Below are 138,751 nucleotides of genomic sequence, written 5' to 3' on the forward strand. Positions count from 1 at the left end.
AGCCCTAGTCGGGGTCCTTCCTAAAGCAACCAACTGAAGTCTTTCTGTCTCTCTCCCTCTTCCTCCCTCCTCCTCTATCTAAAAATCAATGGAAAAATATCCTAGGGTGAGGGTTAACAAAAAGAAAGGAAAGAAAATTGTCCCTATACTCGAAAGTGACAAGGCAGGCCACCAGGAGGGACCCTGCATATGTTCATTTTTAAGTAGGGTCTTTAGATTCTTTTTTATTATTGATTTTTAACAACCAGCATCTGCCCCACCCTCTGGAGATCCTCTTACACTGAACCCCTGAGGGAGTTTTTCATGCATTTGAGGGCTACAACCCAAGGCTCCTCAAGTAACTGAGACTAATAGCCTGCAGGCAAAAAGCTAGAGGCTACCTGAACCTTTCCTGGGCTTGCAAATCTACCCAGGAAAGCAAAACTTGCCAGTGGCGTTCAATGTGGGTCCTCCCACACTCACCCAAACCAGCAGAGGGAGCCACAAACAGAACAGCAACTCCCACAGGAAAAATTGGGCAGGCTCCAAACCCACTGACATAGCCAAAGTGGTGAAACCAATGGACCCGCCAATAGTGTGGGGAAGGCAGGAAGGGGCTGGATTGGGGAGGAGGGGGTCAATGGGGAAAAAGGGGGGACATATGTAAATGATTCTGCATTCCTGGGGGTCCCTGTGCCCCGCTGGACAGCCGCAGGTTTGTCTGCCCACAGATGCACCCGTGAGTTAGTGGAGTGGCAGACAGGGTCCAGGTTCACCCCACCCTGCCCCTCCAGGTTCCCACAGGACCCCCAGTGAGGGCTAAGCCTCAGGTCCTTGTTGGGCACCATGGACTCCCCATGTGCCCCCTGCTGGCCCTGCCGGGCCATCTGGTTGAGGAATCCATCCCCACGCCCATCTGTGTTTCTGCAGCCCCCACGCCCTGCCCAGGCCGTGCTCTCCCCGTCCAGAGAAAGCAGTTCCCCTTTCTCCTGGAAGACCCCACCCCACGGTCCCCAGCTCTGCCAAGGCTTGTCAGTTCATCTGCAACAGAGACCCCAATTTGGGGTGCGGTGAGGGAGGAGCCTTTATTTTGTGCAAACAGCTCAGAGGGACTCAGCAAGGCCGAGGACCGGGCACCCCGTCAGGGCAGAGGAGGGACAGAGCAGGGGCCGTGTGACGACCGGGGCAGAGACAGGAGCCTGTCCATCGGCCCAGGGTGCCCGCGGCCATCTGAAGCCTGAGGAAGAATCAGGCCTGGGGCCCCGGAGGGGGTGCAGCTCTGAAACACCTTGACCTTGGACTCCTGGCCCCGCTGTGGTAGAGTGGCTGTCTGCAGTCACCGTGGACAGGACCCCAGGAAGGCAGCACCCTCCCTCGGCCCCCAGCCCCCACGCGGACGCTCCGGAGTTCTGCTGGGTGACGCCAGCGACCCCTGCTGTGGGAAGAGGCCAAGTGATCGCTGGTCCGGCTGGTCCAGGCTGGCCCTGCTGCTCCCCCGTGGTGGGCTGGGCCAGCACAGGGGCCTCTCTATACTCAGGGTCCTCATGGGACTCGGGGCGCAGTCCCCCGAAGGGGTTGCTCCGATGACTAACAGGACACTAGAACCCTGGCTGTTTAGCACAGCGGTCCAAGCATCAGCCTGCAGACTGAAGTGTCACGGGTTCGATTCCTGTCAAGGGCACGTACCTGGGCTGCAGGTTCGTCCCCGGGTACAGCTGGGGTCTTGCAGGAGGCAACCAATCGATGTGTCTCTCTCAGCTCCATGTTTCTCTTTCTCTCCTTCCCTTTCACTTTATTTCAAATCATCGGGGAAAAAAAGAGTTTTCTGCGCTTGGGGATGGTGGAGGGAGAGGTAAACGGAGATTTCATTTTCCAGAGGGAAAGCCCTTCAGACTGAGCTGTGGTTCCCCAGCACCCCACAGGGCTGTGCCGGTCCAGCATCGCCCCCTGCAGGTGGTTCCGGAGAGCCACCTGGGAGAAGGGAGTGGAGTGTCCCTTCATTCCTGTCAGCGTGGTCCCCTGTCTTCCAGCAGGGAAGGAAGGAACCACCAGAGCTCGGCAGAGGAAACAGCCTCTCAACAGAAGAAAACCGTCTGGGATTTCAAGGTAATTTGAAACACATGGACAGTGAACTTGAAGAAAGTTCCTATTTGAAAAATACCATTGCCCTGGCCGGTCTGGCTCAGCGGTTAGAGCGTCGGCCCGTGGACCAGCGAGTCCCGGGTTCGGTTTCCGCCAAGGGCATGCGCCTTGGTTGTGGCTTGTCCCTGGCCCTGGTTGGGGTCGTGTGGGTGGCAGCTGGTTGCTGTGTCCCTCTCATGTCGATGTTTCCTACTCTCTGTCTTCCTCTCTCCCTCCCACTCTATCTCATCAAAAAATGGAAAAATGTCCTTGGGTGAGGATTAAAAAAAACAAGTATCAGTGCAGGTGACTCTAAATCACTCGGTACAGCCCTGGCCGGTTTGGCTCAGCGGTTGGAGTGTCCGCCTGCGGTCCTGAGAGACCCGGGTTCGGTTCCCGCTAAGGGCATGTACCTCGGTTGCAGTTTGTCCCCGGCCCTGGTTGGTCGTGCGGGTGGCAACCACTCGATGTGTCCCTTTCACATCGATGCTTCCCTCTCTCTCTCTTCCTCTCTCCCCCTCCCACTCTATCTGTACAAAAAAAAAGGTAAAATGTCCTCGGGTGAGGATAAAAAAAAAAAAAATCACCTGGTACAGGGTCTTGCAGTGATCTCCAGAAGGACTTTACGAGAATCTTCCCCAGAAAGGATTAAATGAGGAAAAGGCAAAGTAGGGGAAGCTGATTCAGGAAAGACCTTCTCGGGAGGCTGAAATGAGTAAGAGTGGAACAGAGCTAAGGGCTCCTCATGAGTTGCATCAGCTCTGAGGACAGGGCGCAGCCCGGCTCAGCTGACACACCCCTAGGGTTAGAGGAGAAATTACTGCGCTGTAACAGAAACAAAGAATGTATGGGTGTCGAATTCATAACTTTTTCTCCAGAACATCTTTGAGAACGACCACGTATGATATACATTTTAAAGGGAGCATTCAAACCATTAGGGCTTAAAGAAAGGTGTCTTAATGAACATCAATGTAGGGCACGCGATCAGATAAATACATAAGTTCTGAAAGGAAACTGGAATGTTTTGGAAACATTTGCCAAAGAAAATTTGACGTTTAAAGAAATGGGGAAAAAATTTTAAATCGTTTAAAAAAATGATTTGGGCAGTTCTGGAAGTCAGTTATATATTGTTTTGTGTATTATAAAAATAAGTTATATTTCAAATTTAAGAGAGCCCTCGGGGGAGGAGCGAAACGACGGCACCTACAACACACATGCGACGGCCATGTCACCCATCCTCAGGGTCAGACACTGCGGTCGGCCTGGTTCAGAGGGGCAGGCGGTGGTGGCGGGGTGGGGCCCAGCCCTTCCCCTGCTGCAGGCTGCGGGCCCTGCACACCCGCTGGGCTCTCTGGGGTCCGGGGGAGCATCGGGGTCTCACAGGGCACATCCAAGCTGACGTCTCGGTTCCGGGGGCCCGGAGAGTCCGCACCCGGGTTCTCGTGCAATGACCTGAAGGGTGCTGAGCCTTCCGGCCTCGAACACAGAAGGAAATGTCTTGAGTGGGGGATTCAGCACCCTGCTGCTGGCTCGGCTGGCCTCCGTCAAGGCACCTCGAGGCCTGTGGCTGCCTCGGTTTCCTCAATGTGAATAGAACCGTACCGATTTGAAGGTCCTCCGGCTCTGGCCCTCGGCTCCTGTCTGGCTGATACCCAGCAGCGTCCTGGGGCTGACATGGCCCTCCTAATGTGGGGCTCTCTGACCCTGGACGGGAGGCTGGGCTGGGACGGGCACCGTGGTCGTAGAGGACAAGAGGGGCATGTCCCCTGGCCGGCACTCACCACGCTTTCTTGTCCGTCACAGTCACCTGTGAAGACAGCACGCTGTGGTTAAGGGCAGGGTGCAGGAGGGTCCCCTCTGAGATAGGAGGGCCGGGCCAGGGAAGCTGCAGGTGGCCTGGTGTGCCTCGTGTCCCCCAGCTGTGTGGTTCCCCAACTTCTGCAACCTGCCAAAAGGCCTGCGGCTGTGCCCAGCGACAGGTGACACAGCATCACCCTGGGTCTTCCCCATGGACCTGCTGGACCCCCTTCCCTGGCTCAGGTCCGCCTCGGAGCTGGAGCTGGGACCCCCTCGGTGATGCAGGAGGGACCCCGCAGCTAGCCAGGCTGGTCTCGGCCCTGAGGCAGGGGCTCAGTGCTCACCCTCCGGCCACCCGTGGGGTGGGCGAAGCCGCAGCTGGTGACAGCCAGGATCTACGAGCAAAGGTCCGGCCCTGCCGTAGTCAGGTGTCCCCAGAACCTTCCCTGGGACCTAGGCCTCACTCCCAGGCAATGGCTCTAACTCAAAGTACACACCTTGAAGAGAATGATACACAGTCTCGTCTTCTCTGTCTTTTGATTTGCTGAAGCAGAAAAAGATGATGGCAACAGTCACAGAAAACAGACAGCCTCCGAGGACAAGGAAGTGGTGCCTGCCGTGCAAACCTGGGAGGGACAGGACGTGTCGGCAAGCGCGGCCTTTCCCCCGCAGCCCCGTGACCGAGTGCAGACAGGCCCGGCGAGGCCACCCCGGGGAGACACCCGAAGGAAACGCAAACACAAGCTTGAGGGGATGTCTGCACCCCGTGTTCGCAAGGGCCAAGGTATGGAAACAACCTAAGTGTCCGTGGACGGATGCACGGATAGGGAAGCTGCGTGTCTGAACACACACGTGCACGTGGGAATACTATTTACCCATAATTTTTTCCTTTATTGTTTTTTAGAGAGAGAAGAAGGGAGAGGAAGAGAAACACTGATGTGAAAGGGACACATCGAGTGGCTGCCACCCACACGACCCCAACCAGGGCTGGGGACAAACTGCAACCGAGGTACGTGCCCTTAGCGGGAACCGAACCCAGGTCTCTCAGGACCGCAGGCCGACGCTGTAACCACTGAGCCAAACGGCCAGGGCGAATCCTGCCATTTGTAAGAGCATGATGGACCCGCAGACTTCATGCCCGCTCAGTGAGGTAAGTCAGAGAGGGACAGACAAGTCCTGTGTGATCTCATTTCAGGGGGGGCTCCAGAACCCACACACACACACGTACAAGAGCTCAGACCAGTGGTGCCGGGAGGCTGGAGGAGGGGACAGATGGTACAAATGCGGTGGAAGACCCGGATGTGCCGCATGGCGACCATGGTCAATGCTGTAGTGTGTGTACTGGGTCTTGTGTTGCACGTGGAGCGGGAGTGTGCACTGCTAAGAGGGTCAACCCTAAGAGCTCTCCCAACGACAAGAGCATCTTTTTCTTCTTCAATTGTGTCCTTAGGAGGTGCTGGATGCCCACGGACTGCAGTGACCACTTCACAGGCTATACGGTCACGTCATCCTGCAGCTCAGCCCACACTTCCATAGGGCGGGGCAGCGAGCTTATCTCAAGACAACGGGGGAAGAGGGCAGACAGGCATGGCCACTCAAGGGCACAGCGGTCGTGGCCAACCTGGCAGAGGGCAGACTCCCCTCAGCCGCGCAGCCTCACCGGGGCTGGGCTCCGCATGTGGCAGGTCTCACACGGCCTGAGGGTTCACGGACTGTGTGGGTGTTTCAGAAAGTGACCCTCCAATGTCCACCCTGAAGGGACGTCCGGCGTCAGGCTATGTCTCAGGTGACCACCGAGACCCGAGTCGGATGTCACAGAAGTTTCCTCTAGGGCTCCCTAGGTTTAGTTCTTACAGTTAGGGCTTTGGCTCGTTGTGAGTTGATTTTATGTCAGGTGTAAGGTAAGGGGCCACTCTGCGGCCTGGGGGTGTCCAGTCTCCCCAAAACACCATATGTGGAAAAACTGTCCTTTCTGTAAACGGTTTTGGCTCCAGGGTTTATTTGTTTAAAACAACGTGCCTAGCCCTGGCCGGTTTGGCTCAGCGGTTGGAGCATCGGCCTGCGGTCCCGAGAAACCCAGGTTCCGTCCTAAGGGCATGTACCTGGGTTGCAGTTTGTCCCCGGCCCTGGTTGGGTCATGAGGGTGGCAGCCACTCGATGTGTCCCTTTCCCGTCGGTTTCTCTCTCCTTCCTCTCTTTCCCTTCCACTCTATCTGAACAAAAAAATGTAAAAATGTCCTCGGGTGAGGATAAAAACAAAAACAAAAACAAAAACAAACCCATGCCTAGCCCGGCCGGTGTTCTCAATGGTTAGCACCAACCCATGCACCAAGAAGTAGCCGGTTCGATTCCCAGTCAGGGCAACGCCCAGGTTGTGGGCCCCGTCCCCAGGGTGGGGCATGCAGGAGGCGGCCCATCGATGCTTCTATTTCTGTCTCCCCCTCTCCCTCCTTCTCTCTACAATCAATACAAGGAAAAAATAACTGAACACGTGCCTGCGCCTCTGGCAGCTGGACGGCGAACAGGGGGTGCGCCTGAGCGTCGCTCGGCCACGGAAAGCCGCGCAGCTCTGCCCCCGCCCGCGAGCGAGGTCCCAGCCACGCACCGGCCCAGCCAGCACGGGCCGCGGGCCGCACGGTTCCGTGTGCACGGCAGGCGCAGGACAGGAAATCACCCCCGACCGCAAGCCGGGTCAGGGCTGAGGGCGGGGCACGGGGAGCTGCTGGGTGAAGGCTGAGGGTCTGTTCGGAGCCGGAGGTGGTGGAGCTCAGAGCCACTCAGCTGTTCTCCGTGAACAGGCTCATTTTCTTCTTTAAAATTTTTATTATTTATTTATTTATTTTATCCTCACCAAAGAACATTTTTCCATGTTTTGTTCAGATAGAGTGGGAGGGTGAGAGAGAGAGGGAGAAACATCGACGTGAAAGGGACACATCAAGTGGCTGCCACCCGCATGACCCAACCAGGGCCGGGGACAAACTGCAACCGAGGTACATGCCCTTAGCGGGAACCGAACCCGGTCTCTCAGGACCACAGGCCGACGCTCTAACCGCTGAGCCAAACTGGCCAGGGCGCAAAAGCTCATTTTCTATCACATGGTTTCATCTGCATAAAATACGTATTAGAGCCCTGGCCGGTTTGGCTCAGCGGTTAGAACATCGGCCCGCGGACCAAAGAGTCCTGGGTTCGATTCCGGGCAACGGCTTGTACCTCACTGGCGGTTCATCCCCAGCGCTGGTTGGGTCGTGCGGGAGGCACCAGTCGATCTCTCTCTCTCACACCGATGTTTCCCTCTCTCCACCCCCGTGTGCCTCCCTCCCACTCTTTCTTTTTTTTTTTTTTTTTTTTTTTAATCCTCATCCGAGGACATTTTTCCATTTTTTGTACAGACAGAGTGGGAGGGAGAGAGAGGAAGAGAGAGAGAGGGAAACATCGATGTGAAAGGGACACATCGAGTGGCTGCCACCCGCACGACCAACCAGGGCCGGGGACAAACTGCAACCGAGGTACATGCCCTTAGCGGGAACCGAACCCGGGTCTCTCCGGACCACAGGCGGACGCTCTAACCGCTGAGCCAAACCGGCCAGGGCCCTCCCACTCTTTCTGAAGATAAACAGAGAAGTGTCTTAGGGTGAGGACTGAAAACAACGATGATGCAGGTGCCCTGACAACACACGAGAAGCAACGACACCAGCCCCTTACCTGGACCGGGCAGGCCGCACACCGTGTCTGCTGTGGCATTGCACGTCCGCAGGACGACCTTCCCTTGGGGACACCTGGGGAGGGAGATGCCCTCACTATTCCCGTTCCACTCTGCCCAGGCCCCCGGCACAGGGGTGGCGTTGGCACCACCAGGTGGGCTCTGGGCTGGCTCCAGAGGGAGCTTCCCCATCCCACTCACGGGGGCGCCGTGTGCCGTGCCCAGACACCCCACAAGGGGCCCGGGGACAGGGAGAGCCCCAGCTCTCACCCGGCACCACGCGTCCCCCACACCCTCCTAGCGGACAGGGATGGACCCCCCCCAGGACGCCTCAAGCCCTCGTGTGTAGGCCCGTGGCCAGAGGGAAGGGACCGTCCAGCTGTGAACGCAGCTCAGCAATGAGGTACCCTTCCTAAGTGTTGCAAATGAGGGGCTTTCTGATGCCACAGGTAGGTTTGCTCAGACCCGGGACGAGCGGGTCACCTGGCAGCGACCTCAGTGCTCACAGCTCTCCGCACACGGAAGGACGACCTGTAGGGACGTCTGAGTCCCCAGCCCACGCTTGCGGCCCTCAACGGTTCCCCACCTCCTTTCTGAGGGCATGAGGCTTGTTCCCAGACGCCAAACTCGGTCACGAGGGAAAAGCCACTGAGCACCTCCAGGTTGGACACCCTATGGGATCCGGAAGCCCGCCCAGCCTGCCACGTTGCTCTCTTTGGACTGAACCCAGCCTTGGAGGAGGCCGGACACGAAGGTGCTGTCGTGCCCTTGGTGTGAGGCATTGGGCAGCTGGTCAGGAACTCGGGTGCCAGAGGACATGGTGAGATGCCCCCAGAATTCTACACACAGACGATCAGTTGTCGAGAGGGAAGGACAGAGCGTCTGTAAAAGCCAAGGACCCGAAGTCCAGTTCGTCCCTCATCCTTTCCCGGGATGTGACATCCGGACCCCCTCCAGCACAACAGAGAGCCACCCAGAGAGGGGTGCGGTGGCAGAGCCGGGAGGGCGGGGTGGGAGGTCGCGCCCTGGCCACTGGGAGCGACCCTGAGAGCGGTGAGTAGCTGGGGACCCAGGGACACAAGCTCCGATGGACGGCGGACAGGGTGACGGGCCCTCGGGGAACACGGGCCTTGAGAAGGACGCCGTGCACGGAGCAGGGACAGGCAACCAGACACGTTAGGAGGGAGGAGATCCCTGGGAAACAGGCCCTGTCCAGATGGGAACGACCTGGACATCGACAGGAGCTCCCGAGCTGGGGAGGGGAGGGGGGTCGGTCCAGGGCTCAGCCCAGAAGCCCAGCCCAGCCCGCTAGCCCGCCCGGGCTCGGCGCGGTCACCTACGGGCTGCACGGTGCGCAGAACTCATTGGAGTCGGGGTGGAGGTAGCGGCCCGTCTGGCACTGGCACTTGCGGTTGCTGGTGGGAGTGCACTCCGCCACCACTTCCTGGTCTGCAGGGCAGAACGAGGGGTCAGTCCCAGGGCCACGCCGTCCTCCTGTCCCCACGGGTGCCTACGGGTGCCCCCACGTGGCCACGCGGGCTGGAAGCAGTGTGGCCGCAGGAAGGACCTCAGCCAGCCAAGCGGGTGCACCCGATGGTCCCGAGGGTGGTGGGAAACCCTGCTGGGGACGCCCCCCCCTCTGCACCCGTCTCCCCAGGGCCACCCGACAGCCGGGGTGCTGGCTCGGAAACTGAGTCCCACAGATCCGCTGGGGACCACAGTCTCAAAATGTCCCCAGGGGGGTCTCTCACTTGCGAAGCTGACAGCCTGCCTCGCCCTGTTCGCCAGCTTCCTGGGTGCCTCCCAGAACACAGGGTGCTTCCTAGGGGCGCCCACTTTGTAACCGCGGTTACGGAACTCAGTGCCCCAGGGACCCAAGTTCTAGAAGTCACGCCAGTGTCCGTCTGAGGTTAGGTAACCGTCGTCAGATTTGGGACAGAAAACCCAAGTCATCTTAGCTAATCCCTTGGGGTCGGGGCTGCGGGCTGTGGGGTAGAGGTCTCTACTCCGTCCTCGCGGATGAACAATAAGGGGACATTTTATTTTATTATTTTTTTATACTCACCCGAGGACATTTTTCCATTTTTTTGTTCAGGTAGAGTGGGAGGAAGAGAGAGAGAGAGAGAGAAACATTGACGTGAAAGGGTCACATCGAGTGGCTGCCACCTGCACGACCAACCAGGGCCGGGGACAAACTGCAACCGAAGCACATGCCCTTAGTGGGAACCGAACCTGGGTCTCTCCGGACCGCAGGCTGAGGCTCTAACCGCTGAGCCAAACCGGCCAGGGTAATGAAGGGACATTTTAAGGAAAAATTGGGTGACAGAAAATCTGCGTCGAGCTGGATGTTGGGGAACCCTCCTGATCCTCTGGGTGGGTGGGTGACAGCCCCTGGGTCTGTGCGGGAATGAGTGTGTTCCTAAGGAGTGTGGGCGGTGGCGATTGGGGTGAAATAATATGATGTCTGTAGCTGACTATGAAGTGGTTCGCCCTGTGTAACACATGCACTCATGGATGTATGTACACATGTAAGCACACATGTGATCAAATACTACAGACTGTTTAATCACCTGCGCCCTCTGTTCTATTTTTTCCATTCTCTACATGCTTTGAAAATGTTTAATAAAATATTTTCATTCCCTGAGGAGTGATATTGACCCTATCACGTCTTGGTGTGTGTGAGTATTTCCCAAGCTTTCTAGATCGAATTCACTAACTTCCCATTTGAACACAATGATTCAAAAGGGAAAAGATGTGGTTATGCACTCTGAACCAGGTGTCCCTGCGGGTCTTGTCACTGTCTCGCACAGTCACCACCCACGGGGACAACGTTCGTGCTGATCAACGTCCTCCAGCTCTTGGCAGCGGGGCGCCTGGGCTTTCGGGGGTGCTGTCCTTCCCTTCCCCAGAGGCTGGGGCACGGGCACCTGGCTTCGCAGTGTCCAGGGCTGACAGCGGACATCCTGTGCTCCATGGACAGGCCCGATGTCCGGGGCGTCTGGGGACGCAGTCCCAGCCCGGCCGCAGCGGGGTCCAGGGCTGCAGTGTCAAGGTCAGGCAAGGTGGGTGTGCTGAGACTCACCCTCGGAGCAGGAAGAACACAGCAAGCAGGACCGCAGGTCGTTGGGGAAGGCCGTGAACGTCCCTTCATCACACGTCGCACACTCGCTCTGGGTGTGGGTGCTGCTGCAGGGCTCACGGACATACTGGCCTGTGCGACAGGTTGGGCAGGAGTCACACCCCCGCCAGGCACGCCTGGCGTCCCCGCTGTGAGGCCCGCACCCCAGTCCCCGGGGCTGGCCGCTCCAGGACAGCACAGAAATACGAACATCTTGGACTTTTGCATCAGAATAACCTCTGGCCCTGGCTGGCGTGGCTCAGTGGTTACAGCATCGACCCACACACCGAAGGGTACTGGGTTCAAGTCCTGTTCAAGGGCATGTACCTGGGTCGCAGGTTCAGTTTCCAGCCCCAGTTCAGGGCGTCTGTAGGAGGCAACCAGTCAATGTGTCTCTCTTACGTCGATGTTTCTCTCTCTCTCTCTCTCTCTCTCTCTTCCTCACCCTCTCCCACCGGCTCTATCTGAACTTACATGCAAAAATGTCCTTGGGTGAGGATAAAAAAATATATATTGTGTTAAAATTGATTTGAGAGAGAGAGAAACATCGACGAGAGAGAACACTGACTGGCTGCCTCCTGCTTGCCTCCCAGTCGGGATCTGGCCCACAACCCAGGCACGTGCCCTGACTGGGAAGCAAACCTGCGACCTCTTGGTGCAGGGTCGACGTTCAATCACTGAGCACACGGGCCGGGCTGGATGTGTCTTGGCTCCGGGGACCCGCCGGACAGAACGCGAACCGCCGGGACTCACCCGCAGGGCAGCGCCGGCAGCAGTTGCTGGCAGAGGGGTACTCGTCGAGCCCGCACGGACTCATCAGGCTGCGGGGCTCCCAGCTCGGCTTGGAAATCAGCTTGGTCGAGGCGGCCACCGCCAGCTGCAGAAGGACAAGAGCGTGTCCTCGGTACTGGCCCCCTCACGGGCCCTGTGCTGGGCTGGTCCCTCTGTCACATGCGGTGAATCCCAATGTCACCGGAAAGCAGCGGGCACTGTGACCCCGCGCCATGTCTCCCCCGTGACCTTCTCACTGGAGAGTTGGGGCGCCTTCCCGCACACGCCCCAGCCCACGCGAACTCCACCGTGTCTGCTGCCCGGGCCACGGGCAGGTCAGGGGCTCACTGGAGCCTCCTGTGGGGTCAGAAAATGAGCCTCCTCATCCCATCCCCCAGGGTGGAACGTGTTACAATGTTCAGGTTTTCCAAGGAGAAGAATTTAGCAACAGTAACATCGACATCAGCTAGACAAACATAATCAGGGGTGGCCACACTTAAAAGTGGGACAGTGGCCACCCCATCAAGCCAGGGGGCACGAAGGAGCAGGTTCCCTGAAGGAGGAGGGGGTGGCCGGACAGGGGGAAACAAGGGTGAACTGTCCTGAGCTGCTCAGAGGGGCCCCTTCAGCAGGTCTGGGCCCCGCGACCCCCCTGCAGACAGAGCGCCAGGGTTGGGGCTGCTGACAGATGGGGGGAGGGCAGAAACAGTGACAGCATTGTTGGGGACAGCACTTGTGTGGGGACTCTTCTGAGGCTCTGCTTGATTCCAGGAGAAAAAGCGAGAGGGGAGGGGGCCACAAGCACCTGGACCCCCAACCAGCAAAGTGGCAGAAGTAAGTCCCTCCTCAGTAGTAATAACTTTAAATGTAAATGCATCAAACTCTCCCATAGAAGACAGAGATGGACACAATGGATTTAAAAAATGAACCAGGCCCTTGTTAGTTTGGCTCAGCGGTCAGAGCGTTGGCCTGTGGTCCAGAGAGACCGGGGTTCGGTTCCCGCTAAGGGCATGTACCTCGGTTGCAGTTTGTCCCCGGTCCTTGTTGGGTTGTGCGGGTGGCAGCCACTCGATGTGTCCCTTTCATGTCGATGTTTCTCTCTCTCTTCCTCTCTCTCCCTCCCACTCTATCTGAACAAAAAACGAAAAAATGTCTTCGGGTGAGGATAAAAAAAAAAAAAAAAAAGATGCAGCCCTGGCTGGTTTCGCTCAGTGGTGAGCGCACTGACCGTGGACCAAAGGGTTGCAGGTCGACCTCCCGCCCTAGTCAGGGTCGTGCGGGAAGCAACCAATCGATGTGTCTCTCTCCCCTCGATGTTTCTCTGTCTCTCTCCCCTCCTCCTTCCTTCCCTTCCACCCTCTCTCCGTCTTGATCTTCTCTGTCACACGAATGTTTTTCTCTCTCTCGAATCAATAAACATATCCCCAGGAGATGGTAAAAATGACTGCCTTGTTTCCCCCAAGGTTTCTGCCCTACTGCCCCAACAATCCTGTACCTCAACCCTGCCCGGTCCAGCCTTCCAGAAACGGAACCTCGCCCGGTTCACCTGTGGCAGTGAATCTAAACTTCTGACGAACCCCGGAGCTGCGTCCTGACCATCCTCCTGACACCTTTTCATAATTGTTTTAAAATCCTCACCGAGGATATATTTTATTCACTGATTCCAGAGAGAGGTGCCATAGAGAGGAAGAAAGAGAAAGAGAGAGCGAAACATCCGTGTGAGAGTAAACAGCCATCGGATAGATGCCTTCCCTCAGGATCGAACCCGGGGTTTTCAGCGCACCGGAGGGTGTTCAGCCAACTGCGCCACACCGGCCGGGGCTCCACCTTCTGTCCAGCTATAAAGTCGCTGCGTGTTGGTCAGCTACCAATTTCCCCCTAACATTTTGCTGGCATCAACAGGACAAGTGACCAGTGTGAAGTCTAGAAACGATTCACAACGTCCGGCACGTTCAGCTTTAGCGCAGCGGTTCTCAAGCTGCCTGAGGCCGTGACCCCGTAACACAGGTCCTCCTGTTGTGGGGACCCCCAACCACGAGATTATTTTCGTTGCTACTTCATCACTGCAATTTTGCTACTGTTATGTCTTAGGCGACCCCTGTGAAAGGGTCGTTCGACCCCCAAAGGGGTTACAACTCACAGGTTGAGAATCGCTGCTTTAGACCCTTGGTAGTTAAACCATAGAAACAGGACGAGCCCTGGCAGGTTTGGCTCAGTGGTTGGAGCGACGGCCTGTGGACCAGAGAGTCCTGGGTTCGGTTCCCGCCAGGGGCACGTACCAAAAAGAAAGAAAGAAACAGGACGAGACTCCCATGTGCAGCAGCAGGTGTTCACAGCCCTCATCTGGGGGCTGTACATGGTTTCGAGGCAGCAGCAGGGACTTCCCAGGGCAGGGCATGCGTTGGCAGGGAAGTACACTGAGGTGCTACCTGTGTCCTGAACCACCCGCCTCCCTGTCAGGTGGTCCCATGATTCTCGAACGCAAGGCCCAGCTGGCGCGAAGGCAGACAGCAAAATGTTTACTCGGTAGACATACTCTTTTTATTATTTTTTTTTATCCTCACCTGAGGACATTTTTCCATTTTTTTGTTCAGATAGAGTAAGAAGGAGAGAGAGGAAAAGAGAAACATCGATGTGAAAGGGACACATCGAGTGGGCTGCCTCCCGCACGACCCAACCAGGGCCGGGGACAAACCACAACCAGACATACTCTTTTTTTTTTCAAGAAGAGAAAAAAAAATTATTTTTTCCAAAGAAGCAGACAAATCAAAAAGGTTTTAATCAAAAAGAATCAAATCACCCTGGCTGGTTTGGCTCAGCGGTTAGAGCGTTGGCCTGTGGTCCAGAGAGACCCGAGATCGGTTCGCGCTAAGGGCACTTATATCGGCTACAGTTTGTCCCTGGCCCTGGTTGGGTCGTGTGGGTGGCAGCCACTTGATGTGTCCCTTTCATGTCGATGTTTCTCTCTCTCTCTCTTCCTCTCTTTCCCTCCCACTCTATCTGAACAAAAAATGGAAAAATGTCCTTGGGTGAGGATAAAAAAAAAGAATCAAATCAATGTTCGGCCGGTGTGGCTCAGTGGTTGTGTGTCGACCCCTCACCAAGAGGTCACTGGTTCGATTCCCAGTCAGGGCACATACCCAGGTTGCAGGCCTGATCCCCAGTGGGGGGCCTCAGGGGGCGGCCAGTCGATGTTCTCTCTCATCGATCTTTCTATCTCTCTTTCCCTCTCCCTCTAAAATCAATAAAGGGAAAACAAAAAAAGAATCAAATTAAGATATCAGATTGGGAAGAAATAAGGAATAAAAAGTATGTTACACATAGATTTAAAGGACTAGCCAATCTGCCCCCCCCCTCTCTGAATATATGGAGACACATCCATCAAGATGCTTACCCTTAAAATACTAGAATTTTGGAAAAGTCAGTCTACAAATACATTATTAATTGCATTGTTATAATGAAATTAGTTCTATAATGTGAAGACAGCAAACAGCACCAATACCAGAAAGTTAAGAAAGTAAATACACTGTTACTTAAAATAATATCTAATCACTGACTGGGACAGAAATGAACTATAGCCATTAGCAAAATTACTTAAGCTACCGTTTGACATAGAGGCAATATTTAAAGACTAGCACATGCCCTTTGCCCAGCGACAGGCCTGTGCCCGGGCACACCAGCGGCGCGCGTCAACATAGAAAATATTATTAAATGGGATGGATTTTTTTTTTTTTCATTGCTCAACCTAGAACCCAGTCTTTGCCAATATTAAGCCAACGGCGGCGTTTTTAGTATTCTAACCACTCTTACCTGTCCCAGTGAAAACACAACACAACACAACACAACACAACACAACTCCCCCATGAAGCATCAGGCTAGATGCGTCTGCGCAGCAGTAGCAAGGCATCTACAAATGGGCTCCTAGCAGCGCATCAAAACGCTGCTAATGAAAAGACAGGAGCAAATGCTGTAAGAAGACCACGTTATTCCACACAGAATCCCAAGTTACTATCTCTGGTTTCTTAATTCTGGGAAGACTAGAGATGAACAGGTGTAGGTGTAAATGGAGCCAGGGAGAAAGAAGCTTTAAATGGCACATACTGTTCATATTTTCAATTACCCACGATCATTTTTTTTTTTTGGATAGAGCGGGAGGGAGAGAGGAAGAGAGAAGAGAAATATCGACGAAAAGAAACATATCGACTGGCTGCCACCCACATGACCCCAACTGGGGCCGCGGACAAACTGCAACCGAGGTATGTGCTCTTAGCGGGAAGCGAACCAGGGACTCTGGTCCGCGGGCCGATGCTCTAACTGCTCAGCCAAACCGGCCAGGGCAATTACCCACGATAGTTTTAATGCTTGCAGATAACTCCAACTATTATCTAAATTTTTGAAGCATGCAGAACTAAAAAGCCAGCAGAACTTTGTTGTTAACCCCAAAAATAGCATCGCATCTTAAGTGAAAATGAAACAGGCATGAAATTTTTACAGTGTTCACACCACCCTCTCCCTGTTCCCGTCATCAGGTGGTCTACAGACTACCTGGTTTAAAGTATGTGGTAATTCAGTGCAGAAAATTAAGGTCACAGACAAAATACAACTTTTAATACACCATTAATACTAACGATTAAAAACTACTGCCCAGTCTTATGCATTTACCCTAAAACATTTTCTGAAAGTAAATTCTGAAAGAATTATGTAAAAGACAACCTTTAAAATGTGAATGGCCTTTACTACCTCGATCGTCTATCCTTTTTTGTCTTTTCAGGACTTTTGTCCAGTGTTTTCTCATGATCTCCCCTGCACTTTGGGCAATACTATTTCCCCTTTGGTTATAGGTAAGTGCAACACACGAAAAGTGAAGCCACTCGATTGGACACTGCTCATGATCACATCCGATCATCTCCCCATAAGACAATTGGTTACATACACAGTATGTAGGTTCACTGGGATCTACTGCAAACTCAACAGGTGCAGTGTGGGAGACTTTTTGCATGGCGTCAATTTTGTTAAAATCTGCTCTGCCATCGCCTGCCCCAAGGCAGGATATCTCTGCATTCTGCATCTCTTTATCTCTGCATTTTGCATTTCTTTAAGTAACCAGCAAGCTTGGTGCTTGGCAACAGGTGCTTCTTGCCCTATACATTGTGTGAATTACCCCTGAATAAACGAGACTTGATCAGAGCCCTGTCTTGTCTCCATTTCTCGTGTCTCTTGTCCCTCCTCATCCTCACCCCCCCTCTAGAGTCCTCGTCGCTCGACCTGCGGGCCGGGTCAAGTGGCGCCCAACGTGGGGCTCGAGCACGGGGGCTCCAGTGAAGGACGCCGTTCGAGTGGCCGGCAGAAAGGAAAAGAAAAGAGGGCACGACGTGGGAACCTGCTGCGTCTGCACCCCTCGGGTAAGTGAACGGCGATTATGGGTCAAGCATTGAGCCAAGATAAGATGTTCGTTGAAGGACTAAAAAAGGCTCTCAAGGCACGAGGAGTAAAGGTGAAAATTAAGCATTTGTGTCAGTATTTTGATTATATTAAAGAAGTTTGCCCTTGGTTTGGTACAGAGGGAATTATAGATCAAAAACGACGGGAAATAGTTGGTGATGCTCTTAGAGATTACTATAAGATTTATGGACCCGAGAAGGTCTCGGTAACTGCTTTTTCTTATTGGAATTTAATGGATGAGATTCTGTCTCAGAGACATTCTGATCCTCCCCTTGTCAATGTAGTAGAAAATGGTGAGGGTATTACAGAAAAAAAAAGAAAAGAAAGGGAATGAAAATGAAAGTAAAGAATGTGAGGACCTCATGTCATTCGATAGTGATAATGAGGAAGAAAAAACCGAGCCCACTCGGAATAAAATTATGCCTAAAAACCACCCATGAGGGGAGCTGTCCCAAAGATCCCTCCCCGCATGCAACTTGCACCAGAGCTAGATGATATAGAGGCTTTTCCAGTAACAGAAACAGTGGACGCGCAAGGACGGGCTTGGCGCCACCATAAGCGGGTTTGATTTTAAATTAATAAAGGAGTTAAAGACTGCTGTAGCACAATACGGAGCCACAGCCCCATATACTATGGCAATTTTAGCATCAGTAGCCGAGAATTGGCTTATGCCTGGGGATTGGCAGAGAGGGAAATTATGCTAACAGTGATGCCCAAATGCAATATGATGCAGGTCTTTTTGCCCAAGTTCAGGCTGCAGGCACTAGAGCATGGAGGAAACTGCCCACCAAAGGCGACATGAGCTCCTCCCTTACTCAGATTTTGTTCTGGATTGCCTATAAATCTTTGGGGTAGAGACCTCTTATCCCAATTAGGATTAATAATGGGAAGCCCGAATGCTGTTATTACTACCCAAATGTTGAAAACTGGATATCTACCAGGCCAAGGGCTGGGAAAAATTAATACGGGTATAACAGAACCCATAGAGCCCTCCCCAAAGACTGATAGGGCAGGATTAGGCCATTTTCCATGGGGGCCATCGACACTCCTGTGACCCATGCAGAGGAGCCAGTGTAGGTTAATCAATGGCCTCTAACAGTAGAAAAACTGATGGCTGCACAACAGCTGGTACAGGAGCAGCTTGATGCTGACCACATTGTCCCTAGTAACTCCCCTTGGAACACTCCTATTTTTGTCATTAGAAAGAAATCTGGCAAATGGCGGCTATTGCAAGACTTAAGAGCTGTAAATAAGACTATGGTACTAATGGAAGCCTTACAACCAGGACTTCCCTCACCTGTTGCCATCCCTTTGGGTTATTTCAAAGTCATTGTTGATCTAAAGGATTGGTTTTTCACGATTCCTCTGCATCCAGATGATCAGAGGCGATTTGCATTCAGCTTACCAGCTATAAATTTCAAAGCGCCTATGAAAAGATTCCAATGGCGTGTTCTGCCACTGGGAATGGCTAATAGCCCTGCCCTATGCCAATCCTTTGTGGCCTCAGCCTTACAATCAGTTAGAGACAACTGGCCAAATATGTACATTATACATTACATGGATGATATCCTCATAGCCGGAGAAGAGGGGAGCGAGGTTTTGAAATGCTATGAGATGATGCGCATTGCCTTACGAGACAAAGGCCTGGAAATAGCCCCTGACAAGGTCCCCGTGAACTTACCTTGGAAGGAAAGCAGGCTATACGCAAAGTCGAACAGGCTATCCACGCTCAAGCAACCACCTTTATGGATTAAACCTTAAATATGTACATGTTCAGTCACATGCTAACCACATTTACAGTTCTGGGATGCCCACAGCAATTGAAAACCGATAATGGCCCAGGCTATACAAGTTCAGCCTTCTCCAAGTTTTGCAAACGCCTCAATATTCAACACATAACAGGTATACCTTACAACCCTCAGGGCCAAGGGATTGTAGAGCGAGAGCACATCTGTCTTTAAAGATCACCATTAATAAAATAAAAAAGGGGGAATGGTACCCCACGAGGGGGTCACCCAGAAATATTCTCTCTCATGCCTTATTTATCCTCAATTTTTTAAATTTGGACACTGATGGGCAATCTGATGCTAATCGCTTTTGGCATACAGAAACTCAAAACCAATTTGCATCAGCACTATGGAAAGATCCGCTAACCAGCTCTTGGCATGGCCCAGACCCAGTCTTCATCTGGGGCCGAGGTTCTGTATGCATTTACTCTAAGAAAATGAAATCTGCCAGGTGCCTACCAGAGCGTCTGGTTAAACAGATTGATCAAGTTAAAGGAATAACAGATAACCATATAGATAACTCCAGGGATGAAAATTCGCCCTGAGAGGCTTTTCCTGTTTTTCTTTATTTCAGGAATGGACCGGAAGGCTGAAATCTTACTGCAGGGATACTACTGCATCTTTGCCTGCTTGTGGAAGGGGGTTTTGGGCCTCCTTCAAACCCTGAGGAGCTCCTGAGGGCCTTATTTGGCCCCCCATGCGACTGCCTTGCAGGAATGCTGCTGCTTAAAAGAACTTTTCGATAACCCCCTTTGGAGCGGGCTAAATGGGGTGCTGCCTTATCTTCTCCCTCTGTTGGGCCCCTTACTTGGCCTTTTACTGATTGCGACACTAAGAGCCTTCCTCTTCAATAAGGTGATGGCTTTCATCAAGCAGCAGAAAAATGCCATTAAGATGCAACCTATACAGGTCCATTATCATAAATTGAAATGGCCGACAGAGAAGCTCACTCTAGCTGTGAGTCAGTAAGCTATGACTATGCCGGAGATGGCAAATAGTGAGTCTCAAAAAGCAAATAGTGAGTCTCAAAAAGCAAATAGTGAGTCTCAAAAACCTTGTCACCTTGGTGCACTTGACTGGATAACCAGAGATGGGCAACTGGAACTCACACGCATCACCAACCACCACCTAAGACAGGAACAAGGCCTTATGCTGCCTTGCTATTCCAATGACGGGTTCGGACAGGTCGGCACCGTGTGCAAGTTTCCTGACCGAAGACAGGCACAGTCCCCTCAAGGTATTATTTCGGCCTTAAAATAAATAAATAAAAAAAATAAAGGGGGACCTGTGGGAGACTTTTTGCATGGCGTCAATTTTGTTAAAATCTGCTCTGCCATCGCCTGCCCCAAGGCAGGATATCTCTGCATTCTGCATTTCTTTATCTCTGCATTTTGCATTTCTTTAAGTAACCATTTACTCTTCAGCCAGTCTTTACTGACCTTTTGTTCCTTTTGTAGTATTTCCTGGAATTGCTTCTGGCAAGCTTGGTGCTTGGCAACAGGTGCTTCTTGCCCTATATATTGTGTGAATTACCCCTGAATAAATGAGACTTGATCAGAGCCCTGTCTTGTCTCCATTTCTCGTGTCTCTTGTCCCTCCTCATCCTCACTCCCCCCTCTAGAGTCCTCGTTGCTCGACCTGCGGGACGGGTCAGTGCAGGAAGATTTTTTGTTCAGATAGAGCAGGAGAGAAAGAGAGGAAGAGAGAGAGAGAAATATCAATGTGAAAGGGACACATCGAGTGGCTGCCACCCACACGACCCATCCAGGGCCGGGGACAAACTGCAACCGAGGTACGCGCCCTTAGTGGGAACTGAACCTGGGTCTCTCTGGACCACAGGCCGACGCTCTAACCGCTGAGCCAAACCGGCCAGGGCTAGAAAATATTTTAAGTGTAGCCCTGGCTGGCTGGGCTCAGCAGTTAGAGCATCAGCCCTCAAAATGAAGAGTCTCGGGTTCATTCTGGTCAAGGGCACATTTTTGGGTTGCAGGTTGGATCCTGACCCCAATGGGGTCGTGCAGGAAGCAACCAGTGGATGTCTCTATTTCCCTCTCTCTGTCCCTCCCACTCTATCTGAATTCAATGGAAAAGTATCCTTGGGTGAGCATTAACCCCCCCCCCCAAAAAAAAACACACAAACAAACAAACAAAAAACCCCACCCCAGCTCTTGGCAGTGTGCCCCAGGAACGTGCCTGTTCTGGGTGGCCCTAGCTCCTATACTTGTCATCTTAGTCACAGCCCGAATAGGGGGTGGGGCCACTAGTCCTTGTGCGTCCTGCTTAGTAAACAGGTTATTTCTGGGCTAGAAACAGTAGGTTGTTTCTGGGAGAAGGGAAGGGCTTCTCTGAGGAGCTCTGCTGGCTTGGTCTCCTGTCTAGCACCTGTCTCTCTGAGGCAGGCTGCCGTTGTTTTTGTTTTTAATTGACTTCTGCAGACATCCGTGAGAGAGAACACTGACTGGCCGCCTTCTGGACATCGCCCCACACTGGGGATCGGGCCCACAACCTGGGCATGTGCCCAGACCGGGAACCGAACCCCCAACCAAGCCTCTTGGTGCATGGGTCCATGCTCAACCACTGAGATGCTCAACCACTGAGCCACATCCACCGAGGTACGTGCCCGGGTCTCTCTGGACCGCAGGTTGACGCTCTAACCGCTGAGCCAAACCGGCCAGGGTTGTGATTCTTTTAAGTGGTTTTCGCAAGCTCACTGGGAAACCTCACCGGTACGCTCTGGATTCCGGAAACATTGAAACACACGTTTAAACAACGTTAAAAAATTCTCTTCCTAGTGCTTTATAAAACTTTCATTTCATGGGGAAGTCATTTCATCATTAAGTAGTGTGAGGTCAAATATTTACGTTTGGATAGAATATTAAATTAACATCATTCAAAAGCAAACAAATCTAAAGGCAACGATGTTGAAAAAGTTTTAAACGTCAAGATTGATTTCCCCCCAAACCACATATATTCAGGGGCAAATTGAGTTACCACTTCCGGGCAAATATTCAGACTTAATAAAACTGTTTGAAGTTCTAGTACAAATCAGCCTGACACAGAGAGACACGGAAGAACCTTGTTCCGATTTAGATCCTATTTTGAAAGCCTGGGCTGTTTTCTACAGCTTTGCTAATGAATCTCTAGGAGGCAGCTCATGGGTGGCCTGCGGCTGGGGGTGCGGGCAGGGGCACTTTGGGAGGGATGGCTGTGTCCACTCTCCTGCGGGGAGCCACGAGTGTGCACACAAGAAAACACCACACTGTGCACTTTGCAAATATGTAGCTTATCGTGTATCAGTTCCACCTTAGTTACACTTTATATCAGTTATACTTGAACAGTTACACCTGTGAAAGCGCCGCCCCGCCCGCCCTTAAAAAGAGAAACAGCCTCTCCCTGCGCGGCTGGCGTGGGCCACCGCGGAGCACCACGTCCAAGCTAAAAGGACGCACAGCCTGGCCGTGTCCCCCGACGGCCCACTCCGCCCAGCCCCAGGGGTTCCTGGAGAGCCTCACCGGGGAGCCACGGGCAGCGGTGGCCTCGGAGACTTGCCCGCCGCCCGCTCGCCCTCCATCGAGGGAACGCGGAGCGAGCGGCCCGGCCTGGGGTGCGGGGAGGTCGGGATCCCGGTGCTCAGGGTGCCGGGGAAGCGGGACGCTGCGGCTTTCCCCCCGGACTCCAGGACTCTGACTTTGTCGGGCTCCGAGATCGCGCCCGTCCCGTCCCGCCCCGCCCCACCCCGGGTCCGCTCCCCCGCCCGGCGTCCGCTCCCCCGCCCGGCGTCCGGCCCAAGATCGCGCCCCCCGCCCCCTCGTCGGCCCTAAGATCGCGCCCCCCCCCGCCGGCCCCAAGATCGTGCCCCCTGCCCCCCCTGCGTCCGCCCCCCCCGCCCCCCGCCCCGACCTCACGATCGCCCCCCACATCGGAGCCTCTGCCGCGCACCCACCAGCGTCCCGAGGAACAGCAGCCACATCGCAGCGGCGGCGGCGGCGGCTGGAACTCGAGGGCGGGGGGCAGGCTCATGTCGCGCGGGCCCTCGGCCGGCCGGCAGCCCCGGCTGCAGAGAGACAATCGCGCTGCGGCCCTTCATGTACCTGCGCCGCGTCGGGAGCGCGCGGCTTTATCGGCGGGTCTATTCCGGGAGTGGGGCTTTTCTTCCCGAGGCCCCGCCCTCGCCCCCCGCTCATTGGCTGGTCTAGTCCGGGAGTGGGGCTTTTCTTCCCGAGGCCCCGCCCTCGCCCCCGCTCATTGGCACGTCTATTCGGCGGGTGGGGCTTTCCTTCCCGAGGCCCCGCCCCCGCCCCGCCCCGCCCGGCCGCCCGCGCTTATTGGCTGCTGCTCCCACGCTGCGGCGCACCACCCTCAGGTGACCGGATACATTTGCCCAAACAGAGTTTTCTCCAGGTTCACCGGCATTCCCGCGGCTTCCCGGCGCAGGGGGTGGCGCTCGCCGCGCCGCCGCCCCTCCGTGGCACACACGCCGCGGCCACAGGCTCTGCCCTCTGCGAAGGGACCGGCCCCGCTCTCCCCTCGGCGCAGTCTTGCAGCTGCTCGGGGGCGACGCTGGGAAGGTGGGTGGCGGGGAGGGCGAGGGGAGGAGACCCCTCCTTCAACGGGGTGCGCAGGGGCAGCCCAGGCGCGGCGACGGGGCTCCGCCCGCTCACCGCGGAAGCGCCTGCGAGGACTCCCCACCGGTGCACAGTCCCCGAGTGGGAGGGGTCGCAGCTTCTCGCTATGCGCGCCGTGCAGCCTCCGGACCACGCGCTCCCCGAGCCCCCGGCCCTGCAGGTCGGCAGACGCCGTGGAAAGAACCGCACACCCGGCACACATTTCCTGCGGTGCCCGCTACTTCTCGGCCCCGTCCTGCCACCTGGCGGAGAGGCGCCCTCCTGTGCGTCTCATCCCGAACCCGCCCCCGCGTCTCCCTCTGCCGGGGTCCCTGGCTCTGTGGGCAGCTGTCCCACCCCCTCTGTGGGGCTGGGGCTCTGAGTACCGGGAAAGGTGGTCACAGTGGAGCCGGAGCAAGGGCCAGTCTGGGGTTAGCAGGGCAGGGAGGGGGGCAGTCTGTGGGGGAAGAGACCAGGCAAAATGGGCCTTGGGGCCACCCATTCTCAGCAGCAACCTGGGATGTCCTGGTGGGCAGTGCGGCTCCCCATCCTCAGCTGGCTCATGGGACAGTTGATGGGACCCCCGCCTCCTGGCACTTGCTTTACAGGGTGGGCTTGCTTCTCAGTGGTCCCTGCAAACTAGACCCCATCCCCTAGGCCCCTCCACCCCCAGACAGCCTGCTGCTGGCACCGAATCTCTCCCCAAGAAGACACCCCCCTTTCCAGAACTCCTCCAAGAAGACAACACGCAATGTGTGTGTTCCTTTATTTCTAGGAATGGAGCACAGACATGTCCCCAAATTGGGGGGGGGGGGGGGAGTGGCGGGGGAAGGGACGACAAGACCATGGATACAAAATCTGGAAAATGTGGCAATCAGCTCAGAGGGCATGGCCACCAAGTTTAAGGCTCCGTGTGTACCTACGTGTGCAGGTGCTTACACGCGTGCGCGCACACACACGTGGCACTGGACACAGGAACGGAGGCCAGACGCTGCTCGCCGTCTGCCTAAAATATTGCAGTTAACGTTTATTTAAAAAGTGGGGAGACCACACGTCGGTCTGAGTCCAGTGGCAAGTCTGCGAGTACTGGGCCGCTTTGCAGAGGCACCTGCAATAGAGACCGCCCATTCCCTCCCAGCCTGCGGGGCCTGCAGGGCGGCTTCCCTTCTAACCTGGCTCCGGTCCAAACAGCACGAGGGCAGAGTAAAATCCCAGGAGGCGGGTCAGGACAGTCCCGGGCTTGGTGGTCCAATCCTGGCAGGCCCTCCTGCCCCCGACCTGTGTCCATCCCACGTGGAAGCTGGGCTTGGAGTGAGAGGCCAGATGACCAGGGACTGTGCCACACACAACAGGGGCACTGGGCTTGAGCATTAAGGCCAGCGCAGGGTGAGGGCCCTGCTGAGAGGACAGTGCCCCCCCAAGAGGAGCCGGGCGGCCCCCAGGTCCCCTCCGCTGTCCTCTTGCTGCTGGGGACCCTCTGTCCACAGTGGCCGAGCTCACGGCATCTCTCCGCTTCCCGGGGCTGGTTTAAAGTGCTGGGTGCTGGGGAGGAGGGCGGAGCTGGCCGAGCTCTGCAGGCGATGGCCACGCCACCACGAAGGACTCTTAGGTGAGGATGTGGTTCATGAGCAGCTGGCAGACCAGGAGCACGCAGAGCAGGCACCAGGAGCGGGGGCTCTGCAGGAGGCCGGGGGCCCCCGCCTGCCTGGCCCTCGCGGTGGAGCTGAGCATGGCCAAGAGGTGCCTGCAAGGGGAGGGTGCAGGGCTCAGCCAGGCCAGCAGACAGGATGGTCCACGCCCCTCCCGGGACATTGGCTGGAGGGACCTGGTACCCGGGGCACAGCAGCTGCACTGCCCTTCCTGGGCACACATTCCAGGGAGTGGGATCAGGGCTGGGGGAGCTGAACCTCCCTCCCTTCCCACCCCTGCTCTGATGGTGAGTTGTATCCCACCCTCCAAAATCATGTCGAAGTCCTGACCGTCAGGACCTCAGAATGTGACAGTATTTGGAGAAAGGGTCTTTAAAGAGATGATTAAGGTAAAATGAGGTCATTGGCATGGCCCTAATCCAATGTGACTAGTAATTATAAGCAGAGGTCAGGACACAGATACACAGAGGGACAGAAGGATGACCAGGTGGGGATGCAGGGAGAAGATGGCCGTCCACAAGCTTAGGACAGAGGCCTGGGGAGGAGCCAGCCCTGTGACCCCTGGATCCCCAACATCCAGCCTTTAGGGTAGACAGTGTCTGCGGTTTCAGCTGCCCCGTCTGTGGGACTTTGTGGCCCCAGGACACTCAGAAGCCGCCCTGACTCTGAGCCAGGTGTGGCCGGGCTGCTGCAGAAGCTGCGGGCTGTTCTCTGGGCCCCCTGCCTTGTAGCTACCCTCCCTGGCTGCCCAGGCCTCTGGGCTCAGCTCTGCCATCTGGGCCCTCACCGGGGCTCCGCCCTTCTCCCAGCAGGGCCCTCCTGGGGTCCCACCATCTCAGTACTGACTCTGCTCTCCCTCCGCCAGCTCCTCCCTGCACGCCTGCATCTTCCTCCAGGAAGCCCTCCCTGACTGCGCAGACAGGCCAGAAGCCCTCCCTGACCACGCAGGTGGCATTCTCTCCCCGTTCTCTGAATGTGTCCAAAGGGAGCAGGCTATGAGGACAATGACATAAAACGCTTCTGCACTAACTGCGGTGAGTCACAGGCAGGGCTGGGCTCGGAGTTGCTAAATTGCTCCATCCTAGGGTTTTGTGTGTGTGTGTGTGTGTGTGTGTGTGTGTGTGTGTGTGTTTGTGGTACGTGCCCCTAGCGGGAACTGAACCTGGGGCACTCTGGTCCACAGGTCGACGCTCGACCGCTGAGCCAAACCGGCCAGGGCTCAATCCTAGGTTTGTGGGGGCATCTGGGGAAAAACGACGGACAGCCAGAGCTCACAGCCGCCGAATGCTGGCTGGGTGCTGGGCAGTGCTCAGCCCCCTGCACCATCTTCATTTCACCCCAGGGGCACTATCACCCCATTCTATAGAGGGGGAGACTGAGGCACGGAGCCCAAGGTCCCACACCCAGGAAGCAGGGCTGGCCCTTCTCCACCTCTGGGTGTCAGCTCACGCAGGGCCCACGGGGCCAGGGGGTCCCGTCCCCACCACGGTCACGCAGCACCCCTCCCAGGCCCTCCCTGCCCTGCGCTCGCTCCCCCACCCCGCCTGAGAGTCTGCTGGGAAGGGCGCTGCCAACACAGCGGCGGCGAAGGCCCAGATGCCCAGGGAGTGCTGCTGCCGCCAGTGCCCCATCTCAGCCCCGCCTGACTCCAAGCCACCCAGACTTCGATGCCCCACAGGCTCCTCCAGCCCGTGGCCACGCACCCTCCTCGGCCTCCTTGCACTGCCCAGCTCGCTGCTCACACAAAGCCGGTCCCTGCTGCCGCCCACCCCCCAGAGGGGGCAGAACCCCGGGCGGTCTCCCTATGCCCTCACTGGCACCCAGACCCTTTGAGGGCTCCAGCGCCTAGTGACGCGTGATGCACGCTCCCTGGCCGCCTGCCCGCGGCCCTCGGCTGTCCTGTGCCCTCTCCCCGGCCAGGCCCAGGCCCTACCTGTGGAGCTCCTGCTGGGCCTCCCGGAGGGACAGGATGGCCTCCTGCAGCGCCTGCAGCCGCCCAGCCTCCTTCCCGCACCGCGGGCACGGGCTCTCGCTGCCTGGGATGGCAGACCGCCGGCGCAGGAGCAGGGACAAGGGGACACGGGAGGAGATGAAGGTGAGAACCAAGGATGAACTGGGATGTTGGGGAGCCAGTGTGTGGGGCCTTGAGGTCGTGCCCGGCTCAAGGGGGCCTCAGGACAAAGCTAGTGGTACCAGGAGACAGGGAGAGGCACCAAGGGACATTGCAGAAGGGACCCAGGCTCAGCTGGCTCCTAATGAGCCCCGGGAGACAGAAGGGGCCAAGTGTTGGCTCTTACTGCAGAGGTGGAGACGAGCTGGGACACAGGCCTGGGGCCACGGGTGGGGAGGAGGGCGGGGCCAGAGGGCCACAGTCAGAGGGACACTGCCCAGCCCTGCCCTTCATGTCTCCTTTGAGCACAGGGTTGGGGAGCCCCAGCTACTTCCCCACACCCCTCGTCGGCCCCTGGAGGACCCCTGGGAGGACGGTCAGGGAGGGGTAGGAGCTTCCCCCTGGGCCACTGCCACATGCCCGCTGGGAGGATGCTTCTCTGGCCCTCCCCCTGCAGAGGGGCCTGCCCAGGAGGGCTCACCGGGGACCAAATCTCCGTCCTCATCCGAGAGCTCCGGGCAGGACTCGGGCGTGGAGCCGCTGCTCTCCGTGGCCTGGCTGTGGCCGGAGGGCTGGTCGCTGGCCTTGCGAAGCCGCCGGTCTGCGCCAGGCGCCTGCAGGGACACGGAGGCGCTGGCCCGGAGCCCACCCACACCTACCGCCCCGCGGGGACCTGCTGGGGGAAGGGAGGCTTGCGGAGGAGGAGCAGAGGGCTCAGCTGCCGAGGCGGCCTGAGGGCTGCCCTGGCCTGGGCTGGAGCACCCCCGCCGGCCTCGGTTTCCTCATCTGTGGAATGGGAGCGTGTGCTAAGGCAACAGTGTGCCCTGCACACTGGGCGTCCTCCACGTCCAGGCAGCCCAGGTCCCACGCTGCGGAGGGCAGGGCGGGGGACGAGGCGCAGGGCCACAGGAAGCCCTGCCTGGGGCCACGGGCAGGGGACAGAGAGGAGGAGGGCCAGGTGGGTGGGAGCAAGGCTGGGGCTGGCGGCCACACCTGCAGCCTGGCTGTCCCCCCCACTGCAGAGGACGTCGGGGCAGGGGCCCTGGGGTGCTGACCTGGTGCCGGGGCCCTGGGCTGCCCACCAAGCGGACCTGATGGGTTAAGCTCTCCCGCTGCAGGGTGCGCAGAACCCCGTCCTGCTCAAACTGGGCGATGTCCTTCAGGGGGTCCCAAGGGCTGTGGCTGGAGGGCCCAGAGGGTATCCGTTAGCAGGGGCAGTGACCCTCGGGGGAAGGCGACACCATCCCAGCCAGAGCCCCACCCCCGAGAGTGCCTGTAGCCTACACCCATGTGCAGGGGCCGCACCAAGGGCTGGCCAGGGGTCCCCCTTTGCGACCCCCGCCCATCACGAGCCCCCCGTTTCTCGGGCCAGGCAGTCTTCTGGTCCGGCCCGTCACAGGGCCCCTGGGCCACCACCTGTCAGCACTCACTTCTCGAATCGGTAGCGCCACTCCTGGGTGGCGGGGTCCAGGTGGAACAGCTGGGGCGTCCACGGTGCTGGGCTCTGCTGGTGCTCACGGGTCCGCCGCCGCTGCGCCTCCTCCAGGAAAAACTTCTCCTGTGTGGCCTTGTGCTGGTCACCCTCCCTGATGGCCCTGGTGACGTGCTGCCAGAGCCTGGGGGCAGGCACCCGCTCTGAGCTGGGGGACATGAGCGCCACGCCCCCCAGGCATTGGAGGGGAGGCTTAGAGCCATCTCCACTTGACTGCCTCCAGTGACGGGGAGCTCACTGCCTCTTAGGGCACCTGTGTCTCTTGGGACACTTTTTTCCCCCCAAGCCTCATTGTTTACACGAGATTCCAGAGAAACACAGTCATTTCAAGGTGCTTTCGAAGTTTCTAAATGCTGCTTATCAATGTCTGTACTTGGCGCCCACGGACCAGTGATACTGAGAATCAGTAGGTGTGACTCAGGCGCGGGTCTGAGGCCGCTCTGGCGCGGAAAAGCCCGCGGGATCATGCGCCTGGTCACAGCGTGGCTCCATCCCCACGGCCTGGGTGGGGCTGTGGGACGGTCTCCGACGCTTCCTGAGCTCTGGTTCACTCTCGGGACCAGGTGGAAACAGCGACGCTTTGGCCTTTACGCGAACTCGGTGGCCACCGACTAAACCCTCAGGGAGGATGTCGGCAGAAACTAAACACTAAGCACGGGTTTGCCCTCTGGTCTCTGCCTCGCCCTCTCACGGACGCTGTTTCTCCCATGCACACGGCGTGTTCAGCCGATCGTCGGACAGGGGGAGGGCCCCGCGGCCTAGTCTGACGGCTCTAACTGGAAGCACAGCTGCTTGGACACGCGGGAGGAACCCTGTCCCCTCGCAGAGGGCTGACCCTCCTCCTCTGAGCTGGCAGTGCCCGTGCGCCGCCCGAGGGCCCCCGGAGGCAGCGACGGAGGCAGGCGCCCCTCCACCCCGCCGAGTCCACGCCGTTTGCTGCCGTCTGTCCTAACGACCAAAGGCTCTCCCGTGGAAGGCAGCAGTCCGACCCCCGAGAGTGCCCCCCAGAGCCGCTGCCCGCTCACAGCCCCCTGCAGCCCTGCCCACTCAGAGAGCAGCTGCCAGCCTGGCACCCCAGCGGGGTCAGCAGGGTCCCTCGGGCGCCGGGCCGCCTCACCTCTCCGACTCCAGCTCCGTCTGTTCCTCCAAGAGCACCGTGCGCCGCTTCAGCCTCTGCCCGCGAACCTCCCTGCTGGGGTTCCAGAGGAGCTCGGAGCTTCCTCGCCCCTCCTCCTTGATAAACACTTCCCTGTCCTGCCACGGAGGCCAGGGGCTCAGAGGGCTGGCCCCACGCCGTCCAGGGGCCCAGTGCCCGGGGACCCCAGGGCGGCCTCTTACCCAGTGTCCAGAAAGATGTGCCAACACCTCCTCTCCCGACGTGATCCTCCCCGAGATCTGGTTGATGCTCGCGCTGCCCCCGAAGAAAGGCTGAGGACAGGGCCGAGGATGCCGGTGAGGTGGGGGCCCCTCCACAGACCCCTGCACCCCTGCGAGCTGGGGAGGAGGCCCCTGCCAGAGGTGCGTCCTTGTGGGACCCTCCTGGGGGGCAGGCGCTCACTCCCCGTGCACGGGAGCCCGGCTGGGACAGGGCCCGGCTACAGGTGGCCACACTGGCCAGTGCCTCAGCTTGAGCTCTGGGGTGCAGGGGCCCCCACCAGGCCTGCAAGCCCCACGGAGGCCTGGCCTGGCTCCCTCCCCCCGTCTGGGCCCTGGCTGTCCCACAGGGTGCCAGGAGCTGCTCCCCCAGGTGAACTTGCTCAGGAAACCATCTCTGGGGCACAAAGAGGGGAGGAGAGGGGTCCCCAAGGCTCTGCTCCTCTGCAGCCCGAGCCCCAAGCCTCCGAGGCCCTCCAAGCGGCTGGAGGTGCTGCGGCCCGAGCTACCTTGAGCTTGAATTCCAGCTCGGCCCGGAGACTGCTCTTCTCGCACGCGATGGTCACTCCGCCGCCCAGCTCCATGGTCATGGTGCCGTACAGGATTCCTGAAACAAGTGGACGTGCTCGGCGCCAGCCCTGCCAGCCCTCATCCCCTCGTTCTAAAGAACTGCTGCTTAGAGCGAGGGGAGAGAGCCACAGAGAAGCATCCATGTGAGAGCCCAGCCCCACCCGGAGCCGCCCCGACCCCCACGGAGCCCAGAGCTCTCGGCGCCCAGGACGCTGCCCGGCCCGCTGAACCACGCTGGCAGGGGCATCGCTACTTTTTAACGAACACGTGTATTTAGCGAAGGAAGGAAAGCAGGCAGCTCACATCCCTGGCCCTTCCCAGCACTTAATCTGATGAGACACAAGCTCAGTGAGAAATGTGGCCAAACACCGTCTCTTTCAAGGAAGATACGAAGGTGTGAACCGACATAGCAAAGGGCTGCCAAGAGTCCGCGTCCCTGTGTGCGTACGAGGGACAAGCCGGGGCGGGGCTCTGTGCTGCCGGGGTCTCCGGGTACACTGACCAACAGTGAGGGCAGCTGGGCGGGGGTGCGCCAGCTCGGGGAGAGACCCTAGGCTCCTTGGATTACACCTGTTTTTGTTGTTGTGAATCCTCACCTGAGGATATTTTTCCACTGAGTTTTAGATCGAGTGGAAGGGAGGGAGAGAGAGAGAGAGACACCGATTGGTTGCCTCCTGCGCGACCCTGACGGGGACCGGGGACCAAACCTGCAACCCAGGTACGTGCCCCTGATCAGAAGCTCAAGACCCTCCTGTCTACGGGCCGACGCTCCACCTGCTGAGCCACCAGCCAGGGCGGTACCTGGTTTTTATGGTTCTGACTCTGGAAGGAAGTAACCACGTCATTTATGTAACTGTAAAACAAGGAACTTGAAAAAAGAGACTCCCAGAAGCCAAAAACACGGTGACACAAAGGGCCAGAAGTGGGTGACCCCGGGCGGCACAGCCTTGGAGGGAACCAGCCTGAAGCCCTCGCAAGTCCCACAGGCCGCGCCGGGTCGGGAGCAACCCCGTCATTCAGTCACACACCCAGCTGGGGCAGGGTGGCTCCTGTCTCACTCCCACTGAGTTGCGTGGGGTGGGACAGAGACATCATGGCGGTGTCTTTGCTGAAAGGACTGTGGGGGTCACAGTTCAGAGGTCAGGTCCTGGGCAGACCACCCCCTATGGAACTGGGCATGTGAACTCAAGTTCTAATGTTCAGCTCACAGGTGAGCCCCAGAGGCAATGATGAAACCGCTCTCCTCTCCGGAAACAGATCTGGTCTGCAGATTGTGATCTGTCTCTTCCCTTTTGTCTTTGCATTGAGATAAAACCAACCCAAACCGAAGACAGTTGTTGGCTCTTAACCTCCGTATTATTGCTCTAAAGTCTCATTCTGAGAAACCAAAACCAAAACCCATCCCTCTATGGTTTAACCTTTCTCTAAGCCTCTCATTCCAGAAAACCAAAACCCATCACTGCCGTCAGGAGGACCAGAATGATGGAACCACCCTAACCCCCCCAAAACTGCAAACAGTCGACAAGAAAAACAAGTTTCAGGACACCCCAGCCCCTGACCAATCAAGAACCCGGGAGACCCCAGTCCCCGACCAATCAAGAACCTGCGTGGGTATCACATACCCTCTGCCAGTGGCGGCCACCATCCCCACCTACCCAGCCCACCCCTCAACAAAGAAAAATGGAAGAGAAACTTCCCCGTTAAGAACAGAACCACCTGTGCCCGGCCGGTGTGGCTCAGTGGCTGAGCGTCGACCCTGCACCAAGAGGTCGCCGGTGCGATTCCGGGTCAGGGCACATGCCCAGGTTGTGGGCTAAAACCCCAGTGGGGGGCACGCAGGAGGCGGCCCGTCGATGTTCTCTCTCATCCATGTTTCTACCTCTCTCTCCCTCTCCCTTCCTCTCTCTCTAAAGTCAATAAAGAAGAAAACAAGCCCTGGCCGGTTTGGCTCAGCAGTTAGAGCGTCGACCTGTGGTCCAGAGAGACCCGGGTTCGGTTCCCGCTAAGGGCAGGTACCTCGGCTGCAGTTTGTCGTCGGCCCTGGTTGGGTCGTGCGGGCGGCAACCACTCGATGTGTCCCTTTCACGATGCTTCTCTTGCTCTTCCTCCCTCTCGCTCCCACTCTATATGAAAACGAAAAAATGTCCTTGGGTGAGGATCAAAAAATAAATAAAATAAAATAAAACAAAAACAAATCAGGACCACCCAAAACAAAGAAAAGAAAAACCCCAGGCCATGCATGCTTTTTTGTTTGTTTGTTTTGTTAATCCTCACCTGAGGATATTTTTCCCATTGATTTTTAGAGCGAGGGGAAGGGAAGGAGGGAGGGAGGGAGACACACCATGTGAGAGAGACACATTGATTGCCTCCCACACGAACTTGATCAAACCTGCAACCCAGGTACGTGCCCCTGATCGGGAATCGAACCTGCGACCTCGTGACCCTCTGGGTGTGCAGCCAACGCTCTAACCATTGAGCAACGCCACCCGGGGCAGTACATGCTATTTTAATGCTGAGGCTGGAGCCCACACCCCTACACCTCACAAGTATTTCGGACACCTTGATGGCCAGAGCAGCCGGCATGGCGGGGGCCACACTCCTTGCTCCTTGAAGAGGGCCTCTAGGCCGGGGGTTTTGGGGCGCCGGGCAAAGTCCTGGAGGCTGTCTCAGGCAAGGCTGAGTGCCGGGGGGCCTGGGAACCCAGAGTCTGGGCTGTAAGCCTCCTGCCCAGAAGAAATGATTGGCCTCCAGAGAGTTTTTTTAACTTAAAGGAGAAGTACACTCCGCGTCCCCTCCACTGGGACAAAGAGGGCCCAGCCCCCAGCTACCCACAGTCCAACCATGCAGGCGCACGTGCACGCAGGCTGCAGCCTCTACCACCTCCTACAGGGGGAGCCTGGGCCCTGGGAACACGGGAGGCTGGCGGCGTGGAGATCCCCTCGCGTCACACTGGAAGAAAGCTCACTTAGCTGCAGAAAGGGCCCAGGAGCCAACCTGCAGGCCCCACCGCTGTGGAGGCACCGTGAGCTAAGACAGGGCCGCCCACTGAGATGTCCTGCAGCACTGTCACCCGGAGCGCTGGGGGGGGGGGGGCCTCATCAGGAAGAGGAAATCTCGGCGTCTACCCTCCAGGTGCGGACCATCCTGTGAGGCGGCTGTTTCCAGAGCTGCTGCCCAGATGGAGGGCGCAGATGGCGACCAGGTGGCAAAGCCCCGCAGCCCAGCGGGCTGGGCTCGAACCCGGGGACCACGCGCTTCCCGCGCGCAGACAGCCAGCGTGTGCACCTCGCCCTGGAAGGGAAGCCCTGAGGCCCCTGGTGTTGCCCGGGGTCCAGTCTCCAGAGGCGAGGTCACCTCCCAGGTTGCAGGAAGGACCCGGGACAGAGCCTGAAGGAGCGACAGGGAAGCGACCTTTCAGTGCCTCACAGGGCGGAGGGGGCGCGGGAAGGAGACAGCTGCAGTGACCCAGCGAGGCGCGCGTTCTCGGGACTCCTGCCCAAACACGCAGACCGCAATACACGTGTGCGCACAGATGTGTACGGACATGCGTGCACACGACAGTTGGGAAACTCGGACCCACGCCTGTGTCTGCGGAAAGAGCCTTCTTTTTATTTTGTTTTATTCTTTTTTTTTTTTAATCCTCACCTGAGGACATTTTTCATTCAGATAGAGCAGGAGGGAGAGAGAGGAAGAGAGAGAGAGAGAGAAACATCGACGTGAAAGGGACACGTCGAGTGGCTGCCACCCGCATGACCAACCAGGGCCGGGGACAAACTGCAACCGAGGTTCGTGCCCTTAGCGGGAACCGAACCCGGGTCTCTCTGGACTGCAGGCCGACGCTCCAACCGCTGAGCCAAACCGGCCAGGGCTTGTTTTATTCTTTATTGATTTTAGGCAGCAGTTCTTCCGCGAGGGTCACCTAAGACCATCGGAAAACATATTTCCGATATTGCCGATGGTCTCAGGGACCGAGACACCGCTTGCCTACCGTCTCCAGAGGGGGCCGCCCACATGCAGATATGCCCACGGACGACACGAGGAACCGTATTAAAGGGTCACGGCATTAATAAGGGTGAGAACCACTGTTAGAGAGAAAGTGAAAAGGAGAGAGAGACAGAAACATGGATGAGCGAGAACACTGACTGGCCGCCTCCTGCACGCCCCCCACTGGGAATCCAACCGGGGACCTCTTCGTCTTCTTTCTGGCTGTGGTTAAGAGGGAAACTCCTTATCTCTGGGTGACAGATCACATTCTGTGTGGTATTTGCTCCAAATCAGTCAGAGGGAGAGAGCCTGGGGCCTGGGGTGGGCCTGGCTGTGTGCGTGGGTGTGTGGTTTTGTTTGATGTGCTGCGTAACAAAACGCTGAAAACAATATTGTTGCAAACGCACTGATGAGCGTTGTGAAGGAGTTCTGAGGATCCCGGAAGTGACGCCCACATCGGAAGACACTAGGGCAGCTGCAAAATAAGGCTGAACCCCCGCGTCCCCGCGTCGTGCTTGAAGCGTCGCAAAGGAGGTCGGGCCTCCCCGCTGCAGCGGGGATTCTGAAGGAGCAGCTGCGCGCTGACCCCCCTGGGAACATTGAGAACAGGACGTGCACAGACACGGGCCTATGGCATTCAGAACAGGGTTCGAGGAAAGAATAAGGAACAGAGTCCAATAAAGCTGCTACGTGAGCAGGGCAGGTTGCCAAACTTTTGCCTTTAAAAACAGACTGCTTGCTGCAAGCACTCGGGGCTGCAGCCGTGTCCTGTGTGTGTCTTGGGCTCCGCGTGTCTTGTGCTCTGTGAGTCTTGTGCTCCGCGTGTCTTGTGCTCTGTGAGTCTTGTGCTCTGTGAGTCTTGTGCTCTGTGTGTCTTGTGCTCCGTGAGTCTTGTGCTCCGCGTGTCTTGTGTTCCGCGTGTCTTGTGTTCCGCGAGTCTTGGGCTCCGCGAGTCTTGGGCTCCGCGTGTCTTGGGCTCCGCGTGTCTTGGGCTCCGCGAGTCTTGGGCTCCGCGAGTCTTGGGCTCCGTGTGTCTTGGGCTCTGTGTGTCTTGGGCTCTGTGTGTCTTGTGTTCTGTGTGTCTTGTGTTCTGTGTTCATTCCCTTTTTCAACTTGAAAAGGAACCGCTACAGTTGGCGCTGGCAAATAGTTAGAGAAATCACCTGGGGAAAAACAGAAAGGGGGCCCTGGCCGGTTTGGCTCAGCGGTTAGAGCGTCGGCCTGTGGTCCTGAGAGACCCGGGTTCGGTTCCCGCTAAGGGCACGTACCTCAGTTGCAGTTTGTCCCTGGCCCTGGTCGGTTGTGCGGGTGGCAGCCACTCGATGTGTCCCTTTCACATCGATGTTTCTCTCTCTCCCTCCCACTCTACCTGAACAAAAAATGGAAAAATGTCCTCTGGTGAAGATAAAAAAAAAACAAAAAAAAACAGAAAGGGGGAAGTGGGGGGAGGGGAGGAGGAAAGAGAATGGGAGGGAGAGAAAGGGGGAAATGAGGCAGAGAGGGGGAGGGGAGGGGAAGGGCAGAGGGGGAGGGGAGGGGAAGGGCAGAGGGGGAGGGGAGGGGATAAGGGGAGGGGAGGGGATAAGGGGAAGGGGTGGAAGAAGGTGGTGAAGGGGAGACAAGGAAAAGGGGGAGAGGGGCAGGAGGAGGGGGAGGGGTGTGGGGGAGGGGTGGGGAAGGAGAAAGAGGAAGGAGTAGCATCTTCCAGAGAAGCAGAGGATGCGCGCTCATCTGAGACCTTGGCTTCTCCTTCCTGTGCGGAGCAGGAGAGGGTCTAGGGGAGCACAGGTGCCCACAGACACCTCCACCGAGCCGGGAGGGCTCAAGGCTGCAGCCTGGCCGACGGCGAGAGCTGCAGAAACCCGCCCGTCCAGCCGGCACTGAGGGCAGGCGGGGAACCTCTGCACCAGCCTGGGCGCTGGGTTACACAAACACAACTCCCCCAAGCCGTGTGAGCTGGGTATTCAATTCCACACTTCCGGGGTGGCCCAGAAACAGCCTAGTGTGCATGAGAGCCGGGAACCCCGGAGCACGGGCCCCCTGAGGCCTGAGACAGCGGGGACCCCAGAGCACGGGCCCCCCGAGGCCTGAGACAGCGGGGACCCCAGAGCACGGGCCCCCCGAGGCCTGAGACAGCGGGGACCCCAGAGCACGGCCCCCCGAGGCCTGAGACAGCGGGGACCCCAGAGCACGGGCCTCCCGAGGCCTGAGACAGCCGGGAACCTCAGAGCACGGGGCCCCCGAGGCCTGAGACAGCGGGGACCCCAGAGCACGGGCCTCCCGAGGCCTGAGACAGCCGGGAACCTCAGAGCACGGGGCCCCCGAGGCCTGAGACAGCGGGGACCCCAGAGCACGGGCCTCCCGAGGCCTGAGACAGCCGGGAACCCCAGAGCACGGGCCCCCCGAGGCCTGAGACAGCCGGGGACCCCAGAGCACGGGCCTCCCGAGGCCTGAGACAGCCGGGAACCTCAGAGCACGGGCCCCCCGAGGCCTGAGACAGTCCTCCACCTGAGAAATGATCACTGACCAGCTACCCAGGTGCTGTGTGGGCAGGTGGACACAGGAACCAGGCGGACTAGGAGAATCACAGGAACCAGGCGGACCAGGAGAATCGCCGGGCGGACCAGGAGAATCGCCGGGCGGACCAGGAGAATCACCGGGCGGACCAGGAGGATCGCCGGGCGGACCAGGAGAATCACCGGGCGGACCAGGAGGATCGCGGGCGGGACAGAGAATCGCGGGCGGACCAGGGGATAGCAGGGTGGGGACTAGGAGGATGAATCGCGGGCGGACCAGGGGATCGCGGGCGGACTAGGAGGATGAATCACGGGCGGACCAGTAGGCGCCGGGCGGACTAGGAGGATTGAATCACGGGCGGACCAGGAGGATCGCCGGGGGACTAGGAGGATGAATCACGGGCGGACCAGGAGGATCGCCGGGCGGCCTAGGAGGAGAATCACCGGGCGGACCAGGAGGATCGGCCGGGCGGACTAGGAGGATGAATCACCGGGCGGACCAGGGAAGATCGCCGGGCGGGAACTAGGAGGATGAATCCCCGGGCGGACCAGGAGGATCGCGGGGCGGACTCGGAGGATGAATCACCGGGCGGACCAGGAGGGATCGCCGGGCGGACTAGGAGGATGAATCACCGGGCGGACCAGGAGGATCGCCGGGCGGACTAGGAGGATGATCACCGGGCGGACCAGGAGGATCGCCGGGCGACTAGGAGGATGAATCACCGGGCGGACCAGGAGGATCGCCAGGCGGACTGGAGGATGATCACGGGCGACCAGGCGGATCGCGGGCGGACTAGGAGGATGAATCACCGGGCGGACCAGGAGGATCGCCAGGCGGACTAGGAGGATGGAATCACCGGGCGGACCAGGAGAATCCCGGGCCGGGACCAGGAGGATCGCCAGGCGGACTAGGAGGATGAATCACCGGGCGGACCAGGAGGATCGCCAGGCGGACTAGGAGGATGAATCACCGGGCGGACCAGGAGGATCGCCGGGTGGACTAGGAGGATGAATCACCGGGCGGACCAGGAGGATCGCCGGGTGGACTAGGAGGATGAATCGCCGGGCGGACCAGGAGAATCGCCGGGCGGACCAGGAGGATCGCCGGGCGGACTAGGAGGATGACTCACCGGGCGGACTAGGATGAATCACCGGGCGGACCAGGAGGATCGCCAGGCGGACTAGGAGGATGAATCACCGGGCGGACCAGGAGGATCGCCGGGTGGACTAGGAGGATGAATCGCCGGGCGGACCAGGAGAATCGCCGGGCGGACCAGGAGGATCGCCGGGCGGACTAGGAGGATGAATCACCGGGCGGACCAGGAGGATCGCCGGGCGGACTAGGAGGATGAATCACCGGGCGGACCAGGAGAATCGCCGGGCGGACCAGGAGGATCGCCGGGTGGACTAGGAGGATGAATCACCGGGCGGACCAGGAGAATCGCCGGGCGGACCAGGAGGATCGCCGGGCGGACTAGGAGGATCGCCGGGTGGACTAGGAGGATGAATCACCGGGCGGACCAGGAGGATCGCCGGGTGGACTAGGAGGATGAATCACCGGGCGGACCAGGAGGATCGCCGGGTGGACTAGGAGGATGAATCACCGGGCGGACCAGGAGAATCGCCGGGCGGACCAGGAGAATCGCCGGGCGGACCAGGAGGATCGCCGGGTGGACTAGGAGGATGAATCACCGGGCGGACCAGGAGGATCGCCGGGTGGACTAGGAGGATGAATCACCGGGCGGACCAGGAGGATCGCCGGGTGGACTAGGAGGATGAATCGCCGGGCGGACCAGGAGAATCGCCGGGCGGACCAGGAGGATCGCCGGGCGGACTAGGAGGATGAATCACCGGGCGGACCAGGAGGATCGCCGGGTGGACTAGGAGGATGAATCGCCGGGCGGACCAGGAGAATCGCCGGGCGGACCAGGAGGATCGCCGGGCGGACTAGGAGGATGAATCACCGGGCGGACCAGGATGAATCGCCGGGCGGACCAGGAGAATCGCCGGGCGGACCAGGAGGATCGCCGGGCGGACTAGGAGGATGAATCACCGGGCGGACTAGGAGGATCGCCGGGCGGACTAGGAGGATGAATCACCGGGCGGACCAGGAGGATCGCCAGGCGGACTAGGAGGATGAATCACCGGGCGGACTAGGATGAATCGCCGGGCGGACCAGGAGGATCGCGGGCGGACTAGGAGGATGAATCACCGGGCGGACCAGGAGGATCGCCGGGCGGACTAGGAGGATGAATCACCGGGTGGACTAGGATGAATCACCGGGCGGACCAGGAGGATCGCCAGGCGGACTAGGAGGATGAATCACCGGGTGGACTAGGATGAATCACCGGGCGGACCAGGAGGATCGCCAGGCGGACTAGGAGGATGACACCGGGCGGACCAGGAGGATCGCCAGGCGGACTAGGAGGATGAATCACCGGGCGGACTAGGATGAATCACCGGGCGGACCAGGAGGATCGCCAGGCGGACTAGGAGGATGAATCACCGGGCGGACCAGGAGGATCGCCAGGCGGACTAGGAGGATGAATCACCGGGTGGACTAGGATGAATCACCGGGCGGACCAGGAGGATCGCCAGGCGGACCAGGAGGATCGCCGGGCGGACCAGGAGGATGAATCACCGGGCGGACCAGGAGGATCGCCAGGCGGACCAGGAGGATCGCCGGGCGGACCAGGAGGATGAATCACCGGGCGGACCAGGAGGATCGCCAGGCGGACCAGGAGGATCGCCGGGCGGACTAGGAGGATGAATCACCGGGCGGACCAGGAGGATCGCCAGGCGGACTAGGAGGATGAATCACCGGGCGGACCAGGAGGATCGCCAGGCGGACTAGGAGGATGAATCACCGGGCGGACTAGGATGAATCACCGGGCGGACCAGGAGGATCGCCAGGCGGACCAGGAGGATCGCCGGGCGGACCAGGAGGATGAATCACCGGGCGGACCAGGAGGATCGCCAGGCGGACTAGGAGGATGAATCACCGGGCGGACTAGGATGAATCACCGGGCGGACCAGGAGGATCGCCGGGCGGACTAGGAGGATGAATCACCGGGCGGACCAGGAGGATCGCCGGGCGGACTAGGAGGATGAATCACCGGGCGGACCAGGAGGATCGCCGGGCGGACTAGGAGGATGAATCACCGGGTGGACTAGGATGAATCACCGGGCGGACCAGGAGGATCGCCAGGCGGACCAGGAGGATCGCCGGGCGGACCAGGAGGATGAATCACCGGGCGGACCAGGAGGATCGCCAGGCGGACTAGGAGGATGAATCACCGGGCGGACTAGGATGAATCACCGGGCGGACCAGGAGGATCGCCGGGCGGACTAGGAGGATGAATCACCGGGCGGACTAGGATGAATCACCGGGCGGACCAGGAGGATCGCCGGGCGGACTAGGAGGATGAATCACCGGGCGGACCAGGAGGATCGCCGGGCGGACTAGGAGGATGAACCACCGGGCGGACTAGGAGGATCACCGGGCGGACTAGGAGGATCGCCGGGCGGACTAGGAGGATGAGTCACCGGGCGGACCAGGAGGATCACCGGGCGGACTAGGAGGATCTCCAGGCGGACTAGGAGGATGAACCACCGGGCGGACTAGGAGGATCACCGGGCGGACTAGGAGGATCGCCGGGCGGACTAGGAGGATGAATCACCGGGCGGACTAGGAGGATCGCCGGGCGGACTAGGAGAATCACTAGGCGGAAAAATGCGAAACAATCTCATTCACAATGTTTACAGATTGAGAAGACTAATCCCAGATGTGGTGAAGGAACAAGGTACCAGCATGAAAAGATCAGGCAGGTTTGAAACGGAACCAAGTAGAATTTTTAGGGACACACACGCCAGCCTGCACCATGGCGCTCGGGAGCACAGACTGAGGTGGCCCTGGACCCTGGATGCAGAGGTGACAGGTAGGAGCAGCACGGCCTAATAGTCAATGGAATTCTAAAAAAAGTGAAGAAACAGTGAAGCAGTATTAAAATAATAGTGGCAACAAAATGTCTAGACTTGATCAGAGCCATTCAAAAGTTCAAAGAAGCCCCGGCCGGTGGCTCAGTTGGCTGGAGAGTCGTCCTGATACGCCAAGGTTGTGGGTTCGATCCCCGGTCAGGGCACACACCAGAATCAACCCATGAACGCATAAGTGGGTCAGCAAATCGACATTTCTTTCTCTCTGTCTCCAAAATCAATAAATAAAGATTTAAAACGTTCAAGCAAACAAAAACTCTCAGACAGCAAAAACAGAAGAGAAACCCAGGGCTGGGAGGCACCCAACGGCCCGGAGGGAGTCAACGCACACCGCTGAGGCCCAGGAGCCAGTCTGAGCGCCACACACTCTGTTCCCAACTCCCAGACTTTCTGAAAAAGGCGAAACTATGGAGACAGACAAGATCAGCCCTTGTCCCGGGCAAGGGGACAGGGGAGCCATCTCTCCAATCTGACCAGAATAGATCTTCAGGGCAGCGAAACTGCTCTGTGACCCTATGATGGTAGAAATGTAACATTATGCGTTTGTCCAAACCCACAGAAAGTACAAGACAAAGGGTGAACCTTGATGTCAACTGTGGCCTTTCACTAATAACAATGTATCAATATTGGCTCACACGCACTAATGCAAAGTGGCAATGATGGGGAGGGGTCCTTATGTGGTGGGGGAGGGGCCCTTATGTGGTGGGGGAGGGACACATGGGGACTCTGTACTTCCTGCTTAATTTTTTTTTCTTTATTGATCTTAGAGACAGAGGAAGGGAGAGGGAGAGATGGAAACATTGATGAGGGAGAACACTGATCGGCCGCCTCCTGCATGCTCCCCACTGGGGATCAGCCCACAACCTGGACATGTGCCCTGACCGGGAATTGAACTGGCAACCTCTTGGTGCATCGGTCGACACTCAACCACTGAGCCACACCGGCCGGGCTCTGCTTACTTTTTTTGTAACCCTAAAACTGCCATGAAGTCCAGCCCTGGCCGGTGTGGCTCAGTGGTTAGAGCATCAGCCTGCTCACTGAAGTCTTGGGCTTGATCCCCAGTTAAGAGCACGTACCTGGATTACAGGTTCGATCTCCAGCCCTGGTTGGGGTGCATGCAGGAGGCAACCAATCAATGTGTCCCTCTCACATCCATGTTTCTCTCTCTCTCCCTCCCTCCCTTCCTCTCTCTAAAATGCAATGGAAATAGTATCCTCAGGTGAGGGGTAACAACAACAAATGAAGTTCATCCACTGAACAATACAAGAACCCAAACCCTGACCTACGAGGGTGAGATTACAGAACACCAAAGACAAGAGAAGGTCTTCCCAGCAGCTACAGAGAAAAGCCCATCGTTGTCACAAACCGGCTGCCAGCCGACTGCTACCAACCACAGTGAAAGTCAGGGGCCATCCCAGTTTCCAGAGGAGGGAAAAGAGTCACCCTCTGTCTGCGGCTCCCAAGTCATTAAGGAGTAAGGGAAAAATAAGATGCCTCCAAACCACCCAGGAGCAGTGTTCAGCACCCAGCCGCCTTCGCTGAGGGGCAGCCCGGGCTGCGCGGGGGGCGGGGACCGGATCTCACCTTTGCAGTGGGCGTAGGGCATGGTGAGGGTGTAGTCCTCCGCCCGGTCCAGGAAGGTGAGTGTGGCCTTGCCCTCCAGCAGAGCTGACAGTGAGTTGCCTGCGGAGACAGGGCAGGGGGCCTGTGAGTGGAGGACCTCGGAACCTGGGGGCCACCACCCAACTCACAGGGTCTGGGCTCGCTTCCAACAGGTGGGAGCAGTCCCCAGCTGTGTGGCTGTGGGTGGGTCACCTAACCTCTCTGCACCTCCCATTCTGTAAGAGCCCGGTCCGGGTCACACACGCCTGGGTCCCGAGGGGTCCTTAACTCGCCAGGTATTCATGTTTATTTCCAGAGCGGAGGTTCCCAGGGTGGAGGCTGTGACCTTTCTAACTAGCCTGAGCCCCAGCTCCAGGTAGGGGGCTCTGGACTGAGGGTGGCAGCCGCAGGCAGTAGGGGAGTGCAGGGTGCAGGTGCGGCGGACCTCCCTGTGCGCCCTCGCAGACTCGGGGCACACAGAGGTGCAGAGCACACCTGCCCCCCAAGGTGGTAACCAGGGTAACCGGGCAGAGAAGGCCATCAGACGTTCTCTGAGCGCCCGCGGTGCCAGAGCTATTCTGTCCTGTGCCTTCTGACTGTGGTCGCCAGCCAGCTGTGGTCTGCACCCTTGGGGTGTGGCTCTCCTGCAGCTAGGAAGCTGCATCTAAGTTCCATGGTCATTTCCACCGATTGAAATAGCACGTGAGGCCAGTGGTGCCCACTGGACAGCCCAGCTCTGGACGGCACTTTCCACCAGCTTCTTCCTCGTGCTTATCATAGCGTCTCTGCGCGTGGGGGGGGGGTCCCTGCGCGTGGGGGGGTCCCTGCGCGTGGGGGGGGTCCCTGCGCGTGGGAGGGGGGTCCCTGCGCCTGGGAGGGGGGGTCCCTGCGCGTGGGGGGTCCCTGCGCGTGGGGGGGTCCCTGCGCGTGGGGGGGGTCCCTGCGCGTGGGAGGGGGGTCCCCGCGCGTGGGAGGGGGGGTCCCTGCGCGTGGGGGGGTCCCTGCGCGTGGGGGGGCCCTGCGCGTGGGAGGGGGGTCCCTGCGCGTGGGAGGGGGTCCCTGCGCGTGGGAGGGGGTCCCTGCCAGGTACTGAGCACTTCCCACCCACATGATCCCTGAGTAGGAGGCGGGAGACACAGCGACCACCACCACGCGCCGTCCTGGTGGCCACGGAACCGGGAGCCCGGTCCTCCCCCAGCCCCCACCCGGGCCAGGGCGCCCTCACCATAGAACCGGGACTTGGCTGTGATGCTGCCGCTAATGCAGAAGCCGTCCTTCCGGTTGCTGACGTGGAAGGCGGATACTGGTGGGTGGTGGGACACCTGTGGGCACAGAGGCGGCTCCAGCAACAGCCCCAGCAGTGGGCAGCCCGGGGAAGGCAGAGCCGGCTGCCCTGCCCCCACCTCACACCCCGCGTCCTCACTGATGCCCAGGGAAGCCGGGTCTGATCCCGGGCGGAGGAGCACACTGCAGTCCCCTATCGGCCGAGTGCGGGGATCGCGCCCCCCCCCACAACGTCCTGCTGACAGTCAGGCGCCGAGCCTGACCTCCTGGGGGAGTCGGCGGAACTGAGCCCCAGAGCACCCCCAGTGGGTAGAGACAGGGCGACCAGGAGACGTGCACTGGGGGCCGAGCCCCTGCCCACTGCCTGTGACCCCACTCCCTCCGCACCCCCAGCCCTTGCCTGCTCCGCGATGTAGAAGGTGAAGCTGTTGGTCTGGGGGTGGTACCAGCTGCAGCGGAAGGTCTCCCCCAGGATAGGGTTGTAGGGCTTCTTGATGCCCTGCAGGCGGCCAGCAGAGAGCCCCGTGAGGGAGGGAGGGAGTGGACCCCGGGACAAGGGGGGGCTGCTCCCTGCCTGTGGCCCTGAGTCCCTCCGGGCAGAGGTCTCCAGAAGGGACAGCTGGCTTGCTGTCAGCATCTGGGAGCAGCCCCTCCTTCTGCTTTGGGGACACTACACTTTGCCCATGGTGTCTGTCCACTTCTTGGTTCCGAGGGGGACCCAAGATCCTGACCAGGTCCCCCTCTCCCAGTGTCTGCGACTCCCCCGGCCTGCCCCTCCCTTCCCCTGCTTCAGCCTTGTGGGCCACCTTGGTGCTCCCCAAACGGCCCAAGTTCTTCCCCAGGGCAGGGGGACCCTTCTCCAGGCCGGAGAGCCCTCCTTCTGGGTCTTCGTGTGGTCCAGCGCGGACCCCTGATCTGATCAGCAGTGACGGGTGCCCCTCACACCCCCCTCCATCACTTCTGTCTGTTGCTATAAGCCTCGCCCTGCAGACTGGGCTTCATGAGGGACAACTGTCACGCAGAACCCCCTGCTGCTGCCTCTTGTCTGTTCCTCCTCTGCCACGCCTCCCAGACCCATTCTGAACCGACCCCGGTTCACCCCACTGTCCTGTCCTAGACAGCCTTAGGGATGGCCTCCTCCTCCGAGAAGTCCTCCCGGAGTGCCTCCTCTGCCCCAACAGCCCATGTGCTCAGTGGCAGGGTCGGGGTCCTGGGCAGGAATGGAGACCCTCCCGTCACCACAACCAGAGCTGCCCTGTGCCAGTCTGAGCCTGAGTTTGGGGCTCTCAAAAGGGGCTCCACGACTGAGCCAGGGTCCCACGGGCGCCCTGAGGTCCAGGATGGAAAGCCCCTCTGCTGCCCGCACTGTCTGGCGGCTGCTTCCTGGAGGGGCAGGGGCCTCTCTGGGGGCCTGAGCAGGCCAGGGCCCCCAGCAGCCAGTCAGGGCCTGCAGCTCATCTCTGCGTGCCTGCGGCCACTGTGGGGGAGATCCTTCACGGCCGTGTGGAAGGGGATGCCCCGGCCATGGGGTGGGTGCCAGGGACCGGCTGGTGGGCCTCCCGCCCGCCCTCACCTTGGGCTTCTTGTAGAAGCCAGACAGGTACCACCTCAGCACGAGCTTCATGCGGCCGTAGGCGTCTTCCTCCAGTGCGGCCCTGGACGGACAGACAGCAGGAGCTCCCTCAGTCCAGACCAGGGCCCTGGGCCACCCCCTCCGTGCCCCCGATGGCTTCCCCCTCCCCAGCTCCCTCCCCTGCTCAGGTCACCAGCGCTGGGGCTGAGGGCGCACGGGTGCTCAGGACGGAGCCCACCCGCGCTCACCCTCGCTGGCCCGGGCCCTGACGTCCGAAGCGGCCTCGACCCCCCCTCTCCGCCAGCTCCTCCTGGGGTGCACCTGGGTCTCCTCGGAGGCTGGGCAGGGGCCCCGGGGACCCTCCGGACACCGGGCGGGCCGGGCTCTGGGCTCACCGGGAGAGCAGGTCGGCGTGGCAGTAGTGGTCGGAGAGCCTGCTGAGGAAGGACCGAGGTTCCAGCACGAACGTGGGCAGGACCACCCGGGACAGGTCCATGCCCGGCCGCAGCTGCCTCAGCAGCACCCATATCAGGCCCTTGTTCTCCTCGGACACGGTCTCCACCTGGGACGCCTCGCCCAGCTGCCGGCAGAGGGGCCCGGTCAGGCCCCCAGTGCGGAGCCGCCCAGGGGGGCGGGCGGCTGGGCACAGGCAGGCTCTGGCTGGAGAAGGGGTGATGGGAGGTGGGGCGGCTGGACCCCCGGCCTGGCCCCGCCTGCCTCCCCTCCTGGCCCCACTCAGTTCCGGGTGGAGCCTCCCCGTCCTGGCTGCTGAACCCCATCGGGAGACTGCACGGCTCCGGGCCAGGGCGGGCAGTGCCGTCCGCACAGGGACACCCCCGTTCAGGCCACGAAACAGTCCTGGCTGTGGTGCTTTGGGCCTGTTCCTCCTTCAGAGAGGAGCCCTCACTCGCCCAAGGTCACACGGCTGGAGGTGGGGCCACCTGGGACACTCCCGTCTTCCCTGAGACGGCGCCTTGGAGCCTGGGTGGGGGACGGGACGGGGCGCTCCACGGCCCACTCCCCACCACCCAGCAAACCCTCAGGTGGGCAGACCGAGCTCAGAAAGCCGGAGGCGGGGCCATCTCCGAGGGGCGGGTCCAGGACAGGAAGTCCCAGCAGGAGGCCCCACCTGGGCCAACACCTTGGTACTTCTTGGGCCCCAGTCTTCACTGCTGGGCCCTCTGGGGCTCCCAGCATCCAGCCTGGAGTGTGGCTGCCTTGTCTGGGCTCCCCCAGTCCCTGGCCTCCAGGAGGCCCGAGCAGGATTCTGGGGACGGGGAGGCCCCAGGCCCGTGGGTGTCTGGCCACAGGGGAGCCCCTCTCCCTTCTTCCTAGACTCCTCCTCGCAGCCCCAGGCACCACCATCCTGGTCACCCCACTTGAAGAGGGGCCAAGTGACTCCCCCAGATGGCAGCAGCCCTGCCCTGGCGTCCAGCACGCCCTGCTGGGCTGCCTCAGACCGGTCACTCGGCCTCGCTGTGCAGCTGTGGCCAAGGCCTAGCGGCCCTCACTGGAACTACGCCCCCGGAGGGGACAGGGGGGCCCTGGACAATGGGCCATGCCTGTCCCCCATGAGGCTGTGGCTCCTTGGCCTCAAATTCCAGGTCACCTTTGGGGCTCACACCGCGGCAGCCACAGCTGAGAGCCCTGCCCCCCACGCCACTGAGAGACCCTGGTGAAGGTCACCACCCCGTCACAACCCTGCACCACCCTCTCCTGCTGCCCCCTCCGCACAGCTGCCCCCTGACCCTTGCCCTCTGGGTTCCCCTCCGCGCTCCCGGGCTCCTCTGTGGAGCCCATCTGGGCTCAGCCTCTGAAGACGGGGGTGCCCAGGCCGCAGACACCTCAGGCTGCTGGCTCCATGCCCGAATGTCCACACCTTCGCCCTGTGAGCTGTCCTTCAGGGGACACCAGGCAACCTCAGGGGAGTGGACAGGAACAGGTGACCGGGTCTCAGGCTGGGCGGCGCTCACCTCCCCCAGCTCCTCATGGACTTGCTCCACGTACGTGGTCCCTCGAGGGGCCGGAGCCCCAGGGGCCTCGGACAGGTCACTCCCGCTCTCGTGGGTCTTCTGGCTGAGGTCCTGGGTCTCGTCTGACTCCTCCCCGACCTCTCGCTCCTTGTCGGAGAAAGCATCGTGCTCCGGCGTGGGCCCGTTCAGCCTGGGAGCAGGCACCGGGGTGTCGGTCACAGGAGGCCCGCACCCCCACCTCCTCACCCCTCCCTGGGCTTAGGCGCCTGAGCAGCCAGCAGGGTACTATTAGCCTCCTTAGCAGATGAGGAAACTCAGGCTCCCGGGTTCACTGGAGTGGGGGTTCGGTCCACTTCCCCACCCATACAAGGACACCCTCGTGACAGTGCCAGTGAGAGCCAGGGGCCAGGGAGGGGGTCCCCGGAGGCAGGAGCTCAGGACCCCCGGGGGGACTCACGGGAACAGGTCCTGGTCGTGGATGGTAGCCGAGGGGGGCAGCCCACAGAGCGAGGAGGGCGACCCGTCGGGCGAGGACCCGGGCTCCTGGTCGCAGCCCTGCTTGCACGCGCTGAGCCGCAGGAGGCTGGAGCAGCGTAGGGCCAGCTCCAGGGCGTCCAGCCAGCAGCGGCCTGGGGGGACCGTGGGTGTGACCCGCCCGCCCTGCCCTTCCCCACTAGGGCGGCCCCTCCTGCTCCCCTACAAGAGGAACCCACCCTTTACCGCTGCCTGTCCCCACCAGAGTCCCCTCGCCTCCCCACCAGGAAACTCCCCCTGTCCTTACCCTTCCAGGACCCCCAACCTGCAAGTCCGGGAGCCGGTCACCCCTCATACTTGCCATCCCCACCGGGTCGCTGACCTGCCCCTCCCTGTCCCAACAGATCCTCCGGGTCTGATAGCCCGCTCCTCGTCACTCCCCTTTGTAAGGCTGCATTGGATACCCCAGTCCAGCCAAGGGCACACGGGGGTGGGGCACAGGGCAGGGGCTGGGGGAATGAGGGTGCAACTCTCCCGGGAGCGCGCATGCGGCGCCTGACCACCAGGGGGCGCCGTGGCACCACCAGGCACGTCGCTGGCGCAAAGCTCCCAGCCCGAGGGCCAGAGCCCAGCGGTGCGGCCACGCTGCCCTGGGCAGGGCCCTGTCCGCCCTGGAGCGCTGGTGGGAGCGGGACCCTTCACCCGCATCCCCAAGGCGGTGCCTGCCCTTAGAGCTTGGTGGGGCGGCAGGTGCTTTACTCGGAGCAGCCACTGGAGGGCGCTCCAACGACGCGGGATGCATTAGGGAGGGGGAGTTCGCACCCCCACCTGGGCTCAGGTGTCCAACGTAGGTAACAGCAGAATCTATTGATTCGGGGTGCCTGGCGGCTTTAGATGGGTTATCGAATTCTCCTAACAACTGGGAGGCAGGTGTTGTCACTCGCGTTCTGCCCCAGGGTAACGGGCTCAGGGAGGTGCTAGCAGGGCGAGGCCTGGGCTGCTCCCAGGTGCACTGGTCCAGACCCTGGGCGGGGCTGCGTTAGAGCGGCCGCCGGAAGGGCTGCAGTGCAGGTGGGGACTCACCGTCGGACTCCGAAGCCGCTCTGAAGATCAGGTAGCTGCTGGGGAGGGGCTGCGTGATGGAGCCCACACTCTCGCCTTTGGGGCCCTGGGAGGCAGAGACGGCTGTCACCCCCGGGGACACCCAGGGCCAGGTGGGAACACAGAGAAGCCCTTCAGAGCCAGTCGGACACACGCGGGCCCTTCCAGGCCTCAGGATCTCGGGGCAGGGCCAGGCACCCGGCCACGCAAAAGGCGGGCGGCAAGAAAGAACGGGCGGGGAGCTCGCTGTCCCCCGCCTTAGCTGGGGGCCCGTCTTAGGCTCGACAGCTCTGGGCTCCCCAATGTAGGGTGGCCAGAATCAGGGGATGCAAACCCAGGACGCCTGGTTCAGTGAGAACCTCAGAGAAGTGACAAATCCCCTTCTGCAAAGTGTCGGTGTGTCCTGTGCGGTACTGGGACCACCTGACGCTGACGTGTCTCTGTGCTGTCTCTCCGAAGCCCTTTAACCGCGCACGCTGGGTTTGTTCATCTACTGGGAAATCCTCACCCGAGGACAGTTTTCCATTTACTTCCACTTAGGGTGGGAGAGAGGTGTCGAGAGACGAGAGGGAGAGAGAGACATCGATGGGAGACAGACACACCGACGGGTTGCCTCCCACACGACCCCGACCAGGGCCAGGGGCCGAACTGCCACTGAGGTACGTGCCCCTGACCTGCATCGAACCCACGACTCCTCGGTCCGAAGGGCGACGCTCTAACCGCTGAGCCAAACCGGCCAGGGCTGGATGTGATCTGGCAACCTGACCCAGGGACGTCCTGGGCAGGGGTGGGGTCTGGGCTAGGGAGCAGCCATTCACGTGCCCCATCCCTCCGCCTTGACCCTACGGTCTCACCAGGCCTGAGCCCCCCATGTGCTTCGCCTGGAGGGTCAGGGACCAGACGGGTCACCCGGCCACTGAGAGACTAACCCAGCCCCCCCCCCCCGGGGGGCAGTGAGAGCCAGCGTGGGACAGACTCTCACTCCGAGACCCCTTCAGCGGGGCCCAGGAGAAGCCCCCTGCCCACCGGCAGTCCCGTGGGCACGGCCGCCGGCCCGCAGAGGTACCTTCACGGCCCAGATGGACTGGTCCAGCGGGTGGAAGAGCTTGAAGCAGAAGCCGTCCTTCTTGGACGGCCGCTCGATGAGCTGGCAGCAGTGCAGGAGGACCGTGCCCACCCACTGGCCCGCCTTGGGCGTCTTGTAGATGAGCAGCACCCCAGGCTTCAGCACGCACCACAGCTTGGCCCAGCTCTTCAGGGTCCCTCGGATCTGCGGGGGGCAGTGCATCAGGGCCGGGAGGCGGAGCAGGTGGGACTCTGGACTGGGGGTAGAGGTCTCTTTACACTTAAAAAAAATTTTTTTTTCTTTACTGATTTTAGAGGGAGAGGGAGAGAGAGATAGAAACATCGATGAGAGAGCTCAATGGGCTGCCTTCTGCACGCCCCCCACTGGGGACCTGGCCCACAACCTGGGCCTGTGCCCTGATCGGGAATCGAACCGGCGACCTCTTGGTGCAGGGTCGACGCTCAACCACTGAGCCGCACCCGCGGCGACTCAGCTTCTAAAAGGAGCTCACGAGTGGCAGCGAGCCCAGCGAGATGCGCTGTCGCCAGGAGCAGAGGTACTGCAGTTCATGAAGTTCAGGTTCAGGGCCAGCCTCGCACACTGCTACGTCGTTCCTTTGCTCATGCGCGACACATACTCCCCTCTGTACCTAACTTTTTATCTGGCATTTTGTGGACACGGAAAAGGAGGCCCAGGGCCTGCGGGCGGCCAGGCTCCCGGTACACTCGTCCGGTTGGCTCATCCTGGGAGCCCCCATCCACGGCCTCGGTGAGGTCTGACACAGGCCTCGGACCCCAACCTGGTCCTTTCCCACAGAACCCGTTTCACCTCCACTCTTCTGTGCCGCGGAGGGGACTCCACGGCGCCCGGGGACCCCAGCAGGGCCCTCACCCAGCCTCAGTCGGGCGTGGGCCTTTGCAGAGGTACAAGCCCACCCACGGCGGTGGCCCACCCGTGACTCGTCCTCGTAAGAGAGCAGGACAGAGGCCCGAGAGGAGAGTAGGCAGAGGATGGAGGGGTGCGGCCACAAGCCCAGGAACCCCGGTTTCCCGGAACTGGGAGAGGCAGAAGGGCAACCCGGGACCTTGGGGGCACCCTGGTGTTGGGCCTCGGCCTCAGAACCGGGAGACAATAGATTCTCCTTTCGAAGCCACCAGCCTGCGGTCATGTCGGGGCAGCCCCAGGCATGGACACAGGTGTGCAGTGACAACGCTGACCGTCCCGGGGGCTGGTGCGGACCTTGGGGAGGCCTCCCGAGTGAACCGGGCGGAGGCCGGATGCCCCGTGGTTGGCACCTACCTTCAGGCTGTCGGCCATGATGACCACGCGGGGGTCCGTCAGGGCGCTGAGCAGCTGTTTCGTGGCCCGTTTCTTCTCCTGCCGGTAGTTCTCCTTCTGCACCTGCTCGGGGCACCGGGCGGGCAGTCAGGGGGGAAAGGCCGGGCGGCACCGGGCTCCTGCCGCCCACGGGGCAAGGACAGCGGGAGCGGAGAGGGCGGGGGTGTGGAGGTAGCCGGGGCGTGGTCTGTTCCTTCCCTTGGGCTGGGGGGTGTTGGCCTCACGGCCCAGGTGCCCACTCATTCGCCCAAGGACACACTCAGCCCCTCCCCAGGTCCGTGCCCACCTTGAGAGTTTCCTTCTTGGTAACCTTGGCCGTTGGGGACACACATTCCTTGTCAGACCCATTGCACAGCCTGTACTCTGCCTGCAAGAGAGACCCAGGTGCGGGGGAGGGGCATCGGTGCAAGGCCGGGGGTGGACAGGGCAGCGGGGAGACCGAGGGGCGGGGGAGGGGCCTCAGTGCAGGGGCGGGCAGGGCAGTGGGGAGACCGAGGGGCGGGGGAGGGGCCTCAGTGCAGGGCCGGGGGTGGACAGGGCAGCGGGGAGACCGAGGGGCGGGGGAGGGGCCTCAGTGCAGGGCCGGGGGTGGACAGGGCAGCGGGGAGACCGAGGTGCGGGGGAGGGGCCTCAGTGCAGGGTGCAGGGCCGGGGGCGGACAGGACAGCGGGGAGACCGAGGGGCGGGGGAAGGGGCATCCGTGCACGGCCGGGGCGACACGGGAGCGGGGAGCGCGCAGCCACGCGCGGCCCCTCCACCAGCACCACAAGGAATCGGACGCGGCTCTGCCAGCGGCGCCCACGCATCCAGGGCAGCGCCTCCCGAGAGCTGCGGGCGGGAGCCGCGCGAACGTGCTCTCGGAGGCTCGGACAGGCCACGTGCGCGGGGCGCGCTGGGGAGTAGTACTCAGCCCCGAAAAGGAGCGAGGTGCTGGCACACGCCCCGTGGGCGGATCTCCGAACAGTCAGTGGGTGAGGGAGCGGGGACCGTCCAGAACCGGCAGGTCTGGGGAGGGGACGGCGGGCTTCAGGCTGGGCGATGGGGTTGTTCTGGGACTAGATGCGGAGGCGGTCGCGCAACGCCGCGGACGCACCGAATGCCACCGGGCTGTGCACGCACAGTGGTTCTGTTCATTTGATTTCACTGCAGTATATAATGTATATACATGTACGTGCGTGCACACACACACACACACACACGTGTTAGGTTTGCATCTCTTTCCAAGCTGTGCCCGGCACAGCGGCCCTAAGACGCTCGTCAGAACCTGGGGTGTACAGAGCGCTGCTCCCTTCCTTTCCCCGCAGCCTCCGGCAGGTCGCAGACCCACTGGCTGTGCCTGGCAGCTGTCCCCCCGGAGCCTAAACTCAGGACGGCAGGGACTCGCTGTGCCCGGGCCTCCACCCCGGCTCCCCAGCCGTGCGGCCCGCACACAGAAGGTGCTGAGGAAAGAACCCCCTGGCTGAACCCACGGAGTCCGAACCGGGAACCACGCTGTCTCTTGACGTTTGTTTATCGGGTTGTGAAAGAACATACCCACCGTCAATGTTTTTATGCAGTAAACTCCTTATCTTAAAAAAAAAAAAGCAATGACCCAAGTGTCCGGGGACAGATAAAGGGACATGCAAAACGGGGTCCACCCACACAGTGGAACCCTACTCGGCCTTAAAAAGGACGTGCTGCCCTGGCCGGTGTGGCTCAGCGGTCAGGGCGTCGGCCTGCGGTCTGGAGAGACCCGGGTTCGGTTCCCGCTAAGGGCGCGTACCTCGGTTGCAGTTTGTCCCCGGCCCTGGTTGGTCGTGCGGGTGGCAGCCACTCGATGTGTCCCTTTCATGTTGATGTTTCTCTCTCTGTCTCTTCCTCTCTCTCCCCCCAACTCCATCTGAACAAAAAATGTCCTCGGGTGAGCATAAAAAAAAAGGACGTGCTGACGCCTGCTGCAACGTGGACGCACCTTGGGGACACTGTGCTGAGAAAAAGAGTCACAGAAGGGCAGACCCTGCGTGACCCACTCACAGGAGGGCCCCAGGGGTCAGAGTCACAGTAGAGAGTAAGGTGGGTGTTGGGGGCCGGGGGAGGGGTCTGCGCTGCATGGGGACAGAGCATCAGTTTGGGAGACAGACAGTCCGGGGGAGGGGTCTGTGCTGCATGGGGACAGAGCATCAGTTTGGGAGACAGACAGTCCTGGAGGTGACGGTGGGGATGGTTGCAGGACAGCGTGAGTGTACTTAAAGCCACCAAGCTGTATTATCTCTAGTTTACTACAAGCAACATTTTTCAAAACAATTATAAAAAGCTCCAGACACGCCTGGCCAGCGTGGCTCAGTGGTTGAGCGTCGGCCCATGGAGAGGTCGCGGTTCTGTTCCCAGTCAGGGCACATGCCCAGGATATGGGCTGGATCCCCAATAGGAGGCAGCTGATGGATGTTCTCTCTCCCATCGATGTTTCTCTCCCTTCCCCTCTCTTTAAAAAAAATCAATAAAAACAAATGTTTAAAAATCCCAGAGATACACACAGAAATACATACATGTACACAGATACATACCTACACACAGTTACACACTCACACTCGCACATACACTCACACGCACACAAATGTAAGTGCCCCCTCTGTTCTCCCAGCAGCCGGCAGCCCTGGAGCCAGGGAGGGGAAACGCAGACCAGGTGGGGACACCGCCAAAGGTCTGGCTGCTGCTTCTCCTGAGGTGGACGCAGGGGCACACACCACACCAGCCCCTTGTCTGCAGGCAGGCTGGGGTCCCAGAGGAGCAGGGCCGGTGCCCTAGCTTACGGGGCGCAGGGGGCCAGGGCCGGAACCGAGCCGCGGGGCTCTGTTGGTGCGCGAGGACCCGACCCCCCTGGCCTGAGACCCCGGGAAGGAAGGGTGGCCTGGAACCCACCTGTGCTGCCTGGACCTCGTCACCCTCCCTGGGCTGAGGGTTCTGCCTGGACGGGCAGGGCGGGGCCAAGCCGAGAGGGGCTGCCCCATGTGTGCGTGAGTGTGTGTAAGAGTATGTGTGAGTGTGTGCGTGTGTAGCTGAGAGCATTTTGTGTGCATGTATGTAGTTGAGTGTGTGAGTGTGTGTGTATAGTTGAGAGCGTGTGTGTAGTTGAGAGCGTGTGTGTGTAGTTGAGAGCGTGTGTGTAGTTGAGAGCGTGTGTGTAGCTGAGAGCGTGTGTGTAGCTGAGAGCGTGTGTGTAGTTGAGAGCGTGTGTGTAGTTGAGAGCGTGTGTGTAGCTGAGAGCGTGTGTGTGTAGTTGAGAGCGTGTGTGTGTAGTTGAGAGCGTGTGTGTAGTTGAGAGCGTGTGTGTAGCTGAGAGCGTGTGTGTAGTTGAGAGCATGTGTGTGTGTGTGTGTGTGTGTGTGTCAGTGTGTGCCCCTTGCCAGCACTCCGCTCCCCCGCAGAGGGCGCCCCGCAGAGGGAAGGCACCAGGGCTGAGGGAGGAGGCTCACATCTCAGTGGGTTTCCCTGGGACAAAGGCCACCTTTCATTAGGCTTTCTGTCCCCGAATGCCACCCAGCAGCCCACCCTTCCCCTGGCTCCCTGCCAGGCTCCACCCCGTGTCACACCAAGAGGGTGGCCTTCACCCAGCAACTGACCAGCAAGCTGCGACTGGGCCCCGCCCTGTTCCAGCAGCCTTCCCTGGACTCGGTCCGGGACTCCACGCGGGCCCCGTGCCGTGGGCTGGGAAGGACAGGTGCAGCCGGTGCCCGGGTCCCCTTCCTCCCGCCACTTCCTGGTGTCCCCTGGCAGGTTCTCTGCCCTGGGTCCTCCCCAGGTCAGGCACTTACCGGTGGCAAGTTCGTGGCAGAGCCAGGGGTCGGGGGCCCTTCATCCCTCGGCAGCGACGAGCCATTGGGCTCCATGTCCTTCCCTGCAAGAGAGTCGGGGTGAGGCGCATGGCGGGCCCGGCGTCTCTGGCTGGCTCCCCTAGTGTGGCAGGCCGCCTGGGCGGGGCAGGAAGCCAATCTGAGGTGGCGGCGGCTGTAGGACACTGCCCGACAGATGTAATCAACAACAGTCAGCATCACCGTTAGAGCTGGGAGGGATGTCACCCAGGGAGGCACGGGGAGCGCTGGCCAGGCCTCCTGAAGCTGCAGGGAGGAGCCCGGGCGCTCGGCGCTGGGGCAGGCGAGCCCCTGGGGTGAGGATGAAGGGTGCAGCGTCCAGGCTCCGACACGGGCCCGCCTCCCCTTCCCGAATCCCATGGCCCCCGAGGGCTGACTGGGAGGGACCAGGGCACAGCCTCCCTGCACGCTGCAGCGTGTCTGTCCCTCTCCAGCTGGGCTGAGCAGGGAGGGGGCCTCAGGTAGCAGCTGCCCTTCCCAGGCCCGTTTGATATAAAGCAGGTTCCCTGAGCAACGGTTTCTGGGCAGGAGGAAGTCACCCTGGTGTGGTGGCGAGGACACCACCACAGGCCTCGGCGGGCGGGGGGCGGGGCCAGAGGACGGGACCCTGCACTGCACCTGGTGAGGGGGCGGAACAGCAGCACCTTCCACGCCCCGCCCCAAAGTCTCCAAAGTCCGGGCCGGATGTGAGCATGACAGGGGTCCCCTCCATTTCCAAGGGGCGCTTCCCAGCGGCAGCCCAGGGGACACAGCCCAGCTGGGCTGGGAGGAGCCGGGGCCAGCGCCCCCTGCGGCCAGGGCACCAAATCCCTCTGAAACTGGGACCGAGAACAGGTGCCGGGTTCACTTTCCCAGGCGGCAGGCACCCCTGGCCCGCTGTGCGCACCCCCGAGGCCCCAGTTTCCCAGGTGCTTGATGAGGCCTGGATGGGAGGGGCCCCAGAAGCCCCTTGAGTCCTGCGAGCTGGTGGGCCTGACAGGCCCTGCTGTCCCCCCAGGCTCCTCTCTCCTCACCCCCAGAGCAGGTGTGGGGAGGGGCGGGTGGGTTGGAGCAGGCCAGGCCGGGGCACAGGGGGTCTCCCAAGGCAGATGGGCACCAGGGAGGAGGGCTGGGCTCCCTGGGTACAGTCCCTGCTCGGCTCTGCTGGGTGGGGCCAGAGAACGAGGCGAGGGGCTGGGGGCCTGGGTGGCAAGCAGCAGCCGGGCAGGTGACCCGTGTGCTGGATGCTTCACCCACAAGCTACACAGAGCACCCTGGTCTGAACTGTCCCCTCCCGGAGCCCGGGAGTCCTTTGCGGCCAGCGGCAGGTGCCAACACTACCTGTTTTACAGACGAGGGAACAGGCTAGAGAGGTCCTGCCGCAGGCCTAGCATCAGCCAGGCGGGAGCCCGTGCGTGGGACCAGCGCGCACACTGCCTCTCGGGGTGACCAACTGCCCCCGAGACCCCGCTCCACCTCCGAGGCCACCGGGGCTGCACCTGGCCCGCGGGTGGTGGTACTTCACTACTCTGCAAACCCTTTGCCGTGAGCCCCGCACAGTGCCCAGCGCTGGGGGGCGGGAGCGAGGCCGTGGCCCTCACAGACCCAGCCGGCAGAGAGAGGGACGGGGACCTGCCTGGGGTCACGTCCTCGGGCCGCAAAGCCGGGGTCCAGCTCCCGCACTGCCCCGCCCACGCCCCAGCTGACAGGACTGTGGGGCACCGACCTGGGCTGAGAGGGCAGAGCTCATTCTCCCCCCCGAGGAGCAGGTTCCGGGTGAGCCTCTGGGGGTCGGCCTTCTGCGGGGCAGCCGAAGGCGGGCACAGTGAGAAGCGTCTTCGCAGAAAGGCCTCCTCCTTCATGGTGTGGGCGCCGGGGGGCTTCTGGAAAGATGGAGGAGAGCATGGGGTCACACCTCCCCAGGGGACCAGATGGCTCGGGTGGGGGGGGGATCCTCCCACCGTGCGGCAAATCGGGCTGAGTGGCAGGGGCCACCCCATCTTACACCAGGGGACATCCCAGAGGGGCTGCAGGCCAGCAGGGGGGCCGCTGTCCAGGCCAGGAGGGGCACCGTGACGGCCGGGCCAGAACAGCCGGTCACAGAGGTGGCCACTGACTTGCGCTGGGGACCCCAGCCCGAGCCCCAGCTCCGAGTTGGCTCTGTGAAACCCTGGCCCCAGCCGAGTGGCCGAGGTGGGCACCGACGGACGCACACTGGGCATCACCTGCCGTCCCTGGAGACAGAGCCCCGCGAGGAACAGGCACCGACTCGGGCCGGCAGCCCCGAGCTGCAGAGAGGGACGCAGGTGACGGCAACCGGAGAGCTGTGGCGGCTGGCGCAGCTGACCCGCCCGTGACCCCCGCCCGCCCGCCCGCTGCCGGTCTAGCCGCCCCGCCTGCCGGTATCCGAAATGCCTTACACGGGGAGGAGGCGCAGGTGTGCACCCGGTCACGCGTGCGGGCTCAGGCTCACTCCCGCCGAGCTGCCTGTCTGCCTCCCAGCACCGACCGACCGACGGCCGCCCTCCTGCCCGCCCGGGGCTGGCGGCGGGTCTGTCTCCTCCCCACCCACCCAGGACGGCACAGTCCCTTCTCTTCACTGTCCCCAAACAGCCCTACCGCCAGCAGGGCTGGGGCTGTTTTGTCCCCGATGGTACTGTCCCCAACGACGTCAGCCGGTTTTCGAGATGAGAAAATCGTGGTGACAGCTTGTGTGTGTTTGAAGAGCGAGGAACCGGTTCCTAATGCCGGGGTCTGTCCCCTCCAGAGGACATGCTCCAGAAAGGCCCACTGACGACGCTCCCCAGGCGCAGGGCGGCCGCCTGCCACCTCCTGGGGTGGGCAGGTGGCGTCCTGCCAAGCCCAGGACAATGGCCCACTTTCTTCCAGGGCCCCGGCCTTCCTGGGTGGGTGGGGACACAGGCCTTCCCTGCTGCGACGGATCAGGTGGGCGGACTGGGAGGGGCTCAGGAGTGGGCGGGTGGCCCAGGGCGCCAGGCCTGGAGGGCTCCTCCCTCCACAGGCCCAACCTCCTCAGGCACTGCCTGGGGTCAGAGCGAGGGGCCCCACGGCTGCAGCTGGGCCGGCCGTCCCTCTCTCCCCGTCACTATCCTGTCAGCTGGCTGAGCTTGTTCCTTTCGCCATTTTCAGAGGGTGTAGGGGTGGGGGGGCTGGTTTCTAAGAGGTGGGGATTTGGCCCAAAGTCACACAGCTAATTGGCCTGTGCTTGAGCCAAGCTGGATTGATTGTGAACCCATCCCCCCACCCCCACCCCCCACCCATTCCCATCCCCCATCCATCCCCCACCACCCATTACCCATCCCCCCACCCATTCCCATCCCCCATCCATCCCCCACCACCCATTACCCATCCCCCCACCCCATTTACCACCTACCACCCATTCCTATCCTCCCACCATCACCTACCACCCAGTACCCATCCCCCACCCACCCATTACACATCCCCTCATCAATCCCCATCATCCGTCTATTATCCATCCATCATCCATCCATCCACCACCCATCCACCCATTCGTCACCTCTCCTCCCATTGCCTACCCATCTATCTTCCCATACTTTAGGCCATCCACTAACCTCATCCAACACCTGCCCATGACCCGTCTACCCACCCACCACCCATTATCCATCGACTCAACTACTCATCCATCCATCCATCATCCATCCATCATCCATCCATCCACCCACCACCCATTATCCATCCACCCATCTATCCCCATCATCCATCCATCCACCACCCATCCATCCATCATCAGTCCATCTATCCACCCATCATCCACCCATCATCCACCCATCCATCATTCATCATCCATACATCCATCATCCACTCACCCATCCACCCATCCACCATCCTACCACTCACCCATCATCCATCCCTCTATTCATCCACCATCCATGCAGCCACCCACCCATCATCCACCCATCGTCCATCCATGCCCATCTGCCTATCCTCCATCTCTGCACCATCTCACCCATCCAAACCCCTTTCCCCTCCTGCCATAACTCTCTAGCCAGTCCCCCAAGCAGCCTGATTTCCTTTCTTCCCTCCCCCCTTCCTTCCTGTTTGTCCAACTATCACACATGTCAGAATTGACATTCAAATGACTGCATGGACGGCATGGAACAGACCCCCCCCCAGTTAGAACGCAATACAGGGGTGTACAGCGAATGTCCCCTCTGTTTGCTGCCACCCCCAGCCCAGGGCCCCTGCAAGCTATCGGCTCAGACCGGGAGGGCGGCACCTCTCATTCAGGGTTTCGCTGACACGCGCCCCTGGTCTTCCCAGTGCCCACCCGTGGCCACCGTTGCGGGCTGATGGACGGGTTATCTCAGCGGGGCTAAGGGGGGACATTTTCTGTCCATGGCAAAGCTAAGTCCAGGTCACATCTCCCCGTGGCTCCTCGCTGCCTGTCTCCTGCGGTTTCGGGGCTCTCCGCTCCCCAGCTTGCTCCTCCAACCCCCCACCTGCCTCGCTGTCACCCCTCTGCCCCAGCAGTTCACCCTAAGCTCCCTGAAAACGCCAAGCTTACTACTCCCAAGGGCCTCTGCTCAGGACACCCCCCCCCCAGTGCCCTCGCCCTCATCTCCAGCGGCTGGGGCGTCTCGAATCCCACAATTCCCGCCGAGCGTAAATGTCACTTCCCAGAGGGTGGCTGCTCCTCGTTTCTCACACAGTGGGAGTCCCCACAACACTGGACGTCCCTGGGGTGTTCTCTTTACATTCAGTAATTCTTTGTTAGCTCCCCCCCCCCCCACGCCAGCTCTGTCTGTCTGTCCCCTGCGTCTCCTCGCATGAGGAGCAGGGACGTGCTGCAGTGTGAGTGTCGACAGCTCACAGCACAGACCTGGGCTTCCTTCCTCCTGCTGTGCGGGTCAGGGAGGAGCCTCAGGGAGCTGTCCAGGGTCGTTTGGGGCCGACTTCCCCCATAAGCCGGGGAGGCTCGTGTCGGGCCACCCGCCACCCACCACCCCCACGCGGTGCAGTGGAGATGAGAGCCCGGTGCAGCCAGGAATAGGCCGGGCCTCCAGGCACCGCAGGAGGCAGGGGGTCGGACGGCCTGAGGCCTGCAGACCCCGGAGCTGGAGCCCAGGGATGAGAGAGCCCCTGCAGCCAGGAATACGGCCGGGCCTCCAGGCACCGCAGGAGGCAGGAGATCGGACGGCCTGAGGCCTGCAGACCCCGGAGCTGGAGCCCAGGGATGAGAGAGCCCCTGCAGCCAGGAATACGGCCGGGCCTCCAGGCACCGCAGGAGGCAGGGGGTCGGACGGCCTGAGGCCTGCAGACCCCGGAGCTGGAGCCCAGGGATGAGAGAGCCCCTGCAGCCAGGAATACGGCCCGGGCCTCCAGGCACCGCAGGAGGCAGGGGATGGACGGCCTGAGGCCTGCAGACCCCGGAGCTGGAGCCCAGGGCGCCTGGTGACTGGTCTCCTGTGGAAGCTGCGGTCCCACAGGACAGGGCAGGACAGAGGAGGACACAGACCCCTGGCTGAGCCAGCAGCCACCTGGACGGAGGTTCCTGGGCCACCTGGATAGAGGGGGGACGAGGGGAGAGCACAAGAGGGAGTCGGCTCTGACCCCAGCTCGGCCCCTCCCGCCCAGTGCAAGCCGAGCACCCAGCCTATGGGTCCACTGGGTGCTGCTCAGAGCCGGGGTGCGGGTCAGGCTCTGCCCCGCCCAGCTAGCTCCCACCCCGGAGCTGGCGCCCTGGTGTGGGCACCTGGCAGGTGACAAGCTCCCTGACCAGTGAGAGGAGGTGCGAAGCCCACCCCAGCCCCACTCCAGGTGCACACTGCCGGCCCCTCCCCCATGCGAGCTGCCTTCCCAGCCGGCCCCTCCCCCAGCGGCCTCCTGCCTTCAGGCTAGAATAATAGGATCCTTGTAAAGAAAGGTCACTGTGCCTTAGGTCAGGCCCCGCAGGCAGCCCGCAGCCCTGCTCCAGGGCCAGGACTCGCCAGGCCTCCACTGTGGGACAACCCCGTCCCACCTGAGGGTGGGTGGAGGGGACCATTCTGACCGCATTCCCCCACTGGCCCCCGCCCCAGAGATCCGGGGACCACCCGGAGCCGGGGAACAGCGCCAGCCTTGCGTCTAATGGCTGAGTCTCTGTTTGTCAGTGGGGTTTGCTCTGAGGGCCTGCAGAGGCGGGGACAGGGGACAGAGCGGATGCCGTGTGAACCCGCCCCCGCCCCAGGTGCCTGGCTGGCCTTCTGACCAGCACCCAGTGGGTCAGCGGCCCCACTGTGGCTCAGGCCACCATCACTCCAAGCGGTGGCAGGCGCACGTGGACCGGTCACCACGACCACGCTCCCGCACACACACGTCCCCCTGTGGCAGGTGCGTTCGACAGGGACCCAGGCGGAAGGCTCCGGAACCCCGAGGGAGCCCTGGGAGGGAGCCGCAGGGGCCGCCCTGCTTGGTGGCCGCCCACACACACCCCGGAGAGGCCGCTGTCTGCGGGAAGGATGGCGCCGCCGTGTCGTCACCACGCACGGAGGACCTGAACGCTGGGGGTCTCGTCTGCACCCCAGAAACTGGCTCTGACCACGAGGACAGAGACAACCACCCAGGTCCCCAGAGCCCCCCCACAGAGGTCACCCCAGGCCCCAGCCCAGCCACAGCTGCCTGAGAGCAGACGCCACACGAGGGGCCAGAAACATGCGGGTGTTTCCGCGGACAGGCCGACCAGGCGGGGCTCAAAGGGCAGCTGGGCGGCCCCGGGGGCGGCAGCCTCCTGAGCTCCCTGGTGTGCACTGGGCGTGGGGAGCGTCCTTGCCGTGTCCCGACTGGTGCTGACGGGCCCTCAGTGTCCCGCGTCCTCCAGCGGACGTGACCCTGTGACCTGGAGAGGAGGGCCCATCTCCTCACTGCAGGTCAGGGTGCAGAGACCAAGGCCCCAGCAGGGTCTGGCGCCCAGCCGCGCCCAGGTCCCCTGGAGGGGGCACCGAGTCAAGCTCCCGAGCCCTCTGCATGAGATGGCTGAGGGCAGAAACAGGAAGGCAGGGCCCCGCTCCTGGGGCTGGGGGAGAGGGTGGGAGTCTGGCCTCCCCGACATGTCCCAGACCCGGCAGCGGAGGGGCTGAGTCTGGGAGACGGGCAGGAAGTGGCCTGCTCTGCTCAGGGGACAGTGACGGCCACACCTGGAGGTTCTCTGGCTGACTCAGCCAGGTCATGTGGCTGTGGGTTAGGGCAGGCCCCTGGCACCCGCCCACCCGGCCTCCTGACCCACACCGGGCCAACAGCAAGCTGGGTGCCATGGTCAGCCGGCCTGGGCACCGCCCACTAGCCACTTCCTCCGCAGCCCGGCACTCCCCTCCCAGTCTGGGAAGCCCAGCCAGGCAGCTGGATGGGGCGTGGCCCCTGCTGCCGGCTGACCCGGCGTGAAGGCGAGTTTGACGCTCGGATGCCAACTGCAGCCCCGTGGGCGATGGGGCTCTGACCAGGCAGCAGTTCAGGGGAGACAGGGGGAGGGGTGTCAGGAGCCCAGTGGGGGGTCAGGGGCCAGGCCATGGACTCAGGGCCCAGGTGACCTCACGCCCACTTCTAGAAGACACGCTCACCACCCACGCCCCGGGGCTGGCCTCTGTTGTGAACCCCCGACACGCCCAGAAGAACCTCCCAGGGTGCTGAAGTATGACCCTGGGGCAGCAGGTGGCTGCCTTGGGGGAGGCTGTGGGTCCCCGACACCCTCGCTCCCCAGCACAGGGTCCAGCCCCAGCGCCCCTGGGGGCCCTCTCGGGAGGCTCAGGGAAGGGGTGTTGGGGTTTCAGCGCAACCTGAGTTGAAGGTGGTTCCTGAAACACCGAAAAGCTGCTGAAAACCAGGGGTCCCAGTTCTCACACAGCGGCAGCCCCCACACAGAGGGCGCCACCCTGAGTGTCTCCTCCCCGGCCGGCAGGGGGCGCAGGCACGAGACGCCCCTCGTCCCCTTCTGTCCGCCTCCTGCTAGTCCAGGGGCTGGGAGGGTCCTGAATCTTGAAGCAGAAGAGACCTCCTTGTCCCAAGTGTCTATGGGGCTACTCTGAGTCAGGACAGAAATGTTTACTGGGCTGGGGTCCTCACAGCATGAACCCCACTGCCTCCCTGTTACCCCCAGCCTCTGAGCCAGCCCCCAAGAGCCCAGGACCCCTCTCCCCGACTCCCAGGTCCTGCGCACAGCGGTCAGCCCTGGGCTGGGGAACCGGCGGGGCTGACCCTGCAGCCGGAGCCTGTGCGGCCTCTCCCGCTCCCAGCTCGGGCCAGTGGGGTCTGAGGCCTCTCTCACCCGACGGCCAGCTGGGCAGGCAGCTGCCGGGGCGTGAGCAGGAGCCTCCGGGGCCCTTCTGGGACAGCCAGCCATGCCGCCTCTCGCGAGCCCAGGTGGGCCGTCCGCAGACACCGCCTCCCATCCCTCCCAGGCCCGCGGGGGACTGTTTCTGCCAGGAGTCACGCATGGTGGAAAAAGCGGCCCTGCCAGTCGGGCAGGACCAGCCCGGCACTGTGCCGAGCACCCCTGCAAGTCTGCCACGGCGGGGACGGTCCAGGAAGTAGACCTGGCACCGGGGATGAGGCGCCCAGGCCCCGCCGCAGCCCTCATTGCTCATTGGCCCTGGAGCCCACCGTCCGGCCCCAAGCAGCCCACTGAGCCACACCGACCGGGCAGCAGGTGCTACTTCTTAAAAAGAAGTCAAGACCAGGGCTTTTCCCTGATCGTGACCACAGCGGCCAGCGCCTCGGCCGACCCCCGGCCTCTCACAGCTGACCCACTGTGCAGACACTGAGGCGGCCACCTGGCCCCCGGCCCTGCCACCTGTGAGGTGCCTGCTGGTGTCCCCCAGCTGTGCAGGGTCTGCTCCCGGAGCCTGGGCACGCTGGGAGCCAACGCTCCAAGGCCTGAAATGCCCGCGGGCGCTTTGCGAGCAGCAGGTGCAGCTAAAAATGACACCGAGAGTGGCGGCTGGAGGCTGGTCCTGGGTCACGGGGTGTCCCTCTGAGCCGGGTCCTGGCAGCCCGACACCCCTTTGTCTACGCCCGCCTTTGGGGACTCCCTGGAAAACCCGGCCTGCCCGTAGGCGCTCCCCCTGGGCTCCCCATCAGCCTTCAAACGCCTCCCCCATTTCAAGGGACAGCTTGTCCCAGCCCTGGGGTGAGGGGGGCTCTGGGGAGCCTCCCAGTGGCTCCCGGGCCCCACGGGGGTCAGACTCCTGCACCACCCAGGATGTGGGACCCCATGGCCACCCCCTCCAGGCTGCCCTCTCTGACCGGCACAGCCAGTGAACGCACAACTGGGGAGAAGGCCCGGCCGAGCTCAGTTCCCCCTCCAGCTCCGATGCGGAAGAAAGAACCGAGGACCCCAGGAAAGGTGACTTTCGTGCCGCTGCCGACAGGCACCCGTGACCATCTGTGTGACTCACCCCGTCCGAAGGGCACCAGGCACCAGAGTCGAACTGGCTGCAGGGCCTCGGGCAGCCTGCCTGGGGGCTGGGACTGCAGAGGCCGGCGCAGGGGACCCTCCGGTTGGATGTCTTACCAAGCGCCTGGCTTGGACTCGGCTCCTGCCTGCTGGTCACCCGGACCTGAGCTCCATCGAGCTGCCCGGGCAGGGCGGCCACCGCCCGAGGCCTGCCCGTCAGCGGGACACGGGGAGGAGCGCGGTTTGTGACCGTGAACCAGGACAAATGTCCAGCGTACCTGTCCTTCGAGCCGATGACCCCTTGCTACCGGGGATGGGACCCTGCGGCTCCGCACGTGCGGAGAGACCCCGGCCAGGGCGGGCTCTGCGGCCATTTACAGGAGAAAGTCCCCCGCAGACAGGTGTGGGCAGGAGGCCGGGGGCCTGGGAAAGGGTGGGGTGGAGATGCTGAGGGCCAGGAGTGGCTGGACCGAGCGCCCTGGGCCTGAGGAATGGGTCTGTGTGAGGCAGCGTGTGTGGCCGGGCCCTCCTGGGGCCAAGTCGCCACCATGACCCTGTGCTCCGCTCCGCTCCGGCTGGGAAACGCACTCGGCGGAGCCATCCCCAGGCTGAAGTCAGTAAGGAGTGAGGGGTGCCCTGCCCCTGGGGGACACAAGAGCTCTTGTCCTGGCCCAGGGACGAGGGGCGAGATGGTCCCCAAAGGGCAGGTGACGGAGGGGCGGGGGGGGGTGCCCCAGTGCTCAGCCAGCACTCAGCAAACAGCAGGGGGTGACTGACGTGTGCCCTCTCCCCCGTCACAGCTGCTCCGTGGACAGGCCCACGTGGCCGAGAACAGATGGGGGGACGCCAGGCAGGCAGGAAGTGGCACCTGGCGTCCCTCCTGGGCGTCTCTGCCAGGGTGGCCTTCCTGCCACCAGGGGCGTTAGGCTGTGACCTTCCAGAACCATCCCCACTGCCTTCTGCTCTCCGGCTCGGGTGTGGACGGTCCCGTGACCCTCCCCGCATAGGCCTGGAGGGCACCCCGCTCTCTCCTCCCGATGCCTCCTTGCCAGCAGTTACAAAGGCAGGGGACAAATGGAGGGAAAAGTGGGGGGAAGGGGGAGCCCAGGGGTGGAGCTGAATCGGGGCCCCAGGAGATGAGCTGCGGCGGCGGCGGCGCGGCTTCGACCGGGGGTGTCGAGGGGTCCCGATTCCACCGTCGCTGCGTTTGTGTACCTCTGAGCCTAACCCTGACGCGTTCTCCTGGGCTTGCGGGGAGAACTGCACACAAGCCTAAAAGCGGCAGCAGAACCCACAGGTGGTCCCCCCAAGAAGGCTCAGGGTGTGAAAGACGGAACGAGCGAGGGGTCAGGCCCCGCGCGGCGGCCGCCAGCTACTCCGGAGATTCAGACGGCGAAGCCAGAGGACCACGGATGGGGACGGTGGGAGCGACAAGGGGACCCCGACTGGAGTTAGCTGGGGAGGAGGCAGCAGGGAGCCGAGGCCCAGGATCTGGCCGGCCCCTCCGTGGGCTGCGGCCTCCCAAGAGCCAGATGCCCGCCTGCCGAGAGCCCGGCCTGGCCCAGCCCTCCCACCAGGGCCGCAGGTGGGACCCCAGCCCTGGTCTCACAGCCTGTGTGGGGGCTCCCCTGGCCGTCCAGGGCGCTTCCAACCCGTAGCAGCCCATGCGGCCCACCGCGCCTGCCGGAGGCCTCGCGCTCGGAGCACAGCAGAGGGTCGAGCCAGGGCCGGGTGCTGCCCTCGGCACCCACAGGTGCGGACTGGGGTGGTCACCTCGCGGCCACCCTCGCTTCCGAACGTCTCCCTGCCCGGCGCCTGGGAAGAAGACAGCGGGGTGCCCGGCACAGGCACGTGGGGGACTGCGCCCCTCGTTGTCCCCTCCCCGCCGTCGTCACCACCCCCCGTGGGGCTGAAGCCTGGCTGGTCCCCAAGCTCGGTGCCCTTGCAGGCCTTGGGGACAGTGGGGTCAAACAGCGGCAAGCGGTTTACCCACTTTTGTGGGTGTACACTGTGGCCTCACCCAGGCTCGGATCTCCCAGGAGGCAGCCCACCAACGAGGGGGGCCACCCAAACCCCACCATCCCTGCTCAGCACCCAGAAGCACCCGCCCCCCGAGGCAAGGTGGCCACTGCCTCTCTCTCTTTCTCTGTCATCCAAACACCTACCTCTTGCTGACACGTCACCAGTGGTCACTGCCCTGGCCAGGTCCTGGCGGCTCAGGGCACAGGGCCAGCTGGGTCACTGGGCACAGAGGCTCAGGACTGGGGAGGGGCACCCCGAACAGCTCCCACCAGACAGGGAGCTCCCTGCTGCTCTCCGACCCGAGGCCCGAGGCCCTGGGGAGAGACGGAGCCTTTTCCCCCTCCTTTCCCAAGACGCTCTTTTTAAAGAATGTTTTTGGTTCCCCGGTAAACACCTGATGCAACCACAGCCTCCGTCTCCCCAGGTTCCCTCCTGGGGGAGCAGAGCCTCCAGCCCAGGAGAAGCCAGAGCCGAGGGCGGAGGGCGACCCTGATGGAGGTGGGCACATCCAAACAGTCCCGTCCTGTCCCCCATGGGAAGGGGGGCAGGGTGCAGCCGCGCACACGTCCCAGCACAAACCAACAGAGAAAACCCGGCCGCGCCTCCGAGAACAGCCCCACGTGGCAGAAGCCAGCTCGTCCCCTGGGAGGGGTCTCCAGGCAACTCGGCCACACTGCCCAGGGCACCCAGGCGCCCCATCGCTGTGGCCACCTCCCAGGCTGAGAGGCGGGTTCTCTGTCCCACCCGCCGGCTCCTGGACAGGGGCCACTCTCCACGCCCCTGGAGCCGGCCACGGAAGCCTCGTGTCTCCAGGGCCACGCTGGAGGTGCCCACGTCACCTGGGCAGGCACGGAACAAGGCAGGGGACGCCGGGCGGATGAACCATCGTCCGCCTCTCTTTCCAGCCCTGGCCGGTGTGGCCCACTTGGCTGGAGCATCGTCCTGTGCACCAAAGGGTCACGGGTTCGATTCCCGGTCAGGGCACACACCAGGCTGCAGGCTGGGTCTCCAGTCGGGGTGCGTACGAGAGGCAGCCGGTCGATGTCACTCTCTGGCACGGATCTCCCTCCCGTCCTTTCTGAATCAATGGGCACACCCTCGGGTGAGTGAGGAGAAAATAGTAACAGTGACGAAACAAACTCCCTTCCCAGCCTCCAGATCAGGACGGGGAGAGGCGGGATCGTCCTCCATCGCCGGCCCCGGGCTGCTCATCTGTCTCCCCAGGGTCAGCGGTCTCAGCGCAAAGCGACAGGGGACGAAGCCCTGCGGCTACAGTGGAGTCAGTGTCCCCTCGCTGTGCGTACCTGGATGGTCACCTGCTATCTGTTCCAAGTGCCGGGGTTGCGAACTCTAGCAACAAGGTGCAGGTCCTCTTAGGAGTCGGTTCACTACAGGGAAATAGGCGAGCGGACTTAGGGGCCGCGGTTCGGGGCAACGAACAGCTGGTGTGGGCGCGGGGGCAGGACCTGAAGGCTGAGGGGCGCGCTCGGGGCGTCTCCCTCCCGCTGACAGCAGGGACCAGGCCTTGGCTGCACGGTCCCATTCAGAGTGGCCTCTTTAAAAAAATTTTTTTATTTTTTATTTTTATTTTTTTAGAGAGAGAGGAAGGGAGAGGGAGAGATGGAAACATCGATGAGAGAGAACATCGACTGGCCGCCTCCTGCACGCCCCCCACTGGGGGATCAGGCCCACGGCCTGGGCATGTGCCCTGACGGGGAATCAAACCAGCGACCTCTTGGTGCAGGGTCAACGCTCAGCCTCTGAGCCACCCCGGCCGGGCAGGAACGGCTTCGTTCACCGTGGAGGGAAACGTCAGGGCGGAAGACCACAGACGCCTGGCTCCACCAGCCGTCCTAGAGAGACGCTCTGCCGTTGCCACCCAGGCCAGAAACCCCAGCTGTCCAGCGGAGGCCCATCGGGGGCGCGTCCCAGCCCCCCATGAACCCCGAGCCTCGTTCCTGATCCTCCCCCACCCCTGTGGGCTCCCCAGCCACACTGTACCCCAGGGACCTGCCTGAGTCCCTCCCAGTGGACCACCGGGGCCTTCGAGCCCCTCACTCTGCGGCCCCTCCCTCCCTCCCTTGTCCTGGCAGGTTCTCCCCCAGGAGGGGCTTTGTGTGGGCAAGTCCCTGCCTGCTGAGCCCTGCTGCCACCTGGCCAGAGCCGATGCCCGGACAGCGCCCCAGGGCTGTGCTCGAGGGGCCTGGGCACCGCTGGTGACTGCGGGGCGTCCACGGGGCGTCTACGGGGCGCTGCACGGGGGCCGTCACCACGGTCAGAGCAGCACCAGGTGACCCCACCCAGGGTCCGCTCCGGCTCCCCGACAACCGCGGGCCTCCTCCGGCATCTGCTCACGCTCGGATGGCACACACCTCTCTCATCACCTGCTTTCCTGGACACGGGTGGGCCTCGAGCAGCAGCTCGGGTTTCAAGAAGGGAATAACTGACCAGCCGTCCGGCAAGGAGCTGGACAGCAGTCTCAGGACAGAGACAGACAGCCTGCGGAGGCAGTGCCCCCGGGGCACCAGGGCGTCGGGGCCACGTCGGGGCAGACTGGGGGTGAGCCCTCCCGCGGTGGGTGACCTCGGGCAGGTTTCTTCACCTCTCTGCCTCGGGTGGCCGTCTGCAGGGGGGTCACAACAGAAGCTACTGCCGGGGCTGCTGCAGGGTCACAGGACGTAAGTCATTCTAGAAGCCCTCCCTAAAGGTCAGCCGTTACGAAATCGATCCTGATGACCCAAGTCGCCAGGAAAAGGGAGTGTTATTTATCGCCGATACGTTAAGGTTGCCAGGCGTTGTGTGCACAATGCATTTTAGAAAGATTCCTACTGAGCGTGGTCACTTTCTTAGAGGTTCGGTGCAGGGTCAGTGGTCCTGGTTTTTTTTTTTTTTCCTATCCTCACCTGAGGACATTTTTCCATTTTTTGTACAGATAGAGTGGGAGGGAGAGAGAGGAAGAGAGAAAGAGAGAGAAACATCGACGTGAAAGAGACACATCGAGTGGCTGCCACCCGCACGACCAACCAGGGCTGGGGACAAACTGCAACCGAGGTACATGCCCTTAGCGGGAACCGAACCCGGGTCTCTCCAGACCGCAGGCCGATGCTCTAACCACTGAGCCAAACCGGCCAGGGCGGCCCTGGGCCCTGCGGACAGCCCCCCACGGCCTGAAGGAGCCGGTCCCCGAGGGCAGGCGTCCAGGGTTGTTGAGGCTCCAGGCTGGGCAGGAGGTGACAGGCACGCCCAACATAAACAGCACATTACCTGTGCTTCAAGATTTAAAAATAAACAGAAAAGCGGACACAGTTTAAAAATAACGACCTGGGCAGGACAGTCACTGCCTGTGCGTCTTCACCGGTGAAACCGAGGTCTGAAAACTGGGGGACGGCGCACGGAGCTGGTGGGACCCCGAGCAGGGCTGTAGCGGCCCCAGTGGGCGACGCCCCCAAGGGACCCTCTGGCCGCACCGGGAGTGAGGGACGCCGGCTACTTTGGCGGAAGACGTCTTTCCCCACGTTCTGCTGCCCTCGGAGTTCTCAGGGGTGCTTGGGACAGTGCAGGCTCCCTGTGGGAATCCACAGGACATCAGCCTGGTACCCCTGGGTCCCCTCTCCCTACAGCGCAATCCGCACGGCCCCCGCCTCCGTTAGTGACAGGACACGAGACAGAGGTCACCCTGTGCCCCTGCCCCCGGCCAAGGAATGGCCGCAGTGGGCACCTCCAGGTCTGGTAACAGGAAGGCGCAGGGGGCCCTGGGGAAGACCCCAGGGCAGCACCCAGAGCCAGGGTGGAGGGCGGGTCAGCACAGGGCTGTGGGCACAGAAGAGGGAGCAGGTGTCCCCTGGGCAGCGCCCCGTCTACCAGCCTGAAAGTTTCCAAAGAGCCCCGGCAGGGGGGCCAGAGCACCCTGGTGACGGAGCGGCCGGGCCTGGGACACGGGACTGAGAGAGGCCGGCCGTGCGGACGAGAGGGCCCGCGAGCAGGACGGCTTGCCGATCGGACTTCCCGCCCGCAGGCGGAGGGCCAGACCCAGGGACACGAGCCTTGCGGGGTCTGGGCCCCGAGGCTCCTTCCCGGGACCTGGTGTAGGAAACGTGGCCAAGCCGGGGTGCCCGGCGGGCGCAAAGCAGTCAGGGTTCAGGGAACGAACCCGGAAACACTTCCACACATTCGCGGGCACGAAGCTCTGAACACAGGAGTCTTCGTCCCTGCAACGCTGGTCCTCGTGGAAAACACAGGCAGAGTCACGGTCTGGGACCCACGGACGCGTCTTCGTGCCGTATAGGGGCCCGCAGTTCGTCTGGCCCCTCCCTCACCCACTGCGACGGCTGAACTGTGTCCCCCACATTCATAACCTGACCCCAGGACCTCAGAATGTGACTGCATTTGGACATGGGGTCTTTAAAGGGGGTGAGTAAGGCAAAATGAGGTCACTGGGGTGGCCCTAATCCCACAGAACCGGTGTTTTCATAAGAGAGGGGATCAGGACACAGACCATGTGGGGACACAGGGAGGAGACAGCTGTCTACACGCCAGGAGCCAGCCCTGCGACCCCTGGATCTCGGGCTCCAGCCTCCAGGACGGGATAGGACGTGTCTGTGGTTTGTCCCGTCCGTGGGACTGTGTCACAGCGGCTGACAGATGCGCTCACAGAGCAGGCCTCCCCGGGATGGACAGGGCAGCACCGAGCGCCCCTGGTGGAAGGGGACATCTCCCTGGTCACACTCGGAGGCATGGAGGGCCTTTGCCCAGCGCAGGGCCTCACACCCTGCCTGGGCCACCTCCTCACTGGGTGACTGCAGAGGCTCCTGGGGGACCGCTGTCATCACGGTGCACCCACACTCCGGGAGCCCAGACAGCCCGGCAGCAGCCTGCACCCCACCGGTCAGCGTCCGCCCGATCACTGCATGGAAACACCGAGGTCTGGGACTTGGCCGGAGGCGGTGTGTCTCCAGCCCGGGGCCTCTGCGCTGGGCCGTCCCCCAAGCCGAACCTGCAGAACCATTAGCAGACCCTGCCCCCGCCCCGCGGTCTCAGGTTCAGCTCCATCTTTTCAGCTTCATTGAGGGTGACTGGGCCAGTAAATTGTAAGAGAGTCAGAGTGTGTACAGGTGATGCCCTGGCTGGTTTGGCTCAGCAGTTAGAGCGTCGGCCTGCGGTCCAGAGACCCGGGTTCGGTTCCCACTAAGGGCACATACCTCGGTTGCAGTTTGTCCCCGGCCCTGGTTGGGTTGTGCAGGTGGCAGCCACTCGATGTGTCCCTTTCACGTCGATGTTTCTCTCTCTCCCTCCCGCTCTATCTGAACGAAAAATGGAAAAATGTCTTTGGGTGACGATTAAAAAGAAAAAATGTCCTCCGGTGAAGATAAAAAAAACCAAAAAGTGTGTGCAGGTGGTGCTTTGCTATGCCGCACCTGTGCAAGGACTCCCTCCCTAGGTGATTAACAGCCCATCACCTCACAGTCACCTGCTTTCTCACCGTCTCAGGCTCAGCGAGGACGCGATACAGTGTTACCAGCTGTAGCCACCATGATGCACCTGCCTTTGTTCTTAACCAACGAAATGAGCGGGTCTCTTAGAGACCCCTGTGGACCCTGGCAAACGCCTCTGTCGCCTGCCCAGCCCTGAGAGATTTCTCCCTGGGGGCGGGGGAGAAGCCTGGGATCTTTCCAGGGGACAGACGCGGCAGGAGGGGGGCCTCCAACGCCAGAGAAGTCAACGGACTGGCTAAGAAAGTTTGACTTGACCCCCGACAGCACCTTGAGCCCAGGACACTCGTCCCTGCCCACTCACCCTGGACCGGGGTCCTGGGCAGAAACATCTCTGCAGGAAGCTTTGCTACTCAAGCTCCAAATCCGCTGTGTCCCTCCGCCCATCTGCCGGGGAACGGCCGGCTCCCCCACCCCGCCCCCGCATGTGCCAGGGCGACAGTGCAGCCACTGGCCACGTCCAGTCGCGCACCCGGGGACCCACAGCCCGCTCTGGCAGGCACCCCAGAGGAGCTCCGGAACACAAACACGCCCCAAAGATAACACGGAACCATCCCAAATGTCCCCCCAGGAGCAGGGGCATCAACGGTGACTTCCTGGTATAAAGCGAGGGGCGTGAGGGGGGACCAGGCTCTCGGAGCCGGGGGCCCACGAGGAGCCGCCGGTGACTCGGAAGTTGTCTGCGACGCCGCAATCACGAGGGGCAGAAGGGACCGAGCCTGTCACGAAGCCAAGGAGCCCGTGTTTGTTTGTGACTCTGTCCATATATAGTAAAACCACAGAACCCGCCTGGGACGCTGGCTTGGACGTCTGGGGGAGGTGCAGGAGGAGGGCCGAGCTCAGGGCTGTGCTCCGGGCTGGACCCTGGGCACACACGGCCCCGGAAAGAGGGTTGGCCCCCTTCTCCCGAGTGGTTCCCGGGTTTAAATCCTTCACGGTCACTACTCATTCATCAAACTTTCATTAGGGATCAAAGAGATGATCCCTCCCCGCTCCCAGAGCTTAGCGGCTGGGAGCTGGAGGGTGGGCCGGGGACCCAGCACTCACGGGGCCGGCGCTGCGAGGGCCCATTCCCCAGGCGAGGACACCGAGGCCCGGAGCTCAAGGCATGTGCCCAGGCCCCTGGCGAGGGACGTCGGAGCTGGGGACTGCCATCCGGTTTGCAGCCTACTGGGCCACGTCTAACCGCCGCCGCGGGCGTCCACGCGGTCAGACTCTCGGGGCGTGTGCCCCCCCCGGAGGTCAGCAGTGCCTTTTACAGGGCCCCCGTTTACAGGTGGGGTGTCCTTGGCTTCATGAGCTGCAAAAGCTCCTGCCCCTGAGTACACAGGACGCCCAAACCCAGCAGCAGCAGCAGCCACTGACCCGCCAGGACACACAGGCGAGGTCTCCGCAGCCCCGTGGGGGCCCGAGGACTGGGGCCAGCAGAAGGAGACCCCATCCATCGGACGAGGGGGGCAGGGGGCTGAGGCGGGGTGCCGAGCCAAGAACCCAACTCGTCACACTGCTACGTGCGCCCGCTGTGGGTGCTGACGCGGCGCAGCAGACAGACGCAGAGGAAGGGCATCCCCGAACAGCGTGTGCGGAGGCAGACAGGTGCGGGCAAGGCCAGGGTGGCCCCCCCCTTCCCCCGAGGCCACAGGAGAGAGCAGGCCCCAGGCTGGGACAGCAGAGGCGCCTGCTGGCTTCCCTCTGATCAGCTGAGGGAGAACCAGCCCCGCCTACAGGCCTCGTGGCAGCGGAGGGTTCTGCTGGGCACCGGCTCTGCGGCTGGGCACCCACTGCCAGGGAGCATCTGCGTCGGAAAGAAAGCTGAGGGCAGCTGCCCGGCCTCAGGCCTGGCGCACAGACTGCAGCTCGGGCCCTGGGGCCGCGCCACCCGGTTCCCCGGCCGCGCTCGGGGTGGAGACCCGTGTGGGTGAGGGTTCCCTTCCGAGTGGGCTGCTCTCTCGCTCCACTTGAGGACAAGGGCCCAGGATGCCAGAGGCAGCACCAAGGACGTGCTGGTGGCCTGGGGGTGGCTGCTCCGGGGTCTGCCGAGCCGTCCCTGCCCCGCTCCGGGACCACAGGGGAGGGACGGCAGGTGTTCCCTCCAGCTGTGCCCGCTGCCACCAGGCCAGCGGGGGAGGGAAGGAGGAGGGGAGACAGGTGTCCACTCACTTTCCAACATTTTTTTTTTTTTTGGTTAATCCTCACCCAGGGATATTTTAGCATTGAATTTTAGAGAGAGTGGAAGGGAGGTAGAGAGAGAAACATCGACGTCAGAGTGACCCATCGACTGGTTGCCTCCTGCATGCTCCCACCTGGGGCCGGGGATCTAACCTGCAACCCAGGCAGGTGCCCCTGACCGGCATCGAACCCACAACCCTTTCACCCGTTGCTCTAACTGCTCACTGGCCAGGGTCCGCCTCTAACTTCTCCAAATCGGTGGAACCCTCTTTCCATGCACAGCCTGCTGTGTGGGTGGGGAGACCCTGCGGCACCTGGGGCTCACGCGGGGCCTGAATGCGAGGTCCCGGCTCCCCCGCTCCCCAGGGTCCCCGAGGCCCTGCCGTGCGCCTGGCCCTGGGCTGACAGGAGGTCTGCTTCCCACCCCTGCAGGACCCAGGCCAGGGTCACCAACACGGCTGATGCTCGCCCAGCCCACGCGTGAGACCCGTCTGGTTTCTCCCGGGACGGCTGTGCACGGATTCACGGGGGGCAGACGGAGCTGCAGGGGGAGAAGAGACCCCTGGCCCCAGCGCCCGGGGTAAGATCCCTGAGCCGTCTTCCTAGGCCAGGGCCCCTGTTCCACCAGGATCCCTGACGCCCTCAACCCCTCGGACCCTGGCCCGGCCTCCTCCCTGTCCTTCAGCCCCAGGTCTGCAGCAGGCCCAGCTGGCAGAACCAGGGCTCTGCGGGACAGCCTGCTCTGTTCCTTCCGGGGACGGTCCTGGGCTCACCTCGAGACCTCAAGAGGGGCCTCCTTCAAGGGACCCGCTGCAGAGACATAGAAGCAGGCCCTGTCCAGTGAGCTTCGAACGCTCGCCCTCACCTCTGACCAGCATCCCACAGACAGAATAAAGAACCCGCAAGGCCCCGCCCTCTGACCCCCGGAACTTCCTGCCGGTTCTCTGGCCTGCATCCCTCCGGATCGGCCTGACTCTGACTGGGGTGTGGGGGTACCAGGCCTTCCCGTGTCCGCTGCCCAGATGCTCACTGGCCGCCCTCGCCCTTTAAATGACTCTCCACCCGCGCATCCCAATAAAAGGGCACACAAACCCGGCCACTGCTGCTGCAACCAGTGCACAGGCCGCGAGGCCGGAGCCCGGCTCTTGAATGGACCCTCTGCCTTTTCACCCCAACAGGCAGCATAAGACCCCAGCCTTGCACGCCCTTATCCACGGTGCTCCCCACCTCCCAGCCCTCCCCTCCCCAACTGCACAGCCCTGGCCCTTTAAGACACCTCCCTGCGCTGGCTTCTCCCCATCAAGGCCACCTCATGCGTCCTCCCCTCAGCAAGGACCCTCCTTCCCGAGATCCAGCTCCAGGCCAGGGAAGGGACAAAGGGTCGCTCCTGCCTGTTGGTGGTGGAGGACCAGGGGCCTCACTCCCTCCTGGCCCTGGGCCCGCCCCTCCTCATCCCTGCCAGGCACCACCTCCCTCTGCCTTCCTGGGGACTTGCTGTCACCCACAGCAGAGCAGAGTCTACCCCCGGTTTCCAAATCCCCCTGCCGGGGACGGGGGGCAGCCTGGCCGCTGGAATGGGAGGTGCCCGCATTCTCGCTGGGTGAAGACCTGCATGGAGGGACGGCTGTGCCCTCCACCCCTGGGCTCCGAGGCCTGCTTAGTCCACCTCCACGTGCCACAGTGCAGGACGGGAGGGAGGGAGCTGGTGGCGCAGGGACCAGGGGTGGGAGATGCGGGAGGGACGTCCAGTCCCAGCCACCCACCTTCCCGGGCAAAGACGATTCTACGGCGTCACCTGGGCACAGAGCACCTACTACTCGCCAGGCCCCGGGAAGAGAGCCCCGGGCAGACATTCAGGCAACAAGTGTGCTCATGGCCCCGCCGGGGGCCTGGCCCTGGTCCAGCTGCTGTCTCCGCAGTCGGCCATTCAATCACGCAGAGACCGACGGATGACACGGATCAATGCTGCTGGGAAAACGGACGCGGCTGCCTCAGACCGGGCGCTTAGTCCGGCACGGAGGGTCTCTCGGAGAAGTGGAACCTGAGTTAAGGTCTGGATCAGCGCCCTGGGCAGAGGGTGCAGCAGTGCAAAGGCCCCGGGGCTGGATGCCATGAGCGAGGGGGCAGGGCCAGGAGTCTGGAATTACTCGGAGCGCAGTGGGAATCACACACGCTGAGCAGGTAAGTTTCGGGGATGTGGTTTATGTACTCAAAGGTCGTGCTGGCTGCCGGCGGGGGACCAGAGGGCCCGGAATGGAGAGCCAGTGCGGTGGTCAGCGTGGCCTTCGGACAAGAGCCCGTGGTGCCCCGAGGAGCAGAGTGGGTGTGCGGCAGGCGTGGCAGCTGGGCTGTGCTGGTTCTGAGGTTCATGGGAGGCCCTGGGGGTGCCCCACGTCCCTGAGAGCTGGCCAACCAGGCTCACGCCCTGAGCTAGGGGGACTGTCTCTCCCTGGCTGGAGGGCCCAGGTCACCTTGGCAATTCTCTGACAGCCTCTCCTCGCATCCCTCAGGGCTGCAGTCCTGGTTACAGGGGTTCCCTCCGTGGGGGTCCCGGAAGCCCTTCCAGGCCGCCATCTCCGGCCTGCAACATCCCTCACCTTGGATGGCTTGTCCCCGGCCCCTTGGCTGGACAAAGCTCCCCGCCTGCGAGTCACTGTTGTGATCAGGCAGGTCCTGGGCACACAGCTGGGCCCACTCCCCTTGGCACAGATCCGGCGCAAGACAACGTCACACCCTGTGCACACGCTCCCAGGGGCCCTGGCTGGGAACAGCTGTGATGCTGAGGGGACAGCACGGCCAGAAGGCCAGTGCCCTGCGCCTGGCTGCACCAGCCCCTCTGAAAGGACCACCCTCTGGGGCACAGCTCCCGGCAGGCAGCAGCCACAAGTGTCACGCTGGCTGCCACCCAGAGCTCACCTTGCGCTCACCACCACCTCATCCGTGCAGGTCCGGGAGGGCAAGGGGCAGTCTGGCACGCGGCCATCCGCCGCTCCTCTGTGATGGCCACGAGCCACACAAGCACCTCCCAGGGTGTTCTGTCCTTGGTGACCTTTGGGAGGTCCCGGCCTTTCCTGTACCCCCAACGCCTGGCCCCCTGTGCCCGACGGTGCTCAGCGGGCTCCCTGCTACCCCTGTGAACCCCGAGGAGGGAACTGCACAGGTCTGCTGCCTTCATCTCAGAATGACGGGCCCTGCTGGGGCGCCGTGTACCCCGTGCCTCGGTTCTCCAGGGCCCCGTGGCAGGCCGCACTGGACACCCCGAGCTGGGTCCACACTGTCTCAGCTGAGGCCGGACACCTGTCCCTTGAACGACGAGTGAGATGGGGCAGGGCACGCTCCTGTCCCCTTGGGTACGCTCCCCTGTACACGGCGCCTGTGTGTCCCCAGGGGCGTGCACCAGCGGGGGCTTGGCCACAGAGTCAGCACACAGCGCGAGGCCCCCAAGCAGTCCCCTGACCCGGCTCGTCACGCAGTGTTTCTTCCTTCCCCACGCGCAGCAGGTCCGATTGCTGTCACCACCCGGGAGGCGTCCAGGGAGAGATTTCAGGAGAAGCTGACCCCGGACATGCTCACCTGAGGGGGAGGGGCTGCCGTCTGCCCGGAGCCCCCGCAGCCTTCTGAAGGACGCCGGGATCCAGGGCCCAGAGGGGGGCCTCCCCTTCGCGTTCCCCAGGCTCTGCCCAGGGCTCAGCAGCAGTGTCCCCGAGGCAAGGCCCTGGGTCTGCTCTGCCCCCTTCTCCACACACAGCCGGGACTCGGACCAGACACACCGGGGCTGCCTGCCCGCACCCTGGCCCCGCACGTGCAGGCAGACAATAGAGCTTCAGGACCGAGGGGACCGCAGACGCCCCCGACCTGTCTGCTGTCCGCAAGGCCTGTCAAGTGCCAGGAGCCCCCACCCCACACCCGAGGAAGGTGGGGAAAGGCCTCGGCAGACTGCGGCCTGTTGTGAGGGCAGGGTCTCTGCTGTCTGGGACCTGGACCCACCCAGTCCACACAACCGAGGGTGCACACACCCAGCCCGAAGGCTGCCCACGTCCCCGGCTGGGACAGCCTGCCTCTGCCCTGCCCTGCTGGCTGTGCTCAGGGGGATGGTCACAGGGGTCCACCTGCAAAAGGCGTCCAGAAGGGGAGCAGGCAGACAGACACCCGTGTAAACGATTCCCGTGGAGACACGAGAGCGAGGGAGTAAAACCCTCGGGGGTGAAGGGGCAGAGCCCGGCCCAAGGGCAGCTGAGGGGCAGAGAAGCCCCCTCCTTCCTAGAAGGCCCTGTCCACACCCCCAGGAGTCACCCATCCTCACTCCAGCCACTGCTGACAGCAGACAGCCCCAAGGAGGGGGAGAGGGGGGCTCTGCCTGGGGAGCCCAGGCTGGTGAGTGGTTCCCAGGGGCTGCCATCAGCCCCCAACACCATGTCCCCCTCCCCTAATCCCCAGGACCCTCCGGTACTCCTGCCCCGGAGCAATTATTGAGGCTCCAAATCTTTAGGGGGTCAGTGGCCTGGAGGTGGAGGCTGTGGCTGGTGGGTGAGCAGGTGGCCCCCCACTCTGCGGACCCAGACAGCTGCCCTGGGAACCAAGCCCAGAGCTGGGCTGCCAGACGCGGCATCTCCGTCCCCCCCTTCCACCCGCGCACCCCAACCCTTCTGGACCCCGGGGTGGGCTCGGCTAGGGCACGGACCTGGCTACTCGAGGCGGACGGACATAGCCGCTGCCCTCCTGGCCCGCTCCTTCAAGCTGCACCAAGTGGGGAGCCAGGCTGCGCGCGCCGCTCCCACACCCGGGCCCCACCCGCGCCCTAACCCTCCCGCCTGAGACCGTCCCTGCGCTACTCCGGGCTCCTGGCGCGACGGGCCGGGGCGGGTCTCCGCGGTGCCGGCCTTTGTCGGGTCCCCAGGGTCCGGGAGCTGCGGCGCGGGGTTCCCCCGGTCCCCGAAGCTGGCCGCCGGCGGCCCGCTGGACGCTCCCGGCCCTCTGCGCCTCGGCCTCTCCGGACCCCTCCCCGGCCCCTCCCGGCCCCTCCGGACCCCTCCCCGGCCCCTCCCGGCCCCTCCCGGCCCCTCCGGGCCCCTCCCGGCTCCCTGCCCGGCCCATTCCCGCCGCCGCGCTCCTACCTTGCGCAGAGCCGGGGCGCTGGGCCGGGCGCGCGGGGTTCAGCTGGCGGCGCGGCCCGGCTGCAGGAAATGCCTGAAGACTGATCCCCGCGCGTCGCGGAGGGAGGGAGCGGCCGGCCGGGGGAGGGAGGGAGGGAGGGAGGGAGGAGGGCGCGGCAGCCGCAAAACCCGGGCGGGATCGGCCGCCGGAGCAGGAGCCCGGGACCCCGGTCCGCCGCAGCCTGTCCTGGCGCCCTCCGCTGGCGCCCCGGGCTCGCGCTCACCGACAGGGGCCTTCGGGCAGAGGCGGCCACGGGTCGGTCAGACAGTCCCCCGAAAATGGGCAGGAGGCTGGGAAGGGTGAGTGGGTGACCCGTGGAGGGGCTCAGCCTCTAGGGGTTCTTGCATTTAGGGGTGACGGGGAGGGCCATGGTCACAGCTGTGTGCATGGCGTCGGCCTGTCCTCGCCGGAGGGGAGCCCCCTCGCTCTTTCTGAGCCTAAGAAAAGCATTTCTCCCCTGGCACTGAAGCAGCCAGAGCACACGAGGGGCACCGGGAAGCTGGCCCTGTCCTACGAGGGTGCCAAGGGCCCTCGGCACGCGCCCTTCTGACTGCACCCTTTTCTCGGGATTCTCTGGTAGAAAATTCACTCCAGTTCCACGGAGCAACCCCGGACAGAAGCAAGGAGGCGAGGGGTCCTCCGGTCTTGGTGGGGGCCCCAACGTGGTGTGAGCCCAGCCCCCCCAGCAGTGGCCCTCAGGCTGGTCTTCGGACCCTGCAGGGCCTGGTTCCAGCTCCTGCCCCCAGGGCCGAGGGGCCACCGCCAGGCGCAGCAGACCACGGAGGGTGCTGAGGGCCAGGGCGGGCTCTTTCCAAACAGAACCTCTCGGGCTCTCCCCTTCCAGGGGGTGGGACAGCCTCCTTCCCCCTCGCGGAGCAGCTGGTGGTCAGGTGCACTTCCAGGCCTGAAGGGCAGCCCCAAGCCCTAGTCGGGGCGCAGCAGGCCACCAGGTGGGCTGTGAGGGCGAGCTTGGGTACCCGAGCCCCGAGCCCCGGGAAATGCAGTGTGCCTGGGGGAGCAGGGGCAGTCCCTACCTTAGCTCTGCCCCAACAGCCCGCCAGGGGCCTCCGCCTTGTCCCTTCCCTTCCCCCAGGCTCAGCATCATCGCCCACCCTGTTAGGCCAGGTGCTGGGTCTCCTGAAGGAATGGGAGCGCCAGCCAGCTGTTTATCAGAGCAGCCAGGGCTCTGGGGGCCAGGGCTCAGGGGGGCTAGGGCTCAGGGGGACTAGGGCTCAGGGGGCCAGGGCTCAGGGGGACTAGGGCTCAGGGGGACTAGGGCTCAGAGGGACCAGGGCTCAGGGGGCCAGGGCTCTGGGGGCCAGGGCTCAGGGGGACTAGGGCTCAGAGGGACCAGGGCTCAGGGGGGCTAGGGCTCAGGGGGACTAGGGCTCAGAGGGACCAGGGCTCAGGGGGGCTAGGGCTCAGGGGGACCAGGGCTCAGGGGGCCAGGGCTCAGGGGGTCTAGGCCTCAGGGAGTTCAGGGATCAGGGGGGCCAGGGCTCAGAGGGCCAGGGCTTAAGGAGGTAGCTGTGCTGCTGTGACCTGCTCTGAGCTGCCCTTCTGACAGTATGGTCCCCTCCTCCCACCATGGTCAGCCTGGTCCCCCACTCGGTCACCTTGGCCTGCTCTGAGCTCACCCCAGCACAGCCTGGTTCCCCACTCGGTCACCTTGGCCTGCTCTGAGCTCACCCCAGGACAGCCTGGTCCCCCACTCGGTCACCTTGGCCTGCTCTGAGCTCACCCCAGCACAGCCTGGTCCCCCACTCGGTCACCTTGGCCTGCTCTGAGCTCACCCCAGGACAGCCTGGTCCCCCACTCGGTCACCTTGGCCTGCTCTGAGCTCACCCCAGCACAGCCTGGTCCCCCACTCGGTCACCTTGGCCTGCTCTGAGCTCACCCCAGGACAGCCTGGTCCCCTCCATGGTCACCTTGGCCTGCTCTGAGCTCACCCCAGGACAGCCTGGTCCCCTCCATGGTCACCTTGGCCTGCTCTGAGCTCACCCCAGGACAGCCTGGTCCCCTCCATGGTCACCTTGGCCTGCTCTGAGTTCACCCCAGGACAGCTTGGTCCCCTCACATGGTCACCTTCTGAGGCTTCTGGATGCAGAACTGCTCAGACAAGATGCTCAGGGCCACAGTGGGGTCCTGCTGCCCGAGGGCAGTGGTCAGAGGGACGCCTCGCCTGGTGTTGTGTTGGGGCAGGAAGGACCCAGAGGATGACAGAGGGTGGGTGGGTGGGGTCTGGACGAGGCTTCACCCACTCACTGGGGTGGGTCACTAGATGGCCTGTGGGAAGAGAGGGACATGCCAGCTGCCAGGCACTAGGTGTCAGATGCCCTCCAGCCTCTCGCCTGTCTCCCCGAGCATGCACCTGTCCCAGGGAGGCGGTGTGGTTGGTGGTCGGGGTCCGCGTAGGACAGGACAGCGTGGAAAAGCTCAGAGATAGGCCAGCAGGGGACTGACCTCTCGGGCGTTGGGGACACACGGGTGGGCTTCCCGCCGGGAGCTGTGTGGGCTCAGGCAAGTGTGTCAGCTCTGTGCTCGGTCTCCTCATCTGTAACGGGCACCAGACCAGCTCCCCCGAGGCCCTGGGAGGACTGGTTTGTCACTCAGCTCCGAATGTGCCACTGTTCAAACAGCTCTGTGTTTGCGAAGTGAGCCTTGGAGAACAGGGACCTGACCCGAGCTGGCAGAATCCCGGCGGGGGTCGGGCTGCTTCCCCCAGGAGAACGACTGCCTCCCCTCTCAAGGTGACAGGGGGTGACTCTGGGGACGCCCTTGGTGCTCAACAGGGTGCGGGGGTGCTGGCACCCGGTGGGCAGAGGCCAGGATGCGGCTAACACCCACCCCACTCACCAGCCTGCCCACTCGAGGTGAGGGGCGTGACCCAGCCTCCAGAACAGACACTCAGCTGCTGTGGTCACACTCCTGCGAGGTCCGGGGGGCGCCCACGGGGACTGTGGGGTCCCCAGCCTGTCCCAGGATCCCTGCCGAGGGGTTCTAGACGCACCGACTCAGTCAATCCGCCCACAGGCCTCTGAGGAGGGTCAGGATCGGCTCCATTGAGCAGATTCAGAGCAGGGGTGCAGCCGCCAGGCTCTCTGGGGAGGGCTCGCTCCCAGCCGGGCCCCAGCCCCTCTGCCGCCTAGTTAAGGAAGAAGCTGAGGCTCCGAGTGGAACCCTGCGGCCCCTGCCCCTCTCCCGCCCGCTGCCTCCCTGGGGCGGGCTGGGGTAGCCGCTGGGGCGGACTCCTGGGCCCATTTCCAGGGTGGACTGCTGGGGGCGGGGGCCACTGGGAGGCCAGGCCTGGCCGAGCGCAGGCCCCTCGGGAGGGAGGCAGGAGAGGTGCCTGGTGCTTCTGTGCTTCTCGTCTGCCTGCTCCAAGCTGGCGAGACTTTCTCCCGTTTCCCAGGCGAGGAGACAGGCCCAGGTGGTCCGGGGAGCAGCTGACCTGAGGCCGGGTCCCCCGCTCCTAGCTGGACTCTGGCCTTGTTACTCTCGGCAGCAGTGGGGTGACCCCAGGGTTGGCCGGGCTTCCCCCGAGGGCTTCCTCTCCGGTGCAGTGGGGCCCAGCTGACCCCGGGCCCCGCCACGGCGGCCGGGAACAGAGCAGCTAATCATAAAGACGGCCGAGGCGCTTTTCGATCGCCTGCTACGTGCCTGGCACCATGTTCCCCACTCTCCACGCATGACTGCTGCGTCCCCTCCTCTGCCCGGCCGTGTCACCGTTCTCCCGTCTCCTGGAAGCTAAGTGACCGTCCGGGCCTGGCAGCTGGGGAGTGGCCGAAGCAGAACCAAACACCAGGGCGGGCCCAGCTCTGAAGCTGGGGCTGTGCCCGGGGCCCAGGAGGGGGCTGGGCATGCCGGGAGCCTCTGTCCTCCAGCCTGGTCCCTGTGACCTCAACCCCCACAGTGGTGCAGGAGGGGGCGGGACAGAGAGGCACTGTGCCCCCAGACACATCCCCTCCCCCAAGGACAGGCTATGAGGTGATGAGCGTCACCAAGTCAGGTGTGAGCCTTGAGTAAGGGCTGTTTTCTGTTCTCTGCGGGAGCCTGTGCAATTCAGCTGCAATCTCCGTGGGGCCTATGGGTGGCGCTGGTGCCGAGCTGGGCCTTCCTGCACAGGCCTGCAGCCAGGTGGCTCCCGGTCTCTCTGTCCCTCTGCCTCTGGGTCTCCCTGTCTCTCTGTCACACGCACACACACTCGGTGGTAATAACCACGCAACGCGGTGAGATCTCCCACCTCCCTGTTCCCCCTGGGAGGACAGGAAGGTGCTCACTCACAGGCCTCGCCGGCGGGACCCTGTGGGAGGCTGGAAGGGCGCGGAGGCCCCGGGCAGCACGCAGACCCACCTGCGGAGCTCCCGCCTGCTGGGGCTACCCGGTCAGTCCTGGGAGCTGCAGCCAGCGGACTCTGCCTGTGGCCCTCCTGTGCCGGGCCAGCGCCCGCAGTGCTTGGGCACCGCCAGGAGGTGGGGTGACGTGCCTGGGAAACCCCTCATGGTCACAAAGAAAGGCCCGGGGGTCCCACATGCTGGACAGTGCCCCTTTCTCCTGGCCTCGGGCTCCTGCAGGGCCACCTGGAGCTCAGCTGGATGGCCCGCCGCCCGGGTCACCAGCCTCACACGCAGAAGCAGGGACTCAGCTGGAGGGGTGCCGGCAGCCATCGCCATTCCTTGGCTTGGAGACACACCCTCCAGCGGCTGCCTCTGTGGTCCGGTGGGCATGTCCCCTCTGCAGCTCGAATCTCCCTTTCTTTCCTTCTATAGGGACACGGAGTCCACAAGACTCCCCGAATGACCTCGTCTGGACCTCCCTCCCTCACATTCTCGGGACCCCATGTCTGCAGAAGGTGATGTTGGCAGGTGCGGGGGTTTGGACACGGGCGCACTTCACCCGCCGCAGCAGGTGCCCCCGGGGACCGTGCGTGCACACCCCCCTGGAACACCAGCCGGTCCTTTGCACGCTGAACTTCCCCGTTTAAATGCCTGTGTTCTGGGTCTGCATCTGAGGACACAGGCTCAGGGTCCCACGGCGAGAGCTGATCGGGGCAGGCGCTGCCCCTTCCTGTCCCTGAGCCTCCAGCCGCCCCTGCCCTCAGTGACAGAGGGCGCAGCGGGCAATCAGGGCTTTGCCTGAGCACAGGGCTGGCACCTTTGCTGGGGGCTGTCCTCTCGGTCTGGTGACAGCCAGCCAGGGCAACGGATGAACCCATGACAGGGACACAGGAAACACATTGTTCATGAAAACCAACCATATTTCCTCTAGTGGCAGGAGGGGCATGGTTTTAATTTCTCGAGTCTTCCTAGTGCCGGCGGGACGTGAGTGTGGAAGCCAGCTGCTGTCTCACATCAGCTTCTGGTTCGGTGCATCGCAGTGTCACACTCAGGCGGCCTCTGGGACGCACTGAATGGTCACCTCTGGCGGGGGCCAGTGTGCAGTGCAGGGGGGCCTGGCACCTCTGGGCTGGGGCGTTCCGGGCAGAGGGGTGCGTCGTTAGGGGCCTTGGTGAGCCTGAAGGGGGGGGCATGGGAACTGCTGCTCTCCCGCCTGAGGTTAGGTGGCCACTCTCCTGGCACAAAGGGCACTTTGCCACAGGGCACCCCCACCCCAGTCCTGAGCACCAGCCTCCTTGGCAGGCCTGGGGGTTCATGTGTCTGTGAGGGTGCTGGTTTCTCTGCAGTACCCTCCCTGCCCCTCGGTCTCTGCTGCCCCTCCAGGCTGGCCCAGGGCCAGGCCCCTCCAGAGAGAGGGGTCTGGGGATGCGTAGGTCAGAACCAGGTGGCCCATTTGGCATGCCTGCTAGGTGCTCCCTGGTCCCATGGTGAGCGGGGTTGAGGGTGGACCCCCCTCTTTCTACAGGGCTGCCTGACCTTTTGCTGCCTATGGGGCTCTCTTGGTGTAGTGTCCCCCCTTTCTTGGAGAGCTCCCTGAGACCCAGAACAAGGTTCTCTGTTTGTGCTCAATGGCCCCTGGATACCCACTGCTCTGCACCCTATTCTGCTGTGAATGGGTCATAACAGTGCTTCCCTGCTAATTTATGCTAGGGTGTGAGTGATTGCTGCTAATTTATACTAGGGTGTGAGTGATTGCTGCTGGCATATTGTGAGTCATCCATTAAGAAGCTTTGCACTCTTCTCGGGAAACAAAACCGTAATCATCTTGGTCTAAGAGTGATAACCCTGTGCTCCCTCGAAGTAACTGGAGCACGGGGGTGGAGAAAGGTGGGGATGATTCACCCGAAGCCCTGAGACTCCCGTCTAGCAACGGCACAGCAGGTTGTGTAACCTTTCTGAGCCTCAGCCTCCCCCCTGTAAACGGAGGTTTTAATAACACAGTTTGTCCAGGGCTTTAGCCTGTGGACAGCAGGGTCCTGTGCCTGGTCAGGAGGTGTCTGCTCACCCCACTGGTCGGGGTGGCCCTGGTCCCTCAGAGCGATCTGCACTAATTCATCACTCACAGTGGTCACACTGTGGACACAGGTACCTCTGGCTCTCCCCCCATGGGCTTCTCCTGCCCACCTGTTCCCTGTGCGGCCAGAGGATGACTTGGGACAGAATCCTCCAGTGGCCGTTCAGCAAACCCTTACCCCACAGTGACCCCTGCTGGGCAGACAGGGAGTTGCTCCGAGGAGAAGTGGGGAAGCAGGAAACACCATCACGCCCCCTGGTGCATCTGCCCAGCTGGCCAGAACCACGGTGTTGCATCTCCACGAGCCAAGGACCAGCAGAGCCGGGGCCTGGAACACATTCTCCTCACGGCCTGGGCAGGAGCCGGCCCTGCCCACACCTCCATCTCGGACTTCCGGCCTCCAGCCTGGGAGAGTAAATGCCTGGCCCTCTGCAGAGCTTGGCTACAGCAGCCCTGGGAACCAGGCATACCCACTGTGCAGGTGGGAAGAGGGGGCCTCCCAGCGCTCTGATGAGGGTCCTAGGTGGGCTCACTGGTGGTGACAGGTGTCCGCAGGGCACTGAGGTCGGGAAATGATTGGCCAAACCAAAGGAGGCCCTTCTCCATCCTGGAGATAGGGACAGATGTCCCAGGCATGACATCAGGGAGAGGAAAGGGGCTGGGTGGAGGGCTCACCGGCGGGGGATCCAGCCTGGCCTTGGGGGCCCAGGATCTCTCCACCTCCTCCTCCGGGGAGGCCTCCTGGCAGCTTCCTGCCGGGCCCTGCTTCCCCTCCTCCCAGCTCCCTCTGCGGGTGATCGGGCTGGACCGTGAGCACCTCCAGGCTGGGTGGCACTCACGCTCTCCAGTCCTCCTTCCCCGACGCTTGGGGTCGCGGGCGCAAAGGCGGCTCAGCCACGTGCCCAGTCCCAGCACCCACGGGAAGCCCTTGTCTCAGGCCTGGCACCGAGGGCCTCCCGCTGGAGCTCTGGGCACAGCCCTGGCTGGCAGGCTCAGTAAGGGACGGGGCTTCGGAGGAGCGGGGAACCTTCTCTGGGGGAGGCCGCCCCTCCTGTCTGCCCTCTGGACACTGCGGAGAACCCACAGGGCAGAGAAAGGGTCCGCGCGGAGGAGACGGAGGAGACGGAGGAGACGGAGGTGAGCTGTAATTTGAAGCAGCTGACAGGCCCCATCTGTGCCAGGAGACTGCACCAACCTGGCTTTCTCTCCTTCACACACCTGGCAAGGACGCGGGCCCGTGGCTACAGTGGGCGACCGGGCGCCTGAGAGAGCGGCCGGGGTGGCCCCCAGGCTTGGACAGGAGGCTCTGAGTTCTGTGCCCGAGGCCTCCCTGGCCAGTGCGTGGGGGCCGCTGGAGCTCAGGCCCAGGACGGGGCCATCCAAGGGCAGGTGGACCCGGAGAGTGAGCTGAGAGCCCCCCCATTGGCTCCCAAGCTTGGGGCGCCTGAGCCGCTGTGCCCTCAGGAAGGCCGGGCCTCGCCGTGGGGCACTGGGGACTGGGCCGGGGGAGGGGTCTCCAAGCAGCCCCTTGTCGGGACAGCTGGATGTTGGGCTGGACATGGGCGTGAGGAGGCAGTCCCCCACGGTCCACGGGCTCCCGGGTGGGTGGACAGGGGTCAGAAGACCACCGTGTGTGTGACAAGGGTGAGTTACGTGCCAGCTGAGGACTGCCACCCAGAATATGTGGGCTCCTGACTCAACCGGCCGCCGAGGTGTGGAGTTGCCAGCAGAGACTGAGGCTCACCGGCCAGAGGCTCCAGCCCAGCTCTGGAGGGCCCCGTGGCCCTGCGGGCCCTCCCTCAGGGACAGCCAGCACCCGGGCCGCTGGGAGGAGCCTGGACGGACCCAGGGACCTTCCCCCCTGAGGGTCCTGGGCTGGCTCCTTCCCTGGCTACGGGACAAGCCCCGAGGATCTGCTGTCTGACTCCCCTCCGCCCATTAGTATTCCTCTCTTCACTTCGTCCAGCCAGCCCAGGCCAGAGCCGGCCAGAGGCCCAGTGATGTCCAGGAACGGAAGCCGGGTCCCTGGGGAGCAGCGGGTGGCATCCAGCCTCCAGACCAGCACAGAGAGTCTCCTGGGAGCCTCGGCCCAGCCCAGGGCTCCTGCGGGGCTCCTGCCGGGTGCCGAGCACAGCTGACTCCCCGTGCTGCCCCTAGTGCTTCCCCTGCTGGCCTCTGGGCAGGGCGCCACCTGCAGGGTGAGAGCCCCAGGGCTGGCTGCTGCAGAGCCTGGGGGGCCACCCGGGGGACAGTCAGGCGCCAGGCACCCACAGAGCCCTCGACTGCGCACTGTGGGTCCATGCACCCCGAACCCAGTGGCTTCTCTCTGCCTGGCCTGTGGGCACCGTGACCTGTGCCAACCGGCCTCCCAGGGCCACCTACTCACCTGAGGCTACACTTGCTGGCTCTCAAAAATGAGTGAGAAACACAACATTAGAATTAACGGAAGGCCCACTAACATCGCCACATGCCCGGTGACAACAGCCAACACTCAGCGTGGTGTCCCGGAGTGCCGGGCAGGCACCCCACACTCCGGAGCCTGTGTAATTCTCACAGGGACGGCGAGGGGGCGCGATGGTCGGTACCTCTATCCCATTTCACAGACGGGCGAAGGGAGGCAGGGAGACACGAAGCACCGGTCCAGGAGCACGGGGACGGCTGGGGACGTGACCCTCACCCTGCCCCCTCTGAGCAGGCCCCGGACAGTCAGCTGCCTGACCCGCAGGTCCATGGGGGTCCTGGGCTGGCTGCTGCCCCGTGAGAACCTCCCTCTCCTGTGTCCCTGAACAAGCGCGTTACATCAGTACCAGCGGAGACAGCACCGTGGGGGCTGGGTGCCCGGGGGCAGAGGACCTGCTGAGCACAGGCTGGTGAGGCGCCATCCGGGATGGGGTTCTATTTAACTGTCACAACTCCGGGGCGTTTAAATCCCCCTTGTCATAGGAAGAGGTAGAATCTGGGGAAAGTGAGGAATGCACCCAAAGACAGATCAGCTCCGGCACCTGCCCTTCCCCAGTGCCCGGACCCACAGCCCCCCACTGCCCTGAGTGCCCTGCAGGAGTCTCTAAACCCGGCGGGAGGGGGGGCAGCTTCCTTTCTCCAGAGCTTCAGTCCAAAGAGCTGCTCCCCAGTGATACCAGGATCCTGAACCCTGGGCCAAAGGTCAGCTCCCCCAAGATCTCAGGCCTGAGGGGCCTGCCCCTGGGCGTCGGGCTGGATGCCGTCTGCCCCGAGGCCTGGCACCTCTCAGCTTGGCTCTCCCTCCCTTCTGCGGTGCGCTAAGCCAGCACTGATAAATACCCCGTTTCAAGTCTGTTTCTCTTTAAAGGAAATTGTTGTGAGCAAAAGGACGTAGATCCCCAGGCGCTGGTGAAGGTGAGAAGGTGCTTCAGACCCTGAAAGGGACACCGGCTGCTTCAAAGTCCTGAAGCTACTGCCCGTCTGGCTTCCCCTCCGCCGGAGGACCTCGGTGGCTCCTCAAGGTGGCGCTGCCCAGAGCTGCTCCGGAGGAGGGACGGGCAGAGCTGTGGGCGCAATGCACCACGGCCCCGTGGGGTCTGCGCGCTGCCCGGGGCCTGCTGCCCACTCAGCTTTGCAGCTGGGCATCCCTGGGGCCCAGCGGGCAGACCGGGCCATTCAGCCAGTGTGCCAGCCTGTGAGGAACTTGGAAGAAGTCAGCAGAAAACTTGGCTCCTGCCGCCTGCCGCTCCCCAGCGTCCTCCCCACGAGGTTCCAGCGCCCGCGCCAGCGTCCCCAGCGCCCACCACCGCTGCAGTGCGGCCCTCCTGCGGGGCCAGCAGAGCCCCCTCCCCAGGCGGGTGGCACTCACCACACAGCAAGGCATGGGGGCACCGCTCGGCTCCCTCCTCCAGGCTGGTCCTCCCAGGCTCTGCTCAGCTCCGCCACCAGGTGGGCTGTGACCGCTCAGTGGTCCGCTCAGCCAGAGCCGCTCCAGCAGCCCAGAGGACGCTGTTCTGGTGGGGACCCTGCAGCTCCGGGGCTGGCTGCGAGGGGGGAGTCCCAGGGTCGCTGGGTGAGGCCACCGGCAGGTGCGAGTGGGCTGTGCAGCGAGGGAAGCTGCAGGGCACTCCCGGGGTGTGGAGGAGCTGGTGCCCCGTGTGCCCCGTGTCCCGGCTGGACGCACAGCTGCTCCCCCTCCCCCGAGCGCTCCTCCACTTCTCCTGAGCCTGCAGCGCCCCTTCCGCTGCCCAGCAGGACCAGCCCCGCAGCCGCCCCGCCTCCTCCGGGCACCCAGATCTGGTCAGACGCAGCCGCGGTCCCTGCACACTGGGTGTTACCTAACTTCCTGGGGCGCCTGCCTCCCGTGGGCAGGTGTGCTTAGGGTCACAGTGAGAAATAAACACCAAGAAGACCCACCAGACAGGGCGCCCCATGACCTGTGGCCTCTCCCTCCAGGGGGAGTTGAGGCAGAGCCTGAGGCCCAGAGAGGGGGGCGACGGGCTGAGCTCACAGAGCAAATCGGTGGGTGCAAGGGTTCGGCTGGTCTTCCCGTAGGCTACTGTCACCCCCACTGTCTTGGGGGCCCAGCTCCCCCCCAGCCCAGCCCAGCCCAGCTCAGTCTTGCTCATCCCTGCTCTGCCCGCCTTTCCCTGCCCAGCCCTGCCCCGGGGTGGGAGATGCCAGCAGCCTGGCAGGGTGACAGCTGACACCTCTTTCTGGGGAGCCTGGGCTCAGAGCTGCACAGGTGACCCCTGTGGTGGCAGGGGACACTGTGTTAGCCATGCTGTCCCTGTTCCTGGGGTGGGTGTCTCTGCCTCCCAGGTGCCCGTCTCTCCCTAACATACTCAGCTTCACCGCTGGCCCCGACTGGCCCCCAGGCCGCAGCATTCAGGACTGGGGTTTGGGGGGGCTGGGGGGCTCTGCGTGTTCTTGTAAGCATGGCGCTTGGGCCGCTCCCTTGCCCGACTCACCGCGTCGAGGAGGAGGCAGGAAATCTCGAAGGTCCACGGCAGGGCTTTGTCGCCACATCTCCCGCCCGCTGGGCAGGCCCCTCGGCCTCTTTGCACCCCAGTTTACCCAGCCTCATGAGAATGGGTCCATGGTCTCCTCTTCCCTGCCCTCCCTTGCTCTCCCCCACCCCAATCAGCTTTTACTGAGCGCCTAGCAGTCCCGGCCAATTCGGGGAGTACTAAGTTGGAAACACAGTTCATGACCCGCACCTCACCTGAGCTAGCCAACAGGTGAGTAGACCTGCTGAGGAGGCTGGTGTCAGGGTCAGATTTAGAGACTTCTGAGGTCAGGGAAGGAGGCTGCATGTGTGCAGGGGGCCAGGGAGGGGGCCGACGCACGTGGAGGTGGGTTCAGGGCACTCAGTGAGTTGAGATGTGCAGTGTGGAGGTGTGGGTGGCTCTCTTCCTCCCTCCGTTTTCATCTTTGGCAAGGAGTTGGGGATGCCTTGGGGAGCAGGAATGGTGATGATGGTGATGGTGGTGGTGGTGATGATGGTGGTGGTGGTGATGGTGATGATGGTGGTGATGATGGTGATGGTGATGATGGTGATGATGGTGATGGTGATGATGGTGGTGGTGGTGGTGGTGATGGTAGTGATGGTGGTGGTGGTGGTGATGGTGGTGATGGTGATGGTGGTGGTGATGGTGATGGTGGTGGTGGTGGTGGTGATGATGGTGGTGATGATGGTGATGGTGATGATGGTGATGATGGTGATGGTGATGATGGTGGTGGTGGTGGTGGTGATGGTGGTGGTGGTGGTGGTGGTGGTGATGGTGATGGTGGTGATGGTGGTGGTGATGGTGGTGATGGTGGTGGTGATGGTGATGGTGGTGATGATGGTGGTGATGATAATGTTGGTGATGGTGATGATGATGGTGATGGTGATGATGATGGTGATGATGGTGATGATGATGGTGGTGATGGTGGTGGTGATGGTGATGATGGTGATGATGGTGGTGATGATAATGTTGGTGATGGTGATGATGATGGTGATGGTGATGATGATGGTGATGATGGTGATGATGATGGTGGTGATGGTGGTGGTGATGGTGATGATGGTGATGGTGGTGGTGATGGTGATGGTGGTGATGATGGTGGTGATGATGATGTTGGTGATGGTGATGATGATGGTGATGGTGATGATGATGGTGATGATGGTGATGATGATGGTGGTGATGGTGGTGGTGATGGTGATGATGGTGATGGTGGTGGTGATGGTGATGGTGGTGATGATGGTGGTGATGGTGATGGTGGTGATGGTGATGGTGGTGGTGATGGTGATGGTGGTGGTGATGGTGATGGTTATGGTGATAGTGTTAATAATGATAATATAACAGAACAACAGAAAGGGGTGCTGTGCCAGGCACCTGGCATGAGGCAGCATCACGGACCCTGGGTTCCTAGAGGCCTGAGGGGTCCCCGCTCCTCTCAGTGTTGCAGCTGGAGCCACATTTAACCTTGGAAAAGCTGCTCTAGCCCTTCGTGGCCGGTAGCAGCTCAGGAGCCCACCTCCACGCTGCCACGTCCCGCCCTTCATGGTGAATCCATTCATCCCACCCCACCTGGAGTGTGATGCTAGCGGCGAAGTTTCAGACCCTGTGAGGGGCAGTGGAGGCAAACTTTTGGAGCAGGCAATACCCTTGTCCTGAGATCTGCCCCAGAAAGGCTGCCCTGTGAGGGGCTGGCCCTCCCCCTGCCAGTAGATGAGGAGGTGGCCTTGCCCGCTGCAGGGGGACCTCTGCCTCTGTCTGCTCCGGGCTCCCTGGTCTCTCTGAAGACTGGGGCCTGGCTCCGCACCGGGAGCCACCAAATAATCATCTCCAAAGCTGCCTCCCCTCCTCCTGCAGGCCAGCTCTGCCAGGTCATTAGCCCTGCCCCAGGTCACCTGCCGCCGGAGGGCCTGGCTTGTCTGGGGGCTGCAGGGAAGTCAGGGCTGAGACGCCCCAGGGCACATGGCCCCAGCATCCCAGATATACTCACACCCGTCAGAGGAGGCCTGGCATCCACCCTGCTGGGGCCTCAGCTTCTCCACCTGCAGAATGAAGGGGCCCAGTCAGGGTGGCCTGAGTTCTTACATTTGCAGGGGAATTCAGTGACGTATTAAACATGAAGGGACATTGATGACATCCACTGAACACCGAGCTCTCCCCATTTTCCTGAAAATATGGCCCCCCTGGGTTTTCCTCGGCTTTTCAAAACAGAGAAAGGAGCACATGAACCCGTTCCCTTTCCTCTTCATTCCAGAAAACGGCCGTGTGATGAGGCAAGGAGCCGCCGGGCTCAGGGTGACAGCGGACAGCCCCTCCACCCTCCCCTGTGGCCAGGCGGCCGTGCCGGGAGGCTTGCAGTGACATTTCCCAACTGCTAGGTGCTGGCAGCTACCGAAGGACGGAGCCCTGTGAACACCAGCGGGTTTGTCTGCAGGCTTGCGGGGCACCAGGTGCTGACCTCCGGCCGGACATGGCCGTGTCTGGTGGGCTCTCTGGCTGAGCAGGGCCCCCAATGCCCACTAGAGTTGCCCAGTGCCCAGCAGGGTGTTGGCACTCATGATGTTTGTTGGCGTAGGGGGGTTGAGGGGCCTGGGTTGGCAGCACTCTGATGATGATGATGGTGATGATGATGGTGGTGATGGTGATGATGATGGTGATGGTGATGGTGATGAGGATGGGGATGATGATGGTGGTGATGATGATGGAGATGGTGGTGGTGGTGATGATGGTGGTGATGATGGTGATGATGATGATGATGGTGATGGTGATGATGATGGTGATGATGGTGGCGGTGGTGATGGTGGTGGTGATGATGGTGGTGTTGATGATGGTGGTGGTGGTGATGATGGTGGTGATGGTGGTGGTGATGATGATGGTGATGGTGGTGGTGGTGATGATGGTGGTGTTGATGATGGTGATGATGATGGTGGTGGTGGTGATGATGGTGGTGATGGTGGTGGTGGTGATGATGATGGTGATGGTGGTGATGATGATGGTGATGATGGTGATGGTGGTGATGATGATGGTGATGATGGTGATGATGATGATGATGGTGATGGTGATGATGATGGTGATGGTGACAGTGGTGGTGATGATGATGGTGATGATGGTGATGGTGGTGATGATGATGGTGATGATGGTGATGATGGTGATGATGATGGTGATGATGGTGATGATGATGATGGTGGTGATGGTGATGATGGTGGTGATGATGATGATGGTGACGGTGGTGGTGGCGATGCCCCACATCCTGCTCGGGCTCCAGGTCAAGGTTCCAGAACCCAGGACCAGCCTGGTCAGACTCCATTCAGTGGCACTCAATTTCGGCCGTCTCCCTGTACACCCGAGGTGCTGGGAACATGTCCCCGCCCGCCAGGAGGCTCCTGCTGTGACAGGACAGAGACGAGGGCAGAGCCCCATGCTGGGCAGGAGGTGTGAAGAGCAAGGCCCCCGCAGGCAGGTGGGAGGGTGTGCTGAGTCAGGGCAGGCTGGCACGGGGAGCGCTGCCCCGAGACCAGACGGGAGAGGTGTCTGTTGGCCCACAGCGCCGGGCCACGCTCGCCCCCTCCCACTGCGGGATCCAGGAAGGACACGCATCTCTACCTCCTTCTGCAAAGGCTGCTCCGAGCTGTTGGGTGACGTGCTAGAGATCACCCAGCTCGGGGTGCCAGCAGGGTGGGAGCCCAGCCCCGTGACAGCCCGTCCCTCCAGCCGGCCATGCACGTCTCCAGGGCCAGGGACACTTGCCAGTGGGTTTGGGCTCAGGCTGGCACCCCCACACCCCAGCAGTGGGTTCTGAGGCCAGATGTCACCGAACTCCTCATCTGTCTGGACAGGTCTACTGATCACACACCCCAGACACTGTCAGCTGCCTGTCCTCGCCTGTCCCCATGGGCACACATGGACATTTGTAAACATGACCAGATGCCGACTCTCAGCCCGATGGGGTTGTCGCAATGCAACGAACTGCAAGCAGACAAGGCTTGGAGTGAGGGGGAGCATCGCAAGGGAGCAAATGCTCCTGATCTCTGACGCAGCCCGATTTATTCTCTTAGCTGTTCCCCAGGTTACATGGTGTTTTAGGTAATTAAGTCCTGGAGATCGCGTCTCTGCTGACCCTTCAGCCAAGCCCAGCATCCCTCCTGTTCCAGCAGCCGCCGCTGTTCTCAGCAGAGACACAGAACACACACACTCCTACTTGGGCCATAAACCCCACTGGCGCTTTCGGGGCAGTGTTTCACCCCATCATGCAGACCTTGTCTGTTCTCAGGGATACTTTGGTCCTGGGCTGGCCAGGCCCTGAGGATGCACACCTCAAGGTTACGTTTTGTTCATCCACCAAATCCCCGACCCTACAACCAGGAGGTTCTACACCCAAAATGTCTCCCCCTTCTGGGTCCAAAGAGTTTTGGCGATTTCTTTTTTTTTTTTTTTTTTAAAAATGTACTTTGAACTGATTTTTTTAGAGAGAGTGGAAGGGAGAAAGAGATAGACACATTGATGTGAGAGGGGCCGGGGTGGGGAGCCCTCAGCCTCAGGCCCAGCTCACTGGGCCTGCATTTCCCAGCACCCGCCGTGTTGACCGGCTTAGAGTCTCTTCTTTCTTTAAAAAAATTCTTTTCTTTATTACTGTTAGAGAGAGGAACAGAGAGATAGAAACATTGATGAGAGAGAACACTGATGAGCGAGAACATGGGCATGCCGCCTCCCGCACGCCCCCTACTGGGGATCGAGCCCGCAACCCAGGCACGTGCCCTGACCGAGAATTGAACCGGGACCTCTCAGTCCATGGGACAGTGGTCAATCCACTGAGCCTCACTGGATGGGCGGTGATTTCTCTTTTCAGGAGGGTTTGGAGGTCTTGACAATGACCGTGAACTGTGTTTTTCTTAAAGCCAAAGAGCATGGCTCCAGTTCCAGCTCTCCGTGCAGCTCCTTCTCCAGAGGGAAAGCCCCGGGGCCAACGCCCGCTGAGGGAGGCGGCTTGCGGGGCCGGGCAGGGGTCTGGGGGAGGACGAGCAAAGGGTTCCGGGAAGAGGGGATGTTGGGAGCGAGAGCTGGGCAAGAACCTCCTCCAGGCAGCAGGGTGTCCAGGACAGCTGGTCGGGGTGGGGGGTGGGGGTGTGTGTGGAGCTGGAAGGCAGGGCACCTCCGGCCCTTCGGCAGTGAAACCCCTTTGAGGTGCGTTTGGTGGGGAAGCAGCGCCACCTGGCGGCCACTGAGAAGACTGCCCGGGAAGGCCCTGGTTGCAGCCACCTGGGGTCCTGGGACCTGCGGTGAGGCAGGGCAGGGTCCTCTACAACCCTTTACCTTAGTGTGTGCCGTACAGGGACAGCCCCCGTGTGGGCTTCAGGTCACCTCTCTTCACGTCTCCCCTATCCTGGAGGCTCCCTCGTGCTTCCCTGGTCCTCCAAAGGCTCCCCAGGGAGGTCAGGACCAGGGCTGTCACTGCCCCTGAGCAAGTGAGCTGGGGGAGGGTCCCCCCGGTCTGGGGAGCGCTCGGCGAGGGTGGGGGCTGGGCGGCCGGGACCCTACACGGCACTCATGGGCAGGGCCAGCCCCCCAGCGCCCGGCCGGCCCTCGGCCCCCAGGGCCCTCCGGAGGACGGCGCGCAGCGGCTGCCGGCGTCCGGGCTGCCGGCCGGCCGAGAAGTAGATGAGCGGCTTGGCGCTGGCGTGCACGCCGGCCAGGAGGGCGGCCAGCGGCGGGAACACGGGCAGCAGGAAGTCCAGGAGGGGCCGCAGGCTCCAGTAGAGGACGAGGGGCAGGCCGCAGAACAGGAGCAGCAGCAGGGAGCCCAGCGCGGCGCCGTAGAAGCGGGGCCGCGGGCGCCGGGAGCAGCAGGCCACCCAGAGGAAGAGGACGAGCCCGGCGCCGCAGGCCCCGCACGCCCCGGCCAGCAGCCAGGCGATGCTGGCCGCGTGGTAGCGCAGGCAGGCGCCCGGGTGCAGGCCGCCGCGCAGCAGCCCGCAGGCGTCGGCGGGCACCAGCACGGCCGGCAGGCTCAGCGCCCACAGCAGGCCGCACACGACGCCCGACGCGTGTCTGGGGCGCCAGCTCCCGTGGCAGGTGGGGAAGACCTCAGACGCGCAGAGGTCCAGGCTGAAGGCCGCCAGCAGCCAGAGCCCCGCGGCAAAGCCCAGGAAGGTGACCACGAAGTAGAGGGTGTTCTGGGAGCCCAGGGCGGCCTGGACGATGGCGAAGGCCACCTGGCAGCCGAGGAACAGGAAGTCGGCGGCCGCCAGGTGCAGGACGTAGACGGAGAACGGGCCCTTCTTGATGTGCCAGCCCAGGTGCCAGAGCACCAGCCCGTTCCCCACCAGGCCCCCGAGGCCCACGGCCAGAGTGAGGTAGAAAAGCACCCTGGTGAAGGTTCTCCACAGCCCGAACATCGTGCCGGCCGGCCGTCGGGAGGGGCCTGGAAGGAAGCCACAGAGCTGCTGGCACTGTCCGTCCACCTCCCGGGAAGGCAGGGTGGTCCCCCGCCTCGCAGGGGGTCCTCCCTGAGACCACACGTCCCGGGACTTCCTGGCCCTGCAGCCCCCCCGGGCAGCAGTAAGGGGAGCGCCCGGCACAGTGTGCTCAGTGCTCGGAGACCATGACTGACCAGGTGGGTGCCCCCCGCGCACCAAAGGTTCATGGGCCCCGGGCGGAGGTTGGTGGACGGGCAGCTCTGCAGGCAAGAGGGACACCCATGGGGACCACACGTATGGGCCCCCTCCCTCCTCCAGCAGCGACCCTGCAGGTGTGGGTGCTTTGGGGACAGGTCGCAGGGCCCCGGGGTGCTCTGGGGGAAGGTCTGACAGAAGTGCTTGCTCTCGGCCGCCTGGGAGAGGCCCAGGGCCTGGTTCCAGTCCAGGCTGGAGGCCTGACGTCCTTCCAGGAGAGACAACTGGCCACAAGGCGTCGGGCTGGGGCAGCGCAGGGGTCTCCGCAGCCCCCGCCTTTCCTGAGCCCCTCCCCCGGGCCTACACCGCTCCTTGTTCTCAGCTGAGGGGCCATCAGGACTTTGGTGCTGACGCCAGGGGTGTGGGGGGGCCAATGAGGGTGACCAAGAGACAGACACAGACAGAGAGAGACAGAGAGACAAAGAGAGACAGAGACAGAGAGAGACAGAGATAGAGAGACAGAGACAAAGACAGAGAGACAGAGACAGAGAGAGACAGAGACAGAGAGAGACAGAGACAGAGACAGAGAGACAGAGACAAAGACAGAGAGACAGAGAGAGACAGAGATAGAGAGAGACAGACAGAGACAAAGACAGAGAGACAGAGACAGAGAGAGACAGAGATAGAGACAGAGAGAGAGAAACAGAGAGACAGAGAGAGAGAAACAGAGAGACAGAGACAAAGACAGAGAGACAGAGACAGAGAGAGACAGAGATAGAGAGAGACAGACATAGAGATGGAGAGTGGGAGACAGACAGACAGAGCCCACCTGATACACACAGGGGACCCCTGGCCACCTCTGCCGCTGCGCCCCCACTGAGCACCCTTGCCCCCTCCCATTTACCTGGGCCCCCCCTGTGAGGCCCTGGACTGCACATTGGGCCCTGAGCACCCGGCCCGGAAAGCACCCCAAGGGTCCTCACTGGCGCCTTTCTCGGGGGGGGGCGCCGTGCCCCCTCGGCCTGGCCGCTGGGCGCACAGTGGGCCTCTCTCGGGGCCCAGTGGGCCGTGCTGGCCTCTGCTGCCCTCCCCTCTCTGGGCCTCCGTTTTCCCCGGGTACCCGGAGGAAGCTGACGAGACTCCTAGGCTTCTGGGGAAGGTGGAGGGTCTGCCCTCGGAGGCGGTGAGGGGTGGGTGGGGAGATGGCCATCAGAGGTCTCGGGTGGCACCTGCCCTGTCCCAGAGAAGGACCCAGAGCCCTGGCTTTAAAACTGCCCCTCAGCCAGCGTCCCCCATGCCCACTCCCGTCCCGAGATGTCCTTCCCCATGGAAGCCAGACTGCCTCAGGGGTGCCAGAGCTGACCTGGGGTGCAGGGCTGCTCCTGGCCGGAGCAGATGGTCCGGGCGGAGGGGCCGAGCCTTGTCGCCTGCTGCGGGGTGGCTGCCTGACCGGCTGGGGCGGCTGCAGGCACCTCCCGGGCCTTAAATCCTCTCGTGTCCCCTGAGCCAGCTGGTTGGACCGTGGGCAACGGGCCAGTTCCCTGGAAATGGGAGGAGCTCAGACGGGCTGCCCCGGTGTGGGCTGGCCCTTCCCTCCCCCCAGCACCCTGGACTCCAGGTTCAGGAGTGAGCAGGTCCCCCAGTTCGCGGGCTGGGCCACCACCCCGGTGGTTCCCCTGCGTGTCCCTCGCTCCGGGCCCTTGGTTTGCTGTGGGGATGTGTGTGAGCCGGGGCTGTGGGCAGGACTGACCCCTCTGGGCCTCAGGCCCCCCTCCTTGGACGGTCCATTCATGGACACTCGGCGCCTGGCTGGGGCTGGGTCCCAGGAGGGGTCCCGGGTCGGTGCTGCGGTGGGTGGTCTGCAGAGGTTGACACGCCCTATCCAAGACCACCTCCCCCTCCCGTCCACCTGCCAGCCTGCCTGACCCCCGCGTCCCGGTGTCCACGGGCCCCGTGGGCTTCTCCCGACTTCATCTGCAGAGCTCCGTACCCTGCCCCGTCTCCGATGAGGGGTTCCCGTCCGGGACCCCAGAGCTCGTCAGCGCCCCAAAGGAGAAATGATGTCCTAGAGGTGCCGGCTGTCCTCATCTGTCTCACTTCAACAAGTGGCCACAGAGCGAGGGTCCTTGGGCACAACCCGACTCCAGGCTGCGGCTGAGGGTCCCGCCCTTGGCCTAAGAAGGCGAACGGCCTGCGTGTCCAGGCCCGGCGCCCGCTCCTCCTGCCCGCGCCCCGGGATCCCGCGGCGTGCCGGGGGCGCCCCTGCTGCCCCCCACTGCCATGCCCGGGCCTCCTGCCCACGCCCGGGATCCCGCAGCGTGCTGGGGGCGCCCCTGCTGCCCCCCACTGCCATGCCCGCTCCTCCTGCCGGCGCCCCGGGATCCCGCAGCGTGCTGGGGGCGCCCCTGCTGCCCCCCACTGCCATGCCCGGGCCTCCTGCCCACCAGGCTCTCAGCACCTCGAGAGAAGCATCGCTCTGGGGTGTGGGCCGCAACGCCGGCCGTGAGCACCGGTGTGATGTGTCCCGTGGGCTGTGTGGGCCCCTGGACCTGGGAGGGTGGGGAGAAAGGTCTTTGCAGGAGGAAGTGAGGGTTCTGAGATGCAATCATCTCGGGGTTCCCAGGAGGGCCCGACACCTGGGACGAGTGTCCTCCTGAGAGAAAGGAGCGGGGGACTCGCTGACAGGCGCCCATGCGAGGATGGGGACAGAGGATGGAGGAATGTGGTCACAAGCCCAGGGGCGCCGGGAGCCCCAGAGGCCGGAGGAGCCGGAGGAGCCTCCCCCAGAGCTCTCACGGGGAGCACAGGCCCCCCCTTGATTTCAGACCTGCAGCCTTCAGAACGGGGGACGTGGGTGTGCGTGTCCTTGGCTGCAGCCGCCCTAGGTCGCTCTGTCTCACGCTGAGCTGGTGTCTCAGCCCTCCTGCCCACGGGGGAGCGGGACCAGCGCGTGGGGGCCGGGCCAACCCCCGGGCGCGACGAGGGCTCCAGCCGGGCCATCCTTCCTGTGCTTCCGCAGAGGTGTCCGAGCTGCCTCCGGGGTGGGTGACGGCCGCACACGGGGCGGGCTGGTGGTGCACCCCTGTGACCCACAGGAGGGCCGTGTCCCCGAGACCGGCCTACGTCCAGCTCCGTGGCCTCGGGCAGGTCCATGTGCCACTCGGGCCCTGAGTTCCCAGTCTGTGGGTGTGGGCAGCAGTTTTCTCACACCTTGGGGGTGTCATGGGGACCCAGTGGGGAGCACAGGTTTGGGGGACTGAGGAGACGTGAACAGGACAGGCGGGTACATGAGGTCCTGGTGTGAACCCCTGTCCACTGGTTTCCTCGGCCATCGTCCCATCCGAGCTCAAAATCCACCCAGAGTGGGGTCAGTAGGTTACCCAGGCCCCCAGGCGAGATGGGGGTGGGGACGAGAGGAGGTGCCCAGCCTCCCCCAGGAGAGATGGGGGTGGGGACGAGAGGAGGTGCCCAGCCCCCCCAGGAGAGATGGGGGTGAGGACGAGAGGAGGTGCCCAGCCCCCCCAGGAGAGATGGGGGTGGGGACGAGAGGAGGTGCCCAGCCCCCCAGGAGAGATGGGGGTGAGGACGAGAGGAGGTGCCCAGCCCCCCCCAGGAGAGATGGGGGTGAGGACGAGAGGAGGTGCCCAGCCCCCCAGGAGAGATGGGCTTGGGGACGAGAGGAGGTGCCCAGCCCCCCAGGCGAGATGGGGGTGGGGACGAGAGGAGGTGCCCAGCCCCCCAGGCGAGATGGGGGTGGGGACGAGAGGAGGTGCCCCACGCCCTGGCAGCGGGGTGTCCCAGCTCCACGCCCCGCAGCGGGCCTGCCTGTGAGAAGACCAGTGTCACGGGCCCCCAGGGGGAGCTGGACGGAGGCCGAGGGAGGGCGGTGTGGGCAGGAGCCCATCCTGGGAAGGGCTGGTGCAGGCGGGTGAGCAGGCTTGGAGTGGGCTGGTTGGAACAGCTTCAGGGGCTCTGGGGGCAGGGTTGTCCCTGGTGGTCTGGGGCCTGCCCTGGGTGACCGGCCCGCGCACGCCAGGAGGACCACCCAGGGAGTCAGAGGGCGAGGGTTCTGCTTGGGCTGGTTTGTGTCTGCCCAGCGGCCCGGGCAGGGGTCTTGTCTGCAGGCATGGGTCACCCTGGAGGGAGTCCCGCCCGGGCAGCGAGCCCAGGCCTCAGCACAGCAGAGGACAGAACATCAGAGCCGGTCGGCGGTGTGGCTCCGCGGCCGAGCATCAACCCTGCACCGAGAGGTCGCCGGTTTGATTCCCGGTCAGGGCACAGGCCCAGGTTGTGGGCCCGATTCCCAGTGGGGGGCGTGCAGGAGGCAGCCAGTCGATGTTCTCTCTCATCCATGTTTCCATCTCTCCCTTCCTCTCTCTAAAATCAACAAAGGAAAATTAAAAAAAGAAAGAAGCAAATCCGAGCTGGTCAACATGGCGGGTGCCGGGAACTGTGGGGTGAGGAAGGCCGGCCGGAGGCTGAGGGCTCCCCGCCAGCCCCTCGCTCCCAGGCTAGGGTCATGCCTGGCCCCTGCCCAGGGGCTGCCTGCCACCTCCTGCCACCAGCAGGACGGAGGGCCCGAGTGGACCCTGGCCTGGGGCCTCGGGCTCCCGGAGCCTCGGTTCCCCCTTGTGAGGTTGACGGGACCCCGTGAGGGTTCCGCTGGGCCCGGGCCGGGCGCAGGGCAGCCCGTTGAGCTGCCTCATTCCTGCGGCCGCAGCTGCCAGGCTGTGAGCGTCTGAGGGAACCCGGCTGTCCTGGGAAAACGCCCCTTTCCGAATGCAAAGGGCCTCAGCCCGGTCGGAGGAGCCCACGCAGCTCCGGGTGCAGGCGGCCGAGCGCCCCGCCCTCACCCCCAGGGACAGCCCGCCGCACCAGCCCCGACAGGGAAGGTGCTGGGGCTCTGGGAGAACTGGGCTGTGCCGGGAACAGCGGACAGCACTGGGTGGACGTCATGCTTCAGGCTGGACGTTTCGGTTGTTTTCCAACGTCTGAGGTCACGAGATAGCGGAGGCATGAGCCGGGCTTCGCCCAGCGGGAAGCAGGCAGTTACAACGTGCAGCGCAGGTCGGTGGGGGACGGGACACCTCCCTTGGCCCCCGGTCTCGTGTCCGCAAACACACAGGCCTGGGGTCCAAGCCAAACTCCCCGCAGGCCCCACACCCTTCCTGGGAACGCTGGCTGTCCGCAGTGATGGCTGATCCAGGGGCCACTGTCCTGGCTGAACTGCCCCAGGCCGTCCTGGGTCTGCAGGGGCTCGGCGGGCACAGGCTCTGGCCCTGGGGCGGCCTCCTTGGATCCTGAGCTCCTCCCCTCCTGCCCTGAGCCAGGTGAGGTCCCAGGGAGGGAGGCCTCAGCCATGCACAGGGAGGTCTCAGGGGCTGAAGCTGGCCAGGGGTCCATGGTGGGTCCCTCATACCTCTGGGGGCAAAACATGCAGCCACGTGAGGTCAGAGGGGTGCAGGCAGGCAGGGAGGTCTCTGGGACCACGGGAAGGGGGTCTAAGCAGGAAGGTCGTGGCAGAGAGAACACCGCCTTCATCCGCCACACACCTGCAGCCACACCTCGGCCGAGCGGGGTTGGGTTCGGTTTCCATAGAGACCCCAGAGGACTCTGCATTTCCGGGGCTCCGCGGGGAAGGTGCCCGCTGCATGGGGCTGATAGGAGGGATGGAGAGACCCCCTCACCCCTGGAGACAGGGTGGACGGTCTGGGAAGGGGCCAGCTCCTGAGGGTTGTCGACCTGGGTCTGCCCCGGAGGAGGCAAAGGGATCCTGGGGTGGGAAGGTCTGGTGGCCACGGTGGGGCTTGGAGCGCCTGACCCAGCCTTGTGCAGCCTGGTGCAGGGAGCAGGTCCGAGGGGTCCCTCTCCCGGTGGTCTTGAGTGGTCGCTCGACCCTCAGACCCTGTCTTGTCTGCGAGGGGGGCGGCTCCCCATCCCTGACAGGACTTCCTGTGGGACCCGCGTGCCGAGTGGGAAGGACCGACTCATCAGTTGTGTTTTTCTGCTGTGTGCTCCCTTGCTTTGGAGGAAGTTTACATCCGGGGGCTGAAAATAGCCCTCGAGACCACTTCTCCTTCTGGGTCTGGTTCCTCGAACTGAGGAACTGAGGGTGACAGTTGTGTCCTGGAGGTGGGGGCGGGGGAGGTCCTGGCGGGGCATCCCCGGGGCTCCCCGCCACCAGGAGCCCTGCACCCAAACCTGCCTGATGCTGGAGCCCAGCACCGCGCATGCGGGCAGGGACCAGGAGGTGGGGCCTCGGACCCAGGACCCCTCGTGCTGGGCATGCGCCTGGACCCTCACCCGGATTGGGGAGTCACAGGTGAGACCATGGCAGAGACCAGATGTCCCTCCATCTCTGAGGCCACAGGGTTCACAGAGACTGGAGAGAACTGTCCTTCTCAGACATCTGGCCTGTGGGTGGCTCACACGGTGGCCGAGGGGCCTTGGTGACACAGTGAACCTGGTCTCCGCGGCGCAGGACCCGGTTCCGGGCACTTTGCGCATTTGGCTCTCCTGACGCACAGCCGGGCAGGGGCGAGCCGAGGCTGAGCAGCTGGCCGCAGGGACACAGAGGTGGCGGAGGGCCTGGGCCCCACAGCCCTGGCTCTTGACCCCCTGTCCAGGAGCAGGTGGCCTTGGAGGGGAGTTGGCACTGAGTCCTGCCGTGGGTGCTGTCCGGGTGCTGAAGGGTTGACGTGACCCCGAGTCCCGGCTTCGGGGAGGGAGGGCACCGCTCCGGGTGGGGGCGGGGCTGTCACCCCTCCCTCGCCCTTTCTGCCCACTCAGGGCACCCCACCTTCCGGCTTTGTGGAGGCTCTGAGCCAAGCTTGCGCGGCCCAGGCCTGGGGACAGTGGAGCTCAGGGCCCGGGGGTGGGATCCGCCAACGACACGGAAGCCCAGACCTGAGCCCCGAGTTCTGCCCGCTCCCTGTGTTTCGTCCTTTACGAACACAGTAGTGGACGTGTTGGGGGAGGGGCGCATGTCTGGACCCGGTACAGCCTTGTTGTGAGGGGCAGTGACAGGGTTTGTGACATCACCGTACCCTCTGCCTGAAATCCCTGATGACGAGGAGGGCGCCACCCTGAGGGCAGAGCCGAGGTGGGCACCAGCCCGTTGCAGAGCGGACATTGCGGCCACTGTCCCGCTCGCCCCCACGGTGGCCCGATGGCTGTGGTGCTCCCGGGTGGACATCTCAGCACACCCCGTCTGCCCCGAGGCCCCTTCCCACGGGCTGCTGGGAGCACGAGGTGAACCAGGTCCCACGGAGCGGGAGGCCACCCTCTGGCCCGCACCTCCCAGAGGCGGCAGCCCCCCGGGTCTCGGGTTCGGGGAGATGGCACGGGGCCTCCTCCCAGAGACTGGCTCCGGATGGGGCTGATGCTGGGTACCTTCCTCCCCACTGGGGACAGCTGTCCTCTTGGGTCCGGAGGCGCAGGGAGTGTGGAGTGAAGGGTGGGGTGTGGGGGTGCTGGGCAGAGACCGCATGGCAGGTGTCCATGGCTTGTTGACCTCCCGTCCAGCTCGCTTCGGGGACAGGAAGGCCCGGACGCCACGCAGCGGACGCAGTGGCCGGGGTGTGGCCCTGCTGTCTCTCCAGACCCTCAGGTCTCAGGTGTGCCCTTGGGCGAGAAATGACAGGCCTGAGGCAATGTCACAACGGGCAGATGTCCCGTTTCAGGCCGACTACTTCGCTGTGTTTTTCCAGCTTCCGAGATGAGCAGCTGAGGAGCGAGCTTGGCCTCACCCAGGAAAACAGACATGATTTACGACCTGCAGGCGCAGCTGGGGGGGAGCGGGGGCGTCTCCTTGGCCCTGGGCTGCACGCTGGCTGCCTGTGTCCTCCCCCACAGGCCCGAGGTCCAAGCTGCATTCCCGCAGGTCCCCGAGGAGGGGCCAGGGTCCCACACCCTTCCCGGGAACCCTGGCTGCCCCAGCAGCGGTGACCTGTTCCTGGAACACTGTCCTGGTGGAACAGCCCAGGGCGTCCCGAGGTCCTGGAGGGGGAACTCGGGTGCGCACTGGCTCTGGGCCTGGGGCAGCCTCCTTGGACCCTGAGCTGCTCCCTTCCCGCCCTACTCAGGAGCCAGGTGAGGTCTGGCTTTGCCCTAGGTCAGAGGGGTGCAGCTATGTGAGGTCAGACGGTGCAGCCACATGAGGTCACAGGGTGCAAACACGTGAGGTCAGATGGGTGCAGACATGTGAGGTCAGAGGGGTGCAGCCATGTGAGGTCAGAGGGGTGCAGCTATGTGAGGTCAGAGGGTGCAACCACGTGAGGTCAGAGGGGTGCGGCCACGTGAGGTCAGAGGGCATTCCCGCAGCCACATGGGGTCAGAGGGGTGCAGTCACGTGCAGTCAGAGGGGTGCAAGCAGGTGCGGTCAGAGGGGTGCAGGCAGGCGCGGTCAGAGGGGTGGCAGTAGGTCAGAGATCAAGGGGAGCCTGGAAGCTCAGCTGCCTGGCCAGCCCAGGGCTGGAGCTCAGAGGACAGGCAGCCCTGGTCCTAGTGTCCCCCGCAGTTAAAGGGGTCACTGGCCCAGGGTCTGTAGGAAAGGGCTTGTTTGTGGACTCACTGACTGAAGGGAGGCTCCTCTGCATGGCCTCTGTGGCTGGGAAGAGCAGAGTGCCTTCCAGGGCCACCAGGCCTCTGTTACAGGGGCAGGAAGACCTCCGGGCCCTGCCACCCCGGCCCTGCGGACCTGGCTATGCCTGAGCGTGGCTACGGGGGCCCCTCCTGACCCCGTGCACTGTGACTCCGGGGCCAGGGCCAGACACAGTGTTTAAAATATGTTTTATTGCTTTTTTGAGAGAGAGGAAGGGAGAGAGAGATGGAAACATCGATGAGAGAGAACATCGACTGGCCGCCTCCTGCTGGGAATCGAGCCTGCAACCCGGGCATGTGCCCTGACCAGGAATTGAACTGGGACCTCTCAGTCCCTGGACGACGCTCAGTCCACCGAGCCACACTGGCTGGGCCCAGATTTTAAAAAAAAATTCTCACTCGAGGATATGCTTACTGATCTTAGAGAGAGGGGAAGGGGTTGAGAGAGAGAGAGAGAGTGATGTGGGAGAGAACACCGACTGGTTGCCGTCTGTATGTACCTCGATTGGGGATCGGACCTGCAACCTTTCGGTATATGGGATGATGCTCTAACCAACTGAGCCGCACGGGCCGGGGCTCAGGTATATTTTAAAAAGCTTCCCAGGTGGTTCTGATGCACTGAGGGCAGTGGGGCAGGGTGACCACGGTGGTCTCTGGGCCCCCACCCCGCAGAGCTCATGCTGGCTGGCAACGGTGCGGGTGGTCCCTCCAGTTCCGACTCATCGCAAGTCCCCTTCCTGCACACTCGGTCTGTGCGTCCGGGACCTCCTGTGCCTGCCACCCGCTGACCGCACGTCTTGTCTCCGGTCAGGTGTCGGGCTGGGCAGGAGAAGGCCTCCTCACACCTGGCGTGCTTCCCAGTCAAGCCCGAGGCCGCATGCGGCCGGCGGCCCTGCGTCATCGGCCGGCCTGGAGGTCGACTCGTTTTACACGTGGGGCGGACTCCCACGGTGTGAATGTAACCTGACCCTCAGTCCTTCCTCTCCCCGAACTGGTTTCCCGCTGTACTGCGTCTCCTCGTGAGAACGTGAGAAAGCAGCGAGGTGATGCGCAGGCCAGTCGGGGTGTGTGTGTGTGTGTGTGTGTGTGTGCGTGTGTGTGTGAGGCGGAGCTTGGTGGGGGGAGGGGGACGCGCCACGGGCATCTGGAAGACGACACCCCGTGGAAAAGCCCGAAGCCGAGTGCGAAGCCGGCATTCATTTAGAAATGCGAGCTTGCGCTCAGCCTGGGGTGCTCGGCGCGTGGATGCCCACGGACACCCGTGTCTCTGTGTGCTTGAGCGTCACAGCGGAAAGACCGGAAGCGTTTCTAAATAAAACGATGAAGCGATCTCACAAGTGCCACGCGCACTGGCAGGGGAGTGGACGTGCACGCCCTGGAGGGTTTTTTCTTGAACCTTCTACAGCGGCAAAGTAAGTGAGCTGGACCCAGAGGGTGAATTTCCCGAACATTCTCGCGAGTGAAACATAAAACCAGCCTCAGAGGAACGGGATCCAGTTTCGCTCCTATTCACAGAAACCCCAAGGCCACCCCGCCGAACATGGTACTTAGGGGCGAGGACAGCTGATCCGGGACGGCCCCTCTGTGCCTGCAGAGCCTTCCGCCGCCTTGGCAGTCCCGCCCTTGACGCTGGAGGGTCGCGGCCTCGCTACGCTGCTCTTTCTACCCGCCCCGGAGTCGGAATGTGCTTTAGTGTGGACAAGGACGTGGGGCAAACACTGGACAGCACAGATGGGGAGGGTGGAGGGAAAGCCGGCTACAGGAGAGACCGGGAGCCATGGGGTCAGGTTTCTGAGCGCGACAGTCCCGGACAGCGGCAGGTGGTCGCCAGGGGATGGGAGCAGGGTCCGCGTCTGTGCGTCCTGATGTCTGTGACTTATTCACAAAGCATTGAGAGAGAGAGAGGGAGGGAGAGAGATGGAGAGAGAGGGGGAGGGGGGTGTGCAACCGGCACCTTCTAGAGTAAGACCCCGGTAGGCGTTCTTGCCGCTATTCCCGCAACTTTCCTGTGCGTTTTGAAAGTGAAGAGTCGGGAGCCGTGTCCTGGGGCCCTCTGACTTGGTGTCAGGGACGCGGCCGCGGGCCAGCAGGAAAGCCCACGAGTCCATCTGAGTCGAATGAGCGGATTCGCCGGCTGCTTCTCCGGAGGACAGAGGAGCGGAGCCCTCCCAGGGCCTCCTCCCCGCCGCCCTGCCCGCGCTCTGCGCAGCCGCCTCCCGGGGCGGTGTGGAGCCCTTGCCCTGTGCTACGGCCACGCATGGCCCTCATGAGCCGGTGCTTGGCCTGCTGGTGGCGACATTGCTCCCGAGGGTGGCCCGGGACCCCGCTGCTCCCCACGGCCAACGCCGACTTCTCACTGCATCATAACCGATGTGGGGCGGGAAGGGCCATCGGAACCTCCCAGAAGCATCACCCGGCTCCGGTCCTTTGCAGGCGGCCCACAGGTTACCACTCCGAGAGTGCTCTCGGGAACGCGCCCACGGAGCCACCCCGATTAAAACAGCCACGCGCACCTCCCAGAGTCCGCCTTCTCTCCCGGGCCCCTGGGCTGTGGCGTCTGTCCCCTGTCTGTCTGTCTGCACTGATCAGACGCGCGGTCACAGCGCACCTCCTGGGTACTCGCTTCTGCGCCTCCAGCAACACCCGTTCGCACTGGGTTCTTCCCGCAACCTGCCCCCGGGGAGAAGCCTAAGAAGCAGAGGCCAAGGGCGTCAGCAGTGCTGGGGGCTCCCTGCCACGGATGGCCAGGCCTTCTCAGTTCTGTGGCCCATCATGATCACCCCTCAAGTTCCACTTCGCAAGACGTGCCCCCGTGGGGCCTGGGGAGGTGGCAGTGCCGGCCTCTGGGCGCCGGCCGGGAAGGCTGGGGCTCCCTGCGGCCGTGATCGGGAGACTCCCTCCGGTCCGCTGCGGTGGCTCCCACGCGTGTGGGACTGTCCTGCCTCCGGCCCGGGCCTCCCGTCCCGGCGTGGCCTCCCCGTGCTGCCGGGAGTCACTTCCCATGGAAGGAGACGGGGGCCTGCCGTTCCCCTTTTGTGGTCACGAAATCGTGAGATGCAGGAGCTCGCCCTGGTGAGATCTGATTCACGGCCGGTCTGATTCATCGGTCCGTTTCCCGGGAAGATCGGCGGATATGGACAGTGGTCATGTTTCCCTCGCGTCTGCTGTGGATCCGCCACAGGGACCCGAAGGCAGCTGCTCCCCGATGCTACAGGGCGCGGCGTGCTCCGGCCAGCAGGACCTGTGGGCGCCCCGCGGCGGTGGCTACTTCCTCCCGGAGGGACAAGGCCCTTCTCAGTTGTTCTAAGGGCCACTGTGCAGCAGGCAGAGCCTCCTGTGCGGGTGAGGTGGTCTTACAAAGTGCTGCAGCCCTGGCCGGTTTGGCTGAGCAGTTAGAGCGTCGGCCCATGGACCAGAGAGACCTGGGTTCAGTTCCCGCTAAGGGCACGGACCTCGGTTGCGGTTCGTCCCCGGCCCTGGCTGGGGTCGTGTAGGTGGCAACCAGTCGATGTGTCTCTCACATCAATGTCTCTCTCTCTTCCTCCCTCCCTCCCTCCTCTGTCTGAGACAAGTGCAGGGACCACGTAGTCCCCTAGTGTTTTCGGTGACACGGAGCCCTGAGCCACTGTGGAAGGAGTCCAGCCTCCCTGGGCACCCACACTTCGTGGACGCCCAAGCCTCGTATGGAGCCCACGTGCGGGCATGCAGGCGGACCGTCCAACCGAGCGCCCGGCGAGCGAGGGCGGAGCCTCCAGCCCTCGGTCCTTCCAGCAGCGGCCCGGACGCCGTGAACCCGGGACGACCCATGACGCCCGGCTGTTTCCGTCAAAAGCATAACCGAGGGGCACAAGCGGGCGGCTGTTATTTTGTGCCACTGTTTGGGGGGTTGGTTACCCAGGAAGCTGGACCTGCAGGATTGGCCCTAACTCTTGTCCAGCCACCTCCCCCCACTCCGTGGGGCCAGGGGTGGAGGATACTTTGGGGTGCATTGTAGGCATTGTCGGGGTGTTGTGCGGGTCCTTGTCCACACCTGGCTGCCTGCGGCCTTCACCGGGTACCTCGTCTTAGCCTGCAGGGCTCGAACCCTTGGGGCCTCAACACTTGTAAGTGTGGCTGTGGCAGGAATGGAGGGCTGAGGGCCGGCCCTCCGGCAGAGACGACGGGGTAGGGGTGCTGGAGCCCTCGATGGACAATCTGCTCGGGAAACACATCCCCGGCTCCCACCGCTGCCACGAGGCTGAAATGTGGAAAGCAAAGACGGTGCCGTGTCTGGAGAACATATAAAGGGGAGGCTATCCCGTGGGCTCAGGATATGAAAGATCCGTTAGCAGGTCACCAAACTAACAAAACATAGGGAAAGATTACTGACATGAGCCCCATGAAAGAACACACTTCTGTTTACCAAATGCCACCATTAAAATACAGAAAGTCAGCCTGGCCGGTGTGGCTCAGTGGTTCAGCGTTGACCCTGCACCAAGAGGTCACTGGTTTGATTCCCAGTCAGGACACATGCCCAGGTTGTGGGCCCCATCCCCAGTGGGGGGCATATAGGAGGCGGCCAGTCGATGTTCTCTCTCATCAATGTTTCGATCTCTCTCTCCCTCTCTCTCTAAAATCAATAAAGAAAAAAAAAATACAGTAAGTCAAGCTGCTGACCAGGAGAGGAGATGTCCTATAAAAGTAATTGACAGAGGATGATGAGTAGCCTACAGATCAACAGGGCAAAGGTAATTCAGTGGAAAGTTGGGCCCAGACAGGCGCGGTGCTCAGGGAAAAGGAGTCGGGACAGTCCGCGGGCGAACAGAGGAGCCAGCGTCACTAGCAGCCCGGTCACCGCCATCCACAGCCCCCGTGACACGCTGTTTCACGCTTGCGTGTCTGGAGAGGAGACGTCAGATCCGGGCAGCGGTGCGGATGCTCGGCGCGGACCTCTGCCCCGGCGAGGGCGGGCACGGACGCTCGTGGACAGCAGCTGGCCGGACCTGGGAAGCGGGACACTCGGGGCTCTGGCCTCAGCCATCTCGTCCTTGTAGGACCGGACGGCGTCCAGGCAGGGGGCCGGGCAGGGCCCTGAGGTCTGGAGCAAGGGCCCACGTTTGGGAAGCGTCCGCCGGGGCCCCGGGCCCTGGCGGAGACCGGGAGGCGGACACCGTACCTGGAGCCGCCGTCCACCCTGAGCCGCAGACGATCGGACCCTCCAGGGCGGAATGTCACTCAGCACGGGAACAACCCGCCCCAGTGGACACGGAGCACTGGGGACGGGGCCTGAGCAGGTCCAGGGGGTCCAGTCAGCTTTATGAACGGGCCGCTCGGACCTTCCTGTCACCAGTCTCTCCGTCGGGCCACTGTTCCGGGCGGAGGGAGGCGGAGGCCTGATCTCCTACGGATAGGCGGATACGCTGGTCCAACCCCAATGGGATGCTGCCACACCGGGGCGCTCGTGGGGGACAGAGCTGCCGGCGTCTGGGGACAGGGTCTGAGGCGGGTGCCTGCGGACTCTCCCAGACACCCCGAGCACACCACTTCCCCCCATCCTGGTCTGAGGATGAGCTTCTGGGAGGAAGCAGGCTGTACCCCCCCCTCCCCCGGGCCAGGCAGTGGGGTTTGCGCCTGAGGGTGTTTCTCGGAGCTCAGCAAACTTTTCCTGGTCCGGAGGCTCTTAGTTCCCCTTTGGACTCTGGATGTGGAATCCAGAGAGTGCTGGGTGGGTGGCTGTCAGTTTCATGTCCATCCTCTGCCCCGGCCTCCGGCGTCCCACGGACCCAGGGCAGGGCTGGCGCGCTGATGCGCCGCACGGGGAGGACGCAGTGCCCACTCCCAGGACACGCAAGGCAAACACTGTCACAGGCCTGAGGACACGCTCTGTCCCCGGGGACGTGGGCACTGGGTGCTGGGATTCATCCAGGAACTCTGGGGTGGGCTTTCGCCCCTGGAAGGGAGGACCTGGTGGACCAGATAGTTTTGAAAAGACAGGAAATTCTTCATACAAAGCAGCAAACACCCTTTCCAGCCCCGGCCGTGTTCCCTGGGATGTGTGGGGAATTCCGAGGGGCCGAGGCTCAGAGAGGAAGCAGGACCCAGAGCCAGGGCCCCGAGGAGGCCACGGTGGAGACCTGTGCTCGGTCCCCCTGCAGGCCAGAGCCCCATGCCAGGGGCTGGTGGGCCACGCTCCCCCGAAGGCCCTCAAGGAGGACCCTGCGGCTTCTGCCCCAGCTCCCGGTGGTTTCCGGCCACCTGCAGACTGCCTGGGCCTCTGGCCGCGTCCCTCCCACCCCTGCCTCCGTCCTCACATGGCTTCTGCCCCGTTTCTGTCTCCTGTCTCTCAGAAGGACACGTCGTTGGATTTGGGGCCCACCCAGATAATTCAAGATGTTCTCATCTTGGGATCCCTAACTTCATCACACCTGCAAAGACCTTCTTGCTAACTAAGGTCACAGTCACCGGAGGGGGAGCTTAGGACCAGCACACGTCTTCTGAGGGCCACCGATCTGTCTTCTGCAGGGCTGGGACCCTCCGGGCCGCCGCACACGGACTCCGGCGAGGAGGGACCCGCGCGGTCCGCAGTGTCTGTCAGGTGGGTCTGGCGGAAGGCTGGGTCTCCTGGCTCTGACGTGGGGGTCCTGGGGGAGGACACGCAGGTCTGGTTGGGGAATGACGGGGTTCAGGGGTCTCAGCTGGCCTGAGGCAGTGTACCGATGTGCCCAGAGAGACAGGCTCCTGGGACCCCAGGGCCGGGACCCCGTCTGAGACCCGATGGCTTCTGGACTTCTGAGCTCGTTCCTGGGGTCAGGGTGACATGGAACAAGAAAAGGGTCAGCGACAGAAAGGAAGGTCCCACGGCGACGTTTGAGACCCCTGGGTTATACTAGTTTACTACCGATATTGACTAGTATCAATGTTTATGACATTAATCAATATTACAATATCAATTATACTTGTAATTAATTCTCACTTACTTGTACTTTATAATTATTTAACATATTTTAGCCCTGGCCGGTTTGGATCAGGAGTTAGAGCATTAGTTTGCCGACCAAAGAGTCAGGGGTTCGATTCCAGTTAAGGGCATTTGCTTCGGTTGTGGTTCGTCCCCGGCCCTGGCCCTGGTCATGCAGGAGGCAGCCAGTCGATGTGTCCCTGTCACGTCGATGTTTCTCTCTCTCTCTCCCTCCCTCACACTCTATCTAAAAATAAAATGGAAAAATATCCTTGGATGAAGATTAAAAAAAAATTTTTTTTCTAAAAATGTTATTTTAATATCTATATATCTATATATCTATCTATATATTATCCTAACCTGAGGACATTTTTCCATTTTTTTGTTCAGATAGAGTGGGAGGGAGAGAGAGGAAGAGAGAGAGAGAAACATTGACTCGAAAGGGACACATCGAGCGGCCACCACCCGCCCGACCAACCAGGGCTGGGGACAAACTGCAACCGAGGTACATGCCCTTAGCGGGAACCGAACCCGGGTCTCTCTGGACCGCAGGCTGACGCTCTAACAGCTGAGCCAAACCGGCCAGGGCTTATTTATATATTTTTAATTAATAGTGTATGATTATGTAATTGTTAATTATAACCATATATTAATATTATTTTTAATATAATTATCTTAAATTATGTTACAGTTATATGCAAGTCCACTTATAATAATGATTTATTTGATGATAATCTTACAATTGCTATTAATTGCCAACACTATCTGTTCTTGCAGACGTCATCCCCGGAGTGGATTACTATGAGGATGTGTCTCCCGGGTGTGTTCTGTCCCTGTCCCCCAGGGCGCACACAGGGGGTGGCACTGGGCACAGGGGGACACGGGAGAAGCTGTGTCAGCCACAGGCCCCTGGCTGGGCACCATCCTCGACTCGGCCTCCATTCCCCTCCCAGACCAGAAGGTGTGGCCGGGGGACCGGCATTGACAATAGTGCTCAGGGCTCTCCCTGAGGGTCCTGTGGACAGATGTGACGTCATCAAACCTTCCCTCAGACAGGCTGGGGGCTCCCAGGACCTGACACGCAAAGATCGGGGAACAGGTTTCCCCAAGGAGTCCAGGGAGCAGCTCGGAGCACTGAGGACCCCACAGGACGGTCAGCCCACAGACGTCCCCCTCCCGGGAGGGGCCCAGTCCCACAGGGGAAGCAGAGCCCGGGGGATGCAGGTGTGGGGGCGGGGCATGTCCCCACAGACGTCCCACCGCGGAGGACAGCACCCAGTTCCCCGGGAGGGTCCATCATTCCGTCTCCCAGACCATCAGGACGGGCCGGCCAGGACGGAGTCCTCCCCTGGCTGGGTGCTGGGTTCCTGCGCAGATGGCGCCCCCGAGGCAGGGCCTGGGATGTGGACGGTGAAGGTGCTTCTGTGCCCCAGGAAGCCAGGGGCAGACATACGAAAAGGAGGCAGCTTTTCGTAAAGCTGGGGACTCAGCACCAGGCTGGGGTGTGGGGTCCCTGTTTCCACAAATACTTCTGTACAGACAGGTGGGAGTTAATCAGTTTCAATGCCGAGCTTTGTCTGGGGACAGATGGATACAAAGTATTCGCGTTCAAAGACAGAACAGGATACCGAGCTGGGACTCACACAGGACTTTCCCCTCAGTCGGGGCTGAAACATCAAACATGTATGAACCGAGCCCTATGGCATGTGCTCCTTTGGTTACAATGTGACGAGTTTTGACAAAATACTTGGATGATGACTCCACCAACCAAAACGCAGAGGAGTTCCATCAGGCTCCCCCATCCCTTCCTGCCGCCCCTTGCTGGTCACCCTCCCCACCCCCAGCCCTGGCACCAGATGATGGTGAGCTGGGGGTCCGGGCTGTGTGAGGTCAGCCCAATGGACTCACCTTTCGGTGCCTCGGTTTACCTATCTGTAAGATGAGAACAGGAAGGGCGCGGTCCTTGGATGGTGTCCCTCAGAGAGAGGGTTCACGTCCTCACTCCCTCTGCCTAACTGACCTCCTCGGGTCAGCTGTAATTACGTAAGATGAGGTCATACTGGGCTAGGGTAGCCCATCCAGGGGCTGTGTCCTTACAGGAAGACGAGAGACAGAGACACCCGGAGGGAGGACAGGGCAGACACTGGAGTGAGGTCAGCGCAAACCCAGAAACACCTGGGCCCCCAAAGCGGAAGCGGCAGGAAGGACCCTCCCCGGGAGCCCGGGGGGGAGCTGGTCCTACCTCACCTGGTTTCCGATCACTGGTCTCCTGACTGAGCAGATCCCTGCTGTCTGAGCCGCAGCCGGGGATCCCGGGTGAGGGCCGCTCAGGAAACCAGTTAACGGATGGCTGTGGGGGGCGGAGGGCGTCAGAAGGCGAAGGGCCAGGGCGGGTACACATTCCTGTTACTGACTTGCCTATTTATTTGTATCTTTTTTTTTTTTTTTTTTTTTTTTTTTTATCCTCACCCGAGGACATTTTTCCATTTTTTGCTCAGGTAGAGTGGGAGGGAGAGAGAGGAACAGAGAGAGAGAGAGAAACATCGATGTGAAAGGGACACATCGAGTGGCTGCCACCCGCACAACCGACCAGGGCCAGGGACAAACTGCAACTGAGGCACGTGCCCTTAGCGGGAACCGAGCCCGGGTCTCTCAGGACCGCAGGCCGACACTCTAACCGCTGAGCCAAACCGGCCAGGGCTTTTTTTTTTTTTTTTTTTAATCCTCACCCCAGGACATCTTTCCATTTTTTGTTCAGGTAGAGTGGGAGGGGGAGAGAGAGAGAGAGAAACATAGATATGAGAGGGACACATCGAGTGGCTGCCACCCGCACGACCCCACCAGGGCCGGGGACAAACTGCAACCGAGGCACGTGCCCTTAGCGGGAACCGAGCCCGGGTCTCTCTGGACCGCAGGCCGACGCTCTAACCGCTGAGCCAAACCGGCCAGGGCCCCGCTGACATCTTTAATCAATGTCTTTGTCAGAGGACAGACTTCTGGCTGTGAGTCATGATCGCTGAGGTCTTAGTCCAGGGACCGCACTGTGAAAGGAGTCAGCGACTGACCCATCGGTCTGTACCGCCTTGTTAGTGAGCTCTGTGCACCGTGCCCTTTCGGTGTGTCCTTGCATCTGGAAAATGAGAGGACTTAAAAGTGAGCAACATTTAAAGCGGCGTCCTAAAATAATAATTATCCTCAGTCCATTTAGTCACACAATCATTTTTTAATTTTGATTATTTGCCGGTGTTCTTACGAATTCACTTATTTCTTAGAATTCCATACATTTGTATTGAGTGCAGAGACAGGGCCTGCTGAGAAGCCTGTGGTTTAGAGTAAGGCAGAGCCCTTCTCTGAACCTCTCCGAAGACGGTACACCTTTGCAACTGCACCGGCGCACGAGGACTCCGCAACCCACGGGCCGAGGGGCGGCGTGGCTCTGGGTTTGATTATAATGCAATTGATTAGACACCTTAGCTTTTCCATGAGCTGTACCATTCCAAACAACAGTTTTTGGGTACATAATTATTGTAAAATGACATAGGAAATAACATGAAGTCTCTATATAGATACATATTTTTAGATTAAAACACAATTTCAATACATAAAGAAACAATAATATGCAAGATTTTATTTCTTTATTTAAATCCTCACCTGAGGATAGTTTTCCATTTATTTTATAGAGCGGGAGAGAGAGAGAAACATCGGCGTGAGAGGGACACATCGACTGGTTGCCTCCTGCACGACCCTGACCAGGGACAGGGCGAACCCCAACCAAGGTACGTGCCCTTGACCGGAATCGAACCCGAGAGCATTGGTCTTCAGGCTGATGCTGTAACCACTGAGCAACCGGCCAGGGCAGAAACTTGCATTTTAAAAGGCAGCCCAGGTACGATTTGGTGGCTTTGACTTGTTCTGGAGCCTCTGTCCCTGCGAAGACTTCATGGTGCAGTTCACACTGGGGCCAGGCTGTGTTACAAAAGATTAGCCAGCCCTGGCCGGTTTGGCTCAGCGGTCGGAGCGTCGGCCTGCGGTCCGGAGAGACCCGGGTTCGGTTCCCGCTGAGGGCATGTACCTCGGTTGCAGTTTGTCCCCGGCCCTGGTTGGTTGTGCGGGTGGCAGCCACTCGATGTGTCCCTTTCACATCGATGTTTCTCTCTCTCTCTCTCTCTCACCCTCCCACTCTATCTGAACAAAAAATGGAAAAATGTCCTTGGGTGAGTATAAAAAAAAATAAAAAAAGATTAGCCTTTCTCTTGAGGGACTAGGGGTTGCATTTCTCCCAGCTGGTGAGCATGTGTCCCTAAAGGAGACCCTCGGAACCCTGAGGACAGGCTCCCTGCTACGGAGAGACCACTGCGGAGCTCGTCCAGGGGCGTCTGCCATCCCGGGCTGGGGGCGGCCGGAGCAGGCGGTGCCCCCCGAGTCCGGCTCCGAGGCGCTCCTGGGCGGTAATAATGAGGGGAGACAGCTAGCACACTGGGTCCGTCTCAAGATGAGTTTCCTCTTGGGAGGTTTCTTTAAAATCATTATTTCCCCCTTTTTTCAGTATCTGGTTCACTTAGTTTTAAATTCTTATGACCCTTCTGGAGAAAGCATCTGTGGGCATCACCGATTTTAAAAAGCTCGCCCTATGCAGTGAATTGGGGCAGATTCCCCCCCACTCGGGGCAGATTTTATCAGCAAAGATATTTATGGTTCCATAACGTTCCCTCGTTGAAGGGCAGGTTCTGATGGAAAATCTCTCATCGGTGGGGTACCCCGCCATCTGTACAGAGGCTTTGCTCCCAGGGAGGGGGCGGAGTGGGGCGGGGTTAGGAACAGACACCGTGTCCCGGTATCTACAAGGGCCTCAGTCACTGCGCCTTTATGATCATTTCAGCTTCTCCAGACTCTCGGTGGAGGCCAAACCCGTGGAGCACCCTCGTGCTTGCTTGGGGTTCCTCCCCCAGGTGCCAGCTTGGTTTCCTCTGATGCCTTTCAGGTGGCTGGCTCCCTGCCAGGAGACACACTGTCCAGTTTCCAGCGGAGCCCACGCAGCAGCCCGGCTGCCAGGGCCGTGGGCACATCAACTGCGACAGGTCAGAGGAGCCAGGTGGAGCGTTCTGTCAAGTCCAACTCCTCTGCGAACCCTCGGGGTCCTGGGGAGGGTCAGGGAAATCTTCAGATTCCTTAGTTCTGTCTAGTCCCAGGAGCAGCACAGTAGCCGCCCCCCTTCTGTTCTAGTCCCAGGAGCAGCACAGTAGCTGCCCCCCTTCTGTTCTAGTCCCAGGAGCAGCACAGTAGCTGCCCCCCTTCTGTTCTAGTCCCAGGAGCAGCACAGTAGCTGCCCCCCTTCTGTTCTAGTCCCAGGAGCAGCACAGTAGCTGCCCCCCTTCTGTTCTAGTCCCAGGAGCAGCACAGTAGCTGCCCCCCTTCTGTTCTAGTCCCAGGAGCACACACAGTAGCTGCCCCCCTTCTGTTCTAGTCCCAGGAGCAGCACAGTAGCTGCCCCCCTTCTGTTCCAGTCCCAGGAGCACACACAGTAGCTGCCCCCCTTCTGTTCTAGTCCCAGGAGCAGCACAGTAGCTGCCCCCCTTCTGTTCTAGTCCCAGGAGCAGCACAGTAGCCGCCCCCCTTCTGTTCTAGTCCCAGGAGCAGCACAGTAGCTGCCCCCCTTCTGTTCTAGTCCCAGGAGCAGCACAGTAGCTGCCCCCCTTCTGTTCTAGTCCCAGGAGCAGCACAGTAGCTGCCCCCCTTCTGTTCTGTCTAGTCCCAGGAGCAGCACAGTAGCTGCCCCCCTTCTGTTCCAGTCCCAGGAGCACACACAGTAGCTGCCCCCCTTCTGTTCTAGTCCCAGGAGCAGCACAGTAGCTGCCCCCCTTCTGTTCTAGTCCCAGGAGCAGCACAGTAGCTGCCCCCCTTCTGTTCTAGTCCCAGGAGCAGCACAGTAGCTGCCCCCCTTCTGTTCTAGTCCCAGGAGCACACACAGTAGCTGCCCCCCTTCTGTTCCAGTCCCAGGAGCAGCACAGTAGCTGCCCCCCTTCTGTTCTAGTCCCAGGAGCACACACAGTAGCTGCCCCCCTTCTGTTCCAGTCCCAGGAGCAGCACAGTAGCTGCCCCCCTTCTGTTCTAGTCCCAGGAGCAGCACAGTAGCGGCCCCCCTTCTGTTCTAGTCCCAGGAGCAGCACAGTAGCGGCCCCCCTTCTGTTCTAGTCCCAGGAGCAGCACAGTAGCGGCCCCCCTTCTGTTCTAGTCCCAGGAGCACACACAGTTGCGGGTTCGATTCTCAGTCAGAGCACAGACCTAGGTTGAAGGGTGTGTCCCAGGTCAGGGTGCGTGCGTCACATGGATGTTCCTCGCTCTGGAATAAAATAATAAAACAGCGGCACAGGAACGGCCGATGAGGGGAATGTCGCAGAGAACACACACGGACTCCGGGGCCACCAGCAGAACAGCAGCCACAGCCGAACACCCGGCCCTCAGAGCCTCCTGTCCACGGCCCTGCACTGCCCCCCAGGGCCCCTCCTCCTGACCCAACATGTGGGCTCCGGTCTGACCCAGACCAACCAGATGTCCCCTGGCTGTCATCCTGCCAGACCCGCAGGCCAGCCTCCAGCACGTCACCAGCCCTGCAGGCTCTAGGGCCCCGCTGCCTGTCCGGGTGCCCTGTGAGTGGCCCCACCATTCAGGCCGGACTTTGCCACCCTCCTGCCCAGTGGCAGAGGCTCTCGGGGCGCAGACTGTCCAGCTGAGCACCGGGCTCAGGAGGACGCAGCAAAGGGCAGGGCAGGGTGGGGGCTCAGGCAGAAGGACAGCCTGGGGAGAGGCCACAGGCCACAGACAGCACGACCCGGGCCTTGACCGCCACAGAGACCACCTGTCACCCAGCACAGCCTCAGCCCCTCCCATCAGGACAGCGCACGGGCCGTCCCGCGGACCCGCTCCAGGGGCATCACCCGCAGGACAGACAACCTCTTTCTTTCTTTTTTATTCTTTTTCATTTCTTTTTAATCCGCACCTGAGGATGTTTTTCAATTTATCTTTGGACAGAGAGGGAGAGAGGGAGAAAGAAGGAAACATCGATGTGAGAGGGACACATCGACTGGTTGCCTCCCGCACGACCCTGACCAGGGCTGGGACTGAACCGCAACCGAGGTCTGTGCCCTTTACAGGAATTGAACCCGTGACTCAGCGGGCCGACGCTCTAACCACTGAGAAAACCGGCCGCACAGACTTCTTTATTTTCTACATTATTACGCAATATCATACCATTTATTTGTTTACTTATTTTCTATTACAGCTGACTTCACCAGTGCGTGCGTTTCCGGGATATGACACTGATTAAATAGTTACTACAAAGTGACCCCCTGATGAGTGTGGCCCATCAGACACCACGCCCAGTAACTGCAGGGTCCCTGACGCAAGCCCTGCGTGGACGTCACATCCAGTGACCGCCTGGTAACTGCCACGTGCGCCTCTGTGTCCCTCCCCTGTTCTTACCATCCCCCCCCTCCGGGGATCATCAGGGTGTCTCCCCATCTGTGAGCCTGTTTCTGTTTTGTGCATTTATTTAGTATTTTCTTAGATCCCACATATACGTGGAATCATATTATCGAGGTAAAAATGGACGGAGGACCTGAATAGACATTTCTCCAAAGAGGACGTACCGATGGCCCGTAGACATGTGAGGAGATGCTCAAGGTCACCAACCATCAGAGATGAAATGTCAACCACAGTGAGCTGGGACCTCACACCTGTCAGAACGACTGTCACCTGTCAATCAGCAGACGACAGGTGCTGGGAGCAGGTGGAGAGGGGTCCCCTGTGGTAGGTACTCGGGATACACAGGTGAATCAGAATCCAATCTCAAGGCTCAACAAAGGACCCTAGTGCATCGTGGGTAAGTGAGGTACGTCCTCAGGAAGACAAACACCAGCACCTTCCTTCTGATGCCCGACTGGCCGCAGAATCCACCTTCGCTGCAGGGCTGGGACCTGTGTCGGGAGGGTCTCGGCGGTGAGTCCCGTAACCTCTGAGGTTGGGGACAAGGAGCAACGGGGAAGAGTCTATGCTGCCTTCCTCTCCCTGCACAATAGTCACAGTTCACTTCGCCAACGCTGACACTAGGGTCCCCCATGGTGGGCACTCGAGACACGCAGATGAATCGGTCAGTTCAGGATCCAATCACGGGGTCAACACAGGACCCGCGTGTCTGCTCCTCGTGCACTGGACACAGATCTGCTATTGCGCCCTGTCTCGGGGACCCCAACGTCTCCCCTGCAGCCGACAACACAGACGTGTCAACTGTGATGAGGGGACAGAATTCCATCCCACGGGTAACGGTGCCACGCCCCTCACAGTGCTTCCTGTGGTTTCAGGACATCGATGCCCTTGAACTCAGAGCCGCCCTCCGGGGAGGCCGTCTTGTTAGCATCACTCTGTGGGTGTGGACTTCGGGGTTCGTGGGATTCTGGGACGGGCTCCTTCCCCCAACCAGAACCACCCCCCTAACCAGAGTGTCCTGGGGTGTGAACGGGAAGCGGGCTCCTGACTTCAGCCCACGTATCACCTGTGCACCGAGTGCTACAGGGGGGACCATGCACACCCTCAGCTGCAGGTGAGCACATACACGCGCACAAGTGTGCTCAGCACACGCCTACATGCATGCACACAGACACACATGCACACTCATCCCACGGAGAGAGACATAACTTTCCTCTTGGACAGGTTACTGGAATCTTCGCTCCCGTATATATGGAGAGTGAGAGCCATTGTTGCAGCAGGAGCAGGAATGTCACCTGAGACACACACAGAGGGGGACAGTGACATCAGGGGCCCGGGCTCCCCGTGATGCTCAGGGGAAGGAAATAGCAGCACTGAGTGTTAGGAGGCAGAGCAGAGACAGACACTGGGCTCTGGGGTGTCAGGGCAGAGGCCTTCCTGCCTGGTGTCCACCTGGCCCTGCTCCGAGGGCTGGGGACGCTGGAGAAACACAGCGAGGGGGAGGGACCTCGTCGGAACATACGAGGGGCAGGACGTGAGCGTGCAGGGGCCCGCGTGTGACCTCAGGGCACAGTGTGGACACCACACACATGTTCACTTCTCCTAACGCACTCAGGCCCTCGGTGGGCAGTTACGATGGTCGTTACACAGTGGAATACTATGCAGCAGGGAAAAAGGCTCTCCCACCCTTTGTGACAGCACGGAGGGACCTGGGCCATGTTATGTCAGCAAAATAAGCTGGTCAGAGAGAGACAAGTATCACATGGTCTCACGTACACGTGGAACCTCACGAACACGATAAACTGATGAATGAAACAGAACGAGAGTCATGGGAACATGGGCCAGACTGACGATCTCACAGGGGAGTGGGGTGGGGGAGACTGACCACAGGACGTGTGTGCACAGGCCTGGCCCATGGACCCAGACAACAGGGTGCTGAGGGCTGCGCGGGGCACAACCAGGCTGAGGGGCAATGTGGGTAAAGAAGAGAGAAGTCTGCAATATCCTCAACAATAAAGATGGAAAGAAAAGAAAGTATGGATCCCGGACAGGTGGTCTGTTCAGGGTCAGATCCGGGGTCCAGCCCAGCTGCCCCTCCCCGTGCCCGGTGGACAGCAGGGTTGACAGAGGACGGGGGCCTCACCTGCTCAGCTACGCGTCCTCCGTCAGCGCGCTCTGGAGCACGTCCCGGAGAGACATCGGGCCCTGCTGATGCCTCGGCCTCCCCACAAAGAAGTAGATGAGGGGGTTGACCGCGCTGTTCAGGACAGAGAGGACGTAGAAGATGGGCTCGTAGCGGTGGAAATCGAACAGTGAGGGGAAGAAGAGGTTGATGAACAAGCCGACATTGAGGGGCAGCCCAAGCACCAGGAAGGCCAGCACGGTGAGCAGGATGAGCCTGTAGAGCTTCGTGGTCTGTCTCCGCCAGGAGCCGCAGTGGACGCGGAGGAGCAGGGTCAGGCTGGACACACACAGCACCAGCAGGGTCAGGAAGGACGTCACAACGTAGACCAGGTGGCTTTGGCGATACAGGAAGTCCTCATAATAGATGCACAAAAGCCGTGTGGTCCCCAGACAGAGGGACAGTCCCCAAACCACCGCGCACAGGATGGCCGACAGGTGCTCCGGGCGGTGGCATCGGTACCAGATCGGGAAGAGCGCGGAGATGCAGCGCTCCGTGCTGATGGCCATGAGCAGGACCATCCCCGCCAGGTAGGACGTGGACAGCACAGGCAGCATGAGCTCAATGGGATCCCCAGTGTTGTTAATTAAAAGCAGCGCGACAACTATGGTGAACGAGAGGAAGAGGAAGTCCGCGGTGGCCAGGTTGAGGATGTAGACCGAGATGGGGTTCCTCTTCAGGCGGAAACCCAGCAGCCAGATGACCGTCCCGTTCCCCACCAACCCACAGAGGCCAGCCAACAGAGCCACATGGATAACAATGATCATGTAATTGAAAGGAGACTGGACTATCTCTCTGGGGTTCCCAGGGGCATTTGCCCCTTTTGGGGACACAGACCCATTACTTAGGGGGCGCACTCTACAATGGAAGGCAATGGCGTCATCCCTGGGCTCCTGAGCCATCTGCCGGGCGCTGCCGCGGGGCACCCCTGAGAAGATGGCGATGGGCACGGGGCCGGGACTCTGATCGGGGTGGTCTGTCACTCCACAGACCCCCGCTGAGACCCCCAGGACGCGAGCACAGGGCCTCCGGAGCTGGCGGGACGGCTGGGCTCAGACACGCGGGGCGATGGACTGCAGGGCCGTTTCCTGGGGAGACAGGGGGACACGCGTGTGCGCAGGCGCCTTCTCCAGAGCCAACCCACGGCTCCCCAGGCTCCTGGCTCTGGGCGCTCCGATCCCTCCTGTCCGTGTGTCCGGTGGCCACTCCCAAAGGGATCGTCAGCCAGGTGCCGCCCTTGGGGGTTGTTCCTCATTCAGAGCTCACGTCCCTCTAGAGAAACCTGGGGGCAGAGGTGATGGGTCACATGGAATATTTGTTCCCTCAACTCAGCAGAGTTCGTTCCCAACATCACCCTCTAATCCCTGTGCTCTGTCCTCATCTGTTCACCCCTCGCCCCCTCCCGTCTCTCTCCCTCTCTCCCCGCGGTGGGAGGAAGACACATGGAAGCATCTCCCGTAGGTGAGGTGGGCGAACCTGGCCTGACTCTTCCCTGGGAGCAGTCTCCCCAGGTCCCAGCTCCCCAAGTCACCCCACAACATCGCTTAGCCTTTGGGGCCCAGGAAACACTGCCGCACCCAGTGCTCTGTGGACCCACATGTGTGGGTGCTGCTCCCGTGTCCTGTCTGTGCGCAAAGAGACAGCTGTTTCCCGAGCGCGTCTCTTCCTTGAGGCCCCAGAAGGGCAGAGCCCCTCCCGCAGGGCCTGTGTGCTGGGCTCCGTCCGCGTCCTCCCGTTCCAGGGGGCTGGGCTCCACCACCATGGTGACCCCTGGACCCACAGGAGCTCCAGGCTCAGCAGTGACCCTGCGAGGGCACCGCGGGGCCCTCCAGTCACGCCGCCCCCTCTGTTTCTCTCCCAGGGGCCCTTGGCTTTAGGAAATCCAGGACGGACGCATGTTGTTAGACCAGGCCCACCACGCTGCAAACACGTAGCAGGTGCAGGGGCGGGAGCTGACCACTCACCACCCTCCACCGCTGCTGCCCCGAGTGGGCGGGGCGCCGTCCCCTTCCCTCCGCAGAGCTGCAGGGATCGGCTCTGTCCGTGTCCCGGGCCCACCGTCTCCACACAGTCTCCCCGGCTTATCGCGGACAGTCATGCACCTGGAAGGGGACACGGAGCACGTGTGAGCCCAGGCCTGTGACGTCTCTGCAGGGCCGTGGTCGGGGCTCCCGGCTCTTCTGATGCAATCGGTTCATTCCATCGGCCACGAGACTCTGGCCGCAGGGAGTGTGGTGAGTGAGGTCGATGAGGACAGAAGGTGGCAGGAGTCAGTCACCTCGGGAGGGCAGGGCCATGGGGAGCAAACATACGTAGTAGCTATGGAACAGTGTCCCACTACTGTCTTGTTTATTGTATGTCCTACACATGATTCCCTGCGGAACAAATGACTGTCGCGCCCCAGGTCTAACACAGCAGAGGAAGGGAAATGGACACACACGTCCTCCTGCGTCGGGAGGTCTGGATGAGCCCCCACTGACCGTCCGGTCAGGGAGGGTGGTCTGCGATCTGCTTCCCTCAAAGCCACGGATGTGAACGCCACCCTCCTCTGGAACGTCCCTCCAGGGACAGGACCCCGCGCACGGCTGCGGGAGCGAAGGTGGTGCAGCCACGACAGAGAGGAGTGTGCAGGTCACTCAGGACACTGCCCGGGACCCCGGAGCCTCAGCGACCCCACTGCTGGGGATCCCCCAAGGAAACAGGATCCCACCGTGAGGAAATATCGGCACCCCGAAATTCCCAGCAGCTCAGACATGGGGACAGCCTCAGTGTCCATCAACAGGTAAACAAAGATCATTGTCAGTGTGTGTGTGTGTATGCATGTGCGCACACATGTGTGTGCATGTATGTGTGCATGTGCACAGTGTGCTCACACGTGTGTATGTGTATATCTCTCTGTGTGTATCTGTGTGTATATGTCTATGTGTGTACGTGTATTAGTGTGTATGTGTGTGTACGTGTGTATGTGTCTGTGTGTGTCTGTGTATGTGAGTATGTGTGTGGGTATGTCTGTGTGTGTATGTGTGCATATGTGTATGACTGTGTGTGTATATGTGTTTGTATATGTGCATGCATGTGTCTCTGTGTGTCTGTGTCTGTGTGTGCATAAATGTGTATGTGTGTATGTGTATATGTGTCTGTGTGTATAGGTATGTGTGTGTATGTGTCTGAGTATGTATATGTGTATATGTGTGTATGTCTGTGGGTGTATGTGTCTGTACGTCTCTGTGTGTCTGTGTATGTATGTGTTATGTGTGTGTATGTCTCTGTGTGTGTATGTCTGTGTATGGATGTGTGTATGTCTGTGTGTCTCTGTGTGTCTGTGTGTCTGTGTAAGTGTATGTGTATGTCTGTGTGTGTCTGTGTATATATGTGTGTATGTGTCTCTGTGTGTATGTGTTGTTTGTGTGTATGTATGTCTGTGTATGTGTCTGTATGTGTGTACGCATGTGCGTGTATGTGTGTGCGTATGTGTGTTTGTGTCTGTGTGTATGTGTCTGTGTGTGTGTCTGTGTGAATGTATGTGTTGTATGTGTGTATGTGTATGTGTGTGTACGTCTCTGTGTGTATGTGTGTATGTATGTGTCTATGTCTCAGAGTATGTGTGTGTCTATGTCTGTGAGTATGTGTGTGTCTGTGTGTATGTGTTTGTGTGTATGTGTGTGTATGCCTGTGGGTGTCTGTGTATATGTGTATGTATGTGTGTATGTGTATATATGCGTGTATGTGTATGTCTGTGTGTATGTGATTGTGTGTGTATGTGTTGTGTGTGTGTGTATGTTTGTGTATGTGGCTATATGTCTGTGTGTCTGTGTCTGTGTGTATATGTGTATATGTGCGTGTAAGTGTGTATGTCTGTGTGTGTATGTGTTTGTGTATGTATGTGTGTGTGTGTGTGTGTTTGATGGAATGTGATTTGGACAAAAGGAAGGAAGTCCTGCCATTTGTGACAACAGGGTGAATGGAGCGGGCAGGTCAAGGGGCACAGACCCTGGTGGTAGAGGGTTTGATCTGGGGTCTCCTGTCCACCTTCTGAAGTGGCCGAGAGCTGGGGTTCAACTGTTCTCACCTTAGAGAAAAGCAGGAAAGAGGAGCCAGTGTGAGGTGATGGGTGTGATTAGCTTGACTATGGTGATGTCACAGACCCGTACACCAGCGTCACAGTTGATGTCACAGGCCCGTACACCAGGCGTCACAGGTGATGTCACAGACCCGTACACCAGGCGTCACGTTGTGCACAGACCCGTACACCAGCGTCACAGTTGATGTCACAGGCCCGTACACCAGCGTCACAGGTGATGTCACAGGCCCGTACACCAGGCGTCACAGTTGATGTCACAGGCCCGTATATCAGGCGTCACAGTTGATGTCACGGCCCGTACACCAGGCGTCACAGTTGATGTCACAGGCCCGTACACCAGGCGTCACAGTTGATGTCACAGGCCCGTATATCAGGCGTCACAGTTGATGTCACGGCCCGTACACCAGGCGTCACAGTTGATGTCACAGACCCGTACACCAGGCGTCACAGGTGATGTCACAGGCCCGTACACCAGGCGTCACAGTTGATGTCACAGACCCGTACACCAGGCGTCACAGTTGATGTCACAGACCCGTACACCAGGCGTCACAGTTGATGTCACAGGCCCGTACACCGGGCGTCACAGTTGATGTCACAGACCCGTACACCGGGCGTCACAGTTGATGTCACAGGCCCGTACACCGGGCGTCACAGTTGATGTCACAGGCCCGTACACCAGGCGTCACAGTTGATGTCACAGGCCCGTACACCAGGCGTCACAGTTGATGTCACAGGCCCGTACACCGGGCGTCACAGTTGATGTCACAGACCCGTACACCGGGCGTCACAGTGATGTCACAGACCGACCCAGGGCGCACAGTTGATGTCACAGGCCCGTACACCGGCGTCACAGTTGATGTCACAGACCATACACCACGGTCAAGGTGATGTCACGACCCTACACCGGCGTCACAGTTATGTCACAGACCCGTACCCAGGCGTCACAGTTGATTCACAGACCGTACACAAGCCAACAGTTGATGTCACAGACGTAAACAGGCGGCACAGTTGATGTCACCGGCCGTCACACCAGGCGTCACAGTTGATGTCACAGACCGTACACCAGGCGTCACAGTTGATGTCACAGACCGTACACCAGGCGTCACAGTTGATGTCACAGACCGTACACCAGGCGTCACAGTTGATGTCACAGGCCCGTACACCAGGCGTCACAGTTGATGTCACAGACCCGTACACCAGGCATCACAGTTGATGTCACAGACCCCGTACATCGGGCGTCACAGTTGATGTCACAGACCCCGTACATCGGGCGTCACAGTTGATGTCACAGGCCCGTACACCAGGCGTCACAGTTGATGTCACAGACCCGTACGTCGGGCGTCACAGTTGATGTCACAGGCCCGTACACCGGGCGTCACAGTACTGTTCTCAGTACGCACAGGCGAGAGCGCTCCAGTACAACACACAAAGGTGGAATGAACAGGAAACGTTAGAAACCATCTTCGTAGAGCTTTGGCCGGTTAGGCTCAGTGGTTATAGCTTTGGCCCAAGGACCAATACTCACGGGTTCAATTCCCTTTCAAGACTTGTACCTGGGTCGCAGGTTCGATCCCCAACCCTGGGCTGGGTCATGATGGAAGCAACGAATCAATGTGTCTCTCTCATGTCAATGTTTCTCCCTCTCCTTCCTCCCTCTCTTGTAATCTCCCTAAAATCAATAGAAAAACATCCTTAGCTTAAGATTAACCAAAAGAAAAAAAAGAAACAGGAAATACCCTTTGCAGAGCCCTCCTCCCTCAGCGGGTAACTCGGCTGCCACAGTCACCCCACCCGTGACTCCGAGAGAGTCCTCCCGGGCTGTCTGTCCGTCCTGCTGCTGGTCTGAGGTCAGGGATGAGGCAGACGGGGGACTCACTGAGGGGTGAGGCCCTTTGCACACACCAGACCCACGAGCCCAGGGGGGCTGGCTACTCCCCGCCCGGAGAGTCTGGCTCTGAGAAGGCAGCGTCTCCTGGGAGGGTCCAAGCTAGGACGCGCCCACCGCGCTCCAGACCCCTTTCTCGGGGTGACGTCCCCTCGGGGTGACGCGGTCTGATCAGGTGCAGGTCCAGTGTGGCCTCGGAGCCCGGCCACCGCCAGGCCTGAGCTCGGGACCTGCAGTCCCAGCTGGCTCTTCCTCCCCCCCGACATGAATGTGCCGGGTGTAAGGTGTGACCCCAGAGATGGCGTCATCCCCTCTGTCCCCAGAATTGTGCTTTTTCTTGGGGTGCAGCTGTTCCCCGGGAGACAGCTTCCTCTCACTGGGAAGTCAGCCTTGTTCCTCTCAGGAGGTTTGACACCAGGTGACAGAGAAAGTGCTAGGAGGTTGGGCTCTTCGATCAGACCCTGGCCCCTCAGAGGGTCTCGGGGTCCCTGCCTCTGTCTCCTGCCCCCTGCCCACTCTCCAGGGTGACCAGCAACCAGCCAGCCTGACCTGGGCGCCCAGAGGCCAGAGCAGTGGGAAGTCCCCTCTCAGGCAGAGCCTGGCCCGTGGGGAGCGAGGTGCTCAGAGCCTCCCAGAAGGAGCAGCGGGGCCAGGTCAGGGAAGGGAAACAGGCATCTCTCCTCACCTGTGTCCCGGAGAGCTGGGCCCCCTCAGGTCTGGGGGCCACGAGAGGTCCTGGGAGCAGCGGAGGCCTGAGGTGCCGCCCCGTGTGGGTCCAGGGCTCCTGCGAAGTGTGGACTGAGGCGGCCTCCAGGCCAGGGTCAGGTCTGTGATCCCGGTGACGCCCTCCAGCCTCCCACTCTCTCAACCACGTGGTCCCACTCAGGGGAGGCTCTCGGAGCCCCTGAGTGCTGCTCCGGAGAAGCAATCTCCGCAGGGAGCTGTATCCTCTGCACCATAATTGCCAAGGACCGCAGAACACAGCTCAGGTCCGGGAAGATGAGTCTTCATTTCTTTCCAAACATACTCTTCAATCTATGACCCAGCCACTGCCCTGCTGAAGTCCCTGGACACCTTCTCCTTTTCCTGACCAGTGTGAGTTCCTCCAGATCACTGGGGTAACAGCCAGTGATCTCAGGATGACCAGAGTCCTACGACCTGCCCACCACTCTCCTGGTCCTTCTGCTTGTGCACAGTGATCCCAAAGACCCAGGTCTCCCCTGCCCCAGGACCTTTGCACTTGCTGTCCCTACTGATGGGTGCGTTCCTGGGGCTTGTCTCTCCGTTTCCTCCTGCCGTCCTGGTCTGAAGAGAGGTCAGCCTTTGGGGAGGAGCGGGGATTTCTCAGTAGCCTCTCCTGGAGCCGCCCTCCTCCCCCTCCAGGTGATCTCCTGCCCACGTTCTCATGGAGTGTCTGAGTCTCACCGCTGGGTTTGGAGCACCTGTCTGCCGTCTGGACTCCGGCATCCGTCGGGTGAACGATTAGCAGCTGATTGTTCCCTCGGTGTCCCCGTCTGTCCACCCTGTCAACAGGGGCGAGTTAATTCCCAGAAGCGGGGGACGGTCCCAGCCCTCGGTCCGACACTGAGACCGACATCCTGTCTGCGGGAGCGTCCACACTCAGGAGGCGAGAATAAATTCACTGTGGAATCGCCCAGTGAGACCTCAGCACCGACACAGGGGTGCCCGGAAGAGAGACCTACGGACATCGGGGCGCAGGGCCCGCCCCTGCTGGAAGACTGACCATCGGGAAGAGGCCACTTTTCCTTCCGTGTATCTGTGGAGTCTGGTGAACTCACCCGAACTCTCGGGAACCCGGGTGGAAAGCCCCAAGCGGATCACATCCTGGATATGGACGCCCACCTGCCCAGCGTCATCGTGAGGAGGGGCATGGCAGGAATTGGGTCCCTGTCCTCGGTCATCCCTACAAGGGTGACCCAGACTGTAAACCTGACGCAAGTATCAACCCAGGGATCCAGACGCCAGAGAGGAGGGCCTGGCCGGCGTGGCTGAGGGGTCACAGCGTCAGCCAGAGCACCAGGGGGCAGGCTGATCCTGCTCAAGGGCACAGACCTGGGTTTCAGGGTCCATCCCGGTCCCATTGGATGTGCCAGTGGGAGGCAAGCAATCGGTGTGTCTCTCTCCCTGCCTCTGTGCAGTGACCCCAGCATTTGACAGAAGCCCCAGGGATGGCCGGCGGGCAGGGGAGAAGTTGCCCAACGAGGTCTGGACGAGGGCGAGGCGAACACACCCCCTGGACACCGACGGCCCCCCCCAGGACGGCGCCAACCCACAGGACTGAGCACACCGAGGGCTGGAGGACACGCACAGCGGCCAGGGCCCCGCCCACTCGGCCCCGGCTCTGCATCGGGGCTCGGGCATCCCTTCCTCTCCCGAGAAGGTGGACCCCAAAGTGCCAGGGGTGCCCAGGAGTGGAGGGAAGGCAAATGCCCATCAGGGTTGGACCAGGTCAGCCACGCCTGCAGCTGACAGAGGACGGCCGGCCCGGCCAGGGGGCCTGCGATGGGGGCACCTCCCTGGACGTGGATGGGACCCTGGCGATGGGGGTGCCCTGTGGGGACAGCGTAGCAATGTCAGAGCAACGGGGGGCTGGATCCGTCCCCAGAGGCCCACGGGCCTGTCCCTCCCTCCTGAGGTCGAGCCGAGGGAGGCCGGGCACTGAGCAGGTGACGCCCCGGAGCGCCCCGCCCGCCCTGAGTGGTGGGCTGGACACTCTCAGTACAGACCGACCCAGAGCACTTACCTCCCGCAGAACCGGCCCCAGGGGCGCGGCCACGGTGCACTCGGCACAGCGGGCCCCATGCCCTGGACGCTCCCGCCCGGCCTCTCTCCGCCCTGCCCTGAGCCCATCAGCACCGCCCTGGCTGCGCTCTGGCCGGGCTGGGCCGCCAATGGGCACCTGCCCAGAGGCCTGAGCCTTCTCGGGGTTGGAGCAGTTACCGGAATGTTGTCCCCACCCTGGTCTCGGTACGCCCCGGGGTGGGGACGTTCACCCCTCTCCACGCACCGTGTGGTCTTCCGCAGCCTGGACACAGTGGTCGCCGTCTCCACTCTGGGTGGGCCGTGAGGGACCTCGGTTCCTGGAGGGGAGCTTCCCAGGGTCCCCGGGTCCGGGAACTACGTTTCGTCTGCTGACTCCCTGTCACAAGTAGCCCTTTCGGGCTCTGGGTCCACCTGTCAGGGGTGTCTGGATTCGCTACATTCATCCCACGTTAGTGACTAAGTCTCCTACTGGTACATATTTGAGATGTCTGGACACGTGTCCCCGGGGTGTGAGTCCCTGTGAGCAGGACCGTACCAGGAAACAGGGTCTCTGCCGGTGATCGAGGGAAGGTGAGGTCACCAGGGTGGGTCAGCGTCCAATGTGACAGATGTTCTTAGACGTCTGGACACAGACACTCACAGAGGGATGACCCTGTGGGTACCCGGGGGGAGGACGGCTGCACACACCGAGGACAGGGGCCTGGGCGGACTCAGCCCTGTGACACCTGGTGTCAGACGTGCAGCCCCGGGGCTGTCAGCAGTGTCTGGGGTGTGTCCTTGTCCTTGTCCTCCCTCGCAGACCCGAGCTCAGAGGAGAAAGGCCCCGAGACTGGCCCGGCGTGTGGGGGGAGTCTCTGCGGTCGCCAGGGGTGTGGCCCTCAGGGACGCTCCCCGGGCACTGCTGCCCCGAGAACAGATGCCCCACAGCTCCCAGGGCCTGCCCATCACCATCCCCCTTGGTCCCAACCCCGTGGGGTTCAGGCCAAAGCCAAGCCCAGCCGGGGACGATGGCGTCATTCCGTCACAGGGAGTGTTTGAGATGCTGTGTCCAGGGTCTGATCTTTGACCTCTGGGGCTAGCTCCTGGGTCCTTCTGAGCTGACGGTTAACCTGTGTATTTCTGTTTATGTCTCATGTAAGACATTCCCCCTGCAGCCTGAGCTCCCGTTTGGGGGACAGTTTTTATTTTTAAATAATTAATTAATCAATCAATTGATTTTAATCCTCACCCAAGGACATTTTTCCATTTTTTGTTCAGATAGAGTGGGAGGGAGAGAGAGAGGAAACATCGACGTGAAAGGGACACATCGAGTGGTTGCCACCCACACGACCAACCAGGGCCAGAGATTAACTGCAACGGAGGTACATGCCCTCCGCGGGAACCGAACCCGGGTCTCTCTGGACCGCAGGCCGAGGCTCTAACCGCTGAGCCAAACCTGCCAGGGCTGGGGGACAGTTTTTAAATTAGCGACATGGGTTTGGGGGAGGGGAAACCCCACCCCTGGTGAAGAGGGTACTTCTCCCAGATTAACCACCGCCATCCCATCTCCCCCGGGGGCAGGGGTGAGGGCGCGGACCCTGGGCTCAGTGATTTGTAGGGCTCTGGGGCTCAGGCCTGTGAGCAGCCCAGAGAAGGTTCGGGGACCTGGGCGGAGAGTCTCTCACATCGATGTTTCTCTCTTTCCGTCTCTCTATCCCACTGTATCTAAGAATGTATATCATTGGAAATATATACTCAGTTGAATATTAAAAACTTTTTAAAATAGTAGCTGTCCGTAACCTGCATTTCTCCCTGCGCCGATGTGAACACCCTCACTTGGCAGGCAGAGGGCTTCCCTGGCTCCCTGAGCCGGGCCCAGGCTTCATCCGAATCTATTGCACATAGTGTTTGCAGTGAATGCGAGTGATAAGATTACCATAATACACGAGTGTTATAAATGGACTTCTACACATGTATAACATCATTTAAGATAATCATATTAAAATAATATAAAAAGGTTATAACTAATAATTACCCTTAATCATAAATTATTAATTAATCAGTAGTATATAATTAAATGTAAGTAAAATTTCTTGAAATGATTTTAAAACATTTTAAATTATTATAAATTATAAGTATTAATTAAGTATAAGTATAATTGATATTATGGTATTGATTAATGTTCATGACATTAATCAATATTATTATATAGATATTAGTCAATATCGGTAGTAAACTAGTATAACCCAGGGGGTCTCAAACGTCGCCGTGGGACCTTCCTTTCTGTCGCTGACCCTTTTCTTGTTCCATGTCACCCTGACCCCAGGAACGAGCTCAGAAGTCCAGAAGCCATCGGGTCTCAGACGGGGTCCCGGCCCTGGGTCCCGGGAGCCTGTCTCTCTGGGCACATCGGTACACTGCCTCAGGCCAGCTGAGACCCCTGAAGCCCGTCATTCCCCAACCAGACCTGCGTGTCCTCCCCCAGGACCCCCACGTCAGAGCCAGGAGACCCAGCCTTCCGCCAGACCCACCTGACGGACACTGTGGACCGCGCGGGTCCCTCCTCGCCGGAGTCCGTGTGCGGCGGCCCGGGGGGTCCCAGCCCTGCAGAAGACAGATCGGTGGCCCTCAGAAGACGTGTGCTGGTCCTAAGCTCCCCCTCCGGTGACTGTGAGCAAGAAGGTCTTTGCAGGTGTGATGAAGTTAGGGATCCCAAGATGAGAACATCTTGAGTTATCTGGGTGGGCCCCAAATCCAACGACGTGTCCTTCTGAGAGACAGGAGACAGAAACGGGGCAGAATTAATTAAGTAATACTTGTAATTTATAATTCTTTAAAATATTTTTTAAATAATTTCTAAAACTGTTATTTAAATATAATTATATTGCTTATTAATTGTTTATGATTATGTAGTAATTATTCATTCTATATCACCTTATAGTATATTGTTTTTAATATAATTATCTTAAATTAAGTTATAATTACATAAAACTCATTTAAAATAATGATTTATGCCCTGGCTGGTTGAGTCAGTGGTTAGAGCATTGGCCCGTGGACCAATGAGTCGCGGGTTCAATTCCGGTCAAGGGCATGGACCTCGGTTGCGGTTTGTCCCTGACCGTGGTCAGGTCGTGCAGGAGGCAGCCAGTCGATGTGTCTCTCTCACATCGATGTTTCTCTCTCGCTCCCTCTCTCTCCTTCCCTCCCACTCTATCTGAAGATAAAAGAAAAATATCCTCGGGTGAGGAGTAAAATAATAATAATGATGATGTATTATGATAAAAATCTTACAATTACTGTTCATTGTCAACACTGTTCTTGCAGACGTCATCCCCGGAGTGGATTACTATGAGGATGTGTCTCCCGGGTGTGTTCTGTCCCCGTCCCCCAGGGCACACACAGAGGGTGGCACTGGGCACAGGGGGACACGGGAGAAGCTGTTTTAACCACAGGCCCCTGGCCGGGCACCATCCCCCACTCAGCCTCCGTTCCCCTCCCAGACCAGAAGGTGTGGCCAGGGACCGGCATTGACAACAGTGTTTAGGGCTCTCCCTGAGGGTCCTGTGGACAGATGTGACGTCATCAAACCTTCCCTCTGACAGGCTGGGGGCTCCCAGGACCTGACACGCAAAGATCGGGGAACAGGTTTCCCCAAGAAGCCCAGGGAGCACCTCTGAGCACTGAGGACCCCACAGAACGGTCAGCCCACAGACGTCCCCCTCCCTGGAGGGGCCCAGTGCCGCAGGGGAAGCAGAGCCCCGGGGACGCAGGTGTGGGGGCGGGGCGTGTCCCCACAGACGTCCCCTCCTGGGAGGGGCCCAGTGCCGCAGGGGAAGCAGAGCCCCGGGGACGGGACGCAGGTGTGGGGGCGGGGCGTGTCCCCACAGACGTCCCCTCCCGGGAGGGGCCCAGTCCCGCAGGGGAAGCAGAGCCCTGGGGATATAGGTGTGGGGGCGGGGCGTGTCCCCACAGACGTCCCCTCCTGGGAGGGGCCCAGTCCCGCAGGGGAAGCAGAGCCCCGGGGACGCAGGTGTGGGGGAACATGTTCTTTCTCTGAGTCAGTGTTATGACTCCCCAGCGAGGTCGAATGAGCACCGCAGCCAGGGTGTAAATCACAGACATTTACTTCTTGTAACTCCTGGTGCCGGGCGTCAGAAAAGCGTGCGTCACAGCTGTTCATCCTCAGGCCTCCCTCCTTGGCGTGTACACTGCCATCCTCTCCCCGTGTCCCCACAAGGTGGCCCTCTGTGAGTGTCTGTGCCCTGACCTCTTCACATAAGGACCCGTCACATTGGACGCGGACCCACCCTGGTGACCTCACCTTCCCTCGATCACCGGCAGAGACCCTGTTTCCTGGTACGGTCCTGCTCACAGGGACTCACACCCCGGGGACACGTGTCCATACATCTCAAATATGTACCAAGAGGAGACTTAGTGACTAACGTGGGATGAATGTAGTGAACCCAGACACCCCTGACAGGTGGACCCAGAGCCCGAAAGGGCTACTTGTGACAGGGAGTCAGCAGACGAAACGTCGTTCCCGGACCCGGGGACCCTGGGAAGCTCCCCTCCAGGAACCGAGGTCCCTCACGGCCCACCCAGAGTGGAGACGGCGACCACTGTGTCCAGGCTGCGGAAGACCACACGGTGCGTGGAGAGGGGTGAACGTCCCCACCCCGGGGCGTACCGAGACCAGTGTGGGGACAACATTCCGGTAACTGCTCCAACCCCGAGAAGGCTCCAGGCCTCTGGGCAGGTGCCCATTGGCGGCCCAGCCCGGCCAGAGCGCAGCCAGGGCGGTGCTGATGGGCTCAGGGCAGGGCGGAGAGAGGCCGGGCGGGAGCGTCCAGGGCATGGGGCCCGCTGTGCCGAGTGCACCGTGGCCGCGCCCCTGGGGCCGGTTCTGCGGGAGGTAAGTGCTCTGGGTCGGTCTGTTCTGAGAGTGTCCAGCCCACCACTCAGGGCGGGCGGGGCTCTCCGGGGCGTCACCTGCTCAGTGCCCGGCCTCCCTCGGCTCGACCTCAGGAGGGAGGGACACGCCCGTGGGCCTCTGTGGACGGATTCAGCCCCCCGTTGCTCTGACATTGCTACGCTGTCCCCACAGGGCACCCCCATCGCCAGGGTCCCACCCACGTCCAGGGAGGTGCCCCCATCGCAGGCCCCCTGGCCGGGCCGGCCGTCCTCTGTCAGCTGCAGGCGTGGCTGACCTGGTCCAACCCTGATGGGCATTTGCCTTCCCTCCATTCCTGGGCACCCCTGGCACTTTGGGGTCCACCTTCTCGGGAGAGGAAGGGATGCCCCGAGCCCCGATGCAGAGCCGGGGCCGAGTGGGCGGGGCCCTGGCCGCTGTGCGTGTCCTCCAGCCCTCGGTGTGCTCAGTCCTGTGGGTTGGCGCCGTCCTGGGGGGGCCGTCGGTGTCCGGGGGATGTGTTCGCCTCGCCCTCGTCCAGACCTCGTTGGGCACCTTCTCCCCTGCCCGCCGGCCGTCCCTGGGGCTTCTGTCAAATGCTGGGGTCACTGCACAGAGGCAGGGAGAGAGACACACCGATTTCTTGCCTCCCACTGGCACATCCAATGGGACCGGGATGGACCCTGAAACCCAGGTCTGTGCCCTTGAGCAGGATCAGCCTGCCCCCTGGTGCTCTGGCTGACGCTGTGACCCCTCAGCCACGCCGGCCAGGCCCTCCTCTCTGGCGTCTGGATCCCTTGGTTGATACTTCCGTCAGGTTCACAGTCTGGGTCACCCTTGTAGGGATGACCGAGGACAGGGACCCAATTCCTGCCATGCCCCTCCTCACGATGACGCTGGGCAGGTGGGCGTCCATATCCAGGATGTCATCCGCTTGGGGATTTCCACCCGGGTTCCCGAGAGTTCGGGTGAGTTCACCAGACTCCACAGATACACGGAAGGAAAAGTGGCCTCTTCCCGATGGTCAGTCTTCCAGCAGGGGCGGGCCCTGCGCCCCGATGTCCGTAGGTCTCTCTTCCGGGCACCCCTGTGTCGGTGCTGAGGTCTCACTGGGCGATTCCACAGTGAATTTATTCCCGCCTCCTGAGTGTGGACGCTCCCGCAGACAGGATGTCGGTCTCAGTGTCGGACCGAGGGCTGGGACCGTCCCCCGCTTCTGGGAATTAACTCGCCCCTGTTGACAGAGTGGACAGACGGGGACACCGAGGGAACAATCAGCTGCTAATCGTTCACGCGACGGATGCTGGAGTCCAGACGGCAGACAGGTGCTCCAAACCCAGCGGTGAGACTCAGACACTCCATGAGAACGTGGGCAGGAGACACGTCCCCGACCACGACACACAGGAGGGAGCTGGCGTCAGGCGGCCTTTGGGGACCACGGAAGGACACCCCCGCGTGATGTCCCCACACACTGTCGGAACGGCCGCCCTGGCAACCAGCATCACCCCACACTGGCCCGGACCCAGAGGCCCGGACCCCGCACAGGTTGCTGGTGGCCGGTAAAAGGGGACCTGTCCTTGGAAAACAGTTCGGCGATTTCTTTAAATGTCAAGCATGCAACTAACACCGGACACAGCCAGGCCCCGGACACTGATCTCAGAGGATGAAGCCCTGTGTCAACACGGTCCCCGAGGGGAATGTTTATAGCACCTTCATTCTGAGCAGCCCACACCGACACAGCGCAGGCCGTCGTGGGGGGCCCACGGGCTGCGCTGCACCTGTTCCCTGGGTCCCAGAGCCCCAGGAGCAATGAGCTCTGGACACACTGACAGCCTGGACGAATCGCCGGGAAACAGCACAGAACCAAGACTCCGAAAGGCCCCGGACGATCTGTGATGAGTAAGGAGGTCCCCATGGAGTCCTCTGACCCCCCTTTAGCAGGTAAGAACCAACCCTGGGCCCTGAGCATTTGTGACGAAGAGACAGGCCCTCCACGTGGTGCACTGGCCCGGGGTGGGCAGGTCTCTCCTCTGTCAGACTCATCTCTGCTCCTTTGTCTGCCTCAGGCTGTGTCGTATGTCACAGGTCACCCCGACACCCGGATCTGCGTCTCAGGGCTGGGTCCCTGCGCTGGGGCAGGAGACACGAAGAAGTACACTAGTGCACTGTGCAGGGCCGATGGGATCACCTGGAGGGGGAGGAGGGCGGCCCCAGGAGAGGCTACTGAGAAATCCCCGCTCCTCCCCAAGGCTGACCTCTCTTCAGACCAGGACGGCAGGAGGAAGCTGAGTGACAAGCCCAGGAACGCACCCATCAGTAGGGACAGCAAGTGCAAAGGCCCTGGGGCAGGGGAGACCTGGGTCTTTGGGATCACTGTGCACAGGCAGAAGGACCAGGAGAGTGGTGGGCAGGTCGTAGGACTCTGGTCATCCTGAGGTCACTGGCT

The 138,751-nt window shown here is 61.6% G+C and overlaps 4 protein-coding genes across 5 annotated transcripts; all 4 read right to left on the reverse strand.

Annotated features, from left to right (window-relative positions):
- Positions 1-3,371: 3,371 nt before the first annotated feature.
- Positions 3,372-22,688, reverse strand: LOC118643186 (tumor necrosis factor receptor superfamily member 6-like). Its single transcript, XM_036281132.1, has 7 exons — positions 22,659-22,688; positions 11,469-11,592; positions 10,680-10,808; positions 8,938-9,046; positions 7,600-7,673; positions 4,395-4,523; positions 3,372-3,907 (listed from the first exon to the last, which is right to left on the reverse strand). Exons 1-7 carry the CDS (start codon positions 22,683-22,685, stop codon positions 3,645-3,647), a joined length of 855 nt encoding a protein of 284 aa, XP_036137025.1. The 5' UTR covers positions 22,686-22,688; the 3' UTR covers positions 3,372-3,644.
- Positions 22,689-24,137: 1,449 nt separating this feature from the next.
- Positions 24,138-79,505, reverse strand: OSBPL5 (oxysterol binding protein like 5). 2 transcript variants are annotated; one of them, XM_036281169.1, is made up of 22 exons: positions 79,449-79,505; positions 56,975-57,131; positions 55,213-55,295; positions 51,708-51,788; positions 51,383-51,484; positions 50,084-50,287; positions 49,000-49,084; positions 47,900-48,071; positions 47,443-47,632; positions 45,865-46,049; positions 45,470-45,551; positions 44,297-44,395; positions 43,838-43,934; positions 42,595-42,693; positions 30,454-30,551; positions 29,909-29,998; positions 29,688-29,824; positions 28,509-28,694; positions 28,170-28,260; positions 27,560-27,692; positions 26,902-27,004; positions 24,138-25,063 (listed from the first exon to the last, which is right to left on the reverse strand). In XM_036281169.1, exons 2-22 carry the CDS (start codon positions 57,108-57,110, stop codon positions 24,925-24,927), a joined length of 2,592 nt encoding a protein of 863 aa, XP_036137062.1. In that variant the 5' UTR covers positions 57,111-57,131; positions 79,449-79,505; the 3' UTR covers positions 24,138-24,924. The 2 variants fall into 2 exon arrangements, with proteins under 2 accessions (XP_036137062.1, XP_036137061.1); XM_036281168.1 differs by having other exon boundaries at positions 28,134-28,260.
- A 16,886-nt stretch (positions 79,506-96,391) lies between these two features.
- Positions 96,392-98,907, reverse strand: MRGPRG (MAS related GPR family member G). Its single transcript, XM_036281035.1, has 2 exons — positions 98,832-98,907; positions 96,392-97,278 (listed from the first exon to the last, which is right to left on the reverse strand). The coding sequence occupies exon 2, from the start codon at positions 97,250-97,252 to the stop codon at positions 96,392-96,394; it is 861 nt and encodes a 286-aa protein (XP_036136928.1). The 5' UTR covers positions 97,253-97,278; positions 98,832-98,907.
- Positions 98,908-122,636: 23,729 nt separating this feature from the next.
- Positions 122,637-123,569, reverse strand: LOC118643130 (mas-related G-protein coupled receptor member A1-like). The gene has a single exon (XM_036281036.1). The coding sequence runs from the start codon at positions 123,567-123,569 to the stop codon at positions 122,637-122,639; it is 933 nt and encodes a 310-aa protein (XP_036136929.1).
- Positions 123,570-138,751: the final 15,182 nt, after the last annotated feature.

This window comes from Molossus molossus, unplaced genomic scaffold, assembly GCF_014108415.1.
Source record: "Molossus molossus isolate mMolMol1 unplaced genomic scaffold, mMolMol1.p scaffold_m16_p_31, whole genome shotgun sequence".
Taxonomy (NCBI): domain Eukaryota; kingdom Metazoa; phylum Chordata; class Mammalia; order Chiroptera; family Molossidae; genus Molossus; species Molossus molossus.

Excerpts from the sequence above, each read along its gene's own strand:
- LOC118643186 (XM_036281132.1), bottom strand. The coding sequence starts at position 22,685 with ATGTGGCTGCTGTTCCTCGGGACGCTG. Across the intron at positions 10,809-11,468 it reads CTGCCGGCGCTGCCCTGCGG|GCCAGTATGTCCGTGAGCCC; the intron begins GTGAGTCCCGGC and ends CCTGTCGCACAG. Across the intron at positions 7,674-8,937 it reads TTCTGCGCACCGTGCAGCCC|GTGTCCCCAAGGGAAGGTCG; the intron begins GTAGGTGACCGC and ends CTCCCTCCCCAG.
- OSBPL5 (XM_036281168.1), bottom strand. The coding sequence starts at position 57,110 with ATGAAGGAGGAGGCCTTTCTGCGAAGACGCTTCTCACTGTGCCCGCCT. Across the intron at positions 49,085-50,083 it reads AGTCCATCTGGGCCGTGAAG|GGCCCCAAAGGCGAGAGTGT; the intron begins GTACCTCTGCGG and ends TCTGCCTCCCAG. Across the intron at positions 45,552-45,864 it reads CACGCCGACCTGCTCTCCCG|GGCCGCACTGGAGGAAGACG; the intron begins GTGAGCCCAGAG and ends CTGTCCGTCCAG.
- MRGPRG (XM_036281035.1), bottom strand. The coding sequence starts at position 97,252 with ATGTTCGGGCTGTGGAGAACCTTCACCAGGGTGCTTTTCTACCTCACT.
- LOC118643130 (XM_036281036.1), bottom strand. The coding sequence starts at position 123,569 with ATGGCTCAGGAGCCCAGGGATGACGCCATTGCCTTCCATTGTAGAGTG.